We start from the raw sequence: 135,673 nt of genomic DNA, 5'->3' as shown, positions 1-135,673 counted from the left end.
CTTCAAGCAGATTATCTAATGACTTAACTAGCCCGAAGAAATGTTAATATGTCAAGAATTTCATTTATTAATTATACCCCCGCTCCGAAAGAGAGGGGTGTATACTGTTTTACCCTTGTGTGTCTATCTGTCTGTCTGTCCGTGTCTCTGTCCGTAACAAATTTTCGTCGCAGTTTTCTCAACAACTACTCATCACAGATGTTTGAAATTTTAGCACAATATTTGTTTAGCCATGCCATATGATGGGATTCATTTTTGTTCAAATCCGATGTCAACTTCTTGTTAATCCGTGTGTCTGTCCGTACCATACATAACAAATTTTGGTCGCAGTTTTCTCGGCAACTACTCAGCGCAGATGCTTGAAATTTTAGCACACTAGATGAAATCCCGCGCAAGCGCGGGGAATTGAATTTATACCACTACCGACAGAAAAAATCCAATAATATATATATTGTGTATACATTTATACATATACATAATATACATAGTTTTTACTGACAGTCTACAGGCTTATAGCAGGAAGAAATACTTTGTTCAAAATCCAGCATGAAGTAGAAGTACGTCTCCACCCCCACCTTTGTAAAACTTAAATAATTTCATTAATACGTTATATTTCCATTAGTGAACTCTTCAAAATTAGAGGCGTGTTTGGTCGTCTGACAGGGACAGCATGGCGTTGCGGATAATACAAAACATGCCAATCTCAATCCGATTTTTAATGTTAAATGTATTTGTCATTCCAATTAAAGAATGGAAGAACTAAAAGACATATGTAAGAGAGCGAGAACCCTAAATTTATCATCCATTAATAAAAAATACGACTTTTCCGAGGCATGTATATTGTATTTAGATGTAGCATACGATAAATAGATACATACGATCAACAATATAGATATAAATTGATATCGTTGTCATTCCTACTCTTGATGTATATAAAGTCCACAACAATAAAATATTTCATTTGCATTTTCTTAGGATTTGTTCATCGACATTCAACATACTGTTTACATGTTTACGTTACGTTTGTCCCTGAAATCCCGCGAGATTTGTACATTTACCGACTTTTTCACAAAAGAGCTCACTAAGAAGTATAACTCTTCCATAGTGGAAATAGAACGTATTGACGTTTATTGTGAAACCTGTTATATACTATGTTACATGTATGGATATTGTATATATTGTGTTATGGATATTGTACTTCAGATGCTCTTATTTCATTTCCGTCAAGAAATGCACATTTTGCTGAGAAATTGATTTTTTTTTTTTGTAACAGGTACTTGGTTCTTGGTTTATAAATATGTATGTACCTTATTGATATGTAAAAACTGTACCTTACCTCATTTTTTTTTTTTTTTTACATATCAATAAGGTACATACATATCTATAATCCAAGACCCAAGTACCTGTGTAAAAATTAGCTTTTATATAACGCCTTATGAGTACACTGGCGGATTTAGAGGGGGCAGACCCCCTCCCGTTTTGTGTCCAAAATATACATAAAATTTAATAAATCATCAAACTGCCCCCCCCCCTTTCAAGATTCCTGGATCCGCCAATGGAATAGGCCGAGTATTTGACACAAAAGACTATATTCAGAAAAAACTGAAATGTATTGATTAAAGCACAAAATTTAACAGCATAATTGTATTTGAACAATGCCTTATTCATTAATTTTCTCTTTTCATGTAAGCAAGTTTATTACAAAGTACAAATTGTACTTCGGGTTCGTTGCCACGATGCTCTCAGTGAGGAATATATACAAATTTTACCGATAAATTTATCAGGAAAACCTACTAAATATAAGTAATAGTCTTTCGATATATAAATATATTTACAACTTACAGTGTTATCAATGATTTACCATTATTTCAATGACCATTCACACAAAAGCTTTTTTTTTTTTGTTAAAGCAGCTATTTTCTTTTTAACATCGGGCTCGATGCTACATGATGTTCTAGAAGCTTCCGTCAATATTACGATCGGTGAATGACGGAAATAATTTGCACATTTTCCTTTTTAATCGGTTATCACAACTTATTTCTTTTATATCATTTAAATCAAGTTTTGATTGAATTATACAGTAATGACGTTTAATGAAATAAATAAACGATTGCATGTTGTCAGTTTCATTAAAAATAGCCAGTAACTTAGATCCGCCAACCGGAAATGCCACCGTACTCACGTTTTTGCTATTTCATGGCTGTTTATAGAAAATAAAAGTAGACTTTTAATTTAATGTACGATACTTACAATGCAAGTGAAATCTAAATATAGTTTACGGACATCATCTTGTATCATGTGTATTCTTAGAAGAGTAAGTAAGAATTCTGGTGCAGGAGTTTCGGACTTTATTTGCAAAATGTATTAATTTATAAGTATAGAATCTTTGTTGAGGCATGCCATATAGTCGGATTCATTTTTGTTCGAGTCCGATGTCAACTTCCTGTTTATCCGTGTGTCTGTCCATACCAAATTTCCTTCACATATTTCTCAGCACCTACTCAGCGTAGATGCTTGAAATTTTAGCACAATCTTTGTTTAGGCTTGCTAAATGGTGGGGTTTATTTTTATACGAATTAGATATCAACTTCCTGTTTATCCGTGCGTCTGTCCATAACAATTTTTTTCAGTTTTCTCAGCAACTACATGTACTCATCACAGATGCTTGAACTTTTAGCACATTCTTTGTTTAGGCATGCCATATGGTGGGATTTTTTTTTTGTTTAAATCTGACGTCAACTTCCTGCTTATCCATGCGTCTGTCTGTACCACATTTCCGTCACAGATTTCTCAGCAACTACTCAGCAAGATGCTTGAAATTTTAGCACAATCTTTGTTTAGGCATGCCAAATGGTGGGATTTCATTTTTGTATGAATTCGATGTCAACATGAGAGGGTAACCGTATTATATTCACATCAGAGCGGGGTAGTGAGTATTCGCTCACAGACTTCTTGTTTTTTTTTGTTTTTTGTTTTTGTTTTTTTTTTTTGTTTTTGTTTTTTTTGTTGTTTGTTTTTTTTTTTTTTTGGCCTTTTTATGCCAGGGATCTTCACGGAAATCATAACCAATGCACTTCTTAGCTCACCTGACTGAAAACTCAAGTGAGCTTTTCTGATTACCTATCGTCCGTCCGTCCATCTGTAAATTTTTCACATTTTTAACTTTATAGGGAAATTAAAATTGTTAAACACCCAATTTTATGTTAACGCCCCCAAAATCTACCTAATTCAAGATCAATAATATACCGCCTGTCAGTCATTAAAAAAACAATGGCTTTTGATTTGATTGACAGGCCAGCTTCGTGGATACCTGATATTCTGAGTTTGCATGTTTTGAAATCAATTACCTGGTCAAGCGTCAAACACTTTAATGTACCATGTGAATGGTCTCTGTATACACTCTGGTTAAAAAAAAATCATGTCGCTGTTATATTGGTTGGTAATTTTATTTTTCAAAAATAATTGAGAGTAGATAATTAAACAATGACTTCGTGATTTTTTTTTCAATCTACACTGCTGTTTTGTACTTGTTAGCGATATGACGTCCAAGATAACTGTAGAACTTTTCGGGGAAAAATAGGGGCTATTCAAGTCCTCTCGTCCTTCAATGACGGGGGTCCGGAGAGGGAAGAAGTTCCTATAGCATCACAGACCGATAATTCTTCCGAGCCACCTATTCAACCTGTTCCTGGATTTTAAGAATGTCCATAATTCCCTAGTTAGAATAATCTAACTGTGTCTCGGGGCAGGCCCTCACCACAGTTAGAATACGTCCCATATACTTGCAATGTAGCAAATCGGAGTTGATCCACTCCGAAATGATTTTGAAGAATACAAAAGAATGACTACCAAATTAATCATAACAAACCTTTTTGAGATTGTATATCCCTTTTAACCTAAAAAGTAATCCATATAAATACGAAAATTCAACTCATTTTCTCAACGTTTTTTCCTCGCTTCAAATTTAACGCCATGTTGACATTCGGAACTTTCTGGATTGTTCACAGAAAATGCACAGAGTTCGAGTTATCGCCCGAGTTTATTTTGCAACATTGCCAATACACGGAACGAATTCTATCGTTAAACCGGGTCCGTAGGACAATATCATTTTAACGATAGAACGTTCTATCTAATAATTCCCCTGTCGACCTTGCACTAGGGTACACAGAAACTCAGTTCTCCGTAATTGGAAGCAATCGACCCCCTCCCCCACAATTGAAAATTATAACAAAATGCAATGGAATAAATGAGAAAAAATATTTACACTATCATAAAAAAAGTACTAAGCTTGTATCTAACGTCATGCATTACGAAAGATTCCCTTGATATCCAAATCTGTAAACAAAACACAGAACCTTGGAAATGGTGAATATTTGGTCCCCGCTGTCGGCCAGAAAAGTAAAGTTATAATATTCCGATCGTGGTAAATGTCAACACAATAAGTTGAATCTTTTTATTCCAATATTCACACTAATATTTGATAATAATTTCGTTTATGGACGATTAAAATATTGATATGATTGCTTTGTAGTTTTCAACCGTAATTTTTTTTTACAGTTTAAAAAAAAAGATAATTCTTTTGAAATTTCTTTCTTCAAAAGATATTGACGAAATCGTTAAGTCTACAAATTTTATATTTAAGTACATAATTTAATTTTAGATATTTTCACTCAAATTTATGCGCAAAACGCGTTTTTGTTGATACCGATTACCAAAAGCCGGACTTCCTGTGTAATGCAAACGTGTATAGGGATTTTTGACATCTTGAGTATTGGGGCTCTCCAGGTAAATAACACCAGTACTACCAAGACCATTCCCCCTCCTCAGGTAACCGTACGGTAAAAAAAAAAAATTGGGTCTTTAAAATGAAGGGCCAGATCCCTTTCCAAGGGGAGATAATCAAGAAAAGACAAAAATAGGGTGGCATTAATAAAAAAAAATTCTCATCAAGAACCACTGGCCCAGAAAAGCTGAAACTTATGTGGAAGCCTCAGGAGGTAGTGTAGATTCTAAATTGTTCAAAACATTTACTAAGATGGGCGTACTTGGCGTGCTATCTGCAGGAATCATGTGTACGAAACATTTATGGTTTAAACAAATATTAAATGTCCACGATTTTGTGGACAGACCTTACAAAGTTACGCACATAGGGAAATGTTTAGATTTTATTATAAATTACGTTGAAATAGCTTGCAAATTTGAAATATTTTAGTCCACTTATCTTAATAGTTACGATAACACTTCATATAAATAATAAACACCTAACAAGATAATAGGGTATAATATATGAAATGAAGTTTCAGAAGGTTTGAAAACTTGCTTTCGCTCCCCGTGCAACTTAACCAAAATTTATCTCTTTTAAAACTTTTATATATCAGTAAATAAAATTCAACTAATAAACGACTTGATTGTATACAAAAAAAAAATTAAAAAATATAAAATGCTCCGTGCGAGGATCGAACCAAAAACTTCTCGACGGCTACATGTATGTGCCCTGGATTGATAACGCATACGACTGAGCTACACGTATCACTCTGGAAATTAAAATGACAAAGAAGCAACGAATTTACACATTGGTATTTTTATTTATTTATTTTTTTTTTTTTGGAAAAAGTTCATTTTTTTTGTAGTCTCTAGGTCTTCCCTCCATTTTTTACAAATGTTTGTTCGTTTCTTTGAATAAAAATGCACACAAAATGTCTTATTAAAATCATGGAGATGACCCAGAGACAGCAAAGTTTTAGAAAAACGTGTTTAGAAATGTAACAATTTGTACCAAATGACTCATCTAGCCATGTTTCATGTTATTTTTAAGGAAATCAAAACACATTATAGGGAAAATATTTTCCTTTCCTATTTCATAAGAATATAATACATCAAAAGAATGTAAAAAAAATTAATTTTGCAGTTCTAGTGTTGTCAAATCGGACGATTTTTAGTAACCGGTTACTCGCTTACTTTTCCGATCGAGTAACCGGTTACTTGGATGGTTTTTCTTTAGATTTTAAATCATCCTTTTTCACGGTATATACGAGTGTTCAATGGTAACTGAAATACATTTTTTATATGTAACGTTACCATTTCTATACAAATCTGATCATTTGTATACCGGTATATTATACCGAAAAAACACAAATGCACTGCTTATGAACTTTATTCTTAATTACTTACGAACTCACAGTTTCAAATATTTTCTTAATTTTTTTCTCGAACATCCTGTAATAGTTTTCTGTTTTGCAGGATGTCCCTTGTTTCAGAGTTAAATTTCAATCTTAGGTTTAGCATATTTGTTGTTCCACCCGCATATGTTGAATCCATTTCAAATATTTTACACCTAACAGATGTAAATTCAATCATTTTAAATTATTTTAATGTATATGGCGGCGTCCTCTCAAATCTTGCACTGCAGACTAGCGCAGATTAGTGTGAAGTAATTATAATTAAGACAAGCCTTCAAAACTTGTATACCCCTTGGCAATGAAAGCCACCAATATACTTATCAAAACAAATAGATCGTATTTGTAAAACACTAGGTCGAGTCTATCGTTGAATAATGGTAAATAAGATAAAGAAATTTAAAAACAAATTTACATTTTTTCCTGTTGATTTAAGCATGTTAAATTTTATATATCTGAGTAGCCGAGTAGCAGTGTTACTAACCGATACTCGCATCGTTCGATGGTTACTCGGTTCACCGGGTACTCGTTGACAACACTAGACAGTTCAATAAAGTTTTCACTTTTCAAGTGCGCCCTGATTCCTGCCGAATGTCAATTAAAAGCTTCCTCATTCTTTGTATTAGAGTTTCCTGAGATAGTGTAAATTTTAAATTATGTGAATCATGACCCCTGGGGGTAGGGTGAGACCACAATAAGTACAAGGAGGAAAATCTGGTGAAGAATAGCGGGCAAAAGTTACCCAGGTGAGCTTCGTGGCCTCTTGTATTTCATGACCTTGATTTTGAAGATTTTGAAAAATTCGAAACCTATGATTAGTCAAAGAAATATGGAAGCATCTTCAGATAGTGTACGTAGATTCAAGTGTGAACAAATCATGCCCTCCCCTTTCCCCTGTGTGGAGGAGATGGTATATAGAAATTACCTTGTCCGTTTGTCAGGGCAATCTTGTCCGGGCTATAGCTTTATAATAGAGAAACAATGGAAGCTCATACTAGGTACAGAAATTGCTTATGACCCGAGGATGTGTCATGACTTCGACCCAATGTCATTCCAGCAAGTTTAAGGCCAGTGGCAGAGAAAATATAATTTTTTTGTCTGGCAAATAATTTTGTAATGGAGAATTTTTCGAAGCTCATAATTGATACAGAGATTGCTTGTGACCCAAGAATGTGTTATGACTTTGATACAAGGTCTTTTCTACAATTTCAAGGTTACTGAAAGAAAAGTATAAAAGTTTTGTCAAGGGTATAACTTGGTAATGGTTAATCATTGGAAACTTACTTGGTACGTACGTGATTATGACCCAGGGGTGTGACTTGACCTTGTCCCAAGGTCATTCTGGAAGTTCAAGGTAACTAGCAGAAAACATATAAAATTCTTATCTAGGTTATAACTTTGTAACAGAGTCATTGTTAAGCAATCTTTGTTCCAGGTATAACATATTTCTGCTGGAATTTACCATATTTAAGACATTTAGAATTTGACACTTCTGACCTTGGCTACATGACCTTTTAGGTTAAGATAAATAAACTTTGGGCCATATTCAATCTTCTGAAGTTAATGAAAAAGATATTAAGATGATAAATTGTGTATGATTGATGAAAACTCAGATTAATCAGATCAGGGCCATGATAGGGATTCAAAAATTTTAACCTTATATATTGTTAATGATCCTAGTTGTAGCCTGAGAGTTACATCCCAGCAATTCATAGTTATGAAGTTGATAAAAAAATGTTTGAGTAGACAAAATGTATTCCATGAAAGAGATATTCTAAGTACAAACTAACAAATTGAAATGTTCTTTGCAGTAGCAGATATTAGAAAAAAAATCAAGCCCTATTTTATCTAAGAGGGTAAATGATGTCATTTCATATGTTTTTGAACTGCAAGTTAGATTAAAACTTTTCTTAATTCGGCTATTTTGATAAGACAACAATAATCTGACTTGATATGGGAGAAAGTGAAAATGGAAGTTTGTGTTTTACATAGATAAATATTTGTTTAAGTGCCTACTATAAGCTTGCATTTGGTAAACATGTGATATAATTACTAGTATGTTCCCCAAATGTTTATTTTTCCTTTTGTAAAATTTTCTTTCCGTTTATTTTCTTAATCCACTACTCAATTGAAAATTATTCTAAACCTGACTGACCAAAAAGTGTGTTATTACATTTTGCGTTGTTGCATTTTGCTTAATCTCGACGCAAAATGTAATAATCCAAAAATCGTGTTATTACATTTTGCATTGATCTCGACGCAAAATGTAATATTCCTAAAAAGCATGTTTTTACATTCTGCGTTATTACATTCTGCGTTGATCTCGACGCAAAATGTTATAACGCAAAATGCAATAATCCCGGTTTATTACATTTTGCGTTGTTCTTACATTTCACGTAGTGCACCTCCTATTTTACTTCTTGATCGGACACATATTTCGGGTTTCCAATAGCACAACATAGAACACTGCCATTCTTTCTATACTATTGAGGGGTAACCATCTCTTATCCGCAACTCCTCCTATACCACTGAATAAAATTTAATGATACTTTCAAAGAATCTTTATTGCATAGTGCACCTTCAATTTTACTTTTTGATCGGACACTTATTTTTAGTCTCCTATAGCAAAACATGAACTTTGCCATTATAATCATATGGGAGGCAGGGGGCATCATTTTGTGATCTCAGTGCTAACAGTACGTCTAGTTTTAAATAGTGACTTGTCAAGGATTTGTAAAGAGGAACGTTACACAAAATGTTGACATTGTGAAGATGACCCTACTAAAGTTAAACAATTTGGTAATTTTTAAACACAATTCTGTATCCATAAACATGTGGAAAAAAGAATCTTTCATCATGTTCAAACAGTTTTTATGCTGTTATTGTTTAACTATCTCTTCTTTATCATTTTATTTAATTTGTTTATTTCGAATTTAACTGGGGAAGGGTGTCAAATTTTTCTCAATTACGGCATTGATTATCTATGTACCAGTGTTATTCCCAAGTGACTGATCTAGCACATGAAAGAGCGTGTTTGTTTGTTGTTTAACGTCCCTCTCGAGAATTTTTCACTTACATGGAATGAAAGAGCATGACGGGTGGTCAGATAATTGGTATCAAAACATCCAGTTTCAGAATATCAGGTAGCAAAGGTAGCTCCTATTAGTCAAATCAGTAGCTATTGTTTTTAGAATTTGACAAGCGGTAAAGTATTGTTCTTGAAGTAGATAGATTGTAGGGGAGTTAACGTAAAGTTTGAGCTGGAAAATTCAAGGAATCCCAGAAGCTCTTGTCCACAATAAAAATAATTTATCTACTTAAGAAATTGCCCGAGATAGTTGTAATGATAAGACCGCAGAACGTTAACTGGCAAGATTGGAAATATGCAGCTTACGTCATTTCCATCTATTTGATGACAGACGGTACATCTGAAAAAACATTGGATTGAAATTCTAGTTTGAGATTCATTTTCAATCCAGCTACGCTTGTAACCACAGCGTGACTGATTGATCCAGTTTACAATATTTTCGATTTTGCAATAGTTTGAAATTCATATAAATCAGAATTTTCTTTCCAGTGTTTTTGAAGAAATAAAAAAGAGACAAACATTTGATTCCTGGTGGTGGTGGTAGTGTGTGTATTGGGGGGGGGGGGGGTTGAAAGATCTTTGAAATAAATCGGAGAGGTTTTTAGTCCACCCCCCCCCCCACCCCCGTTCTTGCTTATCAAACTTTTTCAGTGAAGAAAAAAGAAATACAATGTAATATCTTTCATTCTAGAAATAGATATTTTCTGTCATGTAAAGGCATGAACATATTAAATAATCTGACTCGACAAAATTTGCCTCCCCCCTTCCAGGCCGACCCCTGAAAAAATTATACATGTATCTCTTAACTTCTATAACGTTTGCATGTCCTTAAAAACTTCTAACTACATGTATTGAGGTATTTGGTAACTGAAATTATTGTCTTTTGGGTCATAACATTTTCACTTTGTGAATGAGAATAGCTCAGGTGGATTGAAAATTAATTTCGATCCAATGTTTTCAGGTTTCACAAGCGATCTACCTTTTGAGTAAGTTCACTGTGTATATCCCAACATGCGGGGTGTATACTGTGTTGTGCACGGGGTGTATGCTTTCGAAGCGATAGAAAGGGGGTCAAGGTATGTTTTTGTCCAATTTCTCAGTTTTTGGATATATTTCGCCGAAAGCATTATCTAAGTAGTATATGGATACCAATGAATCCACTGTACACTCTCTAGTTTTATCAAACACCTCAACACGATTCCGAGGATCAGAGCAAGATTGACGCGACAATGTGTTTTTGATCAAATATCAGAAGAAAGCTTCGCTTTATCATCACTTTCATATTAATGTTAAATACATGTTATCTATATGAACGTATGTGTAAATTGTCTGCAAATAAAATAGTAAAATAGTACAACTCAAAACCTTTTGAGAAACTTGATGTGAGCGCGGTTGCTTAATTTTTTTTCTGAAGTTTAACGGAACACCCTGGAACTGTAAATTTTTACTTTGTACCATAAACAAAGAATGGAATAAATGTATACCCTCTCCAGCATTCAAGAGGTTTTGACTATAGGTACTGTGGTATGTAAGAAATATAGCGACTTTTTTATATCGAGAAACGTACTTGTGGAAGCATGAATAACTTGATTTGAGCATTTTTTCATTTCAAATTTAGTATTATTTGACTGTTACCAATTGAATGAGAAATCAGCTAAAGTTATGAAAACTTTCATCTTTCAGGACAATCGGGGGAGGGGGGGGGGGGGTGCATACATTTTACTCTAAGAATGGCAAATATTTCTTACTTAAAATTAAATATAAGTATTTAAAAACATATCATTTACTTATTTTATATGTTATGAATCAGCTACATGTACTTTCAAAAATATTCATAATATTCGTGTAAAAAATATTTTTATCTATTATGAAAAAGAAAGCATTCTGTATGTGTACTAAAGGTAGCGACCTTCATATTTTAGCGGCTTTGGTGCGGACAGCAATGCGCTAATTCATGAATACCGTTAATAAATCATAAATAAATACAATACATGACGCGGATGTGTGTAACACTAATTCAAGATTATGCCAACCACTCAATTCCTAGTGATTGCGCTAAATTTTAAATAGTCAATTTATGTACACGTACTTGCTTTTCATTATTTTCTAAACCTCCCTCCAAAAAAGAGGAAAAATTAATACATAAATAGCCAAGCAAACAAGGGCACCGCAAAGTGGAGCACCCCTCGCATATCAATCCTGATTTGAATTATTACTTCCTAAACTTGCACACACACTCACCCTCACCCGCCACACGCTTGCTTTACTATATTCTCTCCAACTCCGTTGCGAGGGGATACATTTTATTTATTTATTTATTTTTGCAAGGGAAACACAATTTTACTTTTTATATTTTCCTTGGAGAATACTTTTATATAAACAGTTGACACTAGGTTTTGAATATTGAGCATGTTGAGTTTTGATATGTTCCATGTCATGAGGTATGTGGACTGCTGCTACAGTTTGATTTATTAATTAGTATACATTTATTTGAACAGTGATCATTATGAATGATTTCTGAGTAATAACTGAATGCAAGTGCATGTACTTTGCAGCTATTAATGTTTAACTACAACGTTTGCCTTGCTGCATTGAACAAAAACGTTAATGTTGATTTTCGAAATTCTGTTACTGATTATAAACAGAAAAACAAGATGTGTTTGTGAAACACTGATGCCTCTGCATGGAAGCTTAAAGTGAAGGTTAAAGTTTCTCAAATGCAGGTCAAAAAAATGTTGGTACAGAAAGATCATATCTCGAGGAATATACATGTGAAATATAAAAGCCCTAACACCAACCGTTGAAAAGTTATGGCAAAGGTTAAAGTTTTTCAAAAGTAAATAAATCATCAAGGTCAATGTCAAATGGTGCCAAAGGGAAGGTCTTGTCACAAGTGATACACATGTACGTGAAATATGAAAGCCCCAGAATCAAACGTTCAAATGTTATGGCCAATGTGAGATTTTTTTTAAGTAGGTCAAGGTTAATGGGACAATATTGTTGGTATCCAAGGTCTTGTCACAAGAAATACACATGTGACGTATGAAAGCCCTAGCACCAATTGTACAAAAGTAATGACCAAGATTAAAGTTTTTCAAAAGTAGGTCAAACTCCAATGTCAAGGTCACAAGGAATAGACATGTGAAGAATGAAAGCCCTAGCACCAATTGTTCAAAAGTAATGACCAAGGTTAAAGTTTTTCAAAAGTAGGTCAAACTCCAAGGTCAAAGTCAAAATTGTTGGTATCCAAAGGAAGGTCTTGTCAGGATGTGAAGTATGAAAGTTATGGCCAAGGTTAAAGTTTTTCAAAAGTAGGTCAAACTTTAAGGTCAATGGTCAAAGTTGTTGGTATCCATAGGAATGTATTGTCAGAAATACACATGTGAAAGTATGAAAACCCTAGCACCATCTGTTCAAAAGTTATGGCCGAGGTTAATTTTTTTTCCAAAGTAGCTCAAACACCAAGGTCAAGGTCAAACGTTCAAAATTGTAGGTATCCCAAGGAAGGTCTTGTCACAAAGAATGCACATGTGAAATTTGAAAGCCCTTGCACCAACTGTTAAAAAGTTATCGCCAAAGTTAAAGTCTGATAAAATTTAGCAAAAGTGGGTCAAACTCCAAGGTCAAGGTCAAATGATGGTACCCAAAGAAAGGTCTTGTCACAAAAAATACACATGTGAAATATGAAAGCCAAAGCTCTAACCAATCATAAGTTATGAGCAAGGTTAAAGTTTTTGCGGACAGACAGACATCTAGACAGACAGACAGGGCAAAAACTATATGCCCCCGAATCTTCGATAATGGGGGCATAATAAATTCTTGACCAGTGTGTTTATTAATTTTTCTGTGCTTCAATTTAAACAACATGGCATAAAATACATACGAATGAATCGGAATTGAGACAACCAGTAATTAGCAACTTCATTGTACGTAGGCAAGCTTATGGAACGCCTCAGTTGCCTTATGTGAAGAACATTCATTATATGGTGATACTTTGTCATTATAATATGCTGATACTTCAACATTATATGCTGATACTTTAATATAATTATATTCTGATACTTTAAATTTATATGCTAATACTTTAACATTATATGATGATACTTCATTATAATTATGGTTCTTTAAAAAACAAAAAGGTTAAACATCGGGATCGTGATACCAAAATCGCCCAATAAGGTTAAATATTGCAAGTAGTCCTTTTCTCAGCACAACAATTCTCCTTGGCCGGATTTTGAAGGTTCAAGTGGATATAGACATTTCGATCGTCGTTCACATTCAAAGTCGGATTACGTCATTTCATGGAAAACTAACGTTTTATTTTAAAATATATATGTATAATGCAAAAATCTAGGGTGCTTCAATGGATTTGTATTAATTCTTTTGATGAAATTTTAGCAGATCCCTGAAACTAATGTTATGAATCAAAAAATAAAGTTTGTCTTCTTAAAAAGTTGGTTGTTCTTACGCTAATAAATTTAATTTTAAGCAGTCCAAAGGACTGTGGCAGATATATGTGAAAGCCCCCCCCCCTCCCCCTTAAAAATGAAAAAGTAAGAGGATGGAAATTTTTTTTTTTTTTTAGAAAACTTTATATTCTTGATATTCCATATAGAAAACCTGAATCTTGAGAAAACCTTTGCTCTTATATATATACTCATTTTAATTACATATATTTTGAGTTTATTTTTCATTAATATCCCCCCCCCCATCTTGAAATCCTGTATACGCCTCTCGAATGTGTTGACTGGCTTAAAAGTTACATGATTATATGTATTATTGCAAAAAATGAAAAAAATAAATACAAGTATATATTTTATTATGATTTCTTAGAGATGAATTTATACTGAAATTTAAGAATTTCTAGTGAAATGTTATATAAGTTGTTTGGATATTTATTTTTTTTTTTACTTTATAATTAAAAAAAAGGGGGGGGGTGGATTGTGGTGGTGGTGGATTACAACACCTAAACTATTCACAAAGTTCAAACTAACTGCATAAGCTCAGTGTCGGTGATTTTACAGTTTTTCCAGAGTGATCGCATGCATGGCATAGGATGTATAGACCAGCTTAAATAGTCCAGTTAACAAATACAATGGCAGCTTAATTCTGGAAGAAGTTTGAGTCATTGGTAGCCTAATTTACTACGTAGATGTCATAACAATGAAATCCCTGAACAACAACCCCGTCCCGATGATTTGAAAATTACATATGAAAGTGCAGAGCTATCAAGAACTTAAGTGCTGAGGCCGGAACGACCATGCAATACTTGCGGGAGGGGAGAGGGGGCTATCATATTTTGGAAATTAATAATCTGTCCTTGAAAATGCTGAAAATAATCAATATATCCTAACACTGAGGTGACTTTAGCGTGGTGGTAGCCCCACCCCTCTACCCAAAGAAATAGGGTCTTCAAACTTGGGTAGACATTTTTGTTCAGTGTGTGTGAAAATAAATAATCTGTACCTGGTCATCTAGGAAATGACTAATCTATCACATAGTGACATGATTTCTTGACAAACAAAAAAAAACAAACAAACAAACAAACAAAAAACAAACAAACAAAAAAAACAAACAAACAAAAAATAACTAAATTCCCTTCCCAAACCTATTAAACTCAGAAAATTTCTTGACAAGCTATAAAGATGGTGATGATGTGGTTCACGTTTTCTAGGGGGGTCCAAAGTCATTTTTTATTTGCTTCAGTATATACTTTTAATAACTCTGCAAATTCCGGGGAGGGGGGGTCCGGACCACCACCCCCCACCCCCACCCCCTCTAGATCCGCCCATGCGTTTGTCTCCTAAATTGTATTATGTTATTCTGCTTTGATGGCCTTGAACCATCATTAGATTTTTAAAAAAATAGCCGTTTTATTTTCCTGAACTTCCAAAATATCTAAAAATTTTCGTGCGGTACACGCGATTTTGCATAGCTATCTTCGTTAAGTTCACTCGTACATGTAATATTATATATTTACCCTCTTCCCCTTCCCAAATCCACCAGTATGTTCAAGACTGCTTACACGTGTCCCCTTCCCCCTTTCGTACCATCAATTTGCAAATACATGTACATGTATATATACTAAAACTCAATTCATTTAACTGGTTTTATTTTTTATAAGCATAGAAATTAAGAATTATAAACAAGCAAATTCAAAGAATTGTGGTCCCCCGCTTTCGGTGTGTTAATGGGTGGGATTCCATTATTTATGGCATATTGTGTCAAATATGAACGCCCTATCATATGTCATTCAATAGTAATCACCACAGTTAAAATTTTTGAAATTTAGGTCAGACACGAAAGTCAAGGTCAAGAATCAAAATCATAGCATGCTCGAAGACACCTTGTCACAGATAATGCACATGTCAATATGAAAGCCCTATCTCTTCTCAATCAAAAATTATAAAGAAAAATAACATTTTTGAAAAATAGGTCAAACTTCAAGGGTAAGGTCACCTGGTAAAAAATCATAGTATATTTAGAAAGATCTTTTCTTAGATAATATACATCTTTAATATGAAAACCCTATCTTTTCTCTTTCAAAAGTTATGACCAATTAAAATTTTTTTTTTAAAAAGTAGGTCAAACATAAAGGTCAAGGTAAAAAATCATAGTATATTTGGAAAGGTCTTGTCATAGATAATGTACATGTGAAATATGAAAGCCGTATCTCTTCTCATTCAAAAGTTATAACCAAGGTTAAAGTTTTTGTGACAGACGGACAGACTGACAGACGAATGAGATTTAATGTCCCCTCGCTTTCCGAAAGCGGGGGACAACAATACATCTGTTTCCATGCCCCTTTGATATTGAGCTGCTTGTAAAATGAGTATTGTATAGGTTTTTAATTCCCTCTACATGTAAAAATAGCATGGTCTTGTCATTTGAGGAATTTAAAGCTTTTAGGAATAAAACATATCATGTACAACTTACACATAGAGCCCAAATGATGGCACAGGGACAATCTAAAAATTTTATGAAAATTATAGTGCAGAGCTATCAAGAACTTCAGTGTTTCAGTTCAGTGAACTTCACTATTTTCACTATTTCGCTAGATCCTCAACAGTTCCCAGGCCCTGCTAATGCCCTACGCTACCACACAAAATGCAGACCAATGTCTGTACATGCCACTGAACACCAAGAGATATTGGGTCAAGCACCTCCTTTTCAAGCCACAATTCATCCCATGAACCCACCCCGCTTTTCTGAGGAAATCCCTGATTTTAGTTTCGAATTTCCAATCCGTATCCTATGAATAGTAGTATTTACACTAAAGTGTCATACATATATCAATAAAATATAAAAGGCCACCACTTCCCTCCAAAGACACACATAAAATATTCTAGCGACTAAAATCATCCATAAATATGCATTCAAACCTTAGGTTTCTCTCTATTTTTTTCTCTAATTTTTGACCGGTACTTAATCCGAAACTATCCTCTGCCACCTCAGAGATTTAATCACATCTAAATCGGAAAGTTTTTTGGAAATACCCATGTTTTGTTATTAAAGTCAACATTGGGGAAACAAGGAATGTCTAACCAAATAATACTTTTAAAAACTTTTACAAGACAATGTATAGGAAATGAAGCAGTAAAGGTAAGACCCAGGCAAAAAAAGTCAAACATTGGATTTTATCATCTGCTTTGTACACTTTCACTAAAGATTTAAATAACCTCAACTTATTCAGCACAAGAGAACAATGTATAATTGTCAATAGTTAAATTGTTCTGAGGATTTACTGAGACTGTGATTTAAATTTTTCTTGGATGTTAATTTTTCACATTTGTTTTAGTTTCAGATTCCATTCACTTCTTAGGCAATGTTCTGTAGTGAATCAAGATTTCTTGTTCGACTCACCAAATTTAATGCAAGGTATTTTACTGAGAAGACTATACAGGCTGTATCGGAGTTTATAGAAATACGACACGAAGATACCCTTTTTAGAAAATCCACGCAATCAAAAACAAATAAACTTTTCTCCACTCGTGAATTGACCGACATCTCTCAGGCTGTTCAGTTTATGATGAATAAGATAATACTTGACTCCTCAGAAACTGATCATCGATTTAAAGTAAAAGAACTGCAGCTTATTGGAAGCATGTATGAGGAGACCAAAATTAGGAAGCAAGACGAATTCGACTTTTTCGCCGTATTTGCTTACAATATTTTACAAGATAAACATATCCACTTAGAATCAGGATGTCGTCCAGGTTTTACTAAGATTCGCATAAACGGTAGCTCTCACGAATTATCTGACTTCTGCCAAGGACTGTACCTGTCCCCTCATGTCTGTATGAAAAAATTTGAAAGCCTTCTTCCTTCACAATTGGGAGATCTTGAACCGGTAAAAACAACATCCGGGACACTGCGTGGATGGAAGAGGAGGAAGAGGACATTTGATTTGATTTGGGAGAATCGAGACTGTAGTATGATTATAGCTGTGGATGTCATGCCAGCTTTCCTTGTTCACTACAAAAATTTACCAAAAACTTTACGCGAAGACTGTACCGACAGCAGAATGGACCAGTTAGGTGCTGACCACTCTAGTTTTTTGATCCCGAGGTCTTGTGAACATCATAACGAAGGCAAATGTTGGCACAACTCCTTCGCCCATGCCGAAAGCACGTTGATTAGAAACATGGACATTGAAAAAAAGAAATGTCATCGTGTGTTGAAACTATTGTTCGTCAGCAGTGATAGATTTGGTAATCCCAATTTTTTGTCATCCTATTCGATCAAATCGACCATCATGTACAAATCAAAGAGGGTCTATGAGAATGAATTTCAATTCTTGCTTTACGTTTTTATCCACTTTGCAAAGTGTTTTGATCAAACATGTATGCCTACTTATTTTTTGACAAAGACCAATATTTGGAAAAACATAATTGAACATAGAACGCACAACATTTGGGGATCGAATTTTCTCTATGATTTTCGTTTGAGCCGGCAGATTTTGCGGCACGTGAGTCAGTCTGATTTAGAAGAACGATTAGCTGCCTGGAATGTAGCTATTGTGTTTGAATTTTGGCGTCGGATGATGATTCTCCTAGTTGTGTTGTTCTCCATGGCACAGTCTTCTATGACAATTGACTTCTTTCTCAGTGTAATTTACCACTCGCAAACGAAGCAGGACCAGTTTTATTTGGACTCTCTTAGAAACAAAAAAGTTAACTGGCTTTTGTCGGCCTCCCAGTATGACGTGCTTACAATACGGGCGAACCACAGAAAGATGATACGTACACTGGACATCCCTGTGTTTACAGAATTGACTAACGAGTTACAAAAATATAGAATACTAGACGTAAAAGCTCTGAATAGCTTAGTAACTGAAAATAGATACGACTTCAAGATAGCACACACTCCCTCCGTTAGTCTTGATGTACACAGGTACGGTAACATATATTTGCCTTACAGATCTTCATGCAGAACAGAGGCCATATATCGCCATAAATAAGTAACGGAGTAATAACCATGTGGAAACACGAATCCAACTGTGTATATATATAATAGAATTGTCCTAATGGAACCGACCCCCAAGAGGCATACTTTAAAAAAGAACTCAATACTCTAATAAAAATATATACTGCAAACTCCTGAGGCCTTAATCGCATTAAAATATTAAAGGTTGAATTTTGTAACAGGTTGTTAAGTCGTTGTGTCGAATTCAAAAGTCCAAGTGTGAAAATGGGTCCGTTTTACAAAACAACTTACGATTAAGACCAAAAAACTTTAGGTAATTGTACAATTTTGCAAAATTAATTATTCTGTTTAAAATTGCTATCTTAAACAAATCCTACTACATTCCTTTTAAAAAGATTAAAACCATTGTCAATATAATGTTAATGAGAAAGTTATATGCAGAATCTAATTTTGGTCTTTTGTAAAACGAACCCCCCTTCTATGCATTAATAAATGTTTTTTAGACATTAAGAAATAATATATTGTATAAAGTTGTATGTTTTGAGCTTGAAGAAAGCACTGTAGATATATAAATATTTTTTCACTGTATTTTAGATTTAGGGTCAGGATTACTCATACTGCATGACAACAGAATCAGATTTCTTCAGTGTGCAGTGTAGAGGGGCTCTGTAATAACCTCTACTTAATGATAGAAATAAAAATCATTTGACTTTAAAACTATGTGACTTTGTTTTTTATAAAAGAAGATGAAGGGGGGGGGGCAAACAGTGGCTTATCTCTTGAACACAAGCAATCATTGTATGAAGTACATGATCAATATAACGGTTTACATTTCCGAGGCCTCCTGAAATCTGTGTCTTGTTCAATTAAGGGGGGACCGATCCTCTTACAAAAAGATAACTTTCCAAATAAAAAATCATTATGCTACTCAAGGTTAATTTAATTGAGACCTTTGAGAAATTAACTCGATCACAACTGAAACATGATGAAAACATAACTTTTATTCATTTTGCGTATACATTTCAACTTGTTTTTGTCCCCTTCCAGTGAAACCGGAAGGGACTAAAGGTTTCCTCTGTGTCTGTCCGTCCGTCTATCTGTCTGTCTGTCTGTCCCTCTTGGTTTTCCGCTCTTTTTTCCTAAATGCTCGCAAATATTGAGCTGATTTTTGGTATGTGAATGTATATTGTTGAGTTACAGATCAAGTCTGCATTTCGTTCCGCTTCACTGATTTTTGACGGAATTACGACATTTTCAGTTTTTAAGGGTTTTCCGCAATTTTTTTTCTAAATGCTTGCAGATATTGAGCTGATTTTTGGTATGTGACTTCACCTTGATTAGTTCTAGATCACGTTTGCATTTCGTTCCGCTTCAATGATTTTTGACGGAATAATGGCATTTTCAATTTTAACGGGAACCAGATTACACTTGCCGGTAGGGGGCTAGTATTTGCTAATGCAATATTCTCAGAATGCTTATAAAATTTGACAAAAACATTTCAAATCCATTTTTAAACCCTTATCAATTGACTAAGTCCTATCTTTTTATGGACTATTTTAAAAATGCTTTAATGTGTCAAATACCATATATATGATAATTTTATTATTAGTATTACATATTTTCCATTGAAAAAATATTTATACGAAAGACAACTCTTGCTAATAGACGTTTTCTTTCTTTCTTTCTTTTTTTTTTTTGCAAGCACGTTGTGATATTCTGACTAAGGAAGCAGCGCTTTAATATGTTATCTAATATGAATTTAATAGATATGGCAATAGTATTTTCATATACTAACATCTCATATTTTTAATTTTACGTTTTGATAATAAATTATTACTCTTCCTATTCTTTTTTGTTGGTGTGTTACAATTTCTTCATATCATACAGAAGCGTATTGCTGCCAATTGAAAAAGAAATATTCTAAGTCGTATGTACGAGATACTAAGTCGTACGTACGAGATAATAATAAGTCGACGTACGAGATACTAAGTTGTACGTATATGTACGAGATACTATGTCGTACGTACGAGATACTAAGTCGTACTTATGAGATTTTAAATCGCACGTATGAGAATATCTGTCGTACGTACGAGATACCGAGTCGTACGTACAAGATACTAAGTCGGACTTACGAGAACAATGAGTCGTATGTACGAGATAATATGTTGTACGTATGAGATAATATGTAGTTATCAAGATTTGTTTATAATTTTATGAAGCATCAAGTATGGACGGCGTACAAACAGTTGTCGTCCTTGTGAAGTATATTCTTAGGATTTTACCGCAACGAAATGACTTTCCGGGAAAATCCCGTTTGAAATCAATGTTTCATAGTCAACTTATTTTTTTACAATATATATTTCGATATATTTCAGATCTGAATTTAGAACCTAAATTTCATATAAGCAATTCTATGATTAACCTTCAAAAGTTTATTAAAAGAGGATATTCATGGGAAAAAAATTAAATCTATTTTTGCATAAATGTTGATTTAGAAGTCCGATCCAAAGCAGGCCTTCCCCCACCCCCACCAACTCCCTCCCCAAAACCCCCTGATATTTTAATAGGTTTTGATCTAAGGAATATACATGGGTACCGATGGGGTTGAAATGTACAAAAAAAAAAAAAAAAAAAAAAAAAAAAACGAAAATGCAAAAACATATTTCTGTAATCGTGGTTTATATTTATGTCTAATGTCGTTTTAATTAGAAAAGCTCCGGGTGGTTTGAGACTGACATTCAACATTTTCAAAGTGGCCTGGTTCGAATCACCTGGTGGTACACATTTACTTTTATAAAAACAGGTTTGTGTATTTCACTTTAATTTTCTTTCCTAAATGTTTTTTTTTTCCTTTTGAGATAAATGACATTTATGAGAATGCAGATCATAAATATTATTCTCTAAAAATAAAAACAATCAATTGGAACTATTCCACAGTGTAAGCATGCTTTGTTTGAGGACAAGAATTATTCTGTCTTTCTTACTCGATACAGAAGCCACATACACACCCACGCACCCCCCACCCCCACCCAAAAAATGCGTGAATGACTTGTAGTTGATCCTATACATCTAAAATCGGAAAAGTTTCCTAACAAATCAACCAATATGAAATCTCAGAACTAATTGATGAAAAGAGAGACAGAATATCGTCAAGATTTGAGTATACATGTAAATCTATTAAAACGAAGATAACTTTTTTCTCTGGACTTATAATAGGACTTAGAATCTCGTACGTACGACTTGGTATCTCGTACGTACGACATAATATCTCGAACGTACGACTTAGTATCTCGTACATACCAAATATTATGTTGTACGTACGACTTAGTATCTCGTACGTAGGACATAATCTCACGTACGTACAACATATCATCTCGTACGTACGACTTAGAAAAAAAAACATTTTCAATTGGCAGCAATACGCTTCCCTAATATCATGGTCTGACAAAAAAAAAAAGAAAGAAAAGAAAAATTATGAAAAAATAAGCAGCGCTTCAAACCTCATACTGTTTTTCATTTGAATCTATTGTTATAGTCCTTAATTGTTAGGATCATTATATAATATATTTAATGATCAACCCACAAGCTAATTAAGATCTTCTAATTTTGTAACAAATTTCGGTAAGAAAGCAAATTTTCACTTCAAACCCAGCCTTGACGAGGTGATCATGGGACATGGTAGTTACACATCCTCTACTTAAAATCATTCTTAATGCTCATTATAATCTACAGAAACTGTTTCTCCGCCTTAAAGTGATAAACAAGGCAAGAATTTATCACTTCTGAAATATCTGTAATCGAACACATTACTGAGATAGAGTCAGTGCATTCCCGCCGGTCACAAGCAAGCTTTGTCCAAGTTCTAATAATGTGTTTTATTTTAAGATTGTGTCTAAGACACAAATTATTTTTGTAATCTTTGACAAAATGATTTTACCACAGGTAAAGGCAAACTCATGGCCATAAGCTTTTTTGGAGTTAGTATGAGCTTTTAAAGTTTTTTTCTTTCAGTTCAAAGAAAAAACATGATTTTCTTACCCCCCAAAAAAAAATGCTTACGCACCATCATAGAACATTTTCCCCCCAAAACTGGTTTATGCTGTATTTGATTTATGAAAAATATTATTATAGTAAAAAAATAAGGCATTTTAATCCAAAACTAAAATATACAATTTTAAATAAAATATTACTATTTCATAGAAATGTATGGACACAATACACACAACTGGACTATTGCAGGATTATATTAAAAATTGTGTCAACCGGAAGTGTAGTGGACCGTGTACGGATGCCAAAGTACTGGATGACCTCCAGGCGATATGATGGAAACATCCATCTATATCATTTCAGAGACATGGACACCACGCTGTTGTAACCTCACTGACTACCATCCGTAGCCATCATCTTCATACCAGTACATAAACGGCGTGCAATCAGCTTCTGATTCAGGAAATTGGTTTGGAATAAAAAGGTCATTTGAGGGTCTTCTTTTGACACCAAGAGTTTGGCAAACACGGCAGCATTGAGTAAAATGGCATGTGCCAATTGAACAAATGTTCTATTTAAATATGAGAGAACTGGTTGGTGCGTTAGCAACTTTGTTGAACGTTTTGTCTAACGTATATATATATTTATAAATGGTATCGGAAACACGTGGTGTTGTTTGTTTACGTGTTTAGGAAGTATTTATAGTATCTAAGATTTGATTGGGTTTTAACGATTGATATGAGTTCAAATGAAATCGTGCGGAACAGGTAGTTTACCTGTGTCCAGGTATTAAGGTAGTATGGGATACCTCCACGTTATGACGTATTTCCGTTTGAAGTATTGTTTTGATTTGCATGAGTGCTTATTATCGGGTCAAAATTTGTAGATACACCGTTGAAAAGAACACTCTCAAGCCTATTTCAATGCAAGTTCTCACAAGTCGGCATTTTAAGTAAAAACAGACAAAAAAATCGCAAGTATATAAATTTACTTATAATTGTACAACGGACATTTAAAAAAGCAAACCCCTGTAAAAGGTAGTTTCAACATTGCTGCTTTTGAACACTTTTAAGCAAAAGCTGTATTTCAATTGTTTGAGTAACTGTACAGCACCTTGTGTGCGGTGAGGCATGGATAAGTGCGATTACTTCACATTGTGCTGAATTATCACCAATCAATTATCACGTTAACCAGAGCTGGACTTTTTTGTTATTTAATTCAAGAAGAAACTGTTTGGTCACAAATCAGCTAGCTGTTGTATATAGTCCCAAAACGTTCAGATGAATGCAATTGCTCTGAACAAGACACGTCCTGGAAAGCGATTGTCCTTTCATTGTTTTCAAAACCGCTCAAAGTTGAAAACTACAAAGTGCGATTTTTTTATGGTTGGGAAAAAATGCTCATCATTTCTAAAATAAAGAAGGATAACTCTTCCGCTCGGATCTTTTAATTCAAAAAATTTTAAATGCATTTTATATTTTCCATTTATATATATATTTTCAATTTGTTTATTTCACTTTGCTAACATATCAAGATACATTCTTATTGTAGACTTTCATGAAATGTTATCCGTCTGTTTTCAAGAAATAAAGTTTTCCCAGTTTTTTACGCTTATTTTTTGTTGAAAATTAAAAAAATACTAAGACATATTTCTTGTCATTTTTGTTTTTATAAACACTTTATATTAGCAAACGCCTGCCTATAACATTAAGCTTATGAAAAAAGAATTATGCAAGAAAAAAAATCGTTTTTGTATTTCTCATTAAAATAATAAAAAAATTATTAAAATTACACTTTAATATACTGAAAGGTGGGGGTATTTCAAATCCTTCTAATTTGGGTACATAAATATGTAGGAGAAGTTTCGTTTGGTATCCCATACCACCTTAAGAATTAGAGGTTATTCGAGGTTTCGCTGCGCTTAGTGCAACAAGTCCCCGCCCACCCACCCTACTTTCTAATGTATATATCTGATATGATTTAATATTTTCGTTTTTTTTTTTTATTTTGTAGAATGTTGTTTCAAAGAAGAATATTTAAAATATTGTAACATTTATGTGTAATAAATATCTGTTGCACAGACGCAGGCGATGCCGTTCCTAAACATGTGATGGAGTTTTGAATTTATAAATAATTTATGTTCGGTTGAACTGGTGAATTAGAACATAATAGATGTTTGACAATTTTTTGTAATGTTTAAGATTTTGGATTTCAACCCTGCAAACCCAATTGCATATAGGAAGTATACTACGCAATAGAATTATTTTTTTGTTAAAAATGGGACCAGGATTAAATTTTGCCCCCGGAGAATTGGACCTAGCATACACCCAACCCATCAGAAAAAATAAACGTGCCCATTTTACCCCAACGTAAAATCGCCCCATTATAGATCCCGAAAACGACATTACACTTTTCCCCTTCTTACAAATCCGTATCCGATTAAGTTTATTACTATAATTCTACACAATGTATATGTCTATATTAACGGTGTAACGTTTAATAAAAATATGGAAGTCCGGAAATCGTGACATATATTGAAAATTCATAACAATCAATGAGGTCTTCGTTATTACTAAAAACAAACGTATTTCAGTTGGGAAAATGGTAATTAGTTTTGAAAACATTTTTTCCATTCAAAATAAAAAAATAAAAAATTGACTAGTTTTCAGACAATTCGGAAGTGATGACGACGTTGGTCAGTGTACGCTTGCCCAATGCTTAATACCATTCAGTTCACATTAAAACAAGTGAGATATAAATTTTTCAGTTTCCAAGGAAGTTGTAATACATTAAATATACCCCTGAATACATATAAAACTTTCGGTCTCTTATCATGTATGACCTAAATTGTTGATTTGCTGAAAAAGTATATATTAACAGTGATGCACGTGGAAAAATCCCCATTTTAGTCTTTTGATATATAACTGTGTAAAGGTGTCAGGTAAATTTCCTTTAGAAGTGCCCATCGTCTGCCTAAAAACACACTTTGGGAAAGTGATCCTCCAATAATTAGCTAGATTGGTATAACCTGCTAAGTGACAGGTAGTTTTAGAAGTGTCTTATTGGTTGTTATTATCAGCATTGCAGTTCAAGATGTCTGTATGAACAGGTATGCAAACAAACTTAAATCTCTGATAAAGAATGTAAACTTCCTTGCACATTTGTTATAAACTGCAACTTTCATGAAATCTCATTGCAGTTCTTAGTATTACTTATATGGAAGACGACTGCAGTGTAGATTTATTGAACAATGGTTTTTCATGTGACATATCATCAAATACAGGACTACAATATCCAACACGTTCACGATACGCCGTCCTTAACGCTGCGGACCCGAAGGTCATATCACAAAATAAGGTCCTCTAACATTCTTACTGACTTATTTATATGTACAGGGATAGGACAGAGGAGGGATCGAGCCAAACGCAAGTTTAATCAGGCTCCAGCCTTCAGGATTTTTTCTGAGAATGAGGTGAACCATATCGTTGATCGGTTGAACAAAAGTCCATCCAAGAACAAGATGAAGTCACTTCCTGCAAAAGAGATCCCGCGACTTCTTTCAAGAGAGGATGAAATTAAACTTAGTGCACGACTTATGCAACCCACAGTCGCAACAAAGATTCGCACAGCTTTCCTGAATGTGAACCCCGTAGAGAAACTACCGGACATAGTGAGGAGTTCTTGTGATCGTTTTGATAAGGCGCCGTCTTCCCGGTACCATCCTAACTGTTACGAGAACATCTCTGAGCACAATTTCAGTTACAGATACTGGAATGGTTCATCAAATACATTTTAGGAATCATGCTATCAATTCAAAGGTCTAGATCTACAAGTATGTACGTGACTGAGACATAGCAGCACTTAAACCATTTTGATAAGAGGCCGATATCAAGAGTGGTGTACCTAATTGTGCACCAAAAATTTTAAGTAATATACTTTCATTGATAAGTAAATGTAATACTGACTTTCTACACTGAATAGAAAATTTTAGATGGAAACATAGTGAATTTAAGGGGATGCTTCTACTTACTGTCATTCCTTTGTGCAAGAAAAATTGATGTTTTATTACTTAAAGCTTTTGTTAATTGTATAGCTTCTCTGAGTCGTAATCTCAAGTGAGTGTTTCTGATTAAATGTTGTCCGGTATCCATCAATTTGTCCATCTGTAATACTCTACACAGTTTCGACCTCTTCTCTAGAACCAAATTTCAACTAAACTTGGCACATGACATTCTTGAATCAAGGAATTCAAAATTGTTTAGTTGTCCCCTTCCATTCTGAGATATTCAAGATAAGGCAAAATAGGTTGAGGTTAGCTCTAAATCTTCCTCTGAAGAACCACTGGACCACAAACAATAAAACGGGAAATCTTCCAGATGTAGCACACAAAGCAGATGCTAAATTTCTTATTTCATAGACCCTGGGAATAGGATGGAGCCATATAGGATAAAAATTTTACATAAGAAGATATAGGGGACTTTTACGCTGTAATATATCGGAAAAATCTGTTTACAATCTTTTTTTAAGGAATAACAGGGTGATGATTAGCTATATTAATGTACAATGTCAGGCATCGTCAGATAGTGCAGATTCAAGTTTGCTAAAATCACGGCCCTTTGGGGAAGGGTGGAGATTCAGTGCAGGATGAATTAGTTTTAAAATCTTCTCTTCAGGGACAGTGGGGCCACTATTAGTTATAATATTATGCAAGCGTCGTCAGATCATTGTAGATTCAAGTTTACTTGTTCAAGTTATGGCCCCGGAGGTAGAGTCTTGTAGACGATCAAAGTTAAACGTGGAATTATTTTGGAAAAATTCCATAAAAATCTTAATTTCAAGAACGGCAGAGTCAGGATTAGTCAATTAGTCATATTTATCTGCAAACATCTTCATGTAGTGCAAATGTAATTGTTTAAATCACGGCAAAGTCGTTCCAAGTTCATTGGGTCTTGACCCCTTGGCTCAATGGTCGGGCTTAACACGTGGTCAAAATTTTCATTGGAATAAAAATGGGAAGATGGCCAAAAAAAAAAAAAAAAAAAAAAAAAAAAAAAAGAAAAAAAAGATCAATATAACAAAGGTAATTTAGGTTAGATTTGTGTTCATTTCTCTGTTAACTTTATTTCAAGTGCTTATAAATTTTTACATCAATAGAGTTGGAATTCCTTAAGTATGATACCTGTTAATTGCATAATTTATAGTTTTATTTCACCACTTCTTTTCTGATAATAAATTTGTTTTTATATGTCATGATTTAATTTGACTGACTGTAAGAATGAACAGATTAAGTCTTGATAATGAATAGATATAAGGTGTAATTCAGACATGTGACATCATGCTGAATCATTAACTCTTTAAAATTGAACTTTTCAACAATTGATTAAAATACTCTGAGTAAGATTAAAAAAAACATAATAGGACTAAAATATTCCAATTGAGATATAACTCACAAGACTATGTAGTATTATTCCATTTCCGTTGAACATTATCTTGTATGTTCGATCCAGGTTAAAAACAAGTTGACCAAAATTGTTTTTAAAAAGTTTTACCCTTTGCCATCCCTGAATAAATCAAAAACAACAATTGAAAATTTTGATCACTTGTTGTGACCCCATCCTATCCCCGGAGATTTGAATATACTTGAATGAACACTGTGTACTGAAGCTTTCACATCAGTTTCAACTCTTCTAAGTAGTTCTTAAGAAGAAGATTTTTAAAGATGTTTTCATTCCTATATACTCAGTATTCCTATGTAAAACTTTGATCGCCTATTTTGGCCCCAGCCGCGGAGGGGGGTCGGAGATCTTAAGAAACTTGACCCTACATTTTCAAATAAATTTTAACTCTTCTGGCCCAGTGTGGTTCTTGAGAGGAACTTTTTAAAAGAATTTGTCCTATATATTCCTATGTAAAACTTTCATCGCCTATTCGATCTAACCCAACTCTCGGGGGTCATAATTAGAATAAACTTGAATTTTTTTCTGGCCCAGTGGTTCTTGAGGCGAAGATGACTTTAATTTTTCACCAATTCTGAATTATCTCAAGGAAGAGAGTGTGGCCCTTCATTTGGACATATTTGATTCCCCTTTACCCAAGGATCTTTATGGCAAGTTTGGTTGAAATAGGCCCAGTGGTTCTTGAGAAGAAGTCAAAAACGTTAAAAGTTTCCAGACAGACGGACAAAATGCCAATACGCATAAGAAAGCACTTCAATTTCAAAGTATTTGATTTTGATTTATGTTTCAACAAATAGAAAGTTTTAAAATTTCTTAAATTATTCTGTATGGCTATAGGATTTTTAAAATACAATTGTGCATTCAGAATTGATGCTAAAAGTATAAACTGTGTACATAATAAACAGATCATTATTTAACTGAATATTGTGCATAAGGAATCAATAAAAATAGGAATTCCATGCACTTGTACAATATATTTTATTTATAGAAATTGGACATAACATTTGTATACTATAAAACTTCTTTTTATACATAATTCTTATTCTGAAGATTTATCATTTAAATCCAAGTCTGTGCCCATTGCATCAAGATTAAAGTCATGATACTCGGTTGTATTGTGGAACCTATCTTAAACCCCAGGTACCAAAATGTGCACATCAACCAATAAATCTTGTTCATTCTTTGCACTGACATTATAACTATTCAATAACAGGGTAAATGACAATGTCGTCAAAGGATACTACAGTTGTGGTTTTCCTCAAAGACAAACACGAAGTCTTGATATAATAAATTTGAAGATTTTTCCTTCCATGTTTGACACCATAAAGCATAGTATACCCACTTCATTAATCTGTTTAATTAATATGACCATAATATATTGAATGTGTATTGATTACTTTAAATGTTTGTATGAATTACATGTAACCACAACTCATCTTAGTTGCAAAATGAACAAAGAACGAGTGCACTTATAGGCCCCGGTAAAATGTGAAAAAATGAAGAATCAAATTAAGCATGATTTTCCATCTCAGATCATTAATTGACATCTAAACCATAAGATTCAACAAATTTTATCGGTGAAATTCATGAATATACAAAGAGCAAAGCCATACAATGTGGTAGGGGTCAGCCGACAATCGTGATTTTCTTTAGTAAATCGAGGACGGTCATTCATTTTAAAGCTTTTGTTCACTGTCAGCCTAACGTTGTACAAACTTGTGCGAACGATAAAAAACGCATTATACTTTTATAAAACTTTTGTGAAAGTAGGAAATTTGTACAAGATTAGGCTTGTACTTAAAATATTAAAAATGTATGAAAAATTCAATGTTTTTTTTTATAGCAAGCGAGAGCTATTTACCTGTATGACCTTTGTTGAACCCACCCGTGGAATATATTATTTAAAATACCGGTAGTCACGTGAGTTCTACCCAGGTAAACATTCCTCAAAGGTGTTCACTGTAAAAGATAGCAACGTTTTGTATCATTATATCGAAGTCCTGCCGCATAGAGAAGTTTGTGTGTATTTGGTTTTATGAACACGGGAGGGTTAGGAGAGTTTAGTGTCGTTAAAATGTCATCATACATAAAGCGTCAAACATTTTTAACATTCATGCAAGGCAATGGTACCGGTATTAAAAGCCACCTAAATACACTTTTTTTCATTTTAAAATTTAAAGGAACTAATGTTAATACTTATTGTGTTATTTCAAATGCAAGCGTGCAAATTTCTTAGTTTGATCACTATGGCTACAGGCATCTATACAACTTCATTCGATTTTTTTTCTCAGGTAAAATCATTCGGTAAACGCGCCTGTCAGTGATCCACCATCAGATTGTTCAAGTGTCCGATTTAAATGTCTCCTCCCCTTAATTTAAATAAACGAAACTCAAAATAGGTTCGATACGACTTTTCCGGATTTGGGGTATCTGTAGGCATTTAAAAATCTTCATTTGTTTCAAATCCATGCTGATTTAGGTGATGTTTTAACGTGATTTTAATTAGAAATATCCACTTGTGTTTAACTATTACCAAAGAAGAACAATTTGGTAATATATTCTAAAATAAAACGGCACTGAAAAAGGGCCCATTAAGCATTGCTTAAGTGCACTTGTCCTTTATTAATATCTTAGTGCGTGTTGCATTGCGTACCACAAGCATATTCCAGTATAATGTTGCTATACATATAAGTAATCAATGATCAAAGTATGGTTTTGATACTCAATGCAACACGCGGTATACTACAATGTTGAAGGTTTAACCTCCAACACTTTGCCATATACTCAATGCTAAAGTGATTGAGGGCACCATACTTCCATCGTTCATTCCAATACTAGTATTATCCAAATATTTTCTCTAAAAGAAAAATACACTGCACCAAATTGAAATGTTGAAAATTATGAAAATAACTTTAAAATCGTAGACAGTTAAATTTCATTTTCTGAAAAAAAAAAAAAAAAAAAAAAACATGGACGTAAAACAGCCTTATCAAAACCTCTTCTTTCCCCCCAAAAGATTTTTTTCCAATTTTAAAATGAAAAGACATTGAATAAATCTACTAATGATGTTTTTACGTTGAATGATGCTATCAAAATATTAAGTGAAGCATGAAAACTTTTATGTAATTAATTATTATACTTTGGCTACGAGATTTGGCTAGTGTAGCGATATTTTTATCAGGTATATATAATAACCAATGATAAATTAAAAATTGAAAGTGATTTCACTTGTCGTCAACTGTGGCCTTGATTATTGAAGGCCAAACGTCAATACATACACCTTTGAATAATTCAGAGCACAGAATCAGAGGGAATGCATTAAAGATCCATTTTTGTCGAGTCCCTTTATTGAGAGATTTAAATATTGATTTACGTAGTAAATACACTAGAGTTTCTTTGTTAAATCGGAGGGCATTAAATGTTTTTTAAACTGTCCCAAATACCTAAATCAACGGAAGTGTTGGGTTAGAATTATTGTAATAACAGTTATTGACGAATATGGAATGCCAAACAGTCGTTCTCATATGATAGGATAATAGGCGGAAAAGACAGACTGTGTTTACATTAACGACGATCTGTCATTCAAAGTGTTTTTGTTGCAATGAAAACAAGTGTATGAATTGTAAAAGTTTTATTTGATTTTAAATTTTCTCATGGTGCAAGATTATTAATCTCTGGAAAATCCATTAGATGAAAACAATTTCCGAAACCGTACAAAATCATCAGTTATTTTAAGCTGTGTTGAATTAATGAAAACTATCATCCAATGGATCTTGTTATATCTCACCCCGCCATTGTGGATAAAGGAATAAGGAATATTTACAGCGGACTAAATTCTCATCATATTGTAGGTCCGAGATCATGCGACTCCGGGGAAAAACTATTCAAACAGGACTTCAACCATGTGCATGCAATGGAAAAATTCAGGCGAAGTCAGGTAGAGTACATTCCAAAGTTTAAAACTTGTTTACCAAGAGCTCCAGCGTACACAGCTGTCAACAGTAGTAAGGTCAGAAAAATTGTGGAACGTCTATATTCCGCCAAACGGCCTAAAACTTGCAACTCTGTGACGGTAGAAAATCAAAACACGCACGATGAATGTTCTTCTACTTCAAAATCAGTAACCAAAAAAGAACAAAAATGCCGGGCTCATTCGGCGCATCCCCGTGCTTTTATTATTTTTCCCCATACTCATGCTAGGAAAAAAGAATCGAAACATTTCTTATCAGCAAAAACTGCTTCTTGTATGTCAGACGAAAAAACTCTTAGAAGTGAGTCTCCAACCAGCTGTAAATCAGAATTGACCCTGGATCTGTCAAAACTGAAGAGACGAAAGAAACCGAGGCCTGCAACAAGTGCGAAGAGTGAGGGATATCCTGGAGTTCTTTCAAGTATTAGTAACTGTTACTCCGAAAAGGACCAATCTCACTACCGGCCAAGTCGACAAAGCCTATTTCAGATGATCCAGGATCTTTATCTCGATGAAGATGAAAACTGAACTCAAAATCCAATGGATATACAGATGATTTAAAGTGCCATGTATCATATGTGTTGTTAAGAATAATTAATGTTTTTGTTTTTTTAAGTTTTTGATTTTGTTGCAAAAATAGATAGATACGAGACTCCCACCTTTATCATCTTACAAATTTTTGAGGATGGTGAAATAGGAAGAGAGGTTATTTAGATACAGAGCATTGGTTATTTGATATGGACATCTGGAACCCGTTTTACAAAGAACTAACGATTATGACCAAAATGCAATTTCGGGAAAAAAACTTTCTTTTTAAAATTTACATTAATTTGAAAATGGTTTTCGTCTTTTGAAAAACATTTAGAAAGATAATGTCATCAATGGATATGGGGCCAATATCTCTAATCTTTGCAATGTTAATCAACTCTTGGATGAGTGCAAGTTTACTTTGAAATGTAGGCAATCTAATCAAGTGATAGGTATATCCTACCACATTCAGCGATCTGTGACTCAAGGGAAATGATCTAGCAAAGATGAATTTTCAGTTAGGAAGGATAACTCCTATCTATAATCCGTTTATTTGTATTAGTATAACATAACATAAAACATGAAAATTGGATGCATTTAAAATAAACATATTCATTATATATGATACCATTATTTATGATATAATATATTTATTTATGATAGAATGCCATTATTTAATTAATTAATCTACATAGAACATATACCTTACGTGAAAATATGTGATATATATAATACAAAACAAAACTGTAAACATCACGGAGGTAACCCGTACGAAATTTTGAGGCGGAATAGGCACGGCTTGGGCACGGCTAAGGCACAGAACCCGCACAGGTTTTTAAAAAGCCGTACGGGTTCTGCATGTCCAAGACACAGACACGGATTCTGAGTCTGAAAGTGAGGAATCCTCGCTTACAGAAACCCGTGTGGAGGCACGGAATCCGTGTCCCAGGGAGACGGTTTTTAATGCAAGCGGGTTTTGCTTCAAACTATAGGGTCAGAAAGTCTCGTCACGTGACTCGCGAGATATAACGTGAAAACTTACTTCCGGGCAGTTGCCAAGGATGGCTTTATCAATAATGTACTGGGCTCGGTACGTTGAAAGCCACACAAAACTTACCAGGAAAAGTGAGAAAGCTGTGGATAGCGACAGGGTTTTAAAATTTGTGTTAGATAAAGAGTTTCGCGTTATTACTGCGGTTGTGCAAGCGTCAATGCGAGACACATCTTACAAAGTTCAGGTATGTACATTCGATTTCGCATCAATACATTAGAACAATTTCAAACTATATCTAAGAGTCTGTTCAAGATCTTTAATGTTTATAACTAAAAACTGAGTAAAGTTTATAGATTTAAACTATTTTTTAATTGCGGGCTGTGGTAATCCAGCGTCTTGGCCTCCTCCACCTCGCCCAAAGAATTCATCATGTTTACAATTCACTGAAAATATTCCGTAAAACATGTAGATTTAGTCAGAGAGTCTAGTGTTGCAAAATTTGACCAAATTCACTATCGATTATAAAATTGAATCAGTAGCATACAATCAATTATACGATCGAATTTAATTATTTAATTTAAAGGTTAAATAAAGTTAACCAGCAAATATTCAGATATCCTCGAAGATGAAAACAATATTTCAATACAAATCTATGAGACCAACTTCAGTTTATACTTAGTAGGAAAATTTGTCTGCCATTTGCAAGAGAAATAGGGGAATATCCTTTGATAATGTTAAAAGATGAACCAGTTTGTATTTAAAAAAAATTTTTAAAAAATGTAGCAACTTTGATTTTAAAATTTTCTATCAATTGTCGCTGACTTGTTGACTTCAGGGATGATTTTTCGATAGTCGGCGATATCATTGTAACACTATGACAGAGACTTGTTTATTTTATTTTATTTTTTTTTACTTTTAACAGATATTTCTGGAAAATGAAGAAAACAGTACTGGTACTATAAAGTCATCGACGTGTGAATGTCCAATGGGCCAGTTTCGCTGCCACCATGTAGCTGCAGCTCTTCTGTTTGGGTACATGAAGCATATTCTGTTAATTCATTTGTTTAAAAAAATGCAACAGTTTTGCAGCTTGAAGTCCGATTTTTTTTTATTTCAGCTGAATTTGTCAATATTTATATTTTGTGTGTTTTATTTTTTTGTCTATTCTAAATCTAAGTGCTTTACTAACTAGTGTATAAAATAATCCTTTAGATATAAGAGGGCAAGCAAGACAGATGTGAAGTGCAGCTGGATCAAGCATCCTAAATCTGCTCCTCCTAAAGCCATAACAACAATGGGGGAAATGTATCCACCCAGGCAAGATTATAGGTAACTCACAAGCACCTTTGTACATTATATATTTGGTAATTAAATAATAAATGAAAGGTTGTGTTATTCATTTGAATATTTCATTCTGTAATGAATACTTGATGTATATACATGTAAATTTAGAGCATTAAAAAGAGAGATGACAGATGCAGATAGATCATATTTGTATGATCAGCTAGGTCATTTGGGTAGATTTACAGGTTTGCTTGATGAACAATATTTTTTTCATCCTTGTCACAAGGGAAACTGTTTCCTCTGAATCAAGGCTCATTTTATGATTTATTTTTGAGTTAATGTTACATTTTTGTTATTAATGGATTTTCATTTATTTTTTAAAAAGTTACATATTTTTTTTTATGTAACACTTTCATCATTTTTAAATTTTCTTTTTTAACATGTCAACTTAGTGTGGCATATATTTTGAGAACATACCGGTATATCATCTACCTGTAATTTCTTTGACCTAGAACAAATATTATTTCCATTTTAAATGTTTTTCATTTTTTCTTAAGTAAATAATTAATACATTGTAATTCATAAGGTATTTTAAGTATAGACTATTCACAATGACCAAACATATATTGTCAGCTAAATAAAGTACATAACAAGCGTTAACTTACAACATAATATGTTGAAAGTTGTGGCCAATGTAATGGTAATTGCTATTTCATTTATTGCAGCTATGCACTGGATTTTATCAAATGAGCCTGAGTGTGAGGAAATGCCAGCATTACTTATTGAAGACCAGCTCATAAGTGAAGAGTACTTGAATGCTCAGTGCAAGTCATCTTATTTAAGGTATTCAAATTCAAATAAACAGAATATGTAAAAACTTGTGCTCTTTGAAATAATTCATTATTTTTGGCTTTTAAAGAAATGAAGGTGTAAAAACAGATTTTTTATATATACATATATATATATGATTTTTAACATAGGGAGAAACTTGTCATTTGTTCAGAAAAGATTATTGAAACAGCATGGCTGACTACAGGACAAAGAGAGAACTCTTTATGGGCAGCTGTTCGCAAATTGAGAATTACTGCATCTAATTTTGGACAAGTTATTGGTGCTATTAGAAGAAATCGGTAAATAAAATTTACAATGGTTTATTTAATGTACAAAAGCATTACATTTTAAAAATAATATTACTGAATTCTTAATGTGTGGTCTTTTTATTAATAATTTTAAATTAAAACTATGAAATTCATTTTTTTTTTCTTGTAGGCTCTCAGTATCATTAAAGAAAAGATTACTCAGTGCATATAATCTTGAGAAAAGAGCTTCTATTCAGTGGGGACTTACACATGAAAAGAGTGCAAAAGATGACTATTGTAAACTTTCAGAGGTCTCGATATTAGAGACAGGTAAACAATTATCAAATTCAATTTAAATGTTTTTAAAAAATTATCCTACCTGCATTTGCTGTGATGCAAGTTGTTAGCAACACAGGTAAAATTTTGCATCAGTAGTGACCTTAAGTAATAATTTGGAATGAACTGGTCCTTTTCTACAACTTTGTGACATAAAACAATTTACGTTCAACATTAGATGCTTGTTTTGTTTTCTCATCAGAACATCTATTTCATCTTTAATGAAATGAAGAAATTGATCACTGAAGAATAAAATGGTTTGCGATGTTATGTACATGTTTTGTGATATTTACTTAATTCCCTTGATTTTTTTCTATCATTAAGATACGATTGATAACACATCCATTATTAAGTATGGAATTTTGCCTCTTAATAATCATGATAGCTCAGTTAGTTGTGTTTACTCTGTGATTGGTCACTGCATAATGATGCCGTGTAAAGGTCGAAATTAGAAGCCCTCGATATGAGTGAAAAAATTACCCAATGGTATGTAAAACAACATACATAACAAATATGGTTAAATTTATATTGTAGTTTTTAATTTCAGGCATATGGCTTCATGAATCAGGTGTTCTTGGTGCCTCTCCAGATGGATTTGTCCAAGGTGATCCCAAACATTTGAAGATTCACCTTCAAGGAAAAGTGAGTGCATCACCAGATATTATAGAGGTTAAATGTCCTTTCTCTGCAAGAGCAATGTCTATCAAGGATGCCTGTACAAATTTGAAAGATTTCTTTCTAGGTAAGTACAAACCGATTTGAAAGTTTTCTAAAAGAGCCTGGTATATGTAAATTAGTTCTCATTTTTCTTTGATGAAACCATCTTTCATGATTTATGTCTAGATAAAATTATCCTACATTATTTTAGTGAAAGAATAGATGTCGATCTTTTGAAATCATTTTAGAGTGTGACTCTGAGGGTGTCCTGCATCTTAGAGAGAATCATGATTATTGGCACCAAGTTCAAGGCCAGCTTTATCTTACAGGCACCACTTGTTGTGATTTCGTAGTTTGGACACCAGTAAGCATGGAAGTCATTCGCATCCTTCGAGACGAATTATGGGAAATTCACTTGAAAAACATGATTGAATTCTACTTTAATGTGTTTCTACCCTCTCTCCAGTAAAATTTTGACTGACTTTATATTGTACATGAGCATACATGTATATTGGTGCACTCAAAATTTAGCTCAATCCTCTTCTTCAGTATGATAAGCACAATCATAATCTCAGTGCGATTAGCATTTTGTTTGACAAGTAGTGCTTGCTAATAGCATGTCCATAAATAAGTGAACATGAAGCAATACCTAAGACATTAAATTATGAATACCACCAAAGTAAGTAACTATGTTTACTGTAAACAGATCTCTTACATTGCCTTCTTCCCTTAGTGCAGTAAATAAAAAGAGAATTTTAATTTTTGCCAAACTGTTTAATTTTATCATGGTTTATTTTTTGCAACTAATGATCAAAGCAATCATTATCTTAAGCATGCATCACCAGTGTGGAAATTTTGAACAAAATAAGTAATTTAAGATGTACAATTGAGTCCTTTTCACAAAAAAGTAAAAGAAAAGAAATATATACAAACTGCAATTCTAAAGATGCAATATCATTAAAATGAGATCTATGTAATTAGGGTCAGACAACATTTTTAAAACAATTTAATTATTTGAAAGGGACGTATAGTTTATATTAAGTTTATATAATTATATTATGCATGATTTCTGAATACACAACATCCTGATTAGGCAAGTGCCACAGAATACATTCACTGTAGCATATATACATGTAATGTTCATATATAGTAATTACAATACATGTGAATTATATAACAGTTTTTCTCTAAAAAATAAACATATTGTTTTTCAAAAGTAGTTTTTCAAGCTTTGATTGATATTAAGTTTATTTGGCTTCTTTCAAATGCACAACTGATGTTTCCAGAATTCTATGATGAACTGTGCGCGCATAATTTTACATTATCCTTGTGTTACATGTACCCATTCTCAAGTGTGTTGCTAATGCTGAGGATAACATTACAAATTGTTTAATATTTCTTAAACAAATCTGATTTTAGTATTTAACATGAAAGTATAATAATGAATATAAACATTATAGAGATTTTGTGTACATATTTAGCATGTTTGAAAAGATACAAGTTAGATGTTGTGTACTACTTTAATTCACACCAGTTCTAAATTTCATACTTTTCTGCTATTTCCTTCAACAGAGGAGCTTGCAAATTAACAAGAGCTACACACAGTTGGAAAATTTTAGTGGCAAGATGTCTGTATTGTGCAGGAATGTGATCTAGAATACGGTAGTTCTTGATTCTTTCATTTGCTCGCTCCACATGAATTCGACTTCTCCCAATCTTGTAACAAAGCTGTGCTTCTTCCTTTGTGAAATGACATTTGGATGACAGGAAAGGTGGTATGTTTAATGTCACTCCTGGTGGAAGCTTATCAAATATGTTGAAGCCCTTATCTGCAAGGATCATATCACCTGGCTTCAACATATCCAATACACCACAGTGATCAACAATGGCAGCATCAGAGGTGGATCCAGGATAGAGTTCTGAACAATACACTAAAGCACCATTTGGTGCTACACACGTGACAGCTTTTACTGTATGGCGACTTTTGTAGTTGCTGTAAGATAGCGACTGGTTATTCATGTCTGATGGTACATCCTGTGTGATTTCGGTGGCATCCATTGCTATTCTCGCAGAGGAAAACTCCTCAAATGATTTGGGCATTGACCCTTTGCATTTTAACTGGGAGGGTATCCCAACAGCCTTCATCACTCCTTCAAATAAAATTTCATGCAGCGCTGTAACATAGGTATTCAATATGTTGGAGACAGTACTTTTACTGGTGTTAAATCTTTCTGCTAAATCCAAATCCCTTAAATTAAGGCGTAACTTCATAAGAGTCATAAGGAGCTGGTCACTGGTACTGATCCCTTGTACCGTCCATCCATTATAGTATTGGAATGGGGCCATTCTTTCCAACAAAGACACCAGTATATTGAAAACTTCTGAGGGAAATGAAGTATATAACAGCATCTATAACAAAGCAAAACAACCATTTATAAATTATGATCAATGAATATTGCCACATGTATACTATTTTTATACAAAATAAACATCTTGTGTAAAAACCGCCATTTTCAACTTCAATTAAAGCACCTCAAATGGAGTCTGATTTACAAATGCAAATCAAACTCCAAAGGTCAATCAAAATCAAAATTGTTGGTACCTAAGTGCAAGAGAAGGTTTTGTCACAAAGAATACATCTGTGAAATATGAAAACCCGAGCACCAACCTTTCAAAAGTTATGGCCAAGATTAAAATTTTTCAACTGTATGTCAGACAAAGGTCAAGGTCAAAATTGTTGCTATCCAAGTGAAGGTCTTTTCACAAAGATGTGAAAACCTTGGAACTAACCATTCGAAAGTTATGGCCAAAGTAAAAAGTTTTCAAAAGTGGCTCGAACTCCAAGGTCAAAGGGGGTCAAAGATGTTGGTATCTAAAGGAAGGTCTTGTCAAAAAAAAATCCACTTGTAAAGTATGAAAGCCCTAGCATCAACTGCTCAAAAGTTATGGCCAAGGTTAAAGTTTAGTAAAATTTTGCAAAAGTGGGTCAAACTCCATCACAAGGAATACATATGTGATACAAGAAAGCCATACATTGTAGGTCCAACCAGTCAGTAGGTTTGGGCAAGGTCAAATTTCTTGCGGCCAAACAGACTAACGGACAGCTAATCAGACGGACGGACACAACAATTAAATCTATATGCCCCCAAATCTTCGATTAAGGGGGCATAAAAATATGCTCAAATAACATACCTTGTCTGGGTCCTGTATTATGTTGCAAATTGTAAAGGCTTGTTTTTTCAGTTTTAGTGACTCTAATTCTCTTTGGAGCTCTTTCACTCTTTCTGCTAAATCAACACTTTCTGTAATGATTACAAAACAATATTAGCAATATCAACATTAAACCATAGTAGGCATTTAACATCAGGGTGGTATATAGTATAGTATAGTATAGTAGTATAGTCAAATAAGGGTAGTAGCTAGTGTATGAATTAAATTTGGTACTGAAAGAAGTTTGACCCCCCCCCCCCAACCCACCCCCAAGCATGATATTCTATTTTCATATAAGGCTCTATAAGACACATAAATATGTTTGTGAGGCCACCTTTAAAACAATGTTTGTTTTTCCTCTCCAGAATCAGAGTAAAAAAATAGGATTGGTAGGGTAAGTTGCACCATGTCGGTAATTGTTGACGTAATGAAAAAATTCAGAAAAAAGTTCTTAAAAAATTGTTTCCTGGAGGTTATGTAAAAATTTTGTGTAGGACCATTTTTAGCCAGTTGGTCTGGAGAGGGCAAACAAACAATTTTATTAAGATAGCCTGACTTATTAAAAATAGACATAATAATATAGGCATAATACAAATAATGTCCATCTGATATAATTTTTTTTTCAATACCTTTGGATGCCTCTGGAAAATAAGCAGTATAACTATGATCAGCGTGGATCCCTCCTTCACACTGTGAAGTTGTCATTGCACATTCTCCATCAAACCCTTCTGTCAAGCATACAAATAAATTACACACAAAGTAATATTTTTATGAAAAGCATCATAATGAAAGGATAAATTACTGCAGTCTTTGCAAACAATAATCTTACAGGGCATGCAAAACAAACTGATATGAAAATATAAGGGCTCCAATACTTTAAACCTTTTGTGAGCATGACCCAGTGGATAAATCAGGTGATAAGTGAAAGTCTTGCCAAAATGAAAATTGTTTTACCTTCAGTACTTCCAGAAACTGCATAGTCGTGGTCATTGTGGTTTAGCTCTGCTTGTCTGGGTTGCTCTGTATTGAGGGTTCCTTCTGTTTCTGTTTCAGTAATTTTGCGTCTGTAAAATATTATTTTTATGCTCTTCAATAAACAAATATATATATTTTAAAAGTTAAAAAAAAAATAATAGTTATAAATATACAATTATCATTGAAAACCAAGCTAACTCTCATATACATTACATATAAATGATACATATACATATATACATATAAATGAAGGAGGAGATGAAAAAGAGTCATATTGACATAAATTTTAGAAAGCAACTATGTATGAAGATCTGTCAAGTAAGAAATATTTACCTTTTTGGCTCGACAAAGTCAGGAAAGCAATTATTTTTGCTGTATACAAAAATTGTCGGCCCATTCTCTTTTCTCCCATCTTTAAAGTGGCAACTGCAAATTCGATCATTACTATTGTATTCTCTATCTGCTCTCCTGAAAAGGTTGAGGATAAATTCAATACTATATAATCAAATTAATAATTTAAAAATTGTTTGTACAACATTATTTAAACTCACATCTATAAATAGCAGTTAGTTTACTTTCATATGTTTAATGTAAACTTTTGGTGTAATGCTACATCGTATCCTGTATGACCGATTAGCTAGGGGTGTCCACACTGTGGCTCGAACCTACAACCCTCAGATTCAAAATCCAACGCTCTACCGACTGAGCTAAAGGGTTAACCCACTACCTAGTGCTAGTAGGAACGTGGCCTCACTATATACAACACATAGCCACTTTTAACTCTGTTACACTTCCCCCTTCTTGAGATTTCTTACCCCTGAGGTATCTCACACACGAGACTCTATAAACATCACTCACCATGTGGGTTTTGTAGTTGAGCGCCAATATGACTGATTAGCTAGGGGTGTCCACACTGTGGCTTGAACCTACAACCCTCAGATTTAAAATCACTCTATTTACTGAGCTAAAGGGTTAACCCACTAGCTAGTGCTAGTAGGAGCGTGGCCTCACTATATACAATGCATAGCCACTTTTAACTCTGTTACACATGTATTCTCTTTATTATTTTGAATTAATTTCATATTACTAAGTATAAAAAATATGAAAATAAATTGGACATTAAGCATTTCTAATATGGGTCTTGTCTGAGAGATTATGTATGATACCAGCTGATTTTAAAAGTTCTGTTAATCATGAAGATTGAGACAGAGTGAAGACATATAAATACAGAAGATAATTTTAAAATAATTCTAAATATTAATTTGCACTGAAAAGTCAAGCCACGATTTCTTTGTTCCTTTCTTAAACAATCATCTGACAATTTCTACTAATTGGTTAAATTTATAACTATTCCCTTGTAAATACAATGATATACATGTATATATAAGGCCTGCAAAGTTTTGTTTAGTATAGGCCTATAACCATGATAACATGACACGGGGCTTGGATCTATCAGACAAGTTTTCCAGTTTAATGTTTTGTTAAAATAAGTATTATCATTTGTATACCTGCATCTATCAATCCATTTCTTCCTCTTTTTTGGATCTGTAGGAAATCTGAATAAACTACATGTTCGATTCGCGCCAGTCATATGGGTACACCCGAAGGCAAAACACAGCGGCATCTTGGTCTGCTGCCCGGAAGTTGCAAATCGAAAATGAAAGTAAACGAGACTTTCCGACCCTATTTATTCATATCTCACGGCTTTTTACTGAGCATGCTCAGTCATAACTTCCTTTATCTGAATATTAAATTGGAGGGATTCATGGTCATGAGCTAATAATGTGTCTTTTTTACTCTAGTTAAAGGATATTTAACTAATAGATGTCAGTTGGAATTGTATTTATGTCAATCTGGAATGATTTCATCACTTTTGAACTATTAAATGCAGTAAGTCTAATATAGAATGAATAAGTCATTTTCAATTTTCATTATCTTTCTTTATTGCAATGTTGACAACGAACATGATGAAATAGTCTTTGTTTATTTAAATGACTTTAGTTGGACTTTCACTATGGCCAAAAAAATAATAGTCTCGTTTCCTGCTACCAGCTGCCTGAAAAAAATAGGGTAGTCAGGTAGGAAAATTAGTTTATTTTTTTCTGATGGCATTTTTTTTTTTTTTTTTTTTTTTTTTTTGGATATGAACCAACACAAAATCAAATTAAACATGTCACAGGTCAATTTTGTCTTTTAAAATTAAATTTCATGTCTTTTGATGCACAACTCAAGTGGTATTTTATGAAAGTCCATATTTAAAACATAGAATTTCATGAAATGCTTGTTTTGTGTTAACACCGAAACCGATTACAGTGACAGAACGATGGAATTCAGGAAATTCCCAATTTTTTCCTTTCAAAACTTAAAAAAAAAATTAAGGATCGGGCGCAGAAAAATAGGGTCGGTCGGGTAGCAGGAAACAAGACTATTTTTTTTTTTGGCCTAAGTAATCCCTCGTACATTTTATGTGTCATCACTGTGCTACAGAAAGTTTTATTTAAATTAAATTCTTTCTCAGATTGTGCAAACTTAGATAAAATTACAATAATGAATTGTACACTATCATTAAATTCTTAATTAAAAACTAGCATAAATTGTAAATGATAAAGTAAATCTTTAACAGAAAGTAAATGGACACATTCATATAAGATTTTAACTTTTAAAATTCTAAAACTAAGCATAATAATAATGTAAAGCATTGTGAAGTTTGGTTTCAATCACCATTTTGGCATCCACAGTTACATCAGGAGATTCTCTAACGGCCCTGACCCAGATCTACACAAACGTACAGACCCCGTGACACCATATATGGTATGTCTCACGGCTTTTTTTTTTTGACACGGGTTCCAAAAATCCGTGTCTCCATATATGGAAAATGACATGGGTTTCGAACACGGGTTTACAGAATCCGTGAGTCCATATATGGATACTTACAATTTTTGCTTTCTGACACGGATTTTGTAAAACCGTGTGATCTAATTTATTAATTCGGCCAATATCCCGTGCCGTGCCTCGATCACTTTAAGGCAGCTTCCCATACATATTTTACATAGGAGCAGGAATGCTATAAGCACGGGTTTCTGGAAACGCAATCCGTGCCTGAGCCGTGTCTAAGCCGCCTGGACTGTTTCGTACGAGAATCAAACAATACCTCTTATAAATGAGTGAAATAAATTGCTTCCTTTGCTCAAACTGCGATTTTGCATGAAAATATCTAATTATACTTTGCATCTTTAAATCGTTGAAAGAACTTGCAACAGGCAGAAATACTTTTGCAAATATTTTTTTTTCTATATGACGAATTTACAACATGTGCGTTTAAATCGTTTTTTCTTAACATTTCAAGTTGTAATATTGATTAAATCTTAGTAAAAATAGCTTTCTATGAACCTACAGAAATTATATTTACCTTGTTTGGCCAATGTCATACACCAGGGAAGTATTAAAAGTAGAATTCACGACCCGGTATATTGCTTGTCTACTCACGAAGCAAATTGAATGTCAACAAGTCACAAACTTTAGACTTAGAGTTACCGTTCCTTGCCTCCCCCTAGCGTTCAGTAGAAATGCTAGGATTTGCATTCTATGAATTTTCCCGAGAGTCTGAAAAATTTTGGACTTGAACTGTTCTAACTCTTGTGCCAAGTTTCAGGTGAGTTGAGCTGGTGTTATTTTTAGATTGATTTTTACATTATAAAAGAATAGAATGGCATTTTGGTATTTTAAAGGGGCATGGACACCGTTGCATTGTTTACATTTTAAATTTCTATGTTTATTAAAAAAATAACACCAGTTAAATGAATTGAACTTACATGAATATTCTTAGAATTCAATGACAACAACATTCTTTTTTACATCACGTCAAACATCTGTTTTCGTAAACAGGGCACGAGCTCTGTGTTAATGTTTACGTTTCACGGGTGTGTGCAATTTGTTAAACTCTGCACATATCACTGACCACTGATTGACAATGCTGGTGAGTTGTTTTTGTTTTCTCACATTTCTACTCTGAATTTTCTGGATTAAAGTTTTTATAACGACTAAAGTCAAGTTCTTTTTTATGGTTCTTTATTTTAAATTAAATTATCAAATTGGCAATGAGCTACAAACAAGCAAAAATATATACACACATTACCAATAAAACACAAAACAAAAATAAAAGAATTAATCAGTAAATGAATTTAAATTCAAACGAACACATACCACCAAAATATGGCAATGCCACACCCAGTCACTCACTCGTACTTTTACTGCGCGTGTGGTCTCTACATTTAAATAAACAGAATTACCGGTATTTATTATATTAACGATAAAAAGATATAATAATTAGTATAATTCAAGTTTAATAAAACACAAGATTAACAAACATTCTTACCGTAACACGCATCACTCTCAAACTCAATCGAACACGTTCAGTTCATAACAGGGGCGTCAGCACAGTGAGTATTAATAGATAACTTGACAAACCAGTTTAAATCTTAGAGATTTACTCAACAAAATAATAAATTCAAATCACTGCACTGAAAATTAATTAAAAATAGATAACAACTAAATTAATATTCAAATAGAATTTTTATAAAGTTTTTAATAATATAATCTCTAAATAAAATTAAATACCTGGAGCAAGAACAGAAACTCTATAAATAGACAATCGGTTTAATAAAGTATGGTGCGCGTTTCGTGTTCTTTTAGTATGCGCAAAATCAACCGTTACATTTTAATATTTTTCATTAATATACAATAATTCCAATCTTAATTTTATTTGTTGCTTTACTGTGTTTTGATTGGACTGTGTTTTGATAGAACAAATTCAAGAAAAAGTTTACACATCGATAAATCTCTCAACCAGAACTACTTTCTTGGCCTAGTTTTTATTGTGAAAAAAAAATGAAACAAATCGTTACTTGTAGTCTGTTTTAGCTAAACGATTACAGAAACTTTAAATTAAATAAAAACAAAACTGACGACATACAGGACTGATCGACAGACGGGAATCTTATGTTTATGTCACTGTCAGATCACGAGTGTGAATTCTTATTTAAATCTCTCATAGGATATTATCCTTCTTCCTAATGCTAAGCAAATCAGCTCAGTTCTCGGTAGGTGATAGGAAAGAGAAACGTACCTCTGACTCTTGCCTTACCGGGATCAACATTAACGGTTGTCCGATTGCCCGGGACAAGTAAATTCTCAGTTCGGGCAAGTGAAAATGTCAACTTACTTGTCCGATCGGGCAAGTGAATTTTTCTGATAGAAATGTATATTGGTATCTAGTTTACATTAATTATAAATAAAACAATAGATTGAACACTTGATTTCCGCCAGATACGTGACTGACATTGCTCCCTTGGATTTCTAGATTATATCGTTCATTAAAAATCGGGTTCGTTATTCTTTTTTATACGCTCTACGTATTATAACTTTATTAACTACTTAATTCATTCACACTGACAGAATATAACATGACCTATCCTGATCAAGATATGTATGTTTCATAGCAACTATCTTCCTTAGCGTTGCATCAATCAAAATTCACAAAACAAAACGATCCTACCCAAAATGTTTTTTATTAAAAAGGAAACGGATGGTTATTGATGCATTGCAGTGTGTGTTTACAGATTAAATTGACAAGGAAAGTGGTAGTATACATTTATGTCCAAACATACCATCTAAATTTTTTCAGGTACCTCAACTTGCCAGATTTATAGTAGTGTATCTGTTCACACTTTTTCATATCATAATATTTACGGCAATAAATTATTTTCCTATTTGCGCAAGCAAGTTTTGCATTCGGACAAGTCAAAATTTGAGATCACTTGCCCGAAGGGCAAGTGAATCTGAAAGTTAACGTCAATCCCTGCCTTATTAGCATCAAATTCATATTTCTAGATCCTATATTCTGTCCCGTCTTTAAACAAACCAGCATGAGCAAATCAGTGGTGTTGTCGGTATGCTACTTTCATTTTAGAGCGTTTATCGTTAATGTCAACATGGTCAAGGACGAATTCCTCTGAAGTTTACTTGTATTTATGATATTCGTTGACTTTAACAATATTCGAAGAGTTTTTATAAGTTTGTTTTATTGAATGTTTTGACAATTTAAGTTAAACTTTATCGATGTTCATCTCGATTACGTTTCATTTCCACATTGCGACATAAAGTATTCCTACGCTGTATATAGAAATAACGGATTGTATCAAGGCTTCAAAGAGAAATAATTTTAAAACTTTTATTTAGTTTGTGAGTAAAATGTCAAGAGTTTACACATCGATAAAATTTTCAAAAAGAACGTTTAATCCTACAACAAAATTTCTACTTTTCTTAAGTATTAAGGATATAGTTTACTTTGTGAAAGTGCAAGAACGTGCCAATCAAACCCGAAATTCATAGTTTCAAAAATTTCCAGATAAAAGAATTTCTGAATATGTTTTTATTATATTTCCATGTGAAATGCTATAGCAACATATAAGTCATGATAAATTATAGAAAATTTTAGAAAATATGAACTTCAAATCTGTATCCAGACCCCTTTAAGGGTCAGTTCGAGGTTAGAGTTTAGCTTCTCTTAACTAATTTGCTAAAAATATATCTCAAATATACACCTGTGAGTTTTAGTTTGAATTTCATCTTATCACTTGAAAATATATGATCTTTGTGAACTATGTAATATTAACCAAATTGAATGAGTTTATTTAAGCATATCATTATTTTCAGAAATGTTCGATTTATTGGGTTAGGAATCCATTTTTAAAAATATAAAACACATTTGCTAACTAACAACTTAAAACAATCAATTATCAATCAATAAGTTATTCAGTAAAATAAATGACCAAGTTTTTAAAGATGACATTCCTGGCAAAATATTTTCGGGAACAATGAACTTCAAGAATCGGGAGCGCCTTGTACATCCTCATTCTTTAAACTGCGTAATGAAATAAATTAATCTATCAGAGACAGAAAATATAATTTAAAAAAAAAAAACAACTTTTATATACAGTTAATAGCGTTGTGTAGTCTGCAACACTGAAATGTTAAGAAAACCTTTAAAAAACGTCATTTTCCTTTTCAAAGCAACTGTGAAATGTTAAGCGGCAATGCTGGACTCTCATGGGGCAAAAACAGTTTTGCAGTTTTTATGAAAAAAGGTCTTGTGGCCAACGAGTGACATAATAGATCAATTATTTTGGGTATCACGTGATATTCTACTGTAAATTCCTTATTTTACGCGAGTACTTAATATCCCGAAATGACTCTTTAACGTCAAATCGCGAAAACAATAATTCGCGAGTGGAGAATTGATCAAGGGATTTTTCATGGATTTTAGCACCATAAAAATAAAAGCGAGTAATTTTATTTCGCGAGTTGAGTTTCTGGCGAAATTACGCGATAATTAATTCTTCACGTATATTTAGGAATCTACAGTATCTATCAAATGTATTTTACCATGTGCAACTTGAAAAATTAGTTGAAAGGCCTTAAATGTGAATTCGTCACAACCCATGAGAATATCATGTAGTTCCCAAAACAATTGTTCAACAGCTTGAAATGAACGAGTGACGCGAAATCTCGTCTTTTTATGTTAAGCTTCCTACGTATTTTAGAATATATTTTACTCGCCTATGTTCTTCCAGGATCTATCGTATTGTTAACAATAGATGTCATTATGGACCGCTCATTGTAAACGTACCTAAGATTTAATCTGGCGTGATTTAAAAAATATTAATCAGTGATTCATGCACGAGAACGAAAAATAGGTAGCCAGATTTGTGAAACTAGAAAGGACACAAAACCTTAGGCTTAGCTTGCGACTATGTTGTTTGATTTAAGCCTATACTGTTTCCTTCTCCAAATAAAAGAAAATCGCAATATACACAGTATAATATTTTATTCGTCCTTCCGTCCAAACTATATAAAAGTATTTCGAGGAAGAAATGCCGTGGTTGATATAAATAAGTCTTGCAGAGAACATTTAATTTGATATCTGCGTTTTCAAGGGTTATTGACATCTGGCTGTCAACTTGTACTGGGCATATCGACAGCTGCCAATTCATCTTATAGACAAACCCTTGATAAGTTATACAGAAAAATATCAAAACCTGTTGCTTGCTTCTTATATAAGTATTCTGTGTGATTGAATTTCTATTTTATCGACGGCAGATATTTATGTTTGTTTATAAATATTCATTTTTGTGAGGGTTTAACAAACTTTGATTGGATAGAGCTGTACAAACAGAAATGGAACATCTACAGTACGTCAATGAAAGAGATTATGTTTCCAAGATAATTGGATATCCTTTACAAAGGATAACAAAGATAAAAGGTTCTATCTTTCCATGGCAATTCGATGTTCGTTTTCTGTTCAGTACTGCGTGACTATCAATACTACAGCTGATAAATTCGAATCAAGAAAATATTGGTTTCGGACACTCGCTTAATGATTTTGTTACTTTCAAATGGAGTTATTTTGATTGTTTGTTTTTGTTTAACGTTCCTCTCGAGAATTTTTCACTCATATGGAGACGTCAACCACTTGCCGGTGGAGGGCTATAAATTTATACCTACACTCGGCTCTTCGGGCCATTGAGCAGTGAGGGATCTTTTTTGTGCCAACACCCACTGCGACATGGGACCTCTGCTAATACGGTTTCATCCGAAGGATCGGTCTCCACGTCCTGCAGTGGATTCGAACCCGTGACGTAAGGATCAACTCCTTAATTCGCGACTCTAGAGCAGACACTCTAAACACTGCGCCACGCAGGAGACTCAAATGGAGTTTGATGGCATATTCGTCCAAATGGCGATCTTTTTAAAGGCATAAACGAATACAATGGATCATAAATTTTACTTGCATTATATGTTTATTCAGAACACACTGTTTGCTTCTTTAATACTGAATTGTATTTAATTAAAGTTAGATTTATCTTTCCAATAAGTAGTCCTCTATACATGTACGAGTTCGCGGACAATGTCAATCTTTTATATTTAATTATTGTTGTTTTTGAGGTAAAAAAAAAAAAAAAACAAACAAAAAAAAAAACATTAGCTGAAGTTCAAGCCAAACGCAATTAGGAAATCGGGGTTAAAATAATTATAACCAGTTGTATTAAGTTGGATTGTAAACATTAAGAAGGAGTTTCAAAGGCTTGGTTTAACTGACATGTATAAACTTATCCTGTGCAAATTTTACGTGCAAATATTTAGGTACATATTTTGTATACCTATGTGATGTAATGTCTCTGGTTCAAATAAAACAAACATAGTAGATCAATTTGGATTTTTTAAATCTATTTTAGGTGCGATGTAGAAAACATGCATGGCACATATACAAGATCGATATAAAAAAAGAGGAGTGGTGGAAAAAAAATGACAACTTACCTGAAATGTTTTTCGAGTAGCTCCCTCAGCTTCCTCAAAATAAAAAAATCTCGAAACTCAATTTTATTTGGTTGGATGTGATGTTATAGTCAATAAGGGGGTGGGGGTGGGGGTGGCAACCTTCAACATTTTATACTAAATAAAAAGTAAAACACAATAATGTTCAGAAAAAAAGTAGAGGGGACAGGCCTCCTGCACCCCCTCCTCCCCACACCTCACCCAAGATTCTCTGCATTCACCTGAATGGAACTCGGGTGCAAGTGAAATATCTTTCCAAACCTATATGACTGTATCAATTTGGTATTTCCCGATCTATTTTAGTCCAATGTAGAAAAAATTCACCTGGAAGGTCACGTGCAGGTGAATATAACATAATATTTTTTCCACAATGTAGGATCTCAGCCAATAAAAGAGATAGAAATAATTCAATCATAATAAAAAAAAAAAATATTGTCTTGATACATCTGTATATGAAGCTAAATTCCATACGATTTAATGGAAAGAATGTTCGTTTTTGTGGTTTTTTTTTTTTACAGGTATGACTACATAAATTATCAAGTGCATTGCTAGTAAATTACATGTACTTTCCATCCCATGATACCATTTCCACAAATAAGAAGGGCTGCTGCAATCTCGTCTGCAGAGGGTAAATTTACGGATTGTGAGGGAATGGATAATTGTTGTTCAGGAAAACGTGGATTAGGTTCATTGGGTGGAACTGCCTTTTTCGAAGAACGAACTCGTTTTGAACTGGTTGTGACATCTTGGTCTTGCCGCGCCACCTCCACGCGTTTTTTCCCTCTAGGCATGGTGACCTAAGTTAAACAAAGTGTGGACACAATCAAATAAAGTTTCGTTCAATTCTTAAGCATCCATTACCTATAAATACTAACAAGATTATAGGCATATTCAGAGAATAAAATATCCGAGAACAGTGTGCTACAAGTTTATAAAAGACACACAATATAAAACAGCGTGGGAATGTGAACAACCGTAAATGCATAATAATGCAAAATAACGGTGGAAAACACAATGCAATTGTGCAACCACACCCACGTATGCTTCTCCTGTTGTGTATACCTGTGAGCAACCGCAAAACAAGGCTCACCCATATCAGGAGCTATTACATAATAACTCGAGAAACCAATGAAAAAAATACACACACACAACTGCTGAGAATTACACAATTGTGTACACACAACAATCGTTGTAAAATATAACCAAGCAGCACACAAGTCTAGGGTCAGACAATTGTATAGGCCTATAAGCAACATCATTAATGTTGCACAATCTTGCTAGGGTGTTCATACCCTGTATCAATATTGCTAACAACATAAAAACAACCACGTTTATGGCAAATGCCAATGGCAGATCTAATGCTCTTTGTATATTTCAGCATTCCTAATGGATTTAAATGCACACCATCACTGAGCATAAGTGATCTGCTGTTTTGCTAAAAACAGCGATGGTGCCAAAAGGTAATATTTGGATTGTTTCGACATAATTGTTCAATATGTTGATTAATTTGGTAAACAATGTTGTTGAAGAGTTTCCCACAACGGCGAGAAAATCTTTGCAACAACTGACCAAGAACGATATGCATAACGTTGTAAGCTTGAACGATAAAAGAGGCGAAAGAAAATAAATCACGCGCTAATTTTGCAGGATCAGAGTCAACTCGTATATCATTGCCTTCGACTTGCAAAAAAAGCACCTCAGGTCGAGTCTCTAACATATTAATATAACAGGGTTTTTGCAGACATCCTTGACTCGGTCGGACAGCCCCCCCCCCCCCCCAATTCCTTTAAAAAAAACATGAAATTGCCCAGCATCTAGTGAAAAATTTTTCCACTCTCTGTGGGATATGATAAATTCGTCAAGACGACGAATAAAGGAATGACCAAAAACTAATACCCGACAGGTCATAATGAATGCAAAATAAGTAACAAGATTAGAGAACAAATCTAAAAAAAATTATGGTTCGCCTATACCTTTTAAATCGTCCTTGCAGCGAGCATCCAAATCAAGGAATGCCGCGAACGATGCAGACTCCTGGAAAAACCCAGGGCGACATCTACAAAAAACCAATTAAAAGCGCGCATTCCGAGGTATGCAGAATGATGCAGAGTTAACTGCGGCTGACAGCTAAAATTTACTCGCATTGAGTCATGTTTTATTTCCGATAATTAAGTACGCGTAAACTCTAGATGCTTGAGTTGAAAAAACAATATGACATAAACACGTGCACAATAAAATACTTATATCTAATCTTGTTGTCATAAATTATTTTATTTTGTTCATAAATCAATTTTATGCAATTTCTATTTAATTCTTTCTTTTCTCACATTGACTTTGTAATTGTAATCAATTGTATTCAAATTTAGCTTTTCTGCCCCTTCTCCTCAAAAAGGTACATTGTAGTTGGTGCAATAAAATGTATCATCCCAGCATATAAAGAAAATATTTAAGACATACTATTATTTCAAATACTTTAAAAATGAAAAAAAAAATCGTGAAAACACACACACACACACACCCCCTTACACACACACATGTTTACATCAAGATCTATACTTACCTGCATCAGCTTTTTGCATTTTCCCCGGGCTGCCTACGATATTGCCTGAACTTTTGAGAACACCCCTGTGGTATCATACACTATGTGTATACCCATAATGCGCGAGCACTTCCGCTTCAGTTTTGTTCGGGCATCTTGGAAGAAAAACCGCGTGTTTTCTTCTGTTATTAAATTATTTTAGTAGCCTTCGATTTACGATGTCTGAATGGAACAAGATATGTCAGAAATGTAATAGAGAAATGACACTGTTAGGCGATCACGCGGAATGTTATAGACATCGGGTGTGTAATGAAGCGTTTCCTTGTGAAGTTTGTAAAACTTGGACAGAGGAAAAACGGACGTTAATGAATAAAATGATTGAACGCAAGAAATCTGAATCTGGAAAGAAATCCACCACAGTGTCGAATCCAGCAACAGAAATTCTCTTTGTGGGGAATAACACTTGTTCTGATTCACAAGTTTCCTCTGTGGGAAACGTAGTTGTATCAGAATCGCAACCTCTTGGATAGGAGACAAAATGGCGACAATTTGCCACTGGGTTTTTTCCCACCACAAATGGGTAATTTACCCCCTTTTATGCTAAATTTGATAGACGCCAGAGTTAAAGAATATCACATGGCGCAAGTAAACAGTCTGAAAAACCGTCTGCTAAGCGTTCAGAGAGTAGGTCTACGAGGTTCGATAGATTTCTACCTTCAGATGATCAACACTCGAGAGAGTCGGATGATGAGGATCTTGTAAGTCACAGAGGTGACAATGATCCAGTTATGAACAATTCACTAAATGACGATATTGTTGAAGTCCATGCTGAGGACAACCAATATGAGTTTGACAACTCTGTTGCAGGTTCTATGCATACAGAAATTGATGAATCATGCACAGTAGACTGGAAGAATTTTGTTAAGAAGGTAACTTTAGAGTTAAAAATAGATGTTGTGAATGCTTCTGAAAATCGAGATCGAGATTTCAAGTCCTATATGTCAGAACGCTTGATAGGGACAAAAACATCTACCCAACAGCAATCTTTACCCCTGAATGAACACTTTAACTGATGTTGATAAGGTGTTCCAGCGTAAAGGTGCAAGACGCACTTATAAAGCATCAGATGATGAGAAGTACAGAGTAACATCTGCAGATTTTGATAAGTATTGCACAACGCCACAACTTGATGACAACATTGAGGACAGTAGTTTCTCAAGGAAAGGGTAATAAAAAATCTTACCGTTTCCGTCATCCAACATTGCATTCTCGTATCAATGAGTTGTGGAAGATAGATCCAGAGTCACGTCTTCTCCTAAGAGAGTTGACATATGCTTCTCTTATTACCTCATTATGTGGAAAAAGTAATATCTGATGAGGACAAGACGGAGGCCCTTCAGGCACTGATGCAAGTTTTTAAGTCAATGGCTGATGTTACTTCACGTATCTTAGTGGGTGCAGTTGCGGCAAGAAGAGCGATTCACATAAAAGATCTGGCATTTAAAAACAAAGCAACTGAAAATAAGCTCCTTGTGCAGTCTACTCTTAATCCTAAACTTTTTTATGGGAAGTATTTTGACATTCTTCACTCAAGTGGAGAAAGTTTACGGGATGCTAAAGAAACGCAACACTTGAGAAGTTCAAAGCAGAGAGATGGTTCAAACCCCAATTCTGCAAGAAAGAGGAAAAGAGAAGATTCAGCTGGCGCTTCAGAGCAGAAAGAACAGCAATCAGCCATTGCAAAGAAGGGGAAGTTTTCCTCTGACAAAAATGCAAAGACTGGCCTGAGAATTCTCGGGTTTCTTTCAAAGGCTAAACTTGTAGCTCGGTCCAAGATCGTTTGGGGTTTCGTCCTCAGAAGTAAGCTTAAAAGTTCAACTAGAGACTCGCCTAGAGTTGCAGAAATCAGCCAAAGTAGGCTGCCGGATCTTTTCTTACCACTGGGAGTGAATGAAAATTACATCCGACGAATGGGTTTTTAAAATAGTCCAGGAAGGACTGAAGCTTGTATTCTTAAAACATCCTCCAGAGAAAGGAGTAAGAATCACAAATGTACAGAATGTTCCTAAAAAACAATGTATTTCAGAAGAAATAGAAAGTTTATCAGAAAAACATGCCATAGAGACTGTTCCCAAGGCCCAGGAAGGTCAGGGGTTTTACAGCACCTTTTTTGTAGTTCCAAAACGAGACGGAGGGTACAGTCCAATCCTCAATTTGAAACCGTTTAATGTTTTTTTCCAGAATCAGCATTTCAAAATGGAATCTCTAAAGTCAATAATACAGGCTTTGAATAAAGGAGATTGGTTTGCATCAATAGACCTAAAGGATGCATATCTACATGTTCCAATTTATCCAGAGGACAAAAAATACCTCAGATTTTGCATAGACAACAACCATTATCAAATCAACGACTTCCTCATTCCTCATCTACTTTGGTGGACAGAGCAGGGGAACGTCCTTGCGGGGACATCTCTCCTGAGTTACAGGGCAGATCTAGCAATGTGGACAGATGCCTCATCTTACGGCTGGGGAGCCCACCTAGAAGATCGCAATGTGTCAGGCAAATGGTCATGGAGGAACAATTATCACACATAAATCTGTTGGAATTCAGTGCAGTGGAAAAAAGTCCTTCATCACTTCAAAAACAATGTCAGACACAAACAGATCCTACTGAGGACAGACAACTCAACAGTGGTGTCCTACATCAATCGCCAGGGAAGAACAATATCTCCAGTCCTGTGTATGCTGACATGGAGGATTCTGCATTGGTGCACACATTCCTGGAAAAAGGAATGTGATAGCAGACCAGTTGTCCAGAGGACGACGAATTCCGAAAATGACAAAATGGAGTCTAAATCAGGAAGTAGTTCAACAGATTTTTTTCCACATTTTCTCCACTCCAAACATAGATCCGTTTGCGACAAGGGAATATCAGAAACATTTTTTTTACAGTTACAGTTAACAGTTTTTTGTTCTCCCTTCCCAGAGCCTCTAGCATGGGGATGCAATGCTCTAGCTGTAGGTTGGATAGGAATGTTTGCATATGCATTCCCACCACCAATACTAATTCCAAAAGTACTGAAAAAAAGAGAACAGGTGCTTTGTGTTCTTCTCATAGCTCCGTTCTCACCAAGACAATCGTAGTTTCCAGACCTACTAAATCTGACAATAGACTTTCCAAGGGAATTACCCTTAATAAGAAACTTGTTAACACAAAAGAGGGGACAGTTCATTCATCCAAGTCCAGAAAGTCTACATTTGGCCGTTTGGAAAATTTCAAAAGACAAAGTCTTGCGAATCAATTTTCTGAAAAAGCTAAGTCGTTCATCTTCAACTCTCGGAGACAATCGACAAGAAAAATGTATGATGCTAGACTACGAATATACAAGGAATGGAGTACCACAAACCAGAAGTCACCCGCTTGGCGCAGTGGTAAAGCGTCTGCCCTAGAGTCGCGGAGTAAGGAGTTGATCCTTACGTCGCGGGTTCGAATCCCACTGTGGGACGTGGAGACCGGTCCTTCGGATGAGAACGTATAAACCGAGGTTCCGTGTCGTAGCAAATGCTAGCACTAAAAAGATCCCTCACTGCTCAATGGCCCTGAGTGCGAGTATAGGTCATAATTTGCAGCTCTCCACCGGCAAGTGATTGCGTCTCCATATGAGTAAAAAATTCTCGAGAGGGACGTTAAACAACAAACAAAGACAAACCAGAAAGATCCTTTTGAGGCCATTGTAGCTGATTTGGCAGACCTTTTCATCTACTTGCATGAAGAACGCAGTTGTAAGCAAAACACTATTACAGGTTTTGATCAGCTATAGCATCTATTCACAAGGGTTGGAGTAACAGTTTCGTTAGTAACAATACTGATTATCAGATATATCGAAATTAATTAAAGGAATCTATAATTCTGAACCAAATGTGCGACCATTACTTCCAAATTGGGATCTACCATCAGTTCTATGGAAATTGTGTGATTACCCTTTTGAACCAATGAATTCCTGTGATGTAAAGTTTCTTACTTGGAAAACAGTGTTTCTAGTAGCATTGTCAACAGCCTCTAGTTTGAGTGAAATTCATGCTCTCTTTCTATCGGAGAGACGCATTTGCGTTTAGAAAAGAACGGAATTTGACTTTTACCAAACATACAGTTTTTGGCTAAAACTCAAAGATTAGGAAAGCCATGGAAACCTATGTTCATACCAGACTTTAACAACTTTGCAACAGACAGCAAAGACTTGCTTTTGTGCCCTTGCAGAGCATTAAAAATATGTCTGGAAAGAACGAAGTCTGCTCGTGGTAATGAAAATAAGTGTTTATTTTCAACTTATAAATCGGGTCTACATAAACCAGCATCCAAAATTTCTATATCAAGATGGATTGTATCTCTTGTCAAATTTGTGTATGAACAGAATACTGAAACCTTATGTAGCCTACGCGCACATGACACGAGACAATTGGCAACTTCATGGGCCCTTTTCAATGGAGCAACAGTAGAATAAATTTTACAGACTGCTCATTGGGAAACAGAAACCACTTTGACTGCATTCTATTTGAGGAATGTTCCTCAATATGAAGCTCGGTTTGTCAAGTCTTCATTCCTTGACACTTCAAGATGGGCAAAGGGAAAGGAACAGAAGGCAAGATCGTAGGCAGCCCGGGGAAAATGCAAAAAGTTGATGCTGGTAAGTATAGATATATCGTAAACAGAGGTTTTACCCTTAAAAAACTAATATATATATATATATATATATATATATATATATATATATATATATATATATATATATATATATATATATATATATATATATACAATTATACAATATGATGCAATAAATATTCGTAAAAAATGGCGGCGTGGCCACATTCGCGACGAAAAGTTCTCTGCTTTAGTTTAAATAAAAGTTGGTTAAAAATAGCTATGGAATTTCAATTGTTATTTTCAACATACTAAAGTCATGTGATATGAAAGGTCATGTGATTTTATTGTCGTCTGCTGTATTTCCGGAAATCTACAAGTCTGAAAGAGAATGGGTAGAAAAGGGAAAGAGTTGTCTAATGATGTTAAAAAAGCTGTGAGGAGACTCTTAGATCGAGGAAAGTCCATTCGGAAAGTGTCAGAATTCTTAAGAATTCCTTTTACTACTGTTTCAAGTGTGAAAAAACGCGTTGAGCAGCGTGGTTCGGTGGAAAACAACAGACGAAGTGGCCAGCTTCCGAAAGTAACAGCTTGTGATTACCGCAGATTAGAAAGGTTGGTGAAAACAAATAGAAGGGACAGTTTGCTAGACATTACGAACAAATTTAACGAAAATGTTGATAATCACGTTGCTAAACGCACGGTACAACTCCATCTTCACAAACATGGGTACTCGAGACGTTGTCTAGGGAAAAAGTTGTTGTAAAAGAGGGTAACCGGAAAAAAACGATTGTCATGGTGCAGAGAAAAAAGACGATTAACAGTTGATAAAGTGATTTTTTTCTGATAAGTCTAAAATTATGATTGGACATAATCCCCGTGTATATGTGTGGCGCAAAAGGGACGAGGGATGGAGGCCTGATCTAAAGACACCATTACAGGGTAAGCCATATCTGGGAATGTGTAACATGGGAGGGTGTGAGAACTATAACGTCTGTGAATGGCAATATTAATGCTGAGAAGTATCAGGAGATCCTTGATGAGAACATGTGGCCAGTTATAGTCAGTCATTTCCCTACCAAAAATTACATATTTCAGCAGGACAATGCTCCGGTGCATCGGACTAGAAGTACTCAACAGTTCCTTCACAGAAATATAACTAAAATGAATTGGCCAGCACAGAGCCCAGATCTTAATGTTATTGAAAACCTGTGGCTGTTGATTAAAAGGAAGCTTCAGACGCAAGTGGGGAGGATCGGGAGTAGAAAAGAAAATATAAAAGCATGAGATTTGTCCTAAGACTTGTCTTAAGATTTTTGATTCTTAAGCTAGTTCTGTGAAACGACAGTGAAATATCTTATGATTGTCATCAGTCAGATCATAAGATGATCTTCCGATCTGTCTTGGGATAAATCTTCAGATATTTCTCTGATACGCAACTCTGTTCTTTTAGATCTCGAATAACAGATGCGAGTTTGTCAATTATGTTATTTGTGATGGCTGGTTTATTGAAAATTACATTGTTATCGAGATCACTGAGTCTAGAAAGGTCTTTAGACATATTTTGAGATACATCTAAATCCGAACTAGGCCTTGACCTCTTTGTTTGAATTTGATTTAGTGTTTGTGAATGATATTATTGTAATATTATTGTAATATTTGCACATATTGCCTCTTCCACCCATTATTTTGAATGAGAAGGTCAAACTATGAATGTAAATGATGTATTGTAGTGTACGGATTTAAATATCTCCATTAATATTTAGTTTTTATACATAAAGGAGAGAAACATACTTAAAAGAATACTTGGGTTACCTTATGGAGTGGAAAAGGAAGATATAGTCTCCATTTCAACAAAATTGCGGAGCTCTTAAAAAACACATTTACATCGTGTTTAATCACGTAACCGTTTCTGTCAACTAAAACCAGAATATAGGTGACATGAGCTTCAATCAAGGCCAAACTTGAAGGTCATTATCATACCACAAAGGCTATGAAGTGATCGATAGGACATCCTCACAATGTCAGGGGTCCGTGAGTCCACTTGTGGTACCCCTGACAAACTTTACTCATTTTTACGGACTGATTACAATTACGTATGTTTGAAAATTTAAAAACTAAAAATTGACCAACCACCTTATAATAAGCTTTTTGTTGTGAAACAATCTGTAAACGTGCACTGAGACTTTCTGTTTACCTTTTATGTCAAGTCAGGAAAACCAAAACAACAACAACAAAAACACACACACACACACACACACACACACACACACACAAAACAATAATTTTATCAGGGGTTTTACGCCACGATGGAATCAGGATCCCTGATATTATGAGATGTTATAAGGGTTACAATGCGTTAAAAAGAAGCCATTTTATCATCAAACAACAACTGTTTAGATTAGTACTTTTCCTTTAATAAGCGTTTATTAAAAACAAACTACTGTAATTTACTTAGTAAATTAAATCAATGATAACTAATTACATGTTAATTTGACATTATTAAAAATTATTAAAAACTAAACATTTTATGGATAAATGAGAGTTACTGAGAGAGTAATCTTTCTTTTGAAATACACTGTACTAGCATGTGAATCAAAATTAAACTACTATTTCTAATGCAAATCAGACAGCTCATCGCTAAAAGATGATATTTACTTGGATTGCAAAAATATCTACTGATAAGAATGAAGAACCACATCTTGTACATACTAGAATTATGATTGTAGGGTTAATCACTTTCAAATAACTAGGTCAATGATCTACTTTTCATGTTAGTGGCCCCTGGGTATTTCTCGGAAAATAGTTCAAAATACCTCTTCTTTACGCTATGACCAATGTTTTCTTTATTAACAAAATTATTATTTATTAGCGCGCTAGACCGCTCGGCTATCTAGGCAAGTCAAAAAAACTTGCTTTCGATGCCGATGGAATTCTCGCGGCGATGCCCTACACTACACGGTCATTGAGAATGGAAGTGAGATACGCTGTTCCTGTACTGCTAGGAGATAGATTCCGTAGGTCGAGAGTTCAACCCCGGGCTGGGGCGGAAGTGGGTATCCTTGTAAAAGTGAATTTCTTTGTGCTTTCTATTATATTAATATTTCTTCACTTAGGGCAGTGATGTTAGTTTAAGAGTTGTTGTAAAATGTGCTATATATATATATATATATATATATATATATATATATATATATATATATATATATATATATATATATATATATATAATCTTGAAAATGGTTGAAAATATTTTTCTTTGTTTAATTATGCATTAAATGGTATATTTAGGTTATGACCCCCTGGAAGTCATCCCCATCCCTGAAACCGGAAATGACCACAGTAGGGACCTGTGTCAAAAGTGTGTCAATGATAATCTGACATTTCATTCTTGACACCCTAGGGTCAGCCGACCCTCCTAGAATTAGAATTGAAAATCATTCAGAGACCCACCATTAAACTTTTTGTACATGCACAATTTTGTATATTCACAATTTGTTTATGTCAGAACAGGTATTGGTTTGTGCTGGGATTCAATGGGAAAAGGGGGTAAAGGAGTTATGTCTGCATGGTCAAAATAATAAATGTTAAAAACTCCTACAGTTTGTGAATATTAACCCCATTTCCCACTTGTCATCTTCATTTACTGACCTCACAAGAGACAACATACATGTTTATTAATTCAATAGAGTATGGACTTTTTTGGTCATATGCCTAGTTCTCCCTTGAATCAGGAATGGTGATACAAATATTTTTTGAAAAGTTAAGGATTAAATAGGTATTGCACAATCTCTTAAAATTGATTAAGCTCTGTAGTTGAATTATACCAGCATAGTTTGATTTTGCTATTTAAAACACCTTGATTAAGCTATTTAATCATACTTTTTTCCAAAAATGTGCAGTTTTATTAACATGGCTATAACTCACATTATGCTGACATGGTATAAATACTAAATTTTTAGCTTTGAGCTGTTCTGAAAACAACTAATGAAAAAAAAAGCTTTTTAATTAATGTATATCCTTCCGAGAATTTGCGATCACGATTTTATTAAGTTTTGCTTAAGGTTATATACCTGGGGGTAATCTCTCTCTCTCTCCTTCTCTCTTTCTGACATCTACTTGGGCCAAAAATTGAAATGGAATTTTGTGATTTTTTTTTAAATTGATTGACTTTTACACTAATTTACTCATACTGCAGCTAGAATAATATCTCTTCCAGAAATATAAAAAATAAGTTTACTCACTATCTTGTTTTTGATCTACATCTAATTACAAAAGGACACAGCCAAGAGTCTTTTCTCGTGTTTTGTTACAAATTTCACATGGAACTCCTATTTTTCAAGATCATGCAAGTTTCTGGCTTATATCCATTAGAATTAAAAAAAAACTCGACAGTCCTCATGTTTTGAGTAGGCAGCTATAAACTAAATTGTTGAAAAGTACTCACTGTGAACAATCACCTGACTTGTTGAAGACAGGTAAACATACCCCTCAGAGTATAATTATCATACATAGGTCCCTACAAAATTGAACATTCAGGATTAAATCAACATTATCTTAGTTAATTTAATAATAAGAAACACACTAGAGGTGTAATGAAATATTTTGAAACACAAAGAGTTTTATTTCTCGTGTTAAATATTTTTTCTTGTGTAAAACAATTATTCACAAATGAAGGGTCAAATGAGTGAAAATTTAATGGTATTTCAAAAATCTTTTTCTCAAGAACCACTAGGCGAAAAAAGTTAAAAATTATGTGAAACTTCATCAGTAAGTGTAGATTCAACATTGTCCTAATCATGACCTTCAGAGGTATGGGGGCCACAATATGGGATCAAAGTTTTGTAAATATGGGAATGTACAGTAAAACACTCTTATAACTAAGTGCCTGGGACGGACGATTTTGTTTCGTTATAAGTGTAATTGCTCATGTCAATTAAGTTTACATTATGTTTTAAAGTCATGAGGAATGAAATTTGCTTCGCTGAAAGCGTCAGTTTATTATAAGCGTGTTGGCTATAAGCATACTTTACTGTATAAGAAAAAAAAATCTTCAAAAATCTTCTTCTCAAGAACCACTGGGCAAGAAAAGTTTGAATCTTATGTGACAGTTTCATTACATAATGTAGAAACAAATTTGTTCTTCTTTCAATTTCTACTCCTTCTACAGTTTTGATGCTACAAGTAGACTATACTAGTCTACATATTGTTTTTGTCAGTTTTCTTCTTCAATCAATTTTTGTCTTAGCCGTAACTCGACAACCCTTTGACATTAAGATTTCAAACTTGGAACATGGAGAGGTGGTATGGAGGTGGGATTGAAGCCACCAAATGTTTTTGAACTTGTCCTTTTGATAAAGTCAAGGTCAATCTTTATACATCAAAATATAGTCCAGGCTATAACCTGAGAACCCTTTGACGTTAGGATTTCAAACTTGTAACATAGAAGGAAGACATTTACACAAGATGCACTGCACCAAAATTTTGACCTTGACTCCTTTCTTCATTCAAGGTCAAATTGAGAAAAAACACCTCCAAACCATAACTTTAGAACCCTTTGACATTAAAACTTCAATCTTGGAACATGGAGAGGTGGTACGGAGAAAGGGTGCATGCCAGCAATTTTTTTTTACCTTGACCCATTTATAAAGTCAAGGTCAATCTTTTACATGAAAATATAATTCAGGGCATAATCTAAGAATCCTTTGGCATTATGAATTCAAATTTGGAACATGGTTATAAGACACTGACACAAGATTTTCGGCAACAATTTTTTTTACCTTGACCCTTTCTTCATTAAAGGTCAAATTCAGAAAAAAGACAACCGGACCATTTCATTTATGTTTGACATTAAGACTTTAAACGTCATTGCCCCCCCCACCCCCCCCACCCCGTTTGACCCCCAGGGTGAAAATGAAAATTCCGAAACCTTATTGAACATTTACAGGACACCACCAATCATCTTCCATAAGATGATAAGGCTACTGCATAAAATGTAAGAGGACTTCTAGGAACCAGGGTCTTTTTGTATAAAAAAAAAAAGTCATTTTCCGACCCCCATTTGACCCCTACGGTGAAAATGAAAATTCCGAAACCTTATTGCACATCTACAGGACACCATCAATCATCTTCCGAAAGGTGATAAGGCTACTGCATAAAATGTAAGAGGAGTTCTGGGAACTAGGGTCTTCTTTTATTAAAAAAAAAAAAACACGTCATTTTTCGACCCCCATTTGACCCCCTAGTGTGAAAATGAAAATTCCAAAACCTTATTGCACATCTACAGGACACCACCAATCATCTTCCGAAAGATGATTAGGCTACTGCATAAAATGTAAGAGGAGTTCTGTGAACCAGGGTTTTTTGTATAAAAACGTCATCTTTGGACCCTCATTTGACCCCCAGGTTGAAAATGAAAATTCCAAAACCTTATTGCACATTTACAGGACACTACCAATTATCTTCCAAAAGATGATTAAGCTACTGCATAAAATGTAAGAGGAGTTCTGGGAACAAGAGGTTAGTAGAAAAACATCATTTTCCACCCCCAGGGTGAAAATGAAAATTCCGAAACCTTATTGGACATCTACATGACACCACCAATCATCTTCTAAAAGATGATTAGGCTACTGCGTTAATTGTAAGAGGAGTTCTGGGAACCAGGCTTTTGTAGAAAAAACGTCATGTTTTGACCCCCGTTTTGCCCCCAGGGTTAAATTTGAAAATTCCAAAACCTTATTTCACATCTATAGGACACCACCTATCATATTCCAAAAGATTAATTGAATTCTGCTTAAAATGTAGGAGTAGTTAGATTAAGAAGAAAGTATGACAGACGGACGGACGGACGGACATGAGTAACAACAATATACACGAACGTTTTTTAGAAAGTGCGGGTATAATTACATGATTATTAAACAGTATTATTTCAAGCAATTCACAAATTAAAAGCTCATACATAATTTCAAAATGTTAACATATAAATGTAAAAATTGTACTTATGTCAAGTCAGGGGTAAAGTTCAGAAGCGTGGAGAATGGAGATACGGTTAGAATTGCGAGTATGTAACTGTCATCTATTTAGCTGTATACGGTTACATATTGAAAACAGGAATAAAATTAGCTGCCTAAGCAACAGCTGCGATAACCGATTGCCAGTTTAAAAGAACGCGTCAGATGCAGACTTGTAAGGATGTATTGGTTTGTCAGCCATTTGCTTACTTAGCATTGCATACTCTAACAGCTAACGATTTTACTATATACAGAAGAACGGTAAAGGATGAATTTCTCTTTGGGTGGCGTCTTCTCATTTTTTGCGGTAGGTTTTTTTGGAAGTATTAGCTTTTATTTGTAAAGATTTAATGTTTCATTTCGTATTGTGATGCCTTTTTAATTGTAACTCGAGCTGCCTTTTAACAAACATTTTTTTAAAGCTATTTTGCGAACTGAAATAGTCATTATCTAAAATGTATGGTTCGACAACTATAGCTATCCATGAATGTTTTGGCAATTTAAAAAAAATCAAATTTGTCAAAATCTTTAAAAAGTCTTCAACACACCAGACATTTGTACATTTACCAAAATCTAAAACAGTGTTTAAAGATGAAAAATGAAAACATTTTGCAAAGAGAAAAATTAATTTTTTTCACCACGTTCTGATTTATAAGTTCATATTGTATAATGTTATGTATTCAATTATGGAGGGGTAGGGACAAATGACAAGGCATTTTTATTTTGAAATATGTCTAAATGGAAGTCTGATGCAATTCCATACCGAATGTTGGTATAAAACTTTCGCCGACATATTAGTTAGAGCAATGAAATCTTATTTTTGTCTAATTAAATCCCTGCAAGAAACGTGAATGAAGAAGATATGACTGATTTAAAATACAAAGTTTCATATTCATCATGACTGATCCACGTAATCTTCAATAATTCAAAGGCTGTGCATTTATTGAAGCATTCAACATTTTTATGCAATACTTTATTTTATTTGCTAGTATGAGCTTATTCTCAGACATTCCAAATTCAAATTTGTATGAATGTAGAAATGTATATGAACTGGCGGCGGAAAGAGTATAAAAGACGTCTACACAAAACGAACAATTAATTTGCAAAAACATACTGAAATACAAAACAAACGCCTGAAAAAGAAATCAACAGAATCCGCTGCAAAACGAACGATCGCCGATGCAAAACAATCATCAAGTGTGTAAGGTGAAGCAGTCCACCCATCTAAGGGTTATACAGGCTCGCCGTTGCTTAACTTGCCTGAAATAGAGGGAGACTCTACCGCATCACTTAAAAAGCTAGCTCACTAGCGAGGCAGTATAAGTTCCCTATATACAACTGTACTGTCCGTTACACTTGGGTTGACGCTAGATGGCGTGCAAAAAACAGCCATCTGAATTAACGCTGAATGGTTAATGTAATTGATGCTTAATTTGTAAATTATAAAATTTATAATTTTGCAAATGTACTATCACACATTGTTTAATTATTTTATGCAAAATTTAAAAGAAAACTATGTCAATGCACAACATTATAATAATGATTTGTTAGACTTGCGATCTGTCAATTCCTGAAATATAAAATTCATCATTATATAGCATTACGCTTTAACACCAACAGCGTAGTCTAAGAAAATATTATATCTAGTTGAAATTCAAAACGAAAACAAATCATTTAACCCGATCCTTCCCAAAACGTTCTTCCCCCACTGACAACCCACATTTTTTGGCTGATTGCTGGAACAAACCCATATTCGTCGTTCTTTGTTGATATGACCCCCCTCCCCCCGAAAAAAGCAAACAAAACTAACTTTCCGAGTTTGTTATGTTTACTTATATTCTCGTATAGTGCTAGGGGAAACTACTGATTAAAATTAATGATAAAATACTTCAAAGAAATCTGGGGCACTTGTACTTGAGTTTGTCATGGAATCAGTCAAGTAACATATACAAAATTTTGAGTGCTGCGAAGATGAGGCGGCTCCATTTCGGTTGTTTGTAAACCTTGAATCCTACAGAGTTTTTTGAAATACAGAAATAGTATATCTTTTATATTAAACGACATTTTTCATATATTTTAATTTAAACTAAAAATGTACATGTAAAAATGCACATGTCTGTTCTCATTCCTATCCGAATAAATTTGACTCATTTTCTCCAATCTAGATTTAGACTGAACTCAATCAAAAGCGCAATTAACCATTATCTTTGATATTGCCGTAAGCTTTGAGGAAGGGATCTTTAATATAGCGTGTTTAAAATTAAAAGCAGAAACAAAATTTTTCAGAGAAAAGAACAATCGGAGGCTTTTCTATCTCTCTCTCTCTCTCTTTAAGGGGGGGGGGGTCCATATATGTTTTGCTCTGAAATTAAAGTGGATAAAAATTAAATAAATTGAAAATTAATAAATTGAAAATAAATGAATAAATAAATAAATTAATCAATTAATCAATTAATTAAAAATAGCAGACTAAATGCACACTGAACATTTTTAGGTCTTCCTACCTTGTAGAATGTTTCCATATGAGTTGTATTGGAAAAAATAAGAAAATGCAAGTAAACAGATAAAATACAAAAATTGTCTTTTAATTATTATCGGTTACGGTGGACATTTTTGTTTGTTATGAAAGAAGTGCCGAATAGAAAATAACTTGTGTAATTTGATTGGTGTAAAATAAAAATGCTGAATTTGTGATAAACCTCTTATTTGCTTTGTTTTATATTTTAAAATGAATTAAGATAATCTGTTAAGAGCCTATGAAATGCAAGGGGTGTTCGATTTACTTTTACTCCACAACGGAAAGATAAATTCGTGAAAATTCGTCAACATTTTATCAAGAACAAATAAAGCAATTATGCAAAATTTCAAGTTAATAGGATCATTAGAAAAGTCCCAGTTAAATTATAAATTGTCCATTGACCTGGATCAGCATCGTTACGTCGTTTTATCGCGTAGAATTTTTCCACATATTGAAACGATAGAAAAGCGTTTTAAAACTATTCTTTTTCAATCATTACGTATATAGCATTCTAGAAATCAAATTATCTCTTGCATAAGACGAAGTCAAAATAAAATTTAAAACATTAACTTTACTAAAAAGAGGGGTGTAACCGGCCTTTCCATTGAATATTTTCATAATAAATTAACAGTGAAACGTTATGTTTGTGAAAAAAGTGTGGGACTAGGAAAAGGGGGGGGGGGGTTGTTACACATGAATTAAACATGTATACATATGGTTTCTATAATTTACAGTCTCGCGCAATGTCTCAAATACCCAGACACTATTAGCTAAAATATAGACTTATATAATAAAAATATGTTTTACTTGGCTTGTATCTTTTTGAAATTAAAATGATATGTCAGCTTGAATATTCATATCCAAAAATAGGGGTGTTCAAAGGTGGCGTCCCTGGTTATTAATAAGCTTCTGGCGTCATGTCCTCAGAATAGAACTTGGACGGCTTAAAACATTGTAAACAAACCAAAATAATCCCCAGCTCAATACACGTTTCTATAAATAATGTATACTTGAAATCCACCTTAATTCATATCATTTTAAACTTAAGATATTTAGCATTTATTCTGTACCCAACAGGTATCTCCATCATGTCATCTATTTTTATTATTATCAATGAAAATGAGGCATGTGAACTTCCTACATGTACTACATTTCAGCCTGTTGACCACCTTTTAAAATTATTCTAGATTTGCACGCCATCTAACGTCAATTAAGTTACTAATTGTTTTGCAGCGGAGTCTGTTGGTTTTATTTTAAGCTGTTTGTTTTATATTTCAGTATGTTTTTGTAAATTGCTCGTTTTGTATAAACGTCTATTTTACCCTTTCCTCCGCCAATATACATGAACGGGATTTTTTTCTTTTTTTTACTGTAATACAATTTCAAAAATGTAAAGCGACAAAATCTACTCTTGTAAAACTTTAGTGTTACAGTTGTAATTGTATTTTAGATGGTACATGTATATAACATCAAATTACTAAAAACTACTGAAAATCAATTTCAAGTACAAATTTCTGTTTGAGAGACTTGATTCGATTTCTTCTTAGCTTTTAAGATAATTAAGTGAACGCAGTATAGTAATGAATTAATACGATTAAGTCTTTTTTAAATAAAGAAATTAAAAAAAAATTAAATTAGTTTTATGGTTTCTGTCAACATCTATTAGAGACAAAAACACTTATCTTTTCCAAGATACATCTATCACTTATATTTGAAACTGTTTTAAGCAGATTGAGTATTTAATACTACCGTTTTCCTTCTATACAATGTACGTACAATGCAGCTATTAAACGCAGATAAATATTACCAACTTTAATTAAAATATATATATTTTTTTTTTGAGAAAAAAAACCCGGACTATTTATAAATGCCCTTTTAAGAAAATGTCTTTTCTAAATTTTCAGTCTGTGAGTCAATTGAGCAATGAAGATAATATCTTACAAGAATAAATTACAGATGTATGTATATTTTAGATCGCGCATGAAATGCGGGAGCCCAATAGTAATCACATTGTCCGTCTGGTCATCATACGAGATAACTTAAATAGTTTTTACGGTAGCGTTTCCGAATTTTGTACAGAGGTTAGTTACTCTAAGAAGGAAACTTCTATAAATTTTTGGATCATATTGCTTTGTCTGTTTGTTTGTATGTATGTTTATATATGTAAACATCGTAAAACGATAACTCAAACATTAACAGTTTTCATTAATACTATTTAAAATTTCAAATTCAAAGAATTTACCAAAAGAAAAAGTTACCTATTAATTTTGGGGTCCGTCTGCCCGTCCATCTGTCACTCCGGCAACATTTGATTGTTACAATAGCTTTTGTTATTACGCAATAACATAGTTTTCAAGTTAACGTTTCCAAATTTTACAACGTTTTCAGAAATTTGATCAGAAATACTTAAAGAATCACTGGCGAAGCCCGTTATGTCATAAATTATCCCACGTTTCCAACTATCGTTGATGTCCCTGGCATACTCTACTAACTAGACAGTGATTCCTTATATTTCCATTTCATTGTGAAATAAAATTGTAAATTTAGATTTTAAAAATGTAGACTAATAGATTTAAATTACACGAGGCCTCACATGTCAATTTCAATAGTTCCCTCCCACTGACGTCAAACACAAAGACAGCCGCACGAGAATTACATGCATATTAGGCCTCCTTAGCGTCAGACACAAAGACAGCCGCACGAGAATTACATGCATATTAGGCCTTCTTAGCTCCTGACCTTTCGCTTGGCGAAATTTGCATTCCGGTAGAATGATCATGAAATCAACTCAACTAACTTTCAAAGAGTTATCACAGAGAAAACAAATAGAAATGGAAATATTTCACGATAAAATAAAGATGCCTATAAAAATATGGGGGGGGGGGGGGGGGAGGGGGTTTAGGGTGGATACTGCTTTGTGTCTGTATGCATGTATGACTTTCTATATGTGTTTCTTTCGTGGCATGATAACTCAATTTTCATTGCAGCAAATTATACACAGGAGATGATTATATATTAATTTTATATAAATTAATTTTGTGATCATTTACATAGTTTTTGTCTCTCTGTATTCCAATCGATCTTCAAATATTGTTAATTCTAACAAATACAGGTATATATTGTGAGTGATTGTTCTATTCCACCTTCCTGACACAGCTGTCCCAGTATGTTATATTTTGTTACTCTCTTAGGTACAGTTGTCACTTTCCTATGACAGCATTAAGCAGGGCCCTCTCTGTCAGTTTTCTAGTTTTCTTTGTCATACACATTGGCGATAATGATAATTATACTAGGATGTTTTAGTGTTTGTCATAATAATGACAGTGTGTGAGAAATATCAATTCAAGATTTTAATTGGCAAAAACGAATCTTGTGTCTTGGAGTGTTTCTTTAGGAGTTACAGAAAGTAAATGTACTGTTAAACCTTGTTTACGCACATTGGAGGAAACTTTATAATTTTTTTCCGATTATAGTGTGCAATTAAAAAAAATCTTATTCTACCCTTTTTTTGATGAAAAAAATCGAGGTAATCTTATAGTACGATACGCATTAAAAAAATTAAAAATGAAAATTAAGGACAACCTGATACCCCCCCCCCCCCTCAAAAAAAAAAAAAAAAAAAAAAAAATCATCAAAGAATGCGAAGTGTATATTCAGTTTCATCAAGGCACATATGTATGTATATGAGAAGAAAAAAATATTGCCTTCAATTCGACATTTAATTATCTCGAAAAAGTTTATGAATAAAGAATAATCATTGTTATTTTCATTCGCATTCGTTTGTCGACTCGCAGTTTTCTAGTGAACATGAAATTAAAGACACCACAGAATGTACCATATTTGTCTCATATTTGGATGTTTCATTGACTATAGACATTAATGGTCAAGTAATAACTCTACTATATAACAATCAGGACGAATTCATCTTTCCATCATCATTTCCCTATTCCGCTATCACCTGCATATGTTCTTTATGTCTCCCAACTTATCATGTACTCAAAAATATGTTTTAAGTACGATCAATTTTTAAACCAAACAGGCAACTGACAAATATATTTATGTTACAAGGCTTTCAAAAATCTCATTTAAAGTCAGCATTTCGCACATTAAATAGTTGTAATAATGAGTTCGTGTGCAAATGCGGCTCATTGTTGGGTCGTATCTTGACTGATATTTCATACTAATTGTTAAGCCATTGTTTTTATAATTATAATGTTGACTACAGAACATTCCATTTATCTGATCAATACGGAGGAACTGCTAACAGGGAATGCTTACTCTCCTGCTTTGGAACCTGATCTTATCGCTGGTATTTGCGGGGTCCGTGTTTTTGCCCTGTTAACATTTTATATTGGTTAAAGGATGTTTGAGATTGATCAAAGTTCGTTATCTTCACATTTTTCATCAAAATGAATTTTGAATTTCGTTCGCATTTAAGTTATGGTTGAAACATTTGTATTTTGTTTAAATAATGAAACATTTTTATTTTGTATTGAGTTAAAAAAATTAAGGTGTGATCATGTAAATTTTGGCAATTTTTTCGAAAAAAAAAAAATGAAAATGAAATGAAATACGGCATTCTGAGATAATTGACCCCTTATTCATTCTGGCGATATATTCAAGCCTTTTTTTTTTAATCGGAACATTTTGTTGATTGGGATGAAATATGGTGATAACGAACAGTATTCAAGCTCAATATCCATTTAGACAATACAAATCGGGAACACGGACCTCCAAAAACAGCATAGGTGGGATCAGGTGCCATGGAGGAGTGAGCATCCCGTGCCGACCGGTCACAACCGCCGTGTGCTCCTTGTCATGATCGGGGAAAAACGAAAAAATCCGTAGACAATTCAGTGTTTAAACAATAACCTAGGAAAAATATCGTGGATATTAATTAAGAAAAACGTTACTGTTTGTATTGATTTATTTTATCGCGTATGCCAACTATTAACTAGAGTGTTCCAAGAAAGGCTTATGTCGCCTGCTTTATATAGCTTCGTTAGAGACGTAAATAAGTCTAAGAGTGGTCAGCTGTATATTTACTACTAACATTATAGTTTAGTCATTTGACTGTAAAAGAAAAAAAAATCCATGTATAGTAAGACTGCGATAGAATCTGACAATCAAATAGAAATTTGACTCCCAACCCTCAAAGCTAAAATGAATAATAGAATTGACGTTAGTAGAAATAATTATTTATTATTGTTAGCTCTCTCGAGCGCGAGCAACTACGTACAATATGTACGTATAAGTCTTTTTTACTGAACAAGCTTATCTTTTGAAAATAAGGTGAGTTAGCTTTGTAGCTATTATAAATACAGAAGTAAATATCTGAAATATTGGTTTACTGAGCTGAAGTGATTAATTATTAATAGGAGGACACAGTGGGGCACTGGATAAGGTGGGGATGTGTGTCTCAATAATTATTCAGAATGGTGAAATTCGAGTGGGATTCACGTCGCCAATGGTATCACTGTGCTTTATGTATTCTGCAGTACAATGTAATTTAAATTTTGAGGTGAAAAATACAATTATTTTGAGAGTTTGACATTGAAAACAACCGAGCTTTTCGGGATTACCAATATGGTTGATTAGTTCAAATTGTAATAGCTGTACGTTGGTGGATTATTTTACCATAAAATTTCTTTTTCTATTTCTGAAATAGGCTTTATATTGTAAATGTAACGATTTTTTTCAAGCATAGTTTTTGCAAATTTTGTTTTCCCAAACATTTCATCCGGGAATTATACAATTGTTTCCTACCTAAAGATCCCTTATTCTGAGTGAAAAAATATCGAAAAAGACAAAAATAAACTAGAAGTATTTGAATCAGTTGGATTATTTCAACATCATTGAGGATTTTGTTATTAAAAAGCGTTGCTTCTTGCGCTTGGTATGAATATTATTTTCAAGTCGCTTGCGTGGCGCAGTGGTCAGAACGTGTCCTCTAGAGTCTCGGAGTAAGGAGTTGATCTTTACGTCGCGGGTTCAAATCAACTGTGTGACGCGGAGACTGGTTCTTCGGTTGATTTGAGACCGTGTAAACCGATGTTTGCACGAAAAGATCCCTCACTGCTCAAAGGTTGTAAGTGTCGACTACATGCCTTCACTTGCAGGTGGTGGTGGTGTCTCTATATGATTGAAATTCTGGAAGGGACGAAAATCAAACAAACAAAAATAATTCAAACTCTGTTGTCAGTAATATTAACCGGGGCAGATTCTATGACAGAGGAGTGTCTTTCTATAATGTATTAGAACTACATCAAATACAAGTAATATACTGAATTATTTATAAACTGGTCGGTATCATTAAGATGCTCGGGGATGGAGTTGACAGGAGGTGAGGCCAGTATTCTGGAAAGGACGTGATTTTAACGTCACAGGCTTGATTTAGTCTACAGTCGCAACAACTGTGTGTATGACACAGTACACAAAGCAATATTGTGCTCGAGATTAAAAGCCTGCCTTAATATGTACATTTGCAACACCATTGGTAATAAAATATCTGAATTTAATCTACACTATGTATATATGTCGTATCACGTGATGGCCTATTTATTGTATCGATTATTAGATTCCAAAACATGAACTTTTTATCAGCTCCTGTTATTGTGTAACAATTCTAAGATTCAGAAAAACAAATAAACCCATTCTCACTAAAACATGACACCTTGATGCCAGTTATGCTATAAAGAAGCTATTTAGAATATATCAATAAGTTTTGTTTTGTTTGTTGTTTAATGTTCCTCTCGAGAATTTTTCACTCATATGGAGACGCCATCACTTGCCGGTGGAGTTCTGCAAATTTTGACCTAAACTCGGCACTGAGGGCCATTGAGCAGTGAGGGATCTTTTTCGTGCCAGCACCTACTGCGACAGAGGATCTCGGTTTATACGGTCTCATCCGAAGGACCGGTCTCCACGTCCCGCAGTGGGATTCGACCCGCGAAGTAAGGATCAACTCTTACACTGCGACTCTAGAGCAAACGCTTATCTATAAGTAAATAGTAACTATGGGTATAATTTGAATGCATTAAATGCTGAAGAACGCTCAATATTCACTAATTACATGATCAAACTCAATCAACAACTCAAGAAAAACAATAAAAGTAATTGACCATAAATAATTAAGCATTGGCAATATTATTCTAAAAATAACTTTAATGGTTACCATGGTAACACAGTGTAGCCATACAACATTTATTGCTAACTTTTGGTTAATGCTAGTATATTTAGGAAAACATGGAAATTCAAGACTGGCAAATACACATCGTTAGGACCTTCTTACACATAACACGAAAAAAGTGGGATTAATTGCTACTTTGCAGTACGTGTAACCATGGAAACGACGTACCAGTGGTTTAAAGTTAATTTTTTCCTGTTTTAGAAATTAATTACCTTTCAATCAAGAAACATACTATTTGACTCACCTTGACTAATCTTTTGTTTACTAATCTGATAGAACTAAAATTGAATACGGTGTTTCATATATTGACAAAGTTTGAAGAAGAAAATAACACAGTTGCTTTGGTTACCAAGAGGCGAAAATGTTCGATTTTGTTTACCTTTTAGAAATATTAAACTCTATGGGGCATCTTCTGGCATCCTGTTAGAATTTGTGTGGAATTCAAAGTTGAAAGTCAGATTAGTTGTTCATAAATATGAATCATAAAAATTTTGGGAATCCACATATAAGGGTACCTATCCAAGGAAACAAAATATTTTCTGTTTATCAATACATAATTTCCCCGCTGATTTCCATTGCAAAGATCTATTTAAAGAATTTAATAAGAATTTTTTGAAATGTGAAAATTATGACGATACTTATGCCTAATTGATCACCGGTTATATAGATATGTGCTTTTTAAAAAGATAGATCATATGAAAGTATACAGAGAGTAAATTTTAAATCCCTTTACGGTATTAAAACCATGGCCACCATTGCCAACTAATTAGAAATATAAAATTTCATCCCTGGTATATGTTACAAGGATCATTCACTATAATTTGGTTGCCTTTCAACCAATATTTGCTTTTATTTTTGAATGAATAAAATTATTACTTTTGAATGCTTTGTTTCCATAGTTACGTAGTAATAGTTGATTTCCCAAATATGTTTATCATGCATTTAAGACATCAAGCCTTCAACTTTTGGAAACAGTCATTGCCACTTGTTTGCACCGTGCAAACATTAACTGATGGGACTCTGAACACATTGAAAAAATGCCATTTTTCGAACTTTACGACATGTTCCAATGGTTATCACGACACAGAACAACTAATTTTTTTGAGTATCAAAGACTTTTATCATAGAGTGTTTGGAGAAATTCTGAGACTATGCGTACCACAGCTCCTATATAAATTTCAAGTCATTACAGAGAATGGCATTTAACTGTTAAGTAAAAAAAAATGACCAACCCTTTCAACTAGGAAACGCAGCATCCTCGTAAAATGGTACATATGCAGAGTCATGTATATGAAGAACATTGAATAAGGAAAGTAGATTGTCCTAACCCCCTTTCATGTCCTACCCCCTCCCTCTTTCAGCGAAATAAGTATTTCAGGTTTGGACAGTCTGTCTATTCTTTTAATTTTTTTTGCTTGTCAAAAAGTTGACGAGTTTAAATGGCAATATCTGTTTGAGTTGTTGTGGACAACAACCCGCCCTTCCCACCGCCCTTTCGGGAAAAAATCTGGATCCGCTCTTGAGATATATCTATCTTAAATAAGTCCAAATCTAGTCTAAAAAAATAATACATGTAGAGACGTACATATTTTACCACGATATTTTATATTTATATGTATGTACTACATTGCATTTTTCTGTTCCGTGTGCAGTACCACGGAACTGCCTATGTTCTCAAAAGGGTATAAACATGAATTAAACAACTCGTATTAATAATGTTTGACTAGATATGAATAAATTAAACAATATATGTCGTTTTTAGTATGATATATATATATATATATATATATATATATATATATATATATATATATATATATATATATATATATATATATATATATATATGGCATATTTTCCGTTCCATTCCGCTCTCCGTTCCGTGTTTTAGTAACACCCCCTTCCGTCATGTAACTATTTATAAATTTCTATGTTTTATTATTTTAAGATCACATTAACAAGAGAAACAATTTGAATATGTAATTAAAATATTCATCATTAAAACTTTCTACCGAGATTACCTCTTTAAATTGATATTTCACTATTTATTTTTCATTATTTCATAAAACAACAGGCCCAAGGGACCTAAGGATCACCTGAGTATAATACAAAACTGGAAGGATCCATAGAAGAATAACATAAACCAAAATAAACTGAAAGATGAAGCTATTTTGTTCCAAGGCAAGGGAAATAGAATGATAAGGGATCAACAAAATAATAAATCTAATAAAGAGTAGCAAATCTTAAAATTTATTTATCCCTCCCCCCATTTGTTACCATCATCATGTAAGCTTAACACAACAATAGTGTTTGAGCAGTATTAGTAAATCTAGCTTTCCCCTTTTTTGATATTTCTAAATTCAATGTACAAAGATGAGTATTTTTTCGTCGAATCTTTTTTTATAATTTACAAGTCTACCTGACCATTAAAGGTGCTTAGACACAGATTTGAAGTTAATATTTTCTCAAATTTTCTGTATAATATCATGACTTATATATTGCAATAGCATTTCACACGAAAAAATAATTAAAACGTATTTTATCTGGGAATTATTGGAACTACAAATTCCTGGACGCGTTTGATTAACACATCCTTGCACTTTCACAAATTTTATCTTTATCCTTAATATTTAAGAAAAGAAGAGATTTTGTTGTGTATTAATGAAAAACATTACATCTATAATCCAGAAAATTCAGAGTAGAAATGCGCGAATGCAAACCCCCTCACTAATATCGTCAGCCCGTGCTCAGTGTTGTGTTCAGAGTTTAACAAATTGAATACACCCGTGAAACGTAAACTGTTTTTGTAAACAGGGAACGAGCTCTGTTGTTGATAATGTTTACGATTCACCGGGTGTGTTCAATTGTTAAAGTCTGCACACACCACTGAGCACGGACTGACAATACTGTGAGTGGGTTTTGCTTTCGAACATTTCTACTCTGAATTTTCTAGATCTTAGTTTTAATATTTTTCATTAATACACAACAAAATTGCCACTTTTCTTAAGTATTAAGAATAAAATTAAAATTTATGAAAGTGCAAGGATGTGTCAATCAAACGCATCCAGAAATTTGAAGTTTCAATAACTTCGAGATGAAATAAGATTTTTATTATATTTTAGTATGAAATGCTATAGCAACATACAAGTCATGAAATTATACAGAAAATTGGAGAACATATTAACTTCAAATCTGTGTCCAAGCACCTTTAAAACCATGAAAGTACTCTCTGTATTACCTTTTATAAAAAATCTTGTAAAATTCCCTTACCAATTGACATTTCAGTTACATTATTTACAGTGATTAATTATCACAGGTGAATAACAAAGGGGAATATCTTCTCTCGGTAGAAAATTAATAGATTCATTCCCACCACTAGAACACTCGACAAAGAGCTCCAGAATCAAAAAAAAATCTGGTAAAAATACTCAAGCTTATTGCAATTTAATACTCTATTTGCCTCGTAGATGCCCCGCAGCATTGAAGAATATTTTCATAGAAATAGTGCATTTTTAACTAAAGATTCAACACAGCCTATCCTAACACCAGTAACCCTGACCCTGGAGCCATGAAATTGGTAATTTTTGAAGAGCCACACCTACTCATCATAGCCATGCATTAAGCATTTTTCTAAATACCAAGGGGCAGAGAAGAAGATTTTCAAAGTAATGCACTTTCACTATATAATCAATAGTGTCCTTCCCTAGCGCCAAAACTCCTAACCCAATGGATTCAAATATACTTTTTGAAGAGGTATTCTTGCTCATCATTCCAATGCAATAAGCTTGTCTGGTAGATATTCAAGGATAAAGAAGAAGATATTTGAAGAATTTATGCTCTATATTCACTATCTGATTTATAGAGCCTTGCCCGAACACCAGAACCCTGACTTTAGGGTACGAAATTTTCAACTTTGGATAAGGCACTCTTGTTCATTATAACCATGCATGTAGTCTGTTTGCTTAATACCCAGGAATATAGAAGAAAATTTTCAAAGAAATAATGCATTTCATTAAATAATCAATAGAGCACCTTCCCCCAACACCAGAACACCCAGGGGCCACAAATTTCACAACTTTGGAAGAGGCACCTTTTCTCACCATGATGCAGTTAATTTATATGCTAAATACTGTAGATTCCTAAAAATACGCAAGGAATTAATTATTGCGTAATTTCGCAAGAAGCACCAATCGCGAAACAAAATTATTCGCTTTTATTTTTTGGTGCTGAAATCCATATAAAACCTCTTAATCAACCGTCCACTCGCAAATTATCGTTCATGTCATACATATTCATGTAGATCAAGCAAGTCGTGTGATGGTGAAGGAAGGAATAGGGGTGTCAGAATGAGAAAATGGTGTAAGATCTAGGATTTTGATTTTACAAAGGAGACATGGCATTTTTGAAATCTAAATTAATGCACATATACTTGTATTTTACTTTATACACATGCCGGTTTTGATTTTCCCCATAGTTATCCCCCCGGAAGCTGTACTCTAGAGTAGGATTTCCCCCCAAGGGGGGTATCCCCCAGAGCTAGATATTCCTTTCTTTCTTTCTCACAGTAGGATTCCCCCTCTTTTATCTATGCTTAAATCATATGGATAATGTTTTGGCTAAAAGTTTCTATGAAAAAGTAAACTGATTTTTAAAAGGGAGTATGAGTGTTTTAGACTCAAAATTGTCGAAATAAGTATGAAATCTTAAAATATATAGTTCAAATTATCGAGTCTCAAACCAAAATGTAATCTTTTCAATTTCATGGGAAATTGTAAAAATAGTCACTTCAAAAATTGTAAGACTAGATGTCTCAACACCCTCTCTTGGTGCAGCGGTACCTGTTTGCCCACGAATTTTAAAATGTATATCGGGCCACCTTTAGTGATGTGAAAATTTGTTTACCCTCTAAAGGCCCAGTATTTCATCTATGGATCGATCCACTATACAGAGAGTGGGTGAGAAAATTCTAAAATTTATGTTACTGATAGGTTCCACTTGCCATTTTGCGATTATCTGAATCGAATAGTTTTTCAAAAGGGAAAAAGAAAATTTAAAAGCCAAAACCAAAAACAAAACAAAACAAAGAACACTGCTTTTGCAAGTCGAAGCATATGTTCCCTCGAACCCAGCGGCGTAAAATAGGTTTTGAAAGCAGAGAGCTCTTAAAGTTTTGCAATTTTCAATATTTTAGAATTAAATGACCCAGTTTTAGTTCCATGACAGCGGCAGCTATTTTGGTTATTTAAACTCCAGAATCTTACAATTGAAGAGACACTTACACATCAGTATTATACATGAAGTTTGAAATACAATTGCAGTAAAACATTTAAAATAAACGTTTTTTTTCCATGGATACTGTTAAATATTTGAACGACCGATTACATGCACATTGTACCCATATTTTCTCCAGAAACCAGTTTGACTTTATCAAAAGTATAAGATTTTTAATGCTTCAAAAGAATTGCTTTGACGGTTACTGAAAAAAAAAAATGAAATTTAAAATTGTCAATTTTCATACATGTATGTTTCTATGATACTGGTCGCCATTTTGAAGAAGGGCCACTTGTAACAACATGTTGCCCTCCCCCCCCCCCCAAATAAAAAAGTACAGCCAAGATATCAAGATATTTTCTTAGGAGGAAAATTGGCTCTGAAGAAAATCACACTCTATAACTTTTACACAGAGTAGGATTTCCCCTCGGAAAATTGAATCGAATGTGGTATTTCCGTAGGGCGAATCCTACTCTTGAGTAATTTTCCGTGGAAAAATCCTACTCTAGGAAATGTTGATTTTTTACCTCATGACTTTGACCATGAAGTGTGGCAGACTCTTCAAAAGATTTGACCTTTGTTTCAAGTTTTGCACCTATATAGACAAGACTTCCATGTTTTTTGGATTTGTCTTGCATGATGGACAGAGAAGTCAGGGCAGATGAGACAGTATTTGCACATTTTTTTCTTTTGAATATGCACAAACAAGCAAATTCAGAGAGTTTTGGTCCTCCGCTTATTAAGTCTTATTAAGGTTGGAATGCAATGATTTAAAGCAAATTCTAACTGTCTGCCCTGGTCTGTCTGTCCATCATGTAAGATACGCTTAAAAATATGAAAGTCCTGTCTCTTCAGGTACAGAAGCTGTAACGAAATGTCTTTTTTTTGATAATGCGTCAAACTTCAAGATGAAGATCATGAGGTCAAAAGTACCGGTAAAATGTAATAAGAAACAGCCGTTTTTTGCATTTTAAATAAGTTTTAAATAACAAAAAGGAGAAAAAGAGGTAGGTCTTTAAACAGTAATACGAGTAATAGATTTAGTATAGCAAGTTTTAAATGTGGGGGCAATTATTTGAACCTTGAGAAATCGAGAACTTATAGACTTAAATAGCTGAAATGGAATATGAGAACAAAGCTCAGCATAAGTCCCATGCATGTACATGTACGTTTGTGTATAATGACCCTCTGCTTAAACAAGAGGCCCAATGGCCTTGCCGGTCACCTGAGTATAATGCAACATTGTAAAGGATCCACTTAGGAATGATATAAAATACACTAATAGATGAAGATTTGTTATCCCAAAGCAAGCAAAAAAGGATGATCATGGATCATTAGTCTATTACTTTCATGACTCAGTAATCAATCAAAAAGTAACGCTTTTTACTTGCCATTACTAATTTGTTTCTATTCTTATGGAGACTAGAAAATACACTAGTGCTTGAGAACATGGAGTAAACCCTTCAAAATTCCTCACACAGAATCCTCTCTTTGTCTTAGAAAAATATATAATGTAATGTCTCTTTTTTATTTATCTATTACTAACAAGTCTATCTGATCCTGATCAATGTTTTTGTGCATTATACATTGAAAGTTCTTGTTTCATTCTTTTATTCAAGTTGTCCTTTCAATTACATAATATACAGTAATTAATTATCATAGCTGAAAAACAAAGGGGAATGACTTTTCTCACTAGAGTACAAATTTCCCTACAATATAAATAGAGCCCTGCCAAGCACTGGAACACTTGACCCAGTGGTCCATCATTGCTTACCATAACTATGAATTTAGTTTGTTTGGTAAATACACAAGGACAGAGATTTTAAGAAAAAAATATGCATTTTCAATTTATACTAGCCATAGCCCCAATCTAACACCAGAACCCCTGACCCCTGTGAATTTCACAATTTTGACAGAGACACTTTGCTTATCATTATCATGACCTTATTTTATCTGCAAAATACCCAGAAGCAGAAAAGAAAATTTCCAAAGAATAAGTGCCTTTTCATTATATAATCAATTAAGTCCCACCCTAACACCAGAACCCCTGACCCTAAGGCTACAAATTCCATAATTTTTAAAAAAGTTGTCCTTGCTCATCATAACTATGTACTTACTTTGTTTGCTTATTACCCAGAAGCAGAGAAAATGATCAAAGAATTAATGCAATTCACGGTATGATCAATAGAACCCTAACTCCATAACCCCTGACCCAGGGGCAATGAATTTTATGATTAGGGTAGATGACTCAATGCTTATTACAATCATGCCAACAGTTTATATGTTTTATGTCCAGGAGTAAAAAGTGACCATTTTTAAAGATTGAATTAATTTTGATGGTGTTTAGACCCACCCTCAGGCCGAAGGTGGACAGAGACCATGAAATTCATAACTTATGTTTCGCTTCACCCATATATGCTACATGCTACATGCCAAAATTGGATGAAATTGGTTTAGTGGTTCCAGAGAAGAAGCTGAAAATGTTAACGCAAGACGCAAGACAAAACAGAAACCAATAGGTCATCTGAGTGACTCATATGACCTAAAAAGACGTATATGTAACTCGCGCAGGCGCTTCCAAATTATTATGACATGCTAATAATAATAATTAGAATTAAAAGTTCTCGATTTTCAATTGTGTAAAAAAAAAATGCTAAGCTGGATCTAGATAGCGAATAACAAATGAATTTTGATAAAACGTGTAGTTAAAAATGTCAGTAATCAAAGCTCAAAAATGGAATAAACAAAACAAAAATAAAGACCATGGCAAACTTTACGATGTTATCAGATGATGCTTCTGTACGTACTTTTCAATGGTTGTCATAAATGAGAAGGCTAAATAGTTCTCACACGAAGAAAACGACATTGACAAGTTGACTACATTATTATTTTTTTCCCTGTGTCAGGAATAATTGCTTTAGTAGAGATGTTAAGAATACGATTCAAATCTTGTAAGGTCAATATCTTTAAACAATCTATTGAAATATATTCAGCCTCTTATTTGTAATCCCCTCGCAACAAAATGGAGGGAAATTAGTAACGCGCTCTTGGGGGAGTGCGTAACGGAGTAATAACGCTGTGCTCTTTTCCGGGGGATGCTCCGCTTTGCGGTGCTCTTGTTAACAATTATATTACGATATATTTTTATTGCTTTAAGGGCGCAGTGTCAAGCTTATGGGAGAATATCCATGGATCAAATTGGGGCGGGGGGTGCGTGCGTAACAGAAGTAACGCAAGTAATGATGCTGTGCTCTTTCCAGATGGTATGCTCTGCTTTGTGGTGCCATTGTTAACAATTATATTACGGTATATTTAGTATTGCTTTAAGGACGCAGCGTCAAGCTTATGGAAGGATGTCCATGCATCAAATGGGATGAGAACATGTTTTTTCCATTGGTTTAGGTCAAAGGATTTATTTTTTTAAATACAAGATGATCTCCCGTGCAAGCGCAGGGAATTTTCGCCTAACCTTCGGTGACTGAACAATTCCATTAATATATCTAATAGTTTCTACTGAAGTAATATTATACTCTTCTAGCAGAAAGATATGCTTTGTTCAAAAATTCCGCAGTTAATAGAACTGTAGATGCAAAAGTAGATATATATCACACAGCCCCCCCCCCCCCCCGTCCCATATTTCTTTTTTTGCTTTTTTATGTTTTGTAAGAATTTGAAAAATACCAATTTCATTAATTTATTTCAACTTATTTCTTCAATATCACTTAAACCAAGTTTTGATTGAATAGTTCATTAATGACATTTTACCAAATAATAAAACGATCGCTTGTTGTCAGATTCATTAAGATTGTCGGTAACTTAGATGGGTACAGTCCACTAATTGTTTTCCCATAGGCGAAAATGTTAACGTTTCTTCACCTAGCAATGTCCCTAATTTTCGATAGCAGTGAGTGACCCTTCAAACCAAAGTAAATCAAGTTGTTTTTCTTTGGTTAAAATTTCAAGATTGCATGTCAGATTCGTTTTCGGGCAAGATGCGTCTGTCTGCGTTAACCTCTGAAAATGAAAGTAAAAGTAGGGGAATTCAAGACTTCTCACTGGTGTTAATTTTGCTTGACGCCTACATTTTTTTTCTATAAGTTGCCAAATCGGCGACCATTTCAAACTGACTTGGCGATTTTCAAATTCCAGAAATGTAAATATTTTTCAATATTTTTTTTTCTAAAGAGGATTGATTGATTGCATGTTGTTTAACGTCCCATTTGAGAATTTTTCAGTCATATAGAGACGTCACCATATACCAGTGAAAGACTTCAAATTTAGACCTTTACTCAGGGCCATTGAGCAGTGAGGGATTTTTATCGTGCCAACGTCTGCCGTAACACGGGCCTCTTTTTTAAGGTCTCGTCCGAAGGACCCGCATCTTTCACTTCAAAGTGCTGAGCACTTAGCGAAGGAACAGTTGCTACCTATTTTTTATCGACTTAGGTCAGTCGCGGCCGAGATTCGAACTCATGGCCTTCCGACTGAGCGCTCTACCGACTGAGCTACCGTGACGGTTTCTAAAGAGAAAAAAAAAAGAAGTCTAAAAGTTGAAAAAAGAAGTCTAAAAGTTATATAAGGGTATATTGACTAATATCAGTTTTTGAATTGGCGCATTAGAAGAAAAATTGCCTGGCGACTAAAAATTTGCATTGGCGACTTGTTTTGATTAGAAGCCAGATGGTGCGCCTAAATATTAGAGGTCACTTTGAGGCCTGGTTATAATACACAAAATAATTCTGCTGATCTTTTTGATAAAATACATCTGCCAAGCTTTTTTGGAAGGGAACATACTCCTTATCAACAAGTATGAGGCTCAGTTTAGCACATTATCACAATCTTTTTTTAATTCAAGTCTGCAAATTAAGGAACATGTTATTTTTCTGCACTACTTTCCCTTACGATTCTAAAAATAAATAGAGGTACATGTATGTACCCAGCTCAACCTACCGTTAACACCACCGTACTCTCCCTTTGCTATTTCAATTTTAGAGCCATGCTTACAATGTTAGCTCCACCTTTCATACATACCTAATGTTTAATCAAGGACAGATACATGTAAGTGTAATTATTAGAATTATTTTATTGTATCACAGTCTAAAAACATTTTAACATTTAAAATTTGTGCCAAATTAATTGACAAAATTCTTTAGTAAATATACAAATGTGAAATCAGATTAAGATATAAATGCAACAGAAGTGACGGAAAAAGACCCAAAACCCAGCGTAAAGTGCAAAAATACTTTATAATTATCCTATTCAAGTGAAATATAGTATAGTTTGCGGACATCCTCTTATACGTAATGTAAGCATGTATTCTAGTGCAGACGTTTCGGAGTTTATTTACAAAATTTCATAAGGAGATGGGTGAACAAGGCGTGCAGAATGCCTTTAGCCATGTTAGCTTCAGATGTATAAAAATCATATTCATTTTGTGAATTTAGTATTCAAGACTAAAGTTATCTTTATTGAAATTTATGAAATTATGATAAACAAAGCTTTTCTGAGGAAAATTTTCTCGGCAAAATTATTCTGTTATTGAAAAAAAATAATGTGGTATTTGTGAGGTTCGAACTCTAGCAATAAAAATCCTGATTATCATTTTCCTTTGAGACTAACGCGCTAACTAATACGCTACACAGCTCCTAGTGAATAGTGGCATTTAAATAATGTTTGTGATATGACCCTTGACTATATGGAATTCAAGTATTTCTCGGAAATGCGAAGGTTGTGTCACAAAAGTGTATTATTAAGGTATAGTCGGTCTTTGCTCCATGCTTTTGTTAATCAAAAATGTATTATTTTTACGCAAACTTTGGGGATAAACTTTCAAAAAAATGGAGCGAAGACCCACTCATATCGAAAAATTGTGTTATAGTATGAGAAAACGATCCTTTTTGCCCTCTTTAGTGTGTGTATGCTATTTCTCTGTCATTAATATGATATTCAAACCATCCAGATCTGAAGGATTGAACTTGATCTCGTTTTACAACTTTCCATTTATTGTCGATTAATAATAATTTTAATTTTCACTATAGAAAATGGGCGAAAGGCGCCCAAAATGCCTAAAATAGCTTCAAATATGTAAAAATCAAATTTATTTTATGAATGAAGTCTTACATTGTAAGAGCAAACTCCCAATTATTGAAAGATATGAAAACTTGACAAACAAAACTTTTCTATGGAAAAATAAATTCATGTGATGTCTTGAAAATTATTCTTTGGTTTGAAAAAATAAGTAAATCAAATATTAGTTTTTTTCTCATATATTGAGACGCTAACCACTACACCACACAGCTCATAACAAGAAATGGCATTTAAATCTTATGTGTGATATCACCCCTGAATAACTGGAATATATCCTTGAAAAAAAAATTGTCCCATAAAAGAGCATTTTTTAAAGGCCGGTAGAGTGGGTCCTTGCTCCATGCTTACGTGAAGTAAAAATTGTATCTTTTCAAACATATTTTGAAGATATGTTTTTTAAAAAAAATGGAGCGAAGAACCAATTATTAAGAAAAATATCTATAGTATAAGAAAGTATCATTTTGCCCTCTTTAGTGTGTGCATGCTACTTCATGGACATTTTTAACACTATTTCAAACTCTGAAATTTGATTTCATTGCAATCAAAATGATAGCAAAGTCACCATTATTTTATATCCGAGTGACCTTGACGATTGAGATAACCTGAAGAAAACAACCAATAAAGTCTGAAATGTCTCTTGAGTTATTAACAGAGACAACGGAACTAAATACATTTCATTTCCCATTCCGAGAAAAAGCATTTAAAATATTATGTCTGGAGAATTAATAGCAGACAACTCTACATTATATACGATGGATTCTTATTAAATCCTAGCGTTAAATTTTTGTAATAATGATACTCCCGTTGAACGATCCGCGAATTAATGACTTTCTTCAGCGTCATAATGAATTCACAAGTTATTTTCTATCCATGCTATGTCAATATAGGCCCTTTCTTTAACAGATTTAATAAAAATTCTGATTAATCACACGTTATTAATTTTTATATCTACCCTTTTATTACTGGAGTATACAAATGAGACAGCTTGTTTTTTAATATTGAAACAGACTGATTTTTTCCCCTGCATTATAAAAATGATGTATAATTGGACATTCCAAACAGTTTCAATAGTTACTATACTTCCATCTTACAAGACAAGTAGCATGCATTCTTGTAGACGGCTTTTGATCTTTAAGTTCTAACGTACGTTGGTTTTTAGCTTTGATTTGATTTGAAATGTTTTACATAACAAATGAAATGTCACTATTGTTGCAAAAGTGATCAAACAAATATCATTTTTTTATTTGAACATATTTCATACAGTGTAATCAAGATTAAAAAAAATAGGCATTCTTCATATATAAGCCTTCTTCACGGAGAAGGCTTAGCTTTCTTCTTTGCTATCACAAACCTTCTCTGTCATTAAGTTACATGTAGGATTATGGAATTCTCCTATGTAATTAACCAGCATACAGGAAGGCTTTTTTATTGATTATTTGCAGCTTTGTCTTTTGTCCTTTGTTATATTTACAAATAACTAAATGCCTCCTAATCATTCCATCGTGTGTCATTTGAATATATCATCGTCTCATCGTTAGTCGTCCTTAACTTTCAGAAACACGTTGCATCGATTTACCGAAAGGTATATTCTTAAAAAGGCGTAAACATAATCTAGTACATAAGTTATTACACCCCTCGGCAAATTTAGCTGCATTTTTCCATATTCATTCATACATATTTATTAGGAGATAAATAAAACTTCGCTATAAGTGTATTTAGGTATATGTTGATAGATACAGAACAGAAGACATTTCTTAACCTTAAAACCCCCGGAATCTCTACATTTCCCTATGTGAAGTGTGGAATCATAGGCCATTAATAGTACATTAGAGTCCTCTCTCTTAGATAAAGTTTGACGTCGCACACGATGGTGGTGTTAATTCCAGTAAGATCAGGTGTTAATTCTTTATTCGAAGTGTTAATTATCTTGTATCAGTTATCCGAATGAACAGGCTCCAAAGCTTCCAACATTACACGCAGAATATTATCCTGAAAAAACAAGATGTGTTTGTGAAACACTGATGCCCCCGTATGGCAACTTATAGCAAAGGTTAATCAAATGCAAATAAAATATGTTGGTACCCAAAGTTAAGGTCTTGTCTCGAGGAATGTAACTGTGAAATATAAAACCCTTGTAGCAAACATTGAATAGATATGGAAAAGGTTAAGTTTTTCAAAAGTAAGTCAAACATCAAGGACAAGGTCAAAATTAATGGTGCCCAATGAAAGACCTTCTCACAAGGAATACACACGTGAAATATGAAAGCCGTAGCACCGATCGTTCAAAAGTTATGACCAAGGTAAAAGGGCATTAAAACAATACTTACCGAAATAACGACCAATATTATATTTCCTATGCAATCAAAAATATATGCCATGAAAACTTGAGATTACTAAAATAACGATGGAATGTTGTTAAGCCCCCGTACCGAAGATTCGGGGGTATATAGTTTTTGCCCTGTCCGTCCGTCTAGCTGTTTGTCTGTCTGTTTATCTGTTTGTCCGCAAAAAGTTTAACATTGCCCATAACTTTTGATTGATTGGAGTTATGGCGTTCATATTTCACATGTGTATTTCTTGTGAGAAGACCTTTCTTTGGGTACCATCATATTTGACCTTTTGACCTTGACCTTGGAGTTTGACCCAGTTTTCCAAAATTTTACTGAATTTTAACCTTGGCCATAACTTTTGAACAATTGGTGCAAGGGCTTTCACAGTTCACATGTGTAATTCTTCTGACAAGACCTTCCTTTGGATACCAAAAACTTTGAATCTTTGACCTTAGAGTTTGACCTACTTTTGAAAAACTTTAACCTTGTCCATAACTTTTGAATGGTTGGTGTGAGGGCTTTCATACTTCACATGTGTAATCCTTGTGACAAGACCTTCCTTTGGATGCCAACAACTTTGACCCTTTGACCTTGACCTAGGAGTTTGACCTACATTTGAAAAACTTTAACCTTGGCCATAACTTTTGAACAGTTGGTGCTACGGCTTTCATACTTCACATATATAATCCTTGTGACAAGAACTTACTTTGGATACCAACAACTTTGACCTTTTGACCTTGGAGTTTGACCTACTTTTGATAAACTTTAAACTTAGCCATATCTTTTGAAAGGTTGGTGCTTCATATTTCACGTGTGTATTTCTTGTGAGAAGGCCTTTCCTTGGGCACCATTTATTTTGATCATTTGACCTTGATATTTGACTTACCTTTGAAAATTTTAACCTTTTCCATATCTTTTAAATGGTTGCTGCCTGGGCTTTCATATTTCACAGGTATATTCCTCTGGAGAAGAACTTACTTTGGGTACCAACATATTTGATTTGCATTTGAGAAAGTTTAACCTTGGCTATAAGTTGCCATACGGGGGAATCAGTGTTTCACAAACACATCTTGTTTTAATAGGGAAATAAAATGTGTTTGTGAAAAACTGATGCCCCCGTATGACACTTATAGCCAAGGTTAAACTTTCTCAAATGCAAATCAAATATGTTGGTATCAAAAGTTAGGTCTTGCCTCGAGGAATATACCTTTGAAATATGAAAGCCACAGCAGCAACCATTGAATAGATATGAAGAAGGTTAAAGTTTTTCAAAAGTAAGTCAAACATCAAGGTCAAGGTCAAACGGTCAAAATTAATGGTGCCCAAGGAAAGGCCTTCTCACAAGAAATACACATGTGAAATATAAAAGATGTAGCACCAACCTTTCAAAAGTTATTGCCAAAGTTAAAGTTTTTCAAAAGTATATCAAACTCCAAGGTTAAGGTCAAAGGGTCAAAGTTGTTGGTATCCAAAGGAAGGTCTTGTCACAACAATTACATATGTGAAGTATGAAAGCCCTAGCATCAACTGTTCAAAAGTTATGGCCAAGGTTAAAGTTGGGTAAAATTTTGCAAAACTTGGTCAAACTCCAAGGTGAAGGTCAAAAGGTCAAATATGATGTTACCCAAAGAAAGGTCTTGTCACAAGAAATACACATTTGAAATATGAAAGCCATAGCTCCAACCAATCAAAAGTTATGAGAAATGTAAAAGTTTTTGCGGACAAACAAACGGACAGACGTAATCTTCGATTACCGGACATAAAAAGCAAAATATGAACATTACTATCCTTCCTATGCAGTCAAAAATATATGTCATGATGAACTTGAGATTATTTGATATAAAAAGTCAAGAAGTTGCTTCCTTGCTGAAATCTGATTGTAAAAAAAAAATTAGCTTGATATAAATTGATTTAAATGTATACAGCAAAATTAACAAAAGTGAAAACAAGTTGATTCATGCAATATCTAATTCAGTGATGCAGTAATTCTGCAATTATCTATTAGGTATCAGTTTTTTAGTGTCTACAATTTAATTAACATATTTATGCTTAAGATTTTCATTCACAAGCGAATGATGTGTTATGAAATATTAAAGATGTTTGTCATCCCTTACCACGACAGAGGTTTTATGGGCAGTGATCCGCTTTGATGGGCGTTTTTTTTTCAGCATAAGCTAAATATAGACAACTTTAGCAGTAGAACATGGATATCATTTTACATATGGTTTCCGCCTATTCCCGATATGGCATTGATTATCCCAAAGATTACTTCGAAGATTTCTTTAACTGCCAGGCCCGTAGGAAGCAATTTCACTTTGAGGGGGCACAAACATATATTTTCAGTATCAACTACCAAAATTCCTTGACAAGCAAAAAAAAAAAAAAAAAAAAAAAAAAAAAAAAAAAAAAAAAAAGGGTCATCAGACGTTATTTTGAGGGGGCACAAGCATATAGTAGCTATATTTTCTATAGTATTCTATATATCGGCAAAATTATTGGGGGGGGGGGGAACGGCCCCCCGTGCCCCCCCCCCCCCGGTTCCTACGGCCATGACTGCGTCAAAGAAAGATTATTACGGTTAACTAGAAACAGATAACCAGGGCTAGAGTTACGAATTTTATTTTTACTTGGAACACCTCTCCCTCTAACACACACCTGTTACAGTAACTGCACCATTATTCTTGAATACATGAAATATGTAGAGATAACAACAGTATTTGAGCTCAAAAGTCCATTAAACATTACAAAATAGGTGCAGAGCAAACACGGAACTCTAAGACACCAGATCAGGTGCCATGGGGAATGAGCATTCCCCGCCGACCGGCCACACCCGCCCCCGCTATGATCGGGAACATGCCTCCTATTGTGTATCCTATCGTATTGCGCGTTTATCCTATCTGGTTGTCCGTTTATCGTATTGTATGTTGCTTTTAGCAGGTTTTCCGTTTTTATTGCATGCATTTGGAAGACATCTACATGTAATTATATCGCCCTTTTCATGAAAAAGATCGAGGTATTCTTATATAAATTACGGATTAAGAAAAAAGAAAAAAGAATAATGGAAATCGATATTGAAAAGAAGTGTTAAAAGATAAGTACGATAAATATGAAGATTTTGTTATATCCACATAAGTATCATCAGTATTTGTCTAAATGAATGAAGAAATATTTATGAGAAACTATAAAGTTAATTTTGATAAACGATGGTTTAAAAAATAAAATTTATCATGGTTTAAATAGTTTGATAATTATTTTGATGTTTTAAATATTTGCTAAATATTATGCAAAAGAGTGTCTTCATCCTGCGAATTATAAAATGTTACAATTAATTCACGTCAAATTTGAATGAGGAAAATCGCTGTTATTTACATTTAAATATTCTAATTGAATCCTATTAAGAACCCCCCCCCCCCCTTCAAAAAACATCTCGAAAGGCAAGTAAAAAAAACTCTATGAAGTAAAGTTTATGTTGAGAGGAGGGGGGGGGGGGTGTTTTATGAAAACAATGAGTAAAGTACGTTTTAACGTTTAAACTCTATTAAACCTAATAATATAACAAAAAATTAAGATCTGTCGGTTTCACATTTTTTTTACGCAACATAAATATAAAATGATTTTTCTGAATTACGTGATTTGTTCCCATTGAAAAATAAAACAGTAGCTATATGTACATGTAATTTGACCCGCTTAGGACAGCACTACAGCAGTTAAACATAGTCACAGGAAGTCCAGCAAGTGTCAAAGAGAAAATTGATTATGAAAACCAATGTCTTTTATTTGGAAAAAAAAAACAAAAACATGTATACATATTACACGATTTCATTTATGAAAATTTATAGGGTGAAAGTTTTAATACATGTACATATAAAGATTTTAATTTATCAGAAATAAATTTTAATAATAATTTTAATAGCAAACATAATTTAGTTAGTACACAGTTGAGTGACATGCCCATTATGTTTCACAGTTTATTTCACTTGTAAGTTATACAATATTGCTCTCTTTTCAGATTACAAACAACTCTTTGTTATTTGAGAACAGTCTGAGAAAGCCCTGGAAATACAGGTCTGAGATAGACTGTATCCAGACACTAGAAACAGAGATGAAGACACAGGAAGGTTAGGATCACATTTAATTGTCTTTCCCGTTTAGGAAAGACCTTTGAGAAGAATGACAAATTATTAGCTAATGCATTTAATTATATTTGCCCTATTTGATATAAGCTTTATTTATGTCGTGTAATGCAACTCAACTACAGGGCACTCGAAAAAAATTGCCCGCCTTCGCCAAACCCTGTAGTGGAATGAGAAAACTCCTTAACATATTCACTTGTTAGACATACTAGTTTTCATGAGGTATCGTTATCGTAATGTTGTTTTATGGGAAAAAAATCCAAATTCACACATAATGCGTCCTTAACTGGACAAACCTTAAGGTAGTCCGATCCTCAGGTTCTGAAAATTATCATTCTTGAAGTATAAGAAAGATGGAAGCAATATTAATACAAATGAAAAATATTAATAGAAATATCCTTTGAGCTACCGTAGTGTATTTATTTAAATTATATATATATATATATATATATATATATATATATATATATATATATATATATATATATATATATATATATATATATATATATATATATATATATATATATATAAAATTGAAATAAAGCCTCAGTAATCCTATAAAAAAGAAAATATGAAATGAAAATACAAAATTCCACAGTAAAGCTTTAGAGTTTACATCGTGATTGTTGTATTATTGACCATGGCATTGCATAGCAATTCGGACATCTCATCCAACGAATGTGAAAATTTGAGATTTTACGAGAAAGGCAATATACCGTTTATCATGATAAATGTATAAGCAGTTAATTCTAGTTTTACACTGTGGAAAAGTTTCATTTAAAATCCCCTATGCTGAGGTGTTCCGGTCAAACTTTGACCTATACTCGGCAGTTAGGGCCATTGAGCAGTGAGGGATCTTTTTCGTGCCACCACCTACTGCGACACAGGACCACTCTCTACCATCAGCTCATACATTCACCTCTGTCGTTGGCTCGCGTATATCACAGTGATAAGCATAATTTTAATTCATTAAAATTAAATGTCTGTACTTATGTTTGTCTTTTAAGGTAGACATTTACTAAGTATATCTAAAACTTTTAGTTTAACCTGAAATAATCCTGGGAATATCATGTTGTTTACCTTATGTCAAAAATCTTGACGTGAGCCCATTGCAGAGGTGTCTGAGAGAGGAACGAACGACAACTCTGCAAGGGAGATTGACACAGGACCTCGGTTTATTCGGTCTCATCCGAAGGACCAGTCTCCACGTCCTACAGTGAGATTCAAACCCTCGACGTAAGGATCAACTCCTTACTCCGCTATTCTAGAGCGAGCGCTCTAACCACTGCGCCAAGCGGGCTAAAAAAACTTAGGGGAATAAAATCATGCTTCTGCAAGTTAAGACCTGCTGAAGTTGGACAATTATAATATTTCTATGTAGCAATTGAGTAACATATAACATTTAACTTTGCATTAACATTGAAATAGGGTGACCTTCTTAACTTCAATCACCTGTATCATGATTGGATGAAATTCAAAATAACTTTTAATAGCATGATGTATTTACCTCCAGAGTATTTAGTGGTATGACAAAATGTATTATTACCCTTCAGAATAAAACAGTGAATCTGATTGGTCTACATCATGCCACGCGCAGGGAGACAATTCGTGATGTCTCCCTCACGTGCAGGGTGACAACTTTGTCGTCTCCCTTCAGATGACAATAAAATAGCGCAAGCGAACGTGTAGGGTAACAACCGTAATTTCTGATATAGTTGATAATCATATATGCGGGATCGGTAAACAATAAATTATAACGGTGACGTCAATGTATATGTTGGCATAATTATTTTGAAGGAATGGATTTGGAGCAGTGGGTAGTAGAACACAAGAGGTTTACCTGATATTTTATGCTCTATTGTGTTAAATTAAGATTCTTCAGAATAATAAAACTATTAAGGATTGTTTAGTAGGGAGACATCAAAAATAAAAAGGTCCGAATAAGGTTGTCATCCTCGGGCGCGCGCAATATTTGTGATGCCTTCTTACTACACTCATGTGCCAAATTAAATGTCACAATGGCTGACCCACTTGTCAAGTATCACAGACATACATTTTCATTTTCAAGTATTATTAATGTAAAGATGCCTTGACTTGGAACTTTTCTACCAATGCATAAATTCAGTTGTCACGTAGGCTGATCAAAGGGAGGTAAGTCTTTGTTTACAAATAAAGTTGTCGTCTGCAGAATATAGCAATGGGTGCCAGGGGAAAGGATTTGACAGATGAACAACAACTTGAATCCTAAAAGTCACAAATGAAGGTAACAGTGGTGGAAAAATTGGGGAAATTTTAGGAATTAATAGATTTACAGTGTGTCATTTTTTGGAAAGGAATGAAAACCAGGAAAATATCAGTTTATCAAAAGGAAGTGCAGGAAAGTCCAAATGTGGCGAAAAAAAAAATAAACGTAGTGAAGGATCAGACCGAAGATTTTTGAATATCAGAAAAGTTAAATGGTGAAGGGCTTTATCAGATATATTTCTAATCTATATAATAAAAATACCTCTCAGAAACTATCCAAACGCACATTTCAAAGGTGATCGCATTAAAATTGGTATCACAGGAGAGTAGTGAAGAAGACCACCACCATTTCCTAATCGAATAGACTGAAGCGCAGAATCTTTTGCAGATCTCATTTATACTGGACTGTTTATCGTGAATGTTCCTGAGTGGTATTCTCTGATGAAACACAGATTGTTTTAGGAAAAAAAATGAAAGTTTTTGTTTGGGGAAAAAATGAGGAAAAATGGAAACCACGCTGTCTTGGAATTTACAGTGACCAACAGACTCCACAGCTTATTGTAATGTTTTTCGAGTGTCTCACCAATGGTGCTGTTGGCACATTAACACCATTAAAGGAAATATTAACTCCAGGAAGTACACTGAAATTCTTGATGCAAATCATTGGCCAGTTATTGCCAGAAAAAGGAACAGGACAGAACATATTTCTTTCAAAAAGAAAATGCACCCGTCCATACATCTAGAGAGACTTGTAGGTGGAAAACTGAAAATTGCATCAACACAATGAATTACCCCCACAATGTCCAGATATTATCATGATTGAAAATGTTTGGAGAACTGTGAAAATAAAACTTCCAAAACGGATTTCTCCAAGAAAAACTAGAAGGACGTAATTGACAAATTATTAAGGCAATCACAAATAAGACAGTGGACAAGGTATAATACAAGTGTAGAGACATACACGCTTCCGTAGGGACCTGTCGTTAATTATTTTACTCGTCACAATATTTATTATGTATACTTTACAAGCATTTATATAATTTTTATTTCAAAGAGAGATTGATGATTTTTAAAAATAAAAGAAATTATAAAAATTTTACTAGACTTGCATATATTTGATTTCTTTAGTTATTAATAAGAATGATTGAAATTGATATCTGCTTCATAGAGGACAATTTAACCACTCTTGTCTCCCTGTGATTGCACATATTGTCATTCTGTACATATTGTCGTCGGCGACAATATGTACCTACCCTCACTGCACATATTGTTGTCCATTGGTACATATTGTTGCCGGCGATATGTGCCAAGACAAGCCTTATTTTTCTTCTGCATAATGGACAACAAAATGTACAATCAAGCATCGGCACAAATTGTCGTTGATATATTGTTTTGACGAATATTTACAAGGGTCGTAAAGAGAGAGAGAGATTGACAAACAAACACACACACACGCACGGCGGGAGACAGACAGCATTACTTGCGATACTGTAGGGAGAAAATTTTGTCCAGGATTGGTGTACACACTATAATAAACAAAGATACCGGAATTCTTTTTTTTTAATTTGTAAATCAGAATATTCCTATTTTCTTGACGTCAGTAATGATAATTATTTAGATAATACTTTTGTGTTTTTCTTATACATGTATAATTGTGGTTGGAGGTCCACATCTTAGCACACATAAGCTGAAAGCTCAATTGAGCTTTTAATTCTGATCACCCGTTGTCTTTCTTTACGTCTGTCTGCAGGATTTTTTTTCCAGGGGCCACCCCATTCAAAAAATTTCAAACCCAGAAATTTCATTTTTTAAAAAATCCCTTCCCGAACGTATTCTAATCCAGAAAATTTCTTGACAAACAAGAAGAAAAAAAACGTTAAAGGGGATGTCCATTCCTAAAGGTGATAAAAACCTATTTCGTGGCGATATATTGGTGGTGTTCACATTTTCTAGGGGGTCCAAAGCCATTATTTATTTGCTTCAGTGTATATATTTAATAACTCTGCAAATTCCGAGGGGGGGGGGGGCGGACCCCTCTCTCCTTCCCCCTCTAGATCCGCGTATGGTCTGTAAACTTTTTAAATTTTCAACTTCTTCCCAATAGGCAAATTTTAAACATTGGTGCAAAGCATCCCCGGGTACAGGGGATCCCAAATTGTAAAAATGAAGAGCCAAGTCCCCTTACAAGGCAAAATAATCAAGAAAGGGCAAAAATAGGGTAGAGTCATTAAAAAATCTTCTTCTCAAGAACCATTGGGTCTGAAAAGCTGAAACTTATGTGTAAGCTACCTCAGGTAGTGTAGATTTTAAATTGCTCAGATCATGGCCTCCGGGGGTAGGTCGCAAAATGAAATGAAATTTCGTCATTGAAATATATAGGAATGAAATATATGGAGATAACGAACAGTATTCAAGCTCAAAAGTCCGTTAAACAATACAAAATAGGAGCAGAGCAAACACAGACCTCCAAACATCAGAGGTGGGATCAGGTGCCATGGAGGAGTGAGCATCCCCTGCCGACCGGTCACACCCGCCATGTGCTCCTTCTCATGATCGACAATTCGGTGTGTAAATAATGGCCTAACAATTAGTATGAAAAACGTCAGTCAGCATTTGACTCAGTGATAAATTGTATTTGCTGACAAGGTCATTGTATCGACCATAGAACTTACGAAATGATTACTTTCAACGAGACAGCTGATATTCTTGTTTCATCAATTTGTTTGTCAATAATTTACCTCGTTTTAGAAATTGTACATACGTAGAGCATGCTCTTGCGTATCGAATCAACTGAGAGATATATACCCCGTATGCAGGTGATGAAGGTATATTGCTGCATAAGTAAGGGAAGCTGACGAATGAAAAGTTAAAGTCATCACGTTTATCATAAAGCTTGGTTGTTAGATTACCATTAACGTCTTTTTCAAGTAAAATATCCCAGTATGAAACAGATGTGTCAGACTCTGTAATATCATTTGTCTCAAGCTCACCGAGATATATCGTATCGACATAAGAATGGAAATAGCCATTGTTAATTGACAATACGTCGTCGATATATCTAAATGTCGAGTTGAAGGCCACAGCAAGTGTTTTCTTCTTTTCACGTTTAAGATTTTGGACAAATTCTGCTTCATATGAATACAAAAAAAGGTCTGCTAATAACGGGGCGCAATTGGTACCCATGGGAATTCCAATAGATTGTTGGAAGACCTGGTCTCCAAAAACCACATAGATATAGTCAATCAGAAACTCAAGCATCTTTTTAATGACAACTTCAGAGTACTTGTGTGTACGATCAGAATGTTTTTTAACAAAATAATTTTGCAAATGACCAATGACTAGGTAAGTAAATTTACGAGTTCCATTTTTATTGAAAAGCAGCTGTCAATAATATAAAAAAGCCTGGACTTGAATTTATCGTGGGGAATGTTTGTGTATAAAGTTGAAAAGTCGTAAGTTTTTAAGCTGTTGATTTTGGTAAAATCTTGTGATTTCAAATTTTCCAAAGTTCCTTGGAATTTTAAATTAAGTATCCACATCTGATTTACACCACTTCTCGAATATACTCTTGAAGTTTCTCCTTCACTACTGTTAATATCTTAGTGAGGAGTAAAGAAAGAGGCTTGTTTGAACATTTACTGGAACCCGCCATGTATTTTGTTTGTAAGGATTTTTATGAAGTTTTGGAATCCAATATAAATATGGTAATTCAAATACATTTTGGTTGTTTGGAATATTAAAAATATTCAAAACTGACATATGATTTTGAAGAATGTCTTCCTTAGAAAGGGAATTATGAATATAAGTTGGATTACCACTTGTAGTATTAAACCCAAGTTCCTCTAAAATACATCTATTAAATGAGCCTTACAAAGACAATGTTGTTACCTGCTTTCTCAGCAGGGACCAGTACGTACTGATCATGTAATCCATCTAATTCTTTTTTCACTTCTGGATTACTGAATACAGAAGGATAGATGGTTCTCATATTGCCCCTCAATCTTTTAATGCGCGATTTTAACATACATCTGATACATTTAATCCATTCTGACAAAGTGTCAAGGTCTTCTTTTTCATGTCTGGCCCATCGCCTGGCGTAATCCTCTACAGAATCCATAATATTTATAAAATTCCGAAGCCAGTTGAAGGATCGGGGTTCCCTATATTTAGGACCTTTAGGATCTTCAAAGAACAACTGGACAAGATTAGATGAAATTTATGCATCCTGAAGTAGTGTTTATTCTAAATTGTTCAGATCATTGTCCGCGGGGTAGGGTGGGGCCATCATAGGGATTCAAAGTTTTATATTGAAATATATAGGAAAATATTTTAAAATCTTTTTCTGAAGAACTGCTAGACCAGAAAAGATGGAATTTAGTAGAAAGATTTCTGAGGTGATGTAGATTGTAAATTGTTCAGATCATGACACCATGGTTAGAGTGGGGCCACAAAAGGGGATGAAAGTTCAACATTGAAAAATATCGGAAATTTTTTTTCAAGAAATTCTTCTCAAAGACCTCTATGCCAGAAAAGCTGAAACTTATGTTTCATAAGGTAGTAACCGTTCACGGTAGCTCAGTCAGTAGAGCGCTCGCCCCGTGATCTGGAGGTTCGAATCTCGGCCGCGACTGATCTAAGTCGATAAAAATGGGTAGCAACTGTTCCTTCGCCATGCGCTCGGCACTTTGAAGTGAAAGTTGCGGGTCCTTCGGATGAGACCTTAAAAACCGAGGTCCCGTGTCACGGCAGGCGTTGGCAATCTGTCACTGCTTAATGGCCCTGAGTGCCGAGTAAAGGTCAAAATTTGAAGCCCTTCACCGGTATATGGTGACGTTTCTATATGAGTGAAAAATTCTCTAATGGGACGTAAAACAACATACAATCAATCAATCATAAGGTAGTGTAGATTGTAAATTGTTCAGACCATGGTTCCTGGGAGGTAGGAAGGGCCACAATAGGGAATCAAAGTCTTATATTGAAAAACATAAGGAGAATCTTTCAAAATCTTCTTTTTAAGAAAACTGGACAGAAAAGATGAAACTTGGGAAGCCTACGGAAGTAATCTAGGTTGTAAATTGTTCAGATCATGGTCCTCAGGGGGTATCAGTGTATTTTATTTTAGAGTTAAAATAATATAAGGAAGCAATTTGGATAAATATTTGAAATATCAGTACTCGATGTACAGTTTGCGCAAATTCAGCCTCCTTATCTTTCCTCATCATTATCATCATCATCTTATTATTATCATCATTATCTCAATTTGTGCAGTAAGGGTACGTAAGTCTAGTCGTCGGCGACAATATATATCGACGGACGACAGTGCGTGCAGTTACATGGAGGGGAGGTACACAAAGTCGCCGGGGACAATATGTATAGAACGACAATATGTACCGTCACTATTGGGCTGCATGAAATAGCCTTAGAGACACATATGTATGATTTATACACCAATTACATAAAAATAGCCTTAGGGACACATATGTATGATTTATACACCAATTACATAAAAATACAAAAATAACCCTTAAGCGAGGGGGAGGTAAAACTGATACATAGGCCTAGCAGCCTTGTTGTTTGTTTACATGTGATAAGATCGAATTATTGTTTGAAGTTAAAGGTACATTTATTAAATCTGGAATTTTCCATGAATCCCGAGGACTGGAAATGACAGGATTGTATGGATACAGATGATCAGCTGGTTGTCGGGGGGGGGGGGTCCCCATACCAAACCAGGTTATACAGAAATAATTTGTGTTCCTTTTTGGATATTAACCAATCAGAGGCTAGAATACAAACGAAATTTAATTAGAACAAGATAACTAGTTTCTTTGTGCGAAATATTTAACTTATTATAACGAGATAACAAACTTACTACATAACGAGATACAACTAATTCATTATAACATGTTAAATATTTTTAGCTCATCAAAAATGAGTCTATCAGGCTTTTGTAGTAAATGTTAAAGTATTTTATTTATCTTTGTTTTATTGAGATAAATCGAATATTTATTGATTGTAGCCTCCGACTGGTGCCAAGCCACATGGGACACCATTCTTTGTTGGCCTCCAGTCCCGCCTGGACAAACAGTTTACATGGCCTGTCCCCCCTATCCGGGTTTGGACCCTCAGAGTAAGTATTGTCGAAGTCATTAGCAAATACATGTAATTTGCTTGTGACACAGTAATATTATCCATATTGCTTCTGCCTTTGTTTTATGGAAAAATATATATCAATACATATACATGCAGCTTTGTGAATTTTAAACACTTTTCCATGCACAATGAGAAAATAGTACATTAAAACACGGTTACAGAGAACGCGGTATAGTGGGGTTGGACCTCAGCCCCAGGGGTATTCAAACTACATTGAGCGCTGCACTCCTGAATTTCGTAGATTCATGGCCAATTTCTACGGCAATAAATAAGCAGAAGATCAACTCACAAGTTCACGCTTACAGCAAAGTAAATTTCAAAGTTTTATGAGCTATACATATAAAACGAATTACGTTAATTTTCATCCCTTTAATTCAGCTATTACTTTTTAAAAAAAAATGTACGTGTTTACGCTATCTGACTCAAGATTTTAATAGACAAATCTATCAGGAAGTAAAACGATTTTATTGAAAAATGCTAATAGAGAGAAAAAACTTCATTATTGGGGGAAATGATTAAAAGTTATTGCTAACATGCCAATGAAATCCATGTTTCCTTTTTAAAAGGCAAATAAAGACCGTGGTTATTTAAAATGGTATGCAATATCCATGTAATGGTAGCTTTGATATTAAGAAAAAAATTGGAAACTTGAAATTCGAAAGACAAATCTATATCCATGAAAATTATTTATGAGAGGTTCTATGCTCAGAATTAAAGTTTACTAAAATTCCTTCCATTTTATAATAAGATATGTTCTATGGGAATGTGAAACATGGAAAAGGCTATATCTCTCAAATTGCCATGTTTTACTGTTACAGAAATGGCTTTCAGACGCTGTGGTTGTACCTCCCGTTGGGAGGGACCTCAGCCCCTGGGTTATTCGAACTACACTGAGTGCTACACTCCTGAATCTCGGAGACTCATGGCCAAATTCTACGGCAATAAATCAGCGGAAGATCGACAAGTGAATATCAATCTATTAAATGTTTGGAGATCTGTGTAGTTTTAGACATTGTTTTAACCTGATAGACATTGCGTGTAAGCTAAGAAATTAAAACATGGTTTATATGTTGGCTATTTATGATACTGATTTGAAGAATATCAAAGTACTAATTTAAGATAAATACGAATGACTTTTCTTTCTCAATCAAACCTCTATGCCCTTGCAAACAAGACATTGTCCTTTGAACATGTTGAAATGACCCAGATGTAACGTGACGATATATCTTTAGGTCATTTACAACAACATAAAGTTAGGTTTATATATGTAACCAACCAAGTAAACAAAAGATATCTACACCATTTCACCATTTCTATGCTCAAATAGCGTGACAAATTAATCTAATATTAATATATTCGCGGTTTATAAAGCGTAAACTGTTCCAACCCAGTTTATACCGTATAAATTGGGTACCTATTAAATTCATTCCTTATAATTTAAATTTTCATTCATTTGGTATAAGAAAAAAAGATGATTACCCTTAAAAAAAAAAAAAGACTTCAATTTGTACAAAAATTGAATGTAACGTCAGGCGGATCAAGGTCAGGCGGATGACGCAAGTCATTGTGACGTAGGCAACCCAATTTATACGATATAAAGTAAATTCTTTATCCAATCAAATACAGCATTACAACCAGAATATATATATATATATATATATATATATATATATATATATATATATATATATATATATATATATATATATATATATATATATATATATATATATACAATATTAATGTATTCAAATATACATTAAATTTTACATATTGAATATCAATGTATTCAAATATACATTAAATTTTACAATTGGAAGGTTCTGCCTATCTTCCTATCAATGTTACGGAAAATATAAAATTTATAGGCATTTGAAATTTTATATTAAGACGGATTTTAAATGGATTTATAATATTTTTCATTTCATATTTAGTTAACATTTAACTCAAATTTATGTGATTTTGAAAATTTCAAGTAGCGCTTTTCATTTCTGATAGACATTTGACTAGTAGTAATTTGTTGAAAATCGAATAATTATCAATCTGGTATAGATTCAGAATTGTTGAAATTCCATTCAGTAAGAATGTACGAATTATTTTCTTTTATGAACCCCTAAATGCTTAAGAAAAAGGAAAATAACCATAGAAATAAGTCATATTGATCTTTTTTCTATTTAAAACATAGAAATGTACTCATGTACCCTGAATGATCCTCCCTCATGCTATATTATTTCATGAATAATAACATTCTTTTACTTAACTAATATTTAAGCTAATTTTGTAACTTTTTGAAATTTTGAAAATTTTAGGACACAATAGAGCCCAAACTGCACCTACTTCTTTTTCATCAAAATAACCAGTATATCAATGCTTGCAACTGAATGATTTGTATTTCAGCTGATGAAAAAAATAGTGGTTGGAACTCGAACTATGGAAATAATTGGTCTTTGCGTGTCCCTAGTATCTTGTTTGACGTCACTATTCATTTTCTGTTACTTCCGAGCATTAAGGTGCCACAGAACGAGAATCCATCGGAACCTCCTGGTTGCCATCATAGTCCAAATTATAATTCGACTGGTTCTGTACATTGACCAGTACATCGCTCGAGAAAGACAATCCGATTACCTACTGACCACAGGAAGTTATATAGCCATATTTCATACGGTATTGAACATAAACGTTCATTTCTTACAGAATGCCTTTTTAAATAAGTATTTTTATTTCATTGCTTTTAATAAGAAATCAAATTATTATTTTGAATTTAATATTGATATTCTGTGCTTAAAATGCAAATCTATCCATTTACATTACAGCAGAAGGCATGTATTACAAAGTGTGGGATATGAAAAAAATATTAAATGACAGCGATGAAGATAACGATCAGTGATCGATCTCATGGTACCTAATAATAATACAAATCTGTAAACAGGGAAAAAAACCAAAACAACAAGATGTGTTTGTGAAACACTGATGCCCCCGTACGACAGCTTTTGACGAAGGTTAAAGTTTGCCAAATGCAAATCAAACTCTAAGGTCAAGGTCAAGAAGAAATGACTTGTATCAGTGGATATACCTGGTAAATATGAAAGCCCAAGCATCAACCATTCAAAAGTTATGGTGAAAGTTAATGGGTCAAACTCCAAAGTTCAAGGTCAAAGGGTCAAAATCCATACAAACTATAAAAGCCTTAGCACCAACTGTTCAAAAGTTCTGGCAAAGGTTTAAGCTTTTCAAAAGTAAGTCAATCTCCAAGGTCAATGTCAAAAGGTCAAACTTATTGGTATCCTAAAGAAAGTTTTGTCACAAGAAATATACACATGTACCTATGAAATTTGAAAGCCCTAGTACTAACTGTTCAAAAGTTATGACCCAAGTCAAAGGTTTATAAAAGTTTTTTTTGTTTTTTTTTTCAAATTGGGTCAACTCTAAGGTCAAGGTCAAAAATATTTACACTCATGGAAAAGTCTTGGCACGGTGAATAGACTTGTGAAATATGAAAGCCCTGGCACCAACTGTTTATAAGTTTTAGCAAAAGTGGGTCAAACTCCAAGGTCAAGAGGTCCAATATATGGTACCCAAAGGAAGGCCTTGTCACAAGGAATACCCATGTGAAATACGAAAACCATAGCTCCTACCAATCAAAAGTTATGGGTAAGGTTAAAGTTTTTCCGGACAATCAGACAGACAGATAGACGTACGGACAGGGCAAAAACTCTTCGATTACGGGGGCATAAAAAACAGGGAACTCTGGAAATTCAAGAGGTGGAATCAAGTGCCTAGGAGGAGAAAGCATCCCCTATCGACCGGTCACACTCGCCTTGAACCTTAAGTACTGCTCGTCAGACGGAGTAATTCATTGTCAAATTTGATTTTAAAAACAATGGCCAAAACAATCAGTAAGGAAAATGTCTGTTAAAATACGACCAAATGATAGCTATATGTTGTATTTGCAAACAAGATCATTATAACGACCATAGAATTTACGAAATGCTGACACTTAACGATGTGGTTGAAATCCCTTTAACTGATATGCACTGTATAAAATGGGCACGCATTTAGATACACAACCAAATCAAGAAATGATTCTTTATGATATCAGAATTCAGATATCATCTAGATTAGAAGTATGGTGGGCTAGTTAAATTTAAAAGTAGTTGATCCATAAAACGAGCAATTATGGTTCTTCATCCATCACCAGTAATTTTGGGCCCTCTGTTAAAGAAAAACATTTAGGTCTTTTGTTCATTTTTTGGAGTCATTTAAGCTAACCGTGATGAATCTGTGTTTTTTTTTTTGCTTACAGCCAACATTTTGTGAGACAATTTACACGTTACTAGAGTACACAGTCTCCGTACAATTTATGTGGATGTTTGTTGAGGGTATCCACCTACATAACATCATAGCCGTCTCGTTCTTCTCAGGAAAACCCAATTACTTCGTTTATTACATCCTTGGTTGGGGTAAGAAATGATATAATTATCTCACCAGAACCGAAGGCTCAAGTGAGTTTTTCTGATCAAAGAGTGTCCGGCGACCGTCTGACGTCTGTAAACTTTTCACATTTTCGATTTCTTCTCAAGAACTACTGGACCAATTTCAACCAAACTTGCCTCAAAGGAATATTGGGTGAAGGGGATTTAAGTTTGTTCACAGGATGTGCCATGCCCTCTTTCAAAAAAGAGATAATTAGGAATTCCTGAAAAATTGGTGGTTTCTTTTAAGGAGGCTCAATACACTCACAGTTTATTTTAGATTTCATTACAGCACCACTTATTATGAAGATTTCAAATATCCAAATGGAGGATATGATACGATAAATATTTTTTTTAAAGATTTTTAAATCTTTTTGTCTAATTTTTGTTAAATGTTTTATTTCAAGTTTCTGATTGATAGTATTGCAGAAATCTCAGTGTCAAGTGATGGATATCATCTTCAGATATGTAAGCAATATAATAACACTTCATAACATTCAATATTATTTTTATTAGAAAAAAAACCCCCCAATTTTCTCCCAAAAATGAATTAATGTGATTTTCTTAATCTTTGCATGAATAATTTGGTAAATCAGTTATAAATAGACAAGGAATGTATATTAATGAATAACAAGTGACATATTGAATGAAAAATGTTTTAAGGAGATGAAAATTCCAATTTAAAAAATAGTTGGAATAAAAAGTCCACTTGCAAGAGTTCTTTCCTACCCCCCCCCCCCTCCCCCCGACTCAAAACAGTCAGGAACGGTTGAATATATCAGATTCAGAATAAGCTAAAATTTCTAGAATAAATATACATTTTTCAAAGACATAAAGACAATCACACAAACCAACAAGAGTACAGTACTCTAAAAGCGCAAGTGAATTTAAAATTTATTTCAACAAGGTTGTAGATTTCAACTCGAATTTCCTCTGTACGTACATTTTGTCAGTTGTAGAACTTGCTGCTTTCGCTGTGACATTGTACACTACTTGGTTAGCGAAGATTTGACTGTCATTTTCTTTGGTCTCTACTTGAAAATAATCCTTCTTCATTTGTGATTTATAATGAATCCGTTATCTTGTTCTCATATTGTTTACAACATTGCATGTAGTCTATTTTTAGAGCGTTCTAAAGATTTAGATCATCAGCAAACGAACCTGTACAATTCGTCTCCAGGAGAAAACGGACGAAACAATGGAGGAGGTTTATTTGTCTGTGTAGTACGTCATCGAAAAGTGGTGTAATGAGCCTCCTTAAAATAAAAAGAAAAAACTGGACAAAAAAAAGATGAAAGCTTCATTATATACTGTAGATTCAAGTTTTTTTATATCATAACCTCGGGGGGTAAGGCAGGCCATAAGAGGGGGGGGGGGTCGAAGTTTTACATAGGAAGATATAAGTAATGTCTTTAAAAGTCTTCTCGAGAAATACAAAGCCATGATGAGTCATATTATTATAAAAGTATCATCAGGTAGTATAGATTCAAGTTTGTTCCAATCATAAACCCTTGGGGGTAAGGCAGGAACACAACAAGGGGTCAAAGTTTACCATAGAAGTATGTAAAAAAGATTCTTTTCAGACAATATAGAAAACAAAAATCGCCCACAAAGATTTTGAGAAATTTGATGTCTCAGATTTTTAAACAACTTTGACTACGAAATTTGAAGTGGGCAACGGCTGTGGACACTATTTTCTTAAGGAAAATCACCCCTTATATGAGCCATTTTGAGGCTTTCTCTGTTTAAAGCTTAGAAATGCAACAAGTCAATGACTTTAAAGTTACTGAATGGTACTTCTTTATGCCAAATTCTTTCATGATTTATCACATTCATATATTCAATTTATATTTCAAAAATTTCGTTTCCATTTGAAAATATCTATGTTTAAGGGTATAATAAAGCCAAAAACCGTGCCTTTAACGTAAAAGTACCTCGTGCTTTCTCCAGTATAAAACTCATATTAACATTATTTCAGGTACTCCAATACCATTCACAGTGGCCTGGGTTATAACTATGCTTGACCTTCATCAAAACAGGTTAGTGTTTGGAAGGTGTGATATTTTAACAAAATAGATTATATTTGATAATTATATATAACTTCTTTTGGATCAAGGAATCCCGAAGAAAAACTTTTTACTAAAGTGTACGTACATTCTAATTGCAGTACCAAAACAAAAATCTGTATGAAGTCTTGATAAAAACAGCATTTTAACGGCTCGAAATAACCCCTCTGAAGAACAAAATGCTCATTTCTGTATTCACTTTCTCAATACAAGGGTTAAGAGTTCATGACGTGACAAGGCTTTACAAACTATAAATAGTTCACTTTGAAACAAACGTTATTGGTACGCGATCAAATCTGCTGAGAAACCCTTCAGAAGAATTTGATCTCGTGACCAAGTTTATTTCAGATTAGAGAACTTTTTAACACTGTCATGTGTTTCTTAAAAAAAATTAAAAAGGGAGAGAACCGCCCCTATAATCCATAAGTTGTTAGAACCTTTGCGCGCCGATATACGTATGCGGATCAAATGATTTAGTTTTAATTAGACTGCCTTTTATCTTCAACAAATTCATATCACGTTTCCTCTTAATTCTTAATGCTTTTTGTCACAGTACCCTTTAATTTTGATCACTGAGGATTATGTCACGGTACTTATTATAAATTCTTAATAGGTTCAACTTTCAGTACCATATCTCACTCTAAATACAGCTATCACATATGTACCAACCAGTGATGATTCCATGAGTGTGATCTCACTCCAAATACAGAAATCAATAAGTACCGGTCACAGAGTCAGTGTTGATTCCATATGTGACTTCACTCTAAATACAGCAATCATAAAATCACTAGCTAATAATGATTCCGTTGGTTGATGTTTTAACTCTTAAAACATCAGACAATATAATTTATATGTTTATATCATTCAATATAATTTACATGTAGTTTTTGGAGATCAAGTCTCCCAATAACCTCTTGGAATTTCCATGGGTACTAGTTGCGCTCTATTATTACAATGTAGCAGAACCATTTTTTATTCGTTTTAAGCAGGATTTATTCAAAATATTCCACACGAAAGAAGTAACTTCTTGATGTGGCCCTCAATTCGACCTTAGATAAATTGACGACTTTTTATCAATAATTGATATTCATTTTCATCCCTACGTTCATTCGATACATCCCTTTGAACTCGAAATTGAAGATACAACAGGGTCTGACACATCTGTTTCATATTTGGATATTTTACTAGAAAAAGACATGAATGGCAACGGAACAACAAAACTTTGTGATAATCGTGATGATTTCAGCTTTTCTATCGTCGACTCCCCTTATTGAATTGTCTACAGATTTTTCCGTTTACCCGATCATGAAACGGGGCACACGGCGATAGGGGACCGGTCGATAGGGAGTGCTTGCTATTACCTGATCCCACTTCTGTTGTTTTTAGAGGCCATGTATATGATAAATACTGGCTCATAATTTATATCGTTTAAATGGATTTTAACGATTTATCACTGTTTGTTATCTTCACATTTCATTTTACCGTAGGATATATCACTCTCGATGCAATAATCACACCGGTATAAAGTACCAGTCAGTCATGATTCCATATGGTGATATCACTCTAAATACAAAATCATCAAAATACAAGCACGTAATGAAATCACACTCTAAATACTATCATATAATATCATATCATATAAGTATCAGTCATTAATAAAGCCATGAGCGTTAGGATCAGCCAGCATTGATTCCAAAGGTGCACCTAACAGCCATGATTCTGTAGGTCATTTATTTATTTCTTTTATTCTGGTCATCACATTTAATGGTTACTTCCTATTATAATGATGATTAAATTTACATGTCAAATTCTGCGATGATAATAAATAATGTCCATAAATGAAATGATCATTAACATATTGTTAATGATCATTGCATTTACTCAATCACGGCCGCGACTGAACTAATTCGATAAAAAATGGGTAGCAACTGTTCCTTTGCCAAGCGCTCGGCACTTTGAAGTGAAAGTTGCACGATAAAGAACCCTCACTGCTCAATGGCTCTGAGTGCCGAGTGAAGGTCTAAATTTGAAGCCCTTCACCGTTACATGGTGACGTCTCTATATGACTGAAAAATTCTCGAACGGGACGTAAAACAACACTCACTCAATCAATCATTTCATTTACAAGAAAAGTTCACTGATGATAGTGATAAATATAGTTTTGTTCTAACGGCAGTTACACTTTGTCTTTTTAGTTGCTGGTTCCCGTACTACTTTTTAACGGAGTACTGGATTATAGAAGCGCCCAGAGTAACTGTAATTGGTGTATGTACTTTATAATTCTGTACATTTTTACTGTTTAGAATAAAGATTTTTTAAAATACAATAATGATTAAATTGATCTTTAATTGTAGGTAAACTTACTTTTTCTACTCAACATAATTCGTGTTCTGGTGCACAAGTTACGAAAAACTCGAACACTGGAGCCACAGCTGACAAAAGTCAGGTAAAACATATATAACAAAAGTCATGTTTAAACTGACAGCTGACAAAAGTCAGGTAAACATATACAACAAAAGTCATGTTTAAACTGACAGCTGACAAAAGTCAGGTAAAAAAAACACACACATATAAAAAAGTCATGATATACACAAATCTGAGAAAAGTCAGATAAAATGAAATATGAAGATAACGAACAGTATTCAATCTCGAGAGTCCAATGAAACGATACGAATTTGGAGAAGAGTAAAACACATATTACAAACATTAATGTTTTAACACACAGCTGAGGAACGTCAGATAAAAAAAGATAAGGTAAGTCCCTACACCGTAACTCGGCATATCTTTGGTTAGAATTATTTTTTTTCCTTTTGAATCATTAGAAAGCATCTTATGTAATTTAGAAAAAAAACGCTCAAGAATACACAACTTTACAAGTTAATTTTCTGACCAGAAAATCTAGATGACGCATACCCCTTTCTTTCATCTATCTCAACTGAATTTTTTTTGGCTAATCTTAACAGAAAATAAAAGCAAAATTACTTTCAAATCTATCAATTTATCTGCTGTTATGTAATTTATTCATAGTTAAGGTCATTTCATTAATATATTAACAAATGTGAAAATTTATCGGGAAAGTGTGCCTAATAAAATTTTTTGAATCATCTCAAAATTTAACGTGAATGTGTATAATTTCAGAATGTCATGGTCTAACACCTTACTTTTTCAAAATACAAGATTTTCGTCTATTTTGTTTTAAAAAATACTGTGCCTCACAGGCTTTTTTCTTCCTACAACTTCTAGAACATGTACGCAGGTATATTAATGCAGTACCCAGATCAATTTTCGGCAAATTTAGACTTCTTTTCGTAAAATGTAGCATTGATAAATCGGAAAAGCGATAGATAAAACATTTACTATTATTATCCATTGTATAAACGTCATTGAGTCTTAAGGTGCGGTCACACGATGCGATTTTTCATTCGATTTTCATTCGACTTGCTCAGGTAAGTCGATTGGAGTCGATTGGTGGGGTGGTCACACGATACGATTTTACATTCGATTTACAAACGATTTTTACAAGAAATGAACAGGTACTTGTTTTTTTTTTAGTTTGAAGTAGTTCTGATTATTGTAATAAACCTAAAAAGCATCATTATGAAAATATTTTTCCCTTTCATTCAGTTTAACATTACGTCATTTGCCCCATTATGACGTTGATGTTGACGTAATCTACAGGTTATGTCTGAAGAAAACATGCATACCGCATGTAAAGAACTTGTCCGAAGTATCTGATGTTTTCCAGAGTTTTTAAACTGACTAGTGAAGGAAAATACATGTTTTCTTTTTTTCATTTCGGCATAAAAAGATTTTTAAAGAGAACCTGCACTACACTTTCGCTTACAAGAAAGGTAAAATAGCTACGTCGCAAAATTTAAACTTGTTCCGTTGACCAGCAGTTGACGAAACAATATTACTGAAAACATTTGAAATATCGCCTTTTTATTTTCACAAATTACTGTAAGTGAAATATTTACAGTCCATTGATTACTATATGTATATTTAAAATGCGTGACTGGGTACACTGTAAATCAAATTCACCAGACGCTCCAATAATTAAGTTAAAAAATAATAATAAAATAAATAAAAATTAGACTTAAAAACTTCCCTGATGGTATGTAAACTAATCATTAATATTTTTAAAGAATTCAATATTGAATCTTTTTTTTTTGGGGGGGGGGCAAGTCCAAGTTCAATTTATTCACTCAAACCAAAGTATTGTTACATGAGTTACAAAATTAATAACATACAAACATATATACAGTAGTTAGAGGTACATGTACAATGCTACATCACGTGGAGGTGAAAGGAAATAAGGAAGATAATTCAAGGAGAAAAGACAGCAACGTAATTCCTCCTAATAAACATAAATAGTTTTTTTTCAGTCTGTTTTTTTTCGTTAGTAATTCCGTATATAAGGAGAGTAGGGGCGTTTACAGAGGCTCTAACTTGTATAGGAGTAAAAATTAAAAACCTAATCTAGTTAACCACTTCATTTAGTACTTTATGTGAGTTCTAAAAAATTAAAATCTACTATTTTTAAATTATTCTACACGTTTACATATATATACATGAAATAAGTTGAATCTCTTGACGAATGCTTATAATTAGAATCCGTGCAAATACTTAAAAAAACTACTTGTTCATATTATTGATAGGATTGGGGTGTTTACGCGGCGTCAAGTCAAAAGGATCTCGCCGTGAACCCCTAGCATACTGAAGTACGGATATGGTATGTACCGCAGATCTTAATTTACAGCAACATAAGCACTCGAAAGATCTAATTTTAATTAGATTTATAAACATCCGTGCTAGTTTTAAAAGTAATATCTAAAACTTCTTTTTTTAAGATAAATGCGAAGATTTGAATCAAGCTAAATCTATGATATGCAAAAAAAAAAAATCTTTAATCGTAAATTGGCATTCTATAAACACATGAATCTCCGTCCTCGCAAACTACGGTAATAAAATAATAGTTTATGACTTGTATGCTTTATATAATTGCCAATTTCACCCGTAATTGCCGTTTACTGGGTATCCTTATATTTTGTCAATTAATAATTTATACATTCATTAAGGTTAAGACCTAGTAAATGAAAGGTGCCCACAGATTTCTCAAATTTGAGATACACATTCCTTTAATGATCCTTTACGAATACAGCTTGGTAAAATAAGGTGTATCCTGACATTATTTTGGGGTAAACTCATCGGAAAAATATATTATAAACTGCTTATTTTCAATGAAAAATGAAGAAAGTCTGGTATAAGTATGGGAGTTTTTTCCATCTCAGACAAAGGAAATGTATCAATATTGCCTACAGTCTCTCAGAAAACGGTTTTTCATATCTTCTTGATCTCTACTTTAAAATGATATTAAGGTCAAGATCTAGTAAATGAGAGGTGCCTACAGATTTTTCAGATTTGAGAAACAAGTTCTTTTTTTGATCTTTTACAAATATAGCTTGGTAAAATAAGGTGTATCGGGACATAACTTTTAGAAAAACTCAACGAAAAAACATATATTAAACTGATATTTTCAATGAAAAATGAAGGAAATCAGGTATAAATTTTGGAGTTTTTTCCAACTCAGAGAAAGGAAATGTATCCAGATTGCCTACAGTCTCCAAGAAAACAGGTTTTCGTATCTTTTTGACCTCTGCTTTAAAATGATATTAAATTTAATATAGGTATCGGGGTTACTTTTAACATGATTTCAAATTGAATTCCATAGAAATGTTTCATTTCTATATAATTCTATTACAACCATAATGTACGGGAAAAATTAAGTTTCAATCTATTATGACGTCATAATAGATCTAGCACCAAAAAGACAGTAAAACACATTTACTAGATCTTGACCTTAAACGGAATAAGGGTTTCGGAGTTACATTTGACATGATTTCAAATTGAATTCCATGAAAGTGCTTTATTTTCTACATAATTCTATTGAAACCGTAAAGTACGGGAAAAATTGAAGTTTAAATCAATTATGATGTCATAATGAATCTAGCACCAAGAAGAAAGTCTATACTCATTTACTAGATCTTGACCTTAAAGATGACAAAAATAACGACCATTCATTTCGCGTCGCGGGAAATGTCATTGTGACGTCACGATTTTCACTGGAAAGTCGATTGAAAATCGGACGCCATCCGATTTCCAATCGACTTTCAGATTTTGCTTTCGACTTTCGACTTGGGTGGTTACACGGTACGATTTTAGTCGAAAGCAAATCGAATGGAAAAATCGGATGGAAAATCGAATGAAAAATCGCATCGTGTGACCGCACCTTTAGGCTAAAAGACGCACTCCACTACGACGTCATTACGTGACGTCTATAAATAAAAAAAAATCCTTAACGAAAAAGTGAAAAGTTCTACCCCGGGGATAATTTATTTCTTTTTGTGAAAATAATTATGTAAAGACATCACTGGGCCATGAAAAGTGGTGCTAGAATCTGACTCTCCCGAAACAGAAAAAAAAAATATTCAAAAGTTTCATAAAACCTTACCAAAATGTCCACATTTTTTTTTTTACATACGATCAAGGAATTGTCATCAATTCATGTAAACCACACGATTCTAGCAGCACTTTCTATGTACTATAGAATACAAACTTTCGATACAAACAAAAACTATGTTACAAAGTATGCGGCGTAGTGTTGAACTTTTGCATCTTTGTTGTTAGAACGACCATAAAACAGGCTGATCGGGATTTCAAAACACTGCCTGTGTTCATTATAAGAAAACATGATAAGTATAAATCAGCGTACCTGATTCTTAATCTTTAATTCCTTATGAACCACACATGACATTCACGGTATATGCTTTAAAACTCCCATTTCATATATATGTTTACATGAATTCTCGTCACGTTTAATTTTCACTCAGCAAATATTCGATCAATAGTTTTGACGTCATGGGTTTGGTATTTAACCCCCGTGATAAATATTAGTTATTAAACTACCGAAGACCGACAGGATTGTCAAAAGTCGTGATATTTTCCTGTTTTTATGGAGTACAACAAAACATGACAGATACCACAGATTTACATAAAAAATAATAAATATTGTGAGATTCTCAATTTCCTGTGTTTAAAATTTCAAGAGCATCTATTTTATACTTTTTATTTTCTGACATAATTAATGACCCCGCTTAAAAAAACTTCGGTTATTCATAACGTCAGAAACACGCTATTACGACGTCTATCTACCCATCATTTGAAAAAATCGTTTAAAAAATCAGTTATTTAAAAACGTAATTAGATTTTTAACCTTAGATTTCCTAAATTTGTTAATTTTTGTAAATTATGTAAAAATAGTTGCTTTAAAAGAGCAAATACGCTTTATTTTACTATGCTGTGCGAAGTACTGCGCAATGAAAACCCCAGTCGGCCCCCTTAAATACAGATATTAAGAAATCATTATTTCTAAAGTTCACGTCATACTGCTTACTATGACGTCATACTGTATAGGCAAGTAGGATATCTGAGTGCAGCCTTAACATACCCGCGTAATTGTATATCCCCTATTAATAGCGATTCTCTGTAACCACTTAAACTTCTTTGCCACGCATGGTCACCGATTTTGATGAAACTTTGCCCATTATTACAACTTGACACCAGAAACATATGTCAAATAAAATTTCGTTGCTATGTGTCTTGGTTGCCATGATGACAGCCAGAAAAGTTGAAAAAATTGAGATTTTCAGCTACTTTAAATCTTTATTAAGTCTTAATAAAGACTAAGAAAAACAAACAAACCATTCTCCCAAAAACATGACACCTTCTTGCCACTTATGCTATAAAGAAAGTATTTAGAATTAATCTCTAAGTAAGTGGTAACCATGGGTACATTTGGAATACATTTTAGATGCTGAAAAATTCTGAAAAATGCTCTATAGTCACAAATGATAGATGTTACATGATCAAACTCAATCAACAATGTAAGAAAAACAATGAAAAATATTTGACATCATGTAATTAGGTATTGGCAATATTATTCTAAAAATAACTTTCATGGTTGCCATGGTAACACAGTGTCACCATGCAAAATCTGTTGCTATGATTGGGTTAATGCTACTATCGTGAGGAAAAACAATAAAATTCATGACTGGCACATATGCATCCTTAGGACCTTGCAACACCGACAACATAAGAAAAATTGAGGTTAATAGTTACTTTGCAGTGTAACCATGGAAACAATGTACTAGTTGTTTAAAGTGATATTTTTTTGCTGCTTTGGGTATTTACTAACCTTTTAATCAAGAAAAATATCATTTGAATCACCTTGAATAGTACTTATCTCGTAGAACTAATGTTGAATATCATATATTGATAAAGGTTATTGAAAAATACAACACTGTTGCTATGGTTACCAAGAAGAGAAAATGTTCGATTTTGTTAATTTTTTGTCAATATTAGACCCTATGTGCCAGCTTTTTGCATCCAGTTAGAGATTGGGTGATAGTCAAAATTGAAAGTCAGGTTAGTTGTTCACATATATCAATCATTAAAGTTTTGGGCATCTACATACAATGGTACGTATCCAAGGAAACAGAGAATTTTTCAGATTTTTACGCATGTTTTTTCGCCTTATTTCCATAGCAACGCACTATTTAAAGAATTGAAATTGAATTTTTTGAAAAGTGAAAATTAGGGTCACACCAAGGCCTTTAAAAATTGATCATCAGTTATATAGAAATATGCTTTTTAAAAAGATAGGATAAGATTAAAACACTAAGAGCGTAAATTTAAAATCCCTTCGTGGTATTAAAACAATGGCAACCATTGCCAACCTATAAGAAATATATTTTGTCCTTGGTATATGTTACAAGGATCTCTTCTCTATTAATTGCTTGCATTTCAAGCTATAATTGTTTTTATTCTTAAGTGTATGACTTTATAAAATTAAATGAACAAAATTATTACTTTCGAATACTTTGTTTCCATAGTAACGTATGTTAAAGATGATTTACCAAACATGTTTATCATGCATTTAAGACACCAGGCCTTCAACTTTCAGAAACAGTCATTGCCACTTGTTTGCTTAACTGCAAACGTTAACTGTGGGACTCTGAAGATGTTGAAAAATGCCATTTTTCAAACTTTAGGACATGTTGCTATGGTAACCATGACACGTAGCAACCAATTTTTGCCTGATTTGGGTTTACGGTATCAAAGACTTTTACCATAGAGAGTTTGGAGAAATTCTGAGACTATGCGTGCCACAGCTCCTATATAAAAGTTCAAGTCATTACAGAGAATGGCTCTTGAAAGCTATCAATGAAACACATTTCTTCAGAAAATATCTGTATTTTTTAATGAAATTAGTAATTATTTTAAATACTGTGTGAAAAGTAAATGTAAGTTGTACAACGTGCATATGTATGTACATCAGTTACATTTTGCAAGGTTGAAAATCAAAACCTGTTTAGACGTTTAGACATGGAATCAAATTCTCACTGCACTGCTACCAATGTAATATCATAAAAAATAGGTGCACATTAACTCTCTTATTGATAATTATAATATATATTACATATTTTCAATATGGTACCAGTATTGATGAAGTCACTCGAGTAGGGACCTACATTAACAAAATTCATCTGAAATCAGGTAAAAGCACAAGTAACGAATGTCATGTTTGCATACACAGCTGAGGAATGTCATTTATACACATAAAAAAAGTCATGTTTAAATACACAGTCGAGGAAAAATCAGGTAAAACACATAGAGCAAGCCATCTTAAACACATAGCTAAGGAATGTTAAGTAAAAACACATAGAAAAAAGTAATTTTTGAATATATCTGAGGAAAGTCAGGTAAAAACACATATAACAGAGGTCATGTTAAATGCTGACGAATGTGTATAAAAACACACCAGTAATGAATTGCAGGAAAACAACAAGCTAAATAAGGTCATGTTAAACAAATCTGCAAAGTCAGGTGAAACACACAGCTGACAAAATCATATTAAAGAAACAACTGACAAAAGTCAGAAAAACACAAAACTGACGAGTTGTCAAGAAAAACACACAGCTGACGAAAGTCGGGTTAACACACAACTGAAGAAATTAATGTAAAACACACAACTGAAGAAATTAATGTAAAACACATAACTTAAGAAATTAATATAAAACACACAACTGAAGAAATTAATGTAAAACACACAACTGAAGAAATTAATGTAAAACACAAAGCTGACGAAAGTCTGTAAAACACAAAACTGACGAAAATCATGTAAAAGAGCTTACAAAAGTTGGGAAAACTCACAGCTGACAAAATTCAGGAAAACACTCAGCTGACTAAAGTTCAGGAAAAAAACCCACCTCAAATAACTAGACGTAGAAACTTTTACTATGCGCACTAAGTGTTGGATCTACTCCTTTAATATATAGATGTGAATTTGCTATAATATTCAAACATAATGTTGGATCTACATCTATGTGTCATGAGTGGGGGATCTACTCTATACATACACAGTGGTTGATCATGATATAGTCTATACATACACAGTGGTTGATCATGATATAGTCTATACATACACAGTGGTTGATCATGATATAGTCTATACATACAGAATTAAAGATCTACTCTATACATACACATTGGTTGATTATGATGTAGTCTTTACATACACATTGGTTGATCATGATCTACTCTACACATACACATTGGTTGATCATGATTTACTATATACATACACAGTGGTTGATCATGATATAGTCTATACATACACAGTGGTTGATCATGATCTACTCGATACATACACAGTGGTTGATCATGATCTAGTCTATACACACAGAATGAAAGATCTACTCTATACATTCACATTTGCTGATCATGATATAGTCTATACATACACAGTGGATGATCTTAATATAGTCCATACATACGCGGTGGTTGATCATGATCTACTCTATACACACAGAGTGATAGATCTACTCCATTCAAACACAGAAGTAGATCTATACAATACATACACATTGGTGGATCTACACTATTCTTACACAATGGTGAATCTATTCTATACAGATTCAAAAAGTAATCGATCGACAACAACAACTTCTTTATACTGGGAAGTGTTTTTATAGAGGAGTCTAAGAGCTCTCTCTCTCTCTCTCTACATAAAAGGGGTTGCAATCCGGATAATCTTCTACCCATGTAGATCCAACAAAGTTAGTTAAAACTGCAGTAATTTATATGATTACATCTTTAAACACAGTTCAGGAGTTTAGAGTTTTTAATAAAAACATATGGAACATAATTTCCTTAACGTTTTCAGAAAAAGTAAATATTACTCTCTCTCTCTCTCTCTCTCTCTCTCTCTCTCTCTCTCTCTCTCTCTCTCTCTCAATATCTGTATGGAAGGATTGGTTTTTTAAAGAAAAATATTTTAGCTCATTGCTTGAGATTTGATGACAGCGTTGTAAACCAAGCGCATGGAGATTTCAAAATTAAAATATTTTGATTCATTTTCAAGATTTTTAATCCCTTTTCGGTAATTAGATAATTAATCTTAAAAGAGAAAGTAACTATAAAGTTTAATTTCAAAATTCAGTTAGGTACATGTATGTTTTTAGTGTTTGTTTAGTATGTGTTTATTACTAGTATATTCAAAGCAAAATACAGTTAAACATTGATTAAAGACAGATGCTACAAACGTCTTTTTTTTTCAAAAATCATGAAAATAACAACTAAAGACATACCGAATAAGTTTTACAGCATAATTTTTAATTTTTCATTCAAACTTTTACAATAATGCCTTATTAATGATAAAAATATTGTATAGATTTATAAGGATGATTGCAGAAATGTAGAATTTTGAACATCATAGAAAGTTTACAATTTCTAACATTTTAAAAATTTAATATTTGCATCATTTATGACCAAAATAGGTCAAAATATGTACTAATCCAGGCATTTATTTAGTTTGTATCATCTGTCTCTAAGGACATTGGCAAGGCTCTGTTTTCGGAGAAAAAAGGTTCAATACATGGGTTTTTCACTTATGAAATAGTGATTGAGAGTGATCTCCCGTGTACATGTAGAATTCTCTAAGCGATGAAAAAACCAATGAAGCGTATGTTACAGAGGTGAATAAAAGCACGTGCACATCCTTCAACAGGTAAAATCATCTCTACAACAATGATGTCTTCATTGTAGATTGCATTTAGGGGACAAACAGAATACAGGTTGTTATTTACAGTAATTACCATAACTATGCTTGAAAAGTCAAAGATCTGACATATGCTGAAAACTGTTTCTGGATCGTGTGAAGGAGGTACTTTTTAGTAACTACGAAAAAAAATGAAAAACAAATCCATGCCAATATTTGTATGACAACTTGCTTCCAATAAATCAATCACATATTAGAAACAATCATCCAGTGTCTTGACGATTATGAATATTAATTAGATGTTCAGGGAAGTAACTCAAAAATAAAGAACGATGCTGGTATATTTGTGTATTGTATTTATATTTGCATTTTCGGCCAAAATATCTAGATGACATGGGAAATGAGGATACAATAATAAACATAATACATATACTTTATAAAATAAATGGGTTTAGAAAAATTGTATGGTGAAAAATTATGTAGGTCCTTTTTATCAAGATTTTACACAGGAAACGCATTGAGAGATGTAAAAACATTGATTTGACAACATCTAAAAAGGAAGGGTGGTTTGGTGGGTTAAATATAACAGAATATAACATGTTTAAAAGTACCATTACACCTGCTCGGGAGTTCTTGAAAAATTCTATACGAAAGCCAGGAACATTGCCAATGTCCTTAAGCAGTATTAAAGCACAAACAAGAAATTGTGAAGAAGTAATGCACATGTAAAATAAGGAAGCCCGTTAGGTCTCGTTAGGTTAAGGTTAATTTTTTTTGAAAAGAAGGTCAAATTTCAAGCTTTAGGTCATAAATCAAATTACAAGAAAAGGCTTCTCACGGGTAATGCACATGTAAAATATGAAAACTCTGTCTCTTCAAGTGCAAAACCTTTGACCAGGGTTTAAGTTTTTGAAAAGTATGTGAAATATAATTTGAGATCACCAGGTAAAAAATCATAGTATATTTTGAAAAGTCTTGTCAAAGGTAATGTTGTTAAAAATGAAAGTCCCATTTCCTCTCGTTTCAAAATTATGATCTATTTAAAGTTTTTTGACACACAGAAGACTGACATACGGCAAATGAGATTTATTGTGTCTGCGATTTTGCGAAAGTGTGGGATAAATATCGAGACTAAGTTTAAGCAAGACAAGAACATGTTATACATTTGAACAATGAAGTTCAAATCCTAAGTATTTACATTGAATTCTATCGAGCGTGAGTTTTTGGTCAAACGTCTTTTTGTGTTTTATATTTTATCAGGTAATTGAATGTCGGAACAATTTTTTAACAGAAAAGCAGTGAAGGCAGCCATTGTATTACTTCCACTCCTTGGGATCACTAACGCTGTGAACTTGATAGATCCGCCCGCAGATAGTGTGGTTCATTTCGGACTCTGGTCCTACTCCACTTACTTCCTAGTCTCCTTTCAAGGATTTTTCATCTCACTATTATACTGCTACACAAACGGAGAGGTAAAAACTGATACATTTTAATATTTCTAGACCAACGGAGATACTACAAATTGATCTTATTTTGTTTTTTAAATAACAGTATCAGGCGCGGATCCAGGATTTTTTTTTCAGGGAAGTCCATCTCAGTCAAAAAAAATTTCCAACCCAAAAATTTCTTGACAAGCAAAAAATAAGTAAAAAAAAAAAAAAAAGAGAAAATCCATTTCCCAAACGTGAAAAACACCCATCTCGTGCTGGTGATGGTGGGGTCCAGGTTATCTAGGGGGCCCAAAGTCATTTTTTATTTGCCTCAGTATATAGACTTTTAATAACTCCGGGGTTGGGGGGGGGGGGGGAGTTATCAATCAAATCTTGAAAATTTTAAAAATGGCCAAAAATTTAAGCTGTTTTTTAATATTTTGCATAGACCACAAACTCTGATGCAAAATATTCAATTATATAATGAAAGAACTGTTTTAGAAGATTATAATGAACAACAATAGATCATATACGAAAAGGGAAACACTTTCAAAACTTACGTTTTTACACTTATCCAAAAGATGAAGGTTAAAAATATAACTAACAGTATATTTCGGAATGCGACTGTTCCAGATATATTTGTCAGCTCCATCTAAAATGTTGTAGGAATTCCAATGAGAAGTAAATTTTTTAACGAAAGATTTTTAGGCTTCCAGGAACACCATTAATCATATGGGAACAAAATTAATTGTCTTTCTCTAAAAATGCAGGAAGAAAAGGAAAAAAGAAAATGTGAGAGACGGACGGAGGTACCAAAATACCTCAGTTTATACAAAGTACGGGTTAAAATATGTCCTACATTGACTTACTGCACAAACTTGATTTGCATACTATCTCAACGAATTTTGTATTTGAATTATTTGTGAGTTTAGATTTCTTTTAGAGATAAAGTGCTATATAAACTTTTTAAGGTACAGGCAGCGTTGAAGAAACACTGGAGTAACTATTTGGAGAGTAAATCCTTTTCCGGTTTGCAGGCATTCCAAAATCGGCGATCCTGTTCTGTGGTCACCAGTTCATTTGATTTGACCCTAAACCAGGTAGTTATTTTAATTCTTCATAAAAGAGGTAGATATTTTAATTCTTCATAGACAAAAGTAATTCATACATAGGATAATGACAATTTCTTAATACTAGTATTTCTTACATGATATCATACATATCACAAGTTTATTTAGAAAAAAATAAACTTTAACCATTTTAATTTTGGTAAGAAAAAATACAGGCAAAAATTTTAAAAATTTGACGAGAAATGGCACAGAGGAGTATTTTCCTTACAAATAATTTGCAAATTGAAGAGATTTGGAAACTAGAAATGCCAATTTTTAAAATTCTATCAACGCTTTCTAAATTATATGTATGTCGTCTTAAACTGGGCAAGCTGTTTTCTTTTTTTGTAAATTTGTTAAAATCGACTTAAAATAAATTCTTGGAGATGTCATTTATATAAATGATGGTATTTTACACGCAAAAAGGGGATAACACAAGCTCTAATTGTAAGTTACCGGTGTAAAATATGATGTCTGACACCCCCTCAAAAATAAATAAATAAATAAAACAAAATGAATTAAAACATCATAAGATCAAAACATGTTTTCTGTTTTAGATACATCGTAATTCTTGGATCTTTTCAAGTAATCGATCCAAACTTTAGACAAATGTTGCTCGTGACATAAATGTTTGTCATAATCTTAAGTCTATACACATGTAGATCCTATCTTTATAGCCAAAGTCACTAAATTAGTGATATTATGTCCAGCTCATACATTATACCTGTAAATGGACATTTGTACATTGTCATCTTTCAAGTGAAAAGAAGAACCACTCAATTTCATATCACAGAATTTTCACACTACAGTGATTCCTCCTTAGCAGTGTTTGTTAAGTGACTAATTCTTAACACAACATTTCCAAAGCCTTCAAAAATTAAAAAAAAAAATCCCCCCTCAACAACTCCAAAGCTTTGTATACCATAAAAGTCTTGTATTGAAGGGAGAATTTTCAATTTTATATAGTATACAAGCTTTTTGCTAGTTAAAAGTCACTGAAAATTTGCATAATAAAAAGAAGAATGCTCTGAAAATTTTGCCTTAATTGTTGAAAAGACATAATTTGCCTTAACAAACTTAAGAAAATCAAGAAATATTGTGAAAATTAAAAGAATACAACCAATTATAAGCATTTTTATAAAAGAGAAGCGGGGGATATTTTAAATTAAAACAATAAGTACAAAGATTCTTTCTTTAATAAAAAAAAATATAAATTGCACAGTAGTACAACTGCACTACACTGTACCCATTGCGTTCCAATGTCTACATAGTACCAGCTTGGTAATTAGCAAATAAAAATGAATGTAGTCAAATTTTGTTTTTACATGTATTTACATTTACATTGAAAATTTAGTTGAATCTTCTATCTATCTCTTTTTTAAAATTTAAAAAAAAGATAATTGGCATTCTTTTTTTGTTTATTTTCATAAATTATTTTCATAAAAAATAATCAGAATTATGTTACTTAAGGGGGCCGACTGGGGTTTTCATTGCGCAATACTTCGCGCAGCATGGTAAAATAAAGCAAATTTACTCTTTTAAAGCAACTATTTTTACTTAATTTATAAAAATTAACAAATTTAGGAAATCTAAGGTTAAAAAATCTAATCACGTTTTTAAATAACTGATTTTTTAAACGATTTTTCAAATGATGGGAAGATAGACGTCGTAATAGCGTGTTTTTGACGTTAAGAATAACCGAAGTTCTTAAAGCGGGGTCATTAATTATGTCATGAAATAAAAAGTATAAAATAGATGCTCTTGAAATTTTAAACATAGGAAATTGAGAATCTCACAATCATTTTTAATATTTTTTATGTAAATCTGTAGTATCTGTCATATTTTGTTGTACTTCATAAAAACAGGAATATATCACGATTTTTGACATTTTGAGATGCCCCCTCTGGAAACCAGACGGTAGAATTTTGTGTTTCTTGCATAAAATGTACAATATAGAATTACCCATCAAATAATATAATTCGAGCAAAAAGTCTATAGTAGCTTTTGTATAATTTGCTCCGAAGTGGGAAAAATGGTATTTTCCTATATAATCCTATAGTAAATGTACCTGTATTTTGAGATGGTCCCTAAACAATAACCAGACGGTAGATGTTTCCTAAACTTGGCATATAAACTGAAGTCATTGTAAGGTACATATGGTATAAAATTAAAGAGTTTCTCTATAGTAGTTTTCACACAATAAAACCCCAGTCGGCTCCCTTAAGGTTATTATGATCAATTATAATTTAAGAACACTGTAAGGTGAAAGTAAGAAATAGGCGAATTTAAAAACAAATAACCGGACACATAAATGATGACCTGGACTCAAAACACAGGTTATGTGAATATTATTTTATGTTTCAGTATGTGTCTCTTGATATTGGTTAGCTTCCTGCCGAATATCTAATTGATATCTTGAGTGTCAAAAGGTTATTGCAAAAATGATGTTTAAAAATGACAGGAATGCAACATCATTTAGAGAAATTTTTAAAATTTCATATTTTTGAAAATTTGTTAAATAAAACATGGTCCTTGTTGGGAATAAATAACTTTAAATGGTAGTAATAATAGGTCAGAAGTCAGAAGTGCGACAAAATGAGATAAAACAGGTTCACTTTAAAATCTCTCTTTTTTTTTTTTGCTTTACCTTTAAAAATTGACTTAATTGACAAAAGTTATTACTGGGAACTTATTGCATCGTATCATTTTTTAAACCAGAATTAAGACAAATAATGTAAAATGTCAATACAAAATATCTATACATATACAAAGAGAAAAAACATCAATGAAGGCTTATGTCCTTGACACAATTCTTAAATTAAAAAACTATCATTTAATTTCTTTTTTTATATTGTATTTAAGAGTCTTTGAAGATGTATCAATATTTTCATTTTTTAAATTAAGTTCTGTTAATTAAAAATTCTGAAATAAATTTATATTTTAACCTTTCCTATTGCCACTTTGCACTTATCCAGAATATGATGTATTGAAAAAAGTGTTAACGCAAGTTGAATTAAAATGATGCAGAAAATTCAGTTTGTTGGTTATTTCTTGATTTAATTGACCTACGAGTCAGAATCGTCACGAAGAATGGTAACGTTGTTTTAAATAGCAAAACCTGGTGCTGATGTCTCATCAATTATAAATGCTACCAAACACTTCGTTATCATTTACTTTGAGCATTCTTACTCCTTGTAAGTCATCTCTTTGCAATATTTCGCATGTCAAACTTAGTCAAAAACATCTGCAATGCTTATTTTATCATTCAACTTTCTTTTCAAATGATTCGAATTCAAAAAAAAAAAAAAAAAAAAAAAAAAAAAAAAAAAAAAAAAATTAAAATATCCCTTCCACATTTCAACAAATACGTCTCTTTTCTTCAAGTTTTATTTAAAAAGAAAATTGCATAATCATGATAATGTGACTTCTGGAAAAAAGTTTGTTAGCTCAAATTATGTCCCTTTGAACAACATATCCTTTTGCAAATATCAAAATTCTAACATATAATTTTTTTTAAAGGCTAATAATTTTCGAAAAGAAATTTTAAACCAATGCACACACTTTCTGCATACCTTGCGGGACAAAATATGATAATTTTTTCAAATCTAAAATATTTTTTTCACTTATTCCCCCCCCCCCCCCCGTTCTTTCAAAATATTTTAATGTTATTATAATTAGTATTAAATTCCTGTGTTGTTTCCTGTATTCTTCCCGTAAATTATCATTTATAAATGTATAAATATAGGCAGTATTAGTGATGAGATGCACTCTCTGTCAAGCACACACCCTTACACACACACACACACCCTCACACACACACACACACACACACACACACACACGTTTAAATAATCAAACATAAAACATTCATAATTCTAAAATAAAAATAAAGAAATAATTGGACAAAGTTGATTTCAATCATTGAGGAAGGAAACGAGGGAGAAATTCGAAACGATTATCTTTTGCTAATTCTTTTATACTTGTCCTGGCTATTAAATATTTTATCCAAGTACAAATCTGTGGTGCTTCTTTTCAATTTATATGAAAGAGTTACATGTAAATAGTAAAGATAATATTTTAGAAATTAATGCAAATGTTTTCTTTTATAGGATTTTTTAAACCTTTGTTTTATTGATTTTGTCTGCTAATACAAAGAAGAATTGTTTGAAAATTTCAGGATTTTTTAAAAGTCTTATTTCACTTAAAGTATTTCTTATAGCAAAATTCAGTCTAAGTAGTATTCAATGGAAACTTTTTAAAATATGACTAAAAGTAAGCTCTATAACTTCACAAAACTTTTTAATATTTTTTTTTGTACTTGCAAATGATTTAAGGTAAGGACCATTTTTTTCATTTAATTGAAAGGACTTAAATCTTGTCCAAACTGCCATGTTTTATGGTTACCACACTTTCTTTATTAATCATAGAAATTTTCTTCATTAAAAAAAATATTGCCCTTAAAGGATTTGTATTTCAATAGCAATTAATCAGGGTCAGGCCACACTCATTTGTCATATACCACCTTTTAAGCGGCACAATGCTTGGATTCTCCGCTGTATTTGCTTCAAAAGTTATATGGAAGGTTTTCAAAGGGACAAAAAAATTCCACAGAAAAGTTTTATATGTCATAATTTTATTAATTTCAATAATAAGAACTGTACTCTAAAAATTAAATTCAAAACTACAAGCTTTTTGCACGCCTTGTTTCCCATCTCCTTTGTTTTTGTCGTAAAAAACCCTTTTTTTCTCTTACAAGAAATGTTTTAAAAATTCGTATTAAAATGAAAAAGACTTAACCCAAAAAAAAAATAAATCATAGATTTCTCTGTACTTTAACAGATTTTTTTTATCAAGCAAACACACAAATTTAGAGAATTTTTTTTTATAATTCATATTCGTATATATCTATGTTTCATAAAGTATAATTTGACCCCCCCCCCCCCAAATAATTATCGATGAGAGGTAGAGTGTTTATGAGGTAGAGTGTTTATGAGGTAGACTGTTTATGGGGAAGTTTTTTATATGACTGATTAGTATGATAACAGTTTCTGTTTTATTATAGAGAATCCTTAATCAAGTCAACAAGAAAAGCCCTCTAATTCGAATGAAGTCTACTGGAAGTGCATACACAGAGTCTATGGTTTGATAAAGAAAGATCCTGGGAAACTATGTAATAAACAAGCAGCATTTGTAATAATTATGTACTATATAGGCATATATGTTTTATATGTTTGACAAAATAAAAAGCTCTTTGTACAGTCACAGTTTTCCTATTCTTCTACTGATAATATACACATTGAAAAAAAAGTCACATGTATATATAAAGAATAATATAAAATACAATCTGTATGAACATCCTTATCAACCCAGAACATGAATAGGAACCACCAATTTTAGTCAGAAGGAAAATAGGCGAGAAAATCGAAATTGTTCGAGGGATGATATTTCAGTTCTTTAAATCATATAAATCAGATAGCGAGGCAGGATATTTAAAAATTTTATAATCCTGCATGTAATGGTAGAATAAAGAATAAACATATGCTTAGAAATGACAAATAAGGCATAACTAACATAACATGAATAGGTAAAGATTTGTGTGTTCTAAATATGTGCTTATTTTCTCTTCGCTTGATTTTCAGTCGTTTTTCAATTTTTGTCTTTCATTTTTAAATGGTCAGTATCAGTTACAATAATTTTCATTCGATATATAGATATAGAAATTGTTTATATATCTTATAACGAAATCGATTTAAGCAAATAAATGTTTTGCTTATTTTGTTTTGAATATATTTATGACAATAAAGAATGAAGTGTTTAATTAAAGGGGAACGCTACTTAATTAGTCCAGAGTCTTCAGATAATCTCCTCACTTTGTCTTCAGAAATATAACAGAACTTTTCCCGTACTTAATCTTATTATTCGTGATACATCATTAAGAACACGAAAAAGCACATGTTGAAACACGTGCTGTTTAAATGGTATGTAGGTAGGAGGCTTAGCATGGTGACAATCCTGTTAAGATAATGTGGTGTATTTTACATTCCACTCGTTCTATTTTAATATGTATTTGAGAAGACATTTGCTACTACAGTTATTTTTTGTTAATATTTAAGTTTTCTGTTAAATAAATTTTATCAGAAAATTTGCCGTCAGTTTATCAAGATAGTTCTTTTCGTAATGTATTATAGAGATGACAAATAAACATGCTCGTCAGTTATATTAGCTTCATATTTATTTGATTTGTATATTTTTTCTCTACTTCCACATTTGTATTTTGAATTATTTTATATTATCTTTTACTGCAACGAACGGACGAATAACTTTAAATACTTTCATGAAATTTGTAGTTTATTTTTCACGAATGTCTTTATCAACACCAAAAATTTATATAAGCTGCGTTATTATCATATCATATTCATTTGAATTTTATTTCGTGAAACCGGTCCTTTGGAAAAAACCAAGGTCCGGCATCGCAGCTGGTTAACAGACCTCTACCAGCAATTGGTAGTGTCCAAATATGAGTGAAAATTTCTCGAAGGAAAGTAAAAAAAAACAACCAACAAAGTAACCAAATTAAAAAGTTTTAAATCTTATAGAATGATACAGGCAAAAAAAAATTCCCATTGGCTGAAATGATGTGGCGTATTGCAATGATTAATATTTTGTCATGGTTGTTTCAGTTACATCTAGTCAGAATGCATTTTTCTACTCCTCATAATAAGAGGCATCATTTGTTAAAACTTATATCATCAGAACTCTGACGACTAGAGTTTCGATATTGTAATGTGTTGGTATAGTGATTTTTCTCCTGGCAATTTATTGACAGGATCAAAATGCTGAAGTCCCTGGGACAGGTTTTTTTTTTGTTTTTTTGAAAATTTATTGCGCAGTATATTACGACGTAAGGTATGGATTCTTAAACATGAACAAGGCAATAAAAAGATTGATGCTGAAAACAATCGATTTTTAATGTTACGTTAAGTGTGGTACATAGCAAAAAGTATAAAGCGTGATTCTAATTTTTACGTCTCTAATACATTAACATTCATTTTTATGATTTATTCTACTTAAAGGTAGGAGGATTTAGTGAACTACATAGATAGATTACCTGATCAATATGTACTGGTCCCAGTTGACAAAGCAGGTAAATAATAACATTGTCTTTGTAATGTTCATTATTTCAATTGTATTTTAGAGGAACTGGGAATTAATTCTACAAGTGGCAATCCAACTTATACCCATAGCTCCCTTTCTAAGGAGGAAATTCTTCAAAATCAATAGTTAGTTTTAAATATTTTTAATATTCCAAATAATCAAATTGAATTTGAATTACTATACCAATAGTCATCTGGATTCCTAAACTACAAAGCGGGTTCCAGTAAATATTCTAACAAGCCTCTTCTTTACTCCTCACTAAAATATTAACAGCAGGGAAGGAGAAACTTCAGGAGCAGTGTACAACCAATTAACAATAGTTACTTCCATTCATATGTCGACTTGATATACCCCTGTGAGCTTGAAATAAAAGACATCAAAGAGTCTGACATATCTGTTTCATATTTGGATATTTTGCTAAAAAACTTTAATGGTAACAACAACAAAACTTTATAATAAACGTGACGATTTCAACTTTTCTATCGTCAGCTTCCCTTATTTATGTAGCAGTATACCCTTATCACCTGCTTATGGAGTTAATGCCTCCCAGTTGATTCGATACACAAGAGCATGCTCTACGTACAAACAATTTCTAAAATGAGACAAACAAGTTCAAGAAACAAGGATATCAACAGTTTCGTTTGAAGTCAACATTCTGCAAGTCCTATTGTCGATACAATGACCTTGTCAGCAAATACAATTTATCATTAAGTCGAATGCTGAATGACGTTTTTTAATACTAATTGTTCGGCCACTATTTACACACTGAAGTGTCTACGGATTTTTCCGTTTAAACGGAAAACCGTTAAAACCGTTCATGACAAGGAGCACACGACCGGTGTGACCGGTCGACAAGGGATGCTCACTCCTTCATGGCAACTTATCCCAATTATGATGCCTTAAGCTGTCTGCGTTTACTCTGCTCCCGATTTGTACAGTTTCAATGCTTGGACTTTTTTGTGCTTGATTACTGTTCTTTGTCCCCATATGTACATTGAGGAAATCACATTCTTTCAATTACATTCTCAAAATGCGAAAAACCTCATTCTCTCCAGACCATCTTTCAAACACAGAAAACAATTATTAACTGATCAAACTGATATGAAAATAATTTTATTTTAAAAAAGGAATTATTATCACTTATTGTTTTACGGAATAGAAAATCTTCAGCACAGTAATAAAAAAATTGAGTGTTCCAAAGAACGCATTTTTCGCCTGCTACAGCAATTTTAACAATGTAAATATATTCTAAAAGTAGTCATTTATTAGTCCCCTACCAGTGAAACCGGAGGGGACTGTAGGTTTCCTTTGAGTCCGTCCGTCCATCTGTCTGTCTGTCCGTCTGCCTCTCTGTCTGTCTGTCAGTCTGTCCAACTTGGTTTTCCGCACTTTTTTTCTAAACGCTCGCAGATATTCAGCTGATTTTTGGTATGTGAGTGTACATGTATCTTGATGAGTTACAGATTAAATTTGCATTTTGTTCCGCTTCAATGATTTTCGAAAGAATTACGACCTTTTCAATTTCTAAGGGGTTTCCGCCATTTTTTTCTAAAAGCTTGCAGATTTTAAGCTGATTTTGGAATGTGACTTTATCTTGATGAGTTATAGATCAAGTTTGCATTTCGTTCCACTTCATCGATTTTTGGTGGAGTTACGGCATTTCCAATTTTTAAACGAAACCAGATTACACTTGCCGGTAGGGGACTAGTATTGCTAGGGCAATACGCTCAGAATGCTTGTTCATATTGTAGTTCACGCATTTTCTTGCGAAGAAAGAAAAGTCCATGGACAGTATGACTGCGATAGAAAAGCATTTATCATATTTTGTAACAATCAAATATGAAATATGATTTATCAACCACAAAAGCAAAAATAAATAAATTACTCTGGGAGAAAAAAAATATTGTTTCATTCATTTTTGTTTCCCGCATATTCATTAAGTTTTAGGAAGACATTTCAGTCTGTCTTTACTGCAATTGTTAGTCTACAACCAACTTTATTTGAAGAACTAGCCATTTCTGTGTACTGATCCCGATGTATTTTCATTTGTGTGGTACCTGTATATCTACAGTGTCATGAGCTTTTATATATACATACATACATGTACATATATACAGTGGCACCGCGTTTATCCGGACGCCATTTATCCGGTCGCCTCACCTTCCTGACGATATTTTTTGGGAACCGATTTTTTCAACGTTATTCTGTCTCATTAATCCGGAAATTCGCGTTCCGCATCCGGACGGTCGATTTCTACTACAAAACGTAATAATTCATTGAAAAATGACTCGTTTATCAGGACGGTAATTTTTCAAGAAACGACTTTTTCACACTTATCTTGCAGTAGTGTTAATTGTTGTAAAAAGTTCAAACAATAGCGTCTACAATACGTTCTATTTCCACTATGGAAGAGTTGTACTTCTTAGTGCGCTCTTTTGTGAAAAAGTCGGAAAACGTACAAATCTCGCGGGATTTCTGGTACAAACGTAACATAAACATGTAAACAATATGTTGAATGTCGATGAACAATTCCCAATTCCTAAGAAAATGCAAATGAAATATTTTATTGTTGTGGACTTTATATACATCAAGAGTAGGAATGACAATGATATCAATTTATATCTATTGTTGATCGTATGTATCTATTTTTCATATGGTGCATCGTAATACAATACACATGCCTCGAAAATGTATTTTTTATTAATGGATGATAAATTTAGGGTTCTTGCTCTCTTACATATGTATTTTAGTTCTTCTATTCTTTAATTGGAATGACAAATACATTTAACATTTAAAATTGGATTGAGATTGGCATGTTTTGTATTATCCGCAACGCCATGCTGTCCCTGTCAGACGACCAAACGCGCCTCTAATTTTGAAGAGTTCACTAATGGTAACGTATTAGCGTGTGCTTACCCAAATTAAATCACGCGTTTAACGAAGCTCGAAGAAATTAACTTACACTGTGCATTAACTAAACAAGAAACCGTTTAAAATCATATATCAAACCGTATATACATCTGTAAATTCATGAGAATTTTGGAGAGTTATAAATAAAAAGAACAATAAATTACGAGCGATTTCGTAATGGCCTTGATCATGTTGACAGTGTTAGTTTAATACGATTTTCAATTTCTATAAACAAGTAAATGTATTTGAAACGCCTTTTTTCACAAGACAATTTAAAAAAGTACATAACTGAAGAAATATCTTTCTTTTTAATGTACTTAAAAAAGTACATAACTGAAGAAATATCTTTCTTTTTAGTGTACTTAAAAAGTACATAACTGAAGGAATATCTTTCTTTTTAATGTACTACCGTCAATAAACGTACATTACATTAGAAAAGAAATCTAAAACTGGCGTCAGGTATAGAAGTTTATTAGGTTTTTCGAGGTATTTTTTAAAACGAAATTTAAACTTAAAGTCTGTAGAAAAAAATTATTGATAATCATTAAGATGGCTTGTGTTTTTGTTGATTGCTTACAATACTTTCACTGATTGCGCCTGTATGAGATGATAGCTTTCAGTGTTCAGTTACTATAGTATCCTGTGTAATGAATATTCGGGGTTAGTTTATATTTGAACATTTTCAATGATAAAGCTGAACAGTTCTGTCATATTATACAGTGCAGGGAAGTAATTTTGTTACATAAATCAGCATAAGCATAAGCAAAATAAGCATCAGCATCCAGCTAGCATCAGCATCAGCATTTAAATAACAGCATTGCCAGGCTCAGCATCAGCAAGCAAAGGATAGAACTAGCATAACTAGTATTGACCTACTAGCATCAGGAAATCAAAAAGGTTTTTTTCAGTAAAAAAATTAGAACAGAGAGAGAAAACTAATTAAGTTAATTGAAAAAAATTAATATATAATGAAATTTAATGATAAAACCTTATATATTGTATTTTTATTGCTCAGCCCATGAATTCATATGCCAAAGAGAAGGCGAATAAAATTCCTGTGTTAAAAAAGGGGGTCTCAACATAAAATTGCCTATCCATATTTTTTATCGTGTAAATTACATTTTAATATATTTTTTCTTGAATTATTTTCTTCTTTTATATCTATGAAATAAAAACAATAAACCAAAATATTTAAGTTTTTTTCCTTTGCTTTCACATTTGATACCAAAGTGTGCATATATACATGCTTGAAGAGGGTTTTTGATAAGTGATTCACTTATCCAGACAATTTCGTTGGGGACGGAGGCGTCCGGATAAACGAGGTGCCAATGTATATATATATATATATATATATATATATATATATATATATATATATATATATATATATATATATATATATATATATATATATATATATATACTGCCATTCTAAAGACAAAAGTTAAATAAATCATTCGTAGTATTTTTGAAAGGTAGGTCATATGGAAGGTCATATGCACAGTAAGACGGTGTTTTTCATAATGTTTTATGTTAACAGTGAACATGCCAAATAATAAAGACTTATACAGACTTACTTCTCAAATGTCAAAAACATGCTGTATAAAATATTTTGAAAAGTTGGTCAAGGTCAAGTTCAAAGGTCATGAGGTAACCATGGTATTTTACAAAAGCCACAGTACCAAGCAATGTATGAGCAACATATCAAACTCATACCTCTTACAGTTCTCAAGGTATTTAAGGTTGACAGTCAAACAGCTAGACAGACATACAGACACACAGGCGCCGAAAAGGTTATCCTTAATTGTCGCTCTGCTCTGCAGGCGATACAATAAATAAACATCAAAAGATCGAAAAACAGTAAATAATAATTGATCGATAGATAAAGTAAAAGAACACAATGATTGAATGGTAAATATCAAGTTAATTTGAATAACTTGTAGAGTAGTTCAAACATTTGCCATTTTGGTATAAGCAAAAATATACAAAAATCGTATTTCATGAGCCATGAATATAGTAAGAAGAATTCGTCATAAAATAGTATGTAGAGTGAATATTGTTTAAAGTGAATCTTCATTAGATGGTGCATGTACGAGGGATTATCAAAAAGTTCGTAGACTAACTCCATAAAATTAAATCGCTTGAGGTATATCAATGACTATTCACACATTAAGAATTATCTTTTCTATCTTTAAAATAAACAAGCAAATTAAAAGAATTGTAGTCCCTTGCTTTCGGTGTCTTATTGGATGGGATGCCATAATTTATGACATATTGTAACTGTCTTGTTTGTGTGTCCCGTCTTATCTGTGCATTATTGAAAACAAAAGGAAAAAAACCCCCATAAATTATCGAAGTAATGACAGAAATAGCAAAGATTACAGCTTCTTAAAACTATACATCAAACTCCAAGATCAAGGTCATGAGGTCAAATATCAGAAAACAATTTAAAAGATCTTGTCACAAGTAATGCACGTATGAAAAAAAAATAATTTCAAAAACCACAGTGAACAATCGGAAAGGTCTTGAAACAGGTAATGCACATGTAAATGTAAATGCCATATCTTTTCTCAATCAAACGTTCACAGCAATGTTAATTTTTTTTAGAATAAAGTCAAACTTTAAGGTCATTGGGTTAATATCATAGTACTTTTGGAAATGCTTGTCACATGTAATGCATATGTAAAATATGAATAACTATCTTTGCATCAATAATTTCAATCGACAATTCATGAAACAATTTGTAAAGTGGATCATCATTTAATGTATCATTGTGTACAATAAATAATTATTTGATGGAACAAATAGGTGAAGTATCAGTTGATGAAACAATGTGTGCTTGTATTCATTAGATGATACAATCACAAGTATATGAATAGTTTATCACCAAATAATGGAAACAAATATTATTCAATGAAACAGTTTGTACAGTGAATCATAAAATGAAAGAACGATGTGCAAGGTGAATCATCACTTGAGACAATGAAACGATGTGTAGAAGAGAATCAAGAACCCTAATTCCATGGAATAATGTGCATTGGTGCTTTTTAGTGTGTGTGTGTGTGTGTGTGTGTGTGTGCGTGTGTGTGCGTGTGTATGATATAAGTATTTGGTAGTAAAATGCGGGTGATAAATTATTTCTAGTATTTAATGAAAATATGTGGACGGTGAATATTCAATGAAAGAATTGGATCATCCTTTGATGAAGCAATGTGTGCAATTATTTGACTGAATGTTCTGCAGACATTATGCAAAAATGTTTTTCAAAGAGAACAATGTGTTCCCTATAAATTGATGGAACAAAGTGTATGGTGAATCAGTATACAATGAAAGAATATGAACAATGAATGATCATTGAAACAATGAGTACAAAGGAGCATAAAATGAAAGTATAATTTGTACAGTGGATCATCATTTACTGGAACAATGTGTACATTAGATTACCAATTTAAGGATTGTGGGGTAAATATATCATCAATGACTAAAACAATGTGTACAGTGGATCATCAGTTACTGGAACAATGTGTACAGTGGATATTTAATAACCATTTACTGGAACAATGTGTACAGTGGAACATCAGTTACTGGAACAATGTGTACAGTGGATCATCAGTTACTGGAACAATGTGTACATTGGATTATTATTAACCATTTACTGGAACAATGAGTACAGTGGATCACCAATTAAAGGATTGTAGGGTAAAATATATTATCAATTACTAGAATAATGAGTAT

The 135,673-nt window shown here is 33.4% G+C and overlaps 4 protein-coding genes across 4 annotated transcripts; 3 read left to right on the top strand and 1 right to left on the bottom strand.

The window, feature by feature from the left end:
• Nucleotides 1-17,066: 17,066 nt before the first annotated feature.
• LOC133188931 (uncharacterized) lies at nucleotides 17,067-18,971 on the top strand. Its single transcript, XM_061324402.1, has one exon. The coding sequence runs from the start codon at nucleotides 17,090-17,092 to the stop codon at nucleotides 18,722-18,724; it is 1,635 nt and encodes a 544-aa protein (XP_061180386.1). The 5' UTR covers nucleotides 17,067-17,089; the 3' UTR covers nucleotides 18,725-18,971.
• Nucleotides 18,972-33,626: 14,655 nt separating this feature from the next.
• LOC133188455 (uncharacterized) lies at nucleotides 33,627-37,992 on the top strand. The gene is made up of 9 exons (XM_061323893.1): nucleotides 33,627-33,869; nucleotides 34,548-34,657; nucleotides 34,838-34,954; nucleotides 35,078-35,154; nucleotides 35,635-35,752; nucleotides 35,890-36,039; nucleotides 36,179-36,318; nucleotides 36,872-37,066; nucleotides 37,230-37,992. Exons 1-9 carry the CDS (start codon nucleotides 33,693-33,695, stop codon nucleotides 37,448-37,450), a joined length of 1,305 nt encoding a protein of 434 aa, XP_061179877.1. The 5' UTR covers nucleotides 33,627-33,692; the 3' UTR covers nucleotides 37,451-37,992.
• A 100-nt stretch (nucleotides 37,993-38,092) lies between these two features.
• On the bottom strand, nucleotides 38,093-42,847 carry LOC133188453 (uncharacterized). The gene is made up of 6 exons (XM_061323890.1): nucleotides 42,675-42,847; nucleotides 41,500-41,634; nucleotides 41,146-41,255; nucleotides 40,821-40,919; nucleotides 40,174-40,283; nucleotides 38,093-39,390 (listed from the first exon to the last, which is right to left on the bottom strand). Exons 1-6 carry the CDS (start codon nucleotides 42,788-42,790, stop codon nucleotides 38,518-38,520), a joined length of 1,443 nt encoding a protein of 480 aa, XP_061179874.1. The 5' UTR covers nucleotides 42,791-42,847; the 3' UTR covers nucleotides 38,093-38,517.
• Nucleotides 42,848-65,007: 22,160 nt separating this feature from the next.
• On the top strand, nucleotides 65,008-127,063 carry LOC133188930 (PDF receptor-like). The gene is made up of 12 exons (XM_061324401.1): nucleotides 65,008-65,057; nucleotides 92,155-92,263; nucleotides 100,545-100,655; nucleotides 101,497-101,642; nucleotides 103,076-103,342; nucleotides 104,982-105,138; nucleotides 107,129-107,189; nucleotides 109,412-109,481; nucleotides 109,571-109,662; nucleotides 120,626-120,806; nucleotides 121,736-121,864; nucleotides 126,936-127,063. The coding sequence occupies exons 1-12, from the start codon at nucleotides 65,019-65,021 to the stop codon at nucleotides 127,017-127,019; spliced, it is 1,446 nt and encodes a 481-aa protein (XP_061180385.1). The 5' UTR covers nucleotides 65,008-65,018; the 3' UTR covers nucleotides 127,020-127,063.
• Nucleotides 127,064-135,673: the final 8,610 nt, after the last annotated feature.

This window comes from Saccostrea echinata, unplaced genomic scaffold (genome assembly GCF_033153115.1).
Source record: "Saccostrea echinata isolate AGI-Se365-2 ecotype Australia unplaced genomic scaffold, CSIRO_AGI_Sech_v1 ptg000016l, whole genome shotgun sequence".
NCBI lineage: Eukaryota > Metazoa > Mollusca > Bivalvia > Ostreida > Ostreidae > Saccostrea > Saccostrea echinata.
The sequence above is the reverse complement of the archived record's forward strand: the minus strand, read 5'-3'. Positions and strand labels throughout refer to the sequence as shown.

Coding starts and splice junctions, on each gene's coding strand:
- LOC133188931 (XM_061324402.1), top strand. CDS start 17,090: ATGTTCTGTAGTGAATCAAGATTTCTTGTTCGACTCACCAAATTTAAT.
- LOC133188455 (XM_061323893.1), top strand. CDS start 33,693: ATGGCTTTATCAATAATGTACTGGGCTCGGTACGTTGAAAGCCACACA. Junction 34,658..34,837: donor GCTGCAGCTCTTCTGTTTGG/GTACATGAAGCA, acceptor ATAATCCTTTAG/ATATAAGAGGGCAAGCAAGA. Junction 37,067..37,229: donor TTTGAAAGATTTCTTTCTAG/GTAAGTACAAAC, acceptor AAATCATTTTAG/AGTGTGACTCTGAGGGTGTC.
- LOC133188453 (XM_061323890.1), bottom strand. CDS start 42,790: ATGCCGCTGTGTTTTGCCTTCGGGTGTACCCATATGACTGGCGCGAAT. Junction 41,256..41,499: donor GACTTTGTCGAGCCAAAAAG/GTAAATATTTCT, acceptor AATATTTTACAG/ACGCAAAATTACTGAAACAG. Junction 40,920..41,145: donor AGTTTCTGGAAGTACTGAAG/GTAAAACAATTT, acceptor TATGCTTGACAG/AAGGGTTTGATGGAGAATGT.
- LOC133188930 (XM_061324401.1), top strand. CDS start 65,019: ATGAATTTCTCTTTGGGTGGCGTCTTCTCATTTTTTGCG. Junction 92,264..100,544: donor AGAGATGAAGACACAGGAAG/GTTAGGATCACA, acceptor TATTGATTGTAG/CCTCCGACTGGTGCCAAGCC. Junction 105,139..107,128: donor TTATTACATCCTTGGTTGGG/GTAAGAAATGAT, acceptor ACATTATTTCAG/GTACTCCAATACCATTCACA.